General features: G+C 36.2%; 2 protein-coding genes and 1 long non-coding RNA gene across 7 annotated transcripts in view; 2 read left to right on the top strand and 1 right to left on the bottom strand.

Annotated features, from left to right (window-relative positions):
• Positions 1 to 2,346, top strand: part of LOC110448563 (uncharacterized protein C45G9.7-like) — a 16,685-nt gene extending 14,339 nt beyond the window's left edge. Inside the window, exon 4 of the mRNA XM_021494862.1 lies at positions 1,654 to 2,346. Within this exon, the coding sequence (XP_021350537.1) occupies positions 1,654 to 1,839 (186 nt within the window). The 3' untranslated portion in view covers positions 1,840 to 2,346. The remainder of the gene's footprint in view (positions 1 to 1,653) is intronic.
• Positions 2,347 to 4,646: 2,300 nt separating this feature from the next.
• LOC110448940 lies at positions 4,647 to 12,025 on the top strand. The gene is made up of 2 exons (XR_002462800.1): positions 4,647 to 8,257; positions 8,647 to 12,025. It is a non-coding gene; the product is annotated as an uncharacterized LOC110448940 (long non-coding RNA).
• Positions 12,026 to 23,126: 11,101 nt separating this feature from the next.
• Positions 23,127 to 76,538, bottom strand: LOC110448910 (zinc finger protein GLIS3-like). 5 transcript variants are annotated; one of them, XM_021495433.1, is made up of 10 exons: positions 75,783 to 76,538; positions 51,627 to 51,916; positions 42,511 to 44,060; positions 37,999 to 38,160; positions 34,548 to 34,658; positions 30,830 to 30,974; positions 29,298 to 29,385; positions 28,243 to 28,409; positions 27,192 to 27,257; positions 23,127 to 25,798 (listed from the first exon to the last, which is right to left on the bottom strand). In XM_021495433.1, the coding sequence occupies exons 2-10, from the start codon at positions 51,910 to 51,912 to the stop codon at positions 25,659 to 25,661; spliced, it is 2,715 nt and encodes a 904-aa protein (XP_021351108.1). In that variant the 5' UTR covers positions 51,913 to 51,916; positions 75,783 to 76,538; the 3' UTR covers positions 23,127 to 25,658. The 5 variants fall into 5 exon arrangements, with proteins under 5 accessions (XP_021351108.1, XP_021351116.1, XP_021351123.1 ...); XM_021495441.1 differs by having other exon boundaries at positions 76,364 to 76,538; XM_021495448.1 differs by lacking the exon at positions 75,783 to 76,538 and adding an exon at positions 69,755 to 69,788.
• Positions 76,539 to 133,541: the final 57,003 nt, after the last annotated feature.

Below are 133,541 nucleotides of genomic sequence, written 5' to 3'. Positions count from 1 at the left end.
AGGTGACTGAGTTTTGATGGACTGTGTTACAGGTGACTGAGTTTTGATGGACTGTGTTAAAGGTGACTGAGTTTTGATGGACTGTGTTACAGGTGACTGAGTTTTGATGGACTGTGTTACAGGTGACTGGGTTTTGATTGACTGTGTTACAGGTGACTGAATTTTGATGGACTCTATTACAGGTGACTGTGTGAAAATGGACTATTTTACAGGTGACTGAGTTTTGATGGACTGTGTTACAGGTGACTGTGTTTTGATGGACTATTGACTTTGTTACAGGTGACTGAGTTTTGATGGACTATGTTATGGGTGACTAGGTTTTGATTGACTGTGTAACAGGTGACTGAGTTTTGATGGACTGTGTTACAGGTCACTGAGTTTTAATGGACTGTGTTTCAGGTGACTGAGTTTTGATGGACTGTTACAGGTGACTGAGTTTTGATGGACTGTGTTACAGGTGACTGAGTTTTGATGGACTATGTTATGGGTGACTAGGTTTTGATGGACTGTGTTAAAGGTGACTGAGTTTTGATGGACTGTGTTACAGGGGCCTGAGTTTTGATTGACTTTGTTACAGGTGACTGAATTTTGATGGACTGTGTAACAGGTGACTGAGTTTTGATGGACTGTGTTACAGGTGCCTGAGTTTTGATTGACTTTGTTACAGGTGACTGCATTTTGACGGACTGTGTTACAAGTGCCTGGGTATTGATGGACTGTGCAACAGGTGACTGAGTTTTGATGGACTGTGTTACAGGTGACTGAGTTTTGATCGACTGTATTGCAGGTGACTGAGTTTTGATTGACTTTGTCACAGGTGACTGAGTTTAAATGGACTGTGTTACAGGTGACTGAGTTTTGATGGACTTTGTTTCAGGTGACTGAGTCTTAATGGACTGTGTTACAGGTGACTGAGTTTTGATGGACTTTGTTACAGGTGACTGAGTTTTAATGGACTGTGTTACATGTGACTGAGTTTTGATTGACTTCGTACAGGTGACTGAGTTTTGATGGACTTTGTTACAGGTGACTGAGTTTTAATGGACTGTGTTACATGTGACTTGGTTTTGATGGACTTTGTTACATGTGACTGAGTTTTGATTGACTTCGTTACAGGTGACTGAGTTTTGATGGACTGTGTAACAGGTGACTGAGATTTGATCGACTTTGTTACAGGTGACTGAGTTTTGATGGACTGTGTTACAGGTGATTGAGTTTTGATGGACTGTGTTACAGTTGACTGAGTTTTGATGGACTGTAACAGGTGACTCCATTTTGATGGACTGTGTTACATGTGACTTGGTTTTGATGGACTTTGTTACAGGTGATTGAGATTTGATGGACTATGTCATGGGTGACTGGGATTTGATGGACTGTGTTACAGGTGACTGAGTTTTGATGGACTGTGTTACAGGTGACTGAGTTTGATGGACTGTGTTACAGGTGCCTGAGTTTTGATGGACTGTGTTACAGGTGACTGAGTTTTGATGGACTTTGTTACAGGTGCCTGAGTTTTGATGGACTTTGTTACAGGTGACTGGGTTTTGAAAGAGTTTACATTGACTTTGTTACAGGTGACTGGGTTTTGATGGACTTTATTACGGGTGACAGACTGAGTTGCACACAACTGATTTGTAATGGACTGTGTTACAGGTGAATGGCCATGATATGACGGTGGTGACACACAGGAAGGCGGTGGAGTACATACAGAGGAAGCCCCAACTTAACATGCTGGTATATAGGAAGGGTGTGCCTAACCTCGGCCATCAAGAGCAACACCAGCAAACTCAGTTCCAGAGCTTCACCCAGCAACAGGACTATCCCATCGCCTACCAATAACTGACTAACTACGGACACATACCACTAACCAGCTTCACCAACTTATCATTGCTAGCTCTCCAACTTGGATATCAACACATACAACTGACAGGCTTGGTGTCAACACATTAAACCAGTGACGGTCTCAGAATCACCACATCCAACTGACAGGCTTGGTGTCAACACATTAAACCAGTGACGGTCTCAGAATCAACACAAACAACTGACAGGCTTGGTGTCAACACATTAAGCCAGTGACGATCTCAGAATCAACACATACAACGGACAGGCTTGGTGTCAACACATTAAACCAGTGACAATCTCAGAATCAACACATACAACGGACAGGCTTGGTGTCAACACATTAAACCAGTGACGATCTCAGAATCAACACATACAACGGACAGGCTTGGTGTCAACAAATTAAACCAGTGACGGGCTCAGAATCAACACATACAACTGACAGGCTTGGTGTCAAACCATTAAACCAGTGACTGTCTCAGAATCAACAATCAACACATACAACTGACAGGCTTGGTGTCAAACCATTAAACCAGTGACTGTCTCAGAATCAACAATCAACACATACAACTGACAGGCTTGGTGTCAAACCATTAAACCAGTGACTGTCTCAGAATCAACAATCAACACATACAACTGACAGGCTTGGTGTCAAACCATTAAACCAGTGACGGTCTCAGAATCAACACTTACTAGTACCAGGCTGAATATCAACACATTATACCTGTGACGGTCTCAGAATCAACACTTACCAGTACCAGGCTGGATATCAACACATTATACCAGTGATGGTCTCAGAATCAACACTTACTAGTACCAGGCTGGATATCAACCCGTTATACCAGTGACGGTCTCAGTATCAACACTTACTAGTACCAGGCTGGATATCAACACATTATACCAGTGATGGTCTCAGAATCAACACTTACTAGTACCAGGCTGGATATCAACACGTTATACCAGTGACGGTCTCAGTATCAACACTTACTAGTACCAGGCTGGATATCAACACATTATACCAGTGACGGTCTCAGAATCAACACTTACTAGTACCAGGCTGGATATCAACACATTATACCTGTGACGGTCTCAGAATCAACACTTACTAGTTCCAGGCTAGATATCAACACATTATACCTGTGACGGTGTAAGCACCAACACTTACCAGTAACAGGCTCATTATCAACATATACCAGAAATAGACTCAGCATCAACACTAACCATTGACAAGCCGATATCAACATATTCTAGTGACAGGTTCAGTATCTGCACTGACCAAGGTGACCACAAACTAATACATATTGTACAATGCCTAGAGCCAAAGAATTATGAAACACAAGTTACCAAGAGACACCGGCCTCCTCCTGACTTCCCCTGATGACTCCCTACCTCCGCTATCAATCACCAATACTGATGACTGTCATTACACGTATCGCCACTGATACTACCAGTTACAACATTCCAACGATGAACTAAATGTATGATGTATATGAGCTGCCACCCACCGTTAGTCTATATTTTTGTACATCACTTACCTTAGGTATAAAGATCTTCCAGACTGAACTGCCCACTGTCGCCCCATCAGATCTTTACAGGAATACTGTCACCTCACTCCATAAGCTTCTTTTTAAATCGTGATTGCCATCAACTACAATTAATCACATAAAAAGTACAATCATTAACCGCCTCTACACCAAACTTATATAAATATAAATCAATTATGTAAATCTTTTTACACACCAGTAACCACCATCTTACATCTTCCATTTACACTAGCCATTAATTTCTAATCAAACACTTCATACTTGATATGTACCAACTTACAACAGCTGCATAATTATAAATCATATTAACTTCCATACAATAATTATCTACATGCTGCAAAAGTGGATTCTTTTTTTTGCGTTGTGGGAAATGTTCACAGTTTTTCGCATAAAGTAAATTAGCACAAAAATGTTCACGAGCAATTATATATTTTTGGGATGTATAGATCTCTGAACTATTGGCAACACGAAAATGTCCACACTCCGATCCGTACAAAGAAGAGTCACCCAGGAAAATTTCCACTTTTACAGTTCATCGTATTTGAATATGACATTGGCATCCATAAAACCTGTACATACTTAACTATCACATTGATCTCCAAACTACTTAAACATATTTGGTTAGAACCTAGACCTCTAACCAACATTAACCACGAAATTTGTCTTTCATTACTTTGAAAATTTCCTAACAAGGTAACTCAGAATGAGGTTCTTTTTTTTGTGACCGATAAATGTTATATTAACGAATATTTACATAGGAACTGAATATTTATGAATAGCTGCATGTTGTAATTATACTTTTAATCATTGTCAATCAACTACAGATACATTAATTGGAAGTACATGTAATGGAATTTATTGATTTTACACATACTTAGGTAACATTCAGCTAGCAAGATGTATGGAAATATACTCTTCCTTATTGACTGAAATTCAACTCATTAGCTGTATATAATTAATGTTAATAGATTACCTTCACAACAAAGGAAAACCCAGCTTTCATTGCTTAAAACAATATATATATATATGTACATGTATAAATTTGTCGTTAAATTTTTAAAGTTTTACACAACATGTAGTTGACATTGCTATTGAATAGCGGTCTACTTTCCTTTTGAAATTTAACTCCGTACATACTAATAGAATAAGACATTGTATTCTCACTATGTTTCAGTGTAGGATATTTGATTTGTTGTTTATTATAACACATTAGTGTGAATAATTAACCCTTTCACCACTGTAGACCCTGTTGAACTCATCCAGATCAATGCATGGGAGAGTCAACTAAAGTTGCATAGGGGTGAAAGGGTTAGAGAGATATCTATTTTAATACTTTTATCATATGTAAGTTGTTCAATGGTGTTGGTTGAAATGTTTGATGAACAACGAAATTGTACTGTTATGACTGAAACATTGAACACAATCATGATACTCCTAATCGTAATATTTATTTTGAAATAGACGTTTGACAGTAGAATATTTTAGTCGCCAAATTCTGCTCAAAAGGGGGCAAAATGAAAGGGCGATGGAAGTAAAAATGTTCCATAGTTGGGAAGTGTGTTACATCACACTTTGTACTGGTGGATTCCTGTTGTATCTCCCCATTGCTGTAAGGGTACGTAAGGTAGTGGAAATTATTTTCATTATCTGGATTTTAGATCTCCATATTTATGTTTGGTTTCCACCCTCATAAATTATGGTGGTAAAATAAGTGGTGTTGAAATTTAATATGATGACAATTAAAATTTGATATGATGACAAAGAATTTACTAATTTTACTAATGTCATGTGGAGACGAAAGGGTGGTCAGGTACCAGGTACATTTGTATTTCTACCTATTGTTATCGTGAACTGGTTGATTCTATATTTTGTACATTTTAGAAGCGGAGATACAGTATACCGTTTGTAATGTGAATTAGATTTTTACTTATAAAATGAGTCATATGTTATACCTTAATGTGCTTTCTTTCTGAAAGTATTCTCTGACTTTATTCACTAGGCATAATTTACATATATTTTATAGGTTTAGTGAATTCTTTGTATCTCGGCTTGAAAAATACATGAAAGAGAAGTTTGCTTTGTAAGAGCATGATCAAAGATGAACTGAACAATGTTTCATCTAATGAACCAGGTTAGAAAAATTACTAGCAATCAAAATTAATCAGAATGTTTCCAACATAACAAGTTGATTCCATATGATAGCGACAAGGGAAGCTCGAAACATGGAATTGACATATGGTTAATGACATAGAAATGTTTATCATTCTCAAAAGTATAATTTGAAGAGTGAATATAGAATGAAGTGTTAAAAGAAAATTTTGTAGTTTATTTAATTTGAAAAACATTACATTTCCAACTTTGTCATGCATGTTAGTATCATGATACGAAAGTTCTTAACTACCACACACATTTTTACTTTGTATGTCTCCAGTTTTATGGCACTGCATAATGTTATATACTATGACCACCTCATCACACTTATGACACACCTTGTGTTTGTCCTTATGCAAATCATGTGCTACATATCTGTTAAGCTACATACATATCACAGGTATGTTTTTTGCTCACCAAGGCCAGGTAGAGCTTGTGGGATGGCGCAACATTTGTCATCCGTCTGTGTCATCAACTCTCACTTAAAAAGCCTACTTTTCTTAAATTGCTTCACACGTTGTCACCAAATTTGAAAGCGATGATTGGAGCAAGACCATTATTTCCTAAATAAATAAAATTGATGCCACAACTTGGAGCAGACGGGTTGGGCCCAACAGGCGAAATTAGGGGCTTTTGATTAAAAAGTCTATCCCTCCAAAAGATTACATGAATTGTTACAATTTTGGTTTGAGACAACGCTAAGGTTATAATTTCTTAAATAAATTCAAATATTACTATGTGTGCTTGCTAAACATGAAAAGACAAATAACCTCATGCTACCATGATTGCCTCATGGGTCCTACCAGCCCCAGATATTTGACTAACTGTTTGGTCAATAACCTGGAAACAATGGAGATCTCTACCCTATACATGTATTCACAAATATTGGGGTCTTATTCACATTTACTATGAAACATCTTAGGTTTTTTTGACATGGGAATAAATATTCACATATGAAAAGGAAGAGTGTTAGCCCAAAACAGGGTAATTTGCACGTTTAAGTCTTCAATACTTAATTGATCATATTTCAGCCAAACTCATATAAGGCATACTTAGGACCAGGAATTCAAATTTTGTATAAATGAGGGTATGTTAAAATTGTCCACCTTAATGCCGTGAGGCTGAGACAAGATTGGGAAATGTTTGAAATATTATCTCGAATGAGTATATTTTACAGGATCTCTAGGCCTCAAGTTTTTAAAATTCTTATCATGATCTTTAAGTGTTATAGAGTATTGTTGAAATTCAAATTAATGAACATTAATTTGCCTTCACCTCTATCTACAGTGGTCTGGTCCTATCAATGTTGAAAGGCTGGTTATACCATTACTACATCCACAGTTCTCACTTTCTTTCCTGTAACTAATGCCTTGCCTAGCAACCGGTTTTACATCAATTAGTTAACACCTTTCTTTATCAGTTTTAAAGCTTAATAAAGGTTTCGTAACCAATGGGTTAGAGAAAGTTCAGATGCTCTAGAGTCAAAAAAGTATCTCTTATTTTTGTCTTTCATGATAATGGAGTGTGAAACAACATGATATTTTTAGATATTCAATTTGTTGATATCCTTTTTGTGTCACGTTCCCTTTGTGTGCTCCCACTTGATATGTAGACTGTGTGTTCCTCCTGTCAACCTTCACCAGCTGATGAATGCCTTTGATAGCTTGGTTATAACAACTTACTGGGTTAAGGAACGTCGTAATTTAGGATAATATTTACGATAGACCACATCTATTTACGTCCATGTTTGTTTAGTCAACATCAAACGATGTGAGTTGTGACATGATTACAGAGAAGTGCTATAATGACTTGCTACACAAATCTTATTTTTATCGTATACCCGCTAGATTTCATTCTATTCTGTCTATTTTTTGAAAAATATATCAAATATTTAATGTGAACTTTTTGTATGTATTTGTATGCATAGTATGCCGATATTTTGCCTTTTTCACCTTCATTGTTATACTGATGTGTATTGGTGTTTTGCTTTCATGCCTGGTACCAGGTGGGGGTACAAGGACAATTCCAAAAAACTGTTAATTAGGAATAGTATAAAAGTTCCCTCATTTATGAGAAATATTTGAAGCCTTTGGAGGCTAACCTCAAGCTGAGTAGTTTATCTGGTGCAGTAATAGACAAATCATCAAGTGCTGCTGTAAGTTGACAAAATCAAATCAACTCGTTTAATTACCTGTACTTGATACAAGTGACAGAATAAGGAAGCATAATTGTTAACAGATTTTTGAGATATTTTGTAATATATGTAATATTTGTTTAGATTTATCATTGTTATAATTATATAATGTTTTTTCATTTTTCTACTTTTGAGTTAAAATCATAAGAACGTCAAAATGAGATAACATAATATTCTTAGCAAGACAGATAAATTGATGAGCAAGGGGTAAGAAATTAGACTCAAGGTCACAGGTCCCCATTCTTTCTTAACCGATGATATACTTTACTATTTGTTCCAGTGAATCACCATTCCAAACCAGCAGAACCATAAGAAATTTCGTCTGAATATTTACCTCGGTATATGACAGTGTGTCGTCTGAAGGTCGTTTAAGGTAGAAAGATGGTAATAAACACCATGTTGTCCTTTTCCACCCAGGATCTTGGTTCAGACTGAAGATGACAGGTTGTTCCTCCCAGTCTATGGACTGTAGGAGACACTGCTCCGACACTGCTCCTCCCAAAGTCCTTATATAGACTGTAAGAGACATGTTGTTCCTTTAAGGGTTCCAGTCTAGGCTAGGAAACACTGCTCCTTCCAAGGTCCTTATATAGACTGCAAGAGACACGTTGTTCCTTTAAGGGTTCCAGACTAGGCTAGGAAACACTGCTCCTCCCAAGGTCCTTATATAGCCTGTAAGAGGCATGTTGTTCCTTTAAGGGTTCCAGTCTAGGCTAGGAACACTGCTCCTCCCATGGTCCTTATATAGACTGTAAGAGACATGTTGTTCATTTAAGGGTTCCAGTCTAGGCTAGGAAACACTGCTCCTCCCAAGGTCCTTATATAGACTGTAAGAGACATATTGTTCCTTTAAGGGTTCCAATCTAGGCTAGGAAACACTGCTCCTCCCAAGGTCCTTATATAGACTGTAAGAGACAGGTTGTTCCTTTAAGGGTTCCAGTCTAGGCTAGGAAACACTGCTCCTTCCAAGGTCCTTATATAGACTGTAAGAGACATGTTGTTCCTTTAAGGGTTCTACTCAAGACTAGGAGACGATGGTTATTCCAGGGTCCTAGTTTAGTCTTTATAGCACACACACACTGCCCCTTCCGGAATCCTAGTCTATAGATTGTAGAAGATATAAAACAAACATCTTGCAAGGGTAATTTCACCATACATTTTTGGCAATATTTAACAATTTCAAAAAGGTATACAGCATTCTTTCTGTTGATACATGTACTGCCATTGACAAAAGTGCTGAGGATGGTTACTGGAAAAGTTGAAATATCATTTCGCACTAAGTATGGGCCAAGAACTCATGTAACCATTGCTAAAAATACCAAATCTGTGTGAAAACCTCTCGGATGATCATGTTTACACAGAAAGTTGTGTTATTTGCACATAACAATTGTTATGCAAACAGAACGATGTTACGAAAACATTATTATTAAGAAAACAGATTAGTGCTATAAAACCAATGGTGTTATGAAAACTGATTGGTGTTATACACACAAAATCGTGTTATATGCTCAGAAAGATGTAAGCTGTGTTATGCTGTGTTTTATACCCCAATGGTTTAACACAGTAGTGTGTTATTTACACGGAATGGTTGTGCTATGTACGTACCTACAATAAATGATATGTAAACAATACAGGAAGGTGTTATATACCTATGAATACCAGGTTGTGGTATGTATATATAATACTAGTTTTGTATAGCAGAGGGGACTGAGACAACATTTACTGCGATGTATCAGCAGTTTTAATGCAAGGTGAACATATTTTCTGTCCACTAGGTGATCCGTCGCCAGATATAATGGTAGAAGGTACACACAAATATGCTATATGTTACGACTAGAAAGAAAACTGTTATTCACATACAGGATTTTTATATACACAGAAAGAAGCTTTTTTTTTTTGTAACACAGGGTTGTATTATTTCCACATGAGGTTGTGTTATATTCACGCAAAGTTGTGTTATTTTTCACACAAGATTGTGTTATGGACAAATGATAATTGCATTAGTTGGTGTTAGTCATTAAATAAATGTATACCTTGGCTTTTTACGAATCTACTGTGATAGATTATCACAAATCTTAATGTCACCCTGGTAAGATACTAGCCACTTCCTACTTTCCTACTGTCTTGGCTAGGGAGTATTCCTGTTTAGCTCCTATCATGTCTAAATTTTTAGGTGGTTCAGCATAATTTGAAAGAAGACATGCATAACAATTTGCGTATATTTTGTGATGTTTTTTGTTCATTCCTTTGAAAGATATATAGAACAATCTATATTGGTACAGGAAAAAGTGTCGTTGATAAAAGGAAAAACAAAGACATGTTACTCTTGATTAACATGATCAGATATTTTACCAATGTTTGGCATAGAAAAGTAGATTTAGATATTCAGATTTTGTGTAACAAATTTTTACGATAATTTTAGTGCAATATTTTGCTTACTTTGTATATTGCTGTTGCTTTTCTTACGTGTATAATAGGATGTAGCGTTACTGGATCGGAGTAATCCACCTAATAGATACACGAACACTACTCAGTGATTGGACAGATTGGTCTAAACTGTGGATTGGATTGACCCGGAGAATTTCTTCTGTCTTCACTTTTCCTCCTTATTACTACCAATCCAAAATTACCAGGGTTCTGTTGTGTATGTGCATGTGTGTTCGTTATTATGTCTTTGTTTGCAATTGAAATAAATAAATTGTATTGGTACCCACATATCCACCGATTGTACAAAAGGTGAGAGGGAAAAGTATCTTTACCAAGTGTCTAACCTTCAGAAAACTAAGAATACATTATTTTGATTTGTGTCCACGCATTCACTTTAACATTCTAACATTCACCATTCATTTTCGTGCTAAATGAAAGAACTTTACCAAACATGAACATTTTTTGCATCAAAAGTAATACATTTTTGTACCCGCACCAAAAATATTTGTTTGGTGAAAGGGCTATACGATATATCTTTTATTCCCACCTGCTTGTATTAAGATGCAAGATTCCAAGGTTGGTTGTTGGATAAATTCATATACTTCTTATTTCGTGTCCTGTGTAAGTTCACAGTTTTAGATGTCTTTTTGTTCTATTAGTTAATTTTGCCTTGTTAGAGTGACCTGCTTTTTGTAGTTTTTGTTATTTGAAGAAATTAGTTTGACACAAAAGACGAAAAAAATAAAATAATTTACTATACCCCATACTGTGTATGACCTAAATAGTACAGCTTTGGTGTTTCAGTAAAAAAAAAAAGGTATGTTTTGTCATGATGGAAAAGTTTTCTAATCTCCAGTAAAACCCTTCTGCATTAGAACTTTGTGATAGACTCCTGGCTTTCACATTCATTACATCAAATACAAAATCTGTACAACAGGGTTTTTTGGTGTGTTTTTTGCACATCTGATAAAAGAACATATAAATTGACAATTTATTGACACCTTAACATACTTGAAAATATTGTGATTTAATCTGGGTTAAATTATTTCCCATTTGATTTATGAATGTATATTCTTACTGTGAGTACACTACTGTGATTTGGTGCAAATATATTAATGTAAGCAGGCTTCACTGTGATAGCACTCAGTTAAGTTCATATTGGACAGTTAAAGTGCTTAATTCTGGTCATATTACACCTAGCGCTACTATACTCTTACCTACTTATCAGGGTATTTAAACTTCTGGCATCTGATATCAGGAAAAAGTCATTCACAAACTTCGGAATGAGGACTTGAGAATTTCTGCTGGAATCCAAGATGAAGTCATCCGGATACGAAAATCTCACTTTTTACATAAAGGACATTGTGATTGTTTGATACTTGAGGGTTTCATTCACACTATTTTATTGTATTTATTTTTTAAACAAGATGGAATATATGATTACACATGCACTTTTAATGCTGATTTGCACTCTTCTCCGGAAATGCTGAAGTTTTATAATAAAGAGAAGTATGTGGGAAAAAAAATTACTTAAGAATATTGCAGTTGAAGCAGAAATTTCGAAGTACACCTAGTTTACCAGTTTTGTTTGAATGATTTTCGGTAATTTTGGTACCATTCGTGTAATTTTCATGGGCCTTGCCTGCTTATACATATTTATACAAGAGAGAGGAGTGGTACCTGTCCATTACTCTGCCCCATCTCCTCTACACAGAGCTATACACCACATTGTGTTATTGATATTTATGTATTGTGTACTCCGGCCCAGCACGTAATGCATATATGTTAAATGTTAATGTTTCGTCCTTTTTTTGCGGTCAGTCTACTACTTTAAAGTTGTTTTGCTGAATAAATTTAGATTTTATTTGGAGTCACCTTTTATCCTTTATTTTTTATGCATTGATTTTGTTGTTGTATAAAACTCACCTGTGTCAAAGTTCTTGAGCGAGCTGTCAGTATTCCAATCCGTCTGGCCTCCTGTTATCTGTTGAACATAAATATTTCTTAATTATTCTTGATACTTGTCCGGACAAATCACTTAAAAGACAGAATAAAAAACAAATTAAGATATCAACACGCATAGATAAATGATTACTTGAAATGCGAAGCAAGGAGGAAACCTTTTTTCAAAATTAATTTTCTCATTGCAGGAGGCCAAACCAATTTAATATATTACTACACCGTTTGGCCATTTCATCAATTTTGGAATCATCAGTGTACTTAAGGTCAAAATAATGAGAAACAAAGACTAAGGTGTTCCAAAACACGTAAAAATACAGTAAAACGAAAGGGTGTCTACAAAACCGTGGCTACACAAGTTCAGGCTACAGCAGACAAATAGGTATTCAAAAGCCGAGGCCAGGCTTTTAATGGAACAAAAACTCAACAATACTGAGGCGAAGTTATTGCTGCAGAAAGATGGACGTTTTCTGCACTGTATTTGGTACCCGTCAAACACTGGTCACCACAACTATCAAACAGTTAACAAGCATTTATCATGACATTCACTGAAATACCATCTTTGGAAACTATGTCACGTTGACAGCTAGCAGAAAACTGAAGCTTCCATGAACAAGACTCTGAATTAGCTATTCAGCTGTGACAACTCCAGTAGATTATTATTGAAACAAAGTTAACTAAAATGAATTAAAGTTGCCGTAGCTAAAGAGTCTGATTGTTAGATTACTCAGACCTCCGCTCTGTGTGTGATATCAAGATTTGGATGCTAGCGTATTAGATTTCTCCTTTTTTATTATTAGAGATTGTATGAGATGCAAGTATAATTCTAAACAAAACCTGCCAAAACAGTATGTCGGGACCTGAGAGAGCTTATCTTGCCAACGAAAAGCGTAGGACAATTTGACATCTAGCTGAAACATCTGAGTGGCCTCTAAAATGTTGACGAATAGCGTGACATAACTCTACTATCTATCCCGAGGAAAGACTTTTGTCGATTACCTCTGAACAGGATTGAGGAGGACAATATGCTAAGTCAAGAGCCGAACCCCTAATGACGTGCTCCGTGTGCATCTATCGTGGTGAACGGTGAGCCACGCGTGTGTGTAGAACTTTACTTACTAGGAAGTTTGAACAGCCAAGACAACGGAGCACATAATTACATTAAAAGAAAACTTAGTTAAGCCCCTGTTGAATTCCCCCTTATAATCGACCCATCGGGATGTCAAACTAGTACAGTCCGAAGATCAAGATTCGGCTCTTCTACAGTATCGTCAAATCACCTCCGCTTTGTGGTTTAGAATGCTTACACGACAGGTGTCTGTCTCTAGAAGATCTCACATCTTTAGCACAATATCACACCCAACGAAGAACTCTAAAGACCGACTGACATACAGGACAATGTGGTAGAGAAGCTCTGGTGGTTTGGACTTGTATTCAAGATAGATAAGAACTGCATTCCCGAGGTAGATCTCCGATATCAACTTCCTTGGAGACGGGATCCTGGACGGATGAAGACCAACCGATGGAGAACGGTCACTGTCGACCTGAAGAAATTGAACCTCACCTATTGTGAGGCACAGCATATAGTGGAGGGTAAGATGGAGGGAAACTGTAGCGATCCATGCAGCAGGAATAAAATAAGTAAAAAGTTAACGGTAAAGGACTGATATAATCCATGAATGTACGACATTGAGAACAATGGCTGAGGGAAAATACTCGTCTTTTCAAGGAAGCATGCCCACAGCTTATGTACTGTACCTATCGTATTATATGGGAATATTGTAAAACATATTGCATGAACAACCAAGAAAAATACTACAACTGGAAAAGTAACACAAGTACCAGTTATATAATACCCAAATGCCCATCATTGCACTGGAATTGAGCAGGTGACATTAATTAGCTGCACCTGTATATTTTTCTGAAAATTATGACAAAGAGCGGTAAGCTTGGAAAAACGGTGTATACAGGAGGCCCTCGGCCCGTCAGTGTCTGAACATATTGGTGCATGTAGCAGGCCTCTACCGTTCATTTTCTGGACGTAATGCAGAAACCCTCCAGCTTCCGAAAATTTGTGAACCCGCTATTTGAACGTTCGGGAAGACTTGCAGGCAACTGAATTCTATCAGCAAGCAAGAGGGTGTTATGGAGCAGAAATGGTTCACAGAGGAAAATAACTAGAAAATATCTCGGAAGTCTTAACGATTCATATGGTAAAGGCGATCGCAAATATCTGGCGGCGAATATTTGTTCATGCATTCAAAAAAGCTATATTTATTACTAGTTGTTCATATCACGAATTCAAATCATTGCGAATAATTCATTTTATGATCGCGAAAATAAATATTCTAGCACATCTATAGATTTACAGCTTGTGTTCCCAATTTGAATCACGTCTTACTTCTCAAATGGTTTTGACAGAAATACATTCTATTTATACTTTCGCCACTGATTTCATTTACACCGTGATCAGGCGAACGTGCCAGAAAAATCGTTATTAACCTCAAAATAACAGTAGCGCCACCCTGAACCAATACACATTTTTCTTGTAGCATGATAAAAGCAATCACCTCGATCTTATAATTTGACATAACTGTCACCTGTCATTAAACCCACAAACCCCATCAAATGTAATGGAACCTTCTGCCACATTTTACACCAGCTGTACCATATGAAATGTAGGGAGGCATGCGTTGCTCGGGAAAAAAAGGGAGAAAGTTTTCAATAGTTTCGTTCTATTGTGAAACAATGGTTTTAGTGTGAAAAGAAACTATCAGTGTACTTCGGTACAGTTAAACCTGGGACAGAGTCCAAAAACTTGGGACCACGTATCTTTGGCATGTTGATTTAAGTGATTGTCCTGGCTGGACCTGAAATCCAGTCTTGATCCCTACGTACACACGTGTTGGAGACACGACAAATGTCATCGATCCATAAAACCGGATATTGCGTCATAAAACAAAGCCCCCTTTTTAACATCCCCGTGCCAATTATCGGTTTACGTGTTACTCACTTTCAATACAGAACATGCAATTTATCAACAGTGATATTGTTTAACCATAACACTTGTTTTTATGAAATACATATTTTTGAACAGTGTTTTTTTTTTTTTTTTTTTTTTTTAATGTCTGATTAATTAATTACCATAAAGAGAAGAAAAGAAAAAAAAGATACCCTAAAACGTTGTAAAATAAGATATGTTTTTATTTTTATAATTCTTCAAACAATATGCACCCCTAGACAAACAGCTATATATATATATATATATATATATACAACGTTGTGCCATGTTTCGTAGAGATATCACAATGGTTTTCGTGTTTTCATGACAAATAGTGGTTATTTTACTATTACTTTCGATGTGAAAAAAATATTGAAATTAAAAACTTTAGCATGGCAAAACGCACTACTAGAACACTAGTTGTATATGTGAACAACGTTTTGCAGAGAAATTCTGAACATATTTCCTAATGTCATTCAGATACCACAATTTTTTTCATTTTTTTTCCAATTCGTTTCAATGTCTAAAAAGAATGTTAAAAAGTTACAACTATATCAAAGTATAAGACACCTCCAGACCATAAGCTCAATATGTGTATANATCTATTCCGTCTTTGCGTAATGCAGAGTTATCTTCTCTTGAGAACAGGTATTGATTAGAAGTAATTCCAACAGTGTGGACAAGTTTAGGTTGTCAAATTTTCGGAGCGATCCGCTCCTTTTTCAAGACACAGTGAAACAGAACAGTTACATGTACATATACATCATATTTATATATATATACAGTATCTATTCCGTCTTTGCGTAATGCAGAGTTATCTTCTCTTGAGAACAGGTATTGATTGTTACGTCATTAGTTTGTGTGAGAAAATTACGTCATTTTCTCAAAAATTGATGACGTTACTCTCACAAACCAATGACGTAACAATCAATACCTGTTCTCAAGAGAAGATAACTCTGCAATACGCAAAGACGGAATATGTCGCAGCTGATTTGGTATTCACGTGCTTGCCCAGTTTAACATGCTTTCCATGGTATCCATTGTAGATCGTTGTAGAATGTCGACTGCTGACGGACAAACTTGCATCACAAGGTTTCGAAAGCTGCATGTTGACGAAGAATACACTTCTTTGTGTGGTATAAACGTCGATGTTTTTCTTTTCGTTTCGTTTCGTTATCATTACCCCGGTTCTTGCTTTGAGGTCGTAACATTAATGAGATTTGATGTTGATTTACATGGACGATATTGGCGATAAAGCATAATATGCTTATCCTTTTTGAACATCTATTATTATTGATTTCTTTCAAGGTTAACCACGTAAATCTTTCCTTTGTTCATATTTGCCACAGTTTTACAGATTTTATCGATTTTGAGTTCAAGTATTGGTTTGTTGACAGTTTGGTATTTTGTATAGCGGTTTTCTTTAACAGTTTTCAGATCTTCACCTAGCAACGACACATTTTGATATTTCACAAATCGCGTCCATGGTAACATGAATATCATAAAAGTAAACTACAGTATAGCTAAATGCAATACTACACAGCTAGCTTAAAACTAATTTCCTAAAATCCTCTTTGAAAGATTTTCATGTACTACCGATTCAAAACAATAATGTCGAAATGATGCATGTACGGTAGCACTAGAGATTCATTTATTTCAAATATATGAGATACAGCCAACGCTTTTATAATACAAATATCATTTCTGGTGTTGGGTTATAAGCTTCCTTTTGTTTTGATCTTCTGTTGCTGTTGTCTGGTATAAGCTTTGGTTCCTTATGAGTTGACGGTATGGCATACCTAGTTTCTGATTTGCTTACACGGTAATGTTCATAAAATTTGGAAAACACATGTCTGTGTTCAAGAAAAGCAATACTAGATCATCTAAAGGTCGAATACCAATGTTAACATGTCACAAGTCAATGTAAGTTATATTTATAGTAAATAATGCGTACTTCTTAACTGGTTGGTTTGTTTGTGTTTAACGTCCTATTAACAGCTTTGGTCATTTTAGGACGTGTCAGGTTTTGACGGTGGAGGAAAACCGGAGTACCCGGACAAAACCACCGACCTACGGGCACTGGCGACTCGAATTCGCGACCCAATGGTGGCGGGCTAGTGGAAGCAGAATGTCGCTCAAAATTCTGATGTAGAATCAACACACCTAACAGCAGCTAGACAACCCAATAGCTACCCTGTTTACACAACTGACCAGGCCAGCATTCAAGGTCAATATCTCCATATAGTTGTTATTCTTTCTGTTATTTTTCATTTGTCTTTTATGGTCCTTTTAAATACAGAGAATCAATATTTAAACACCAAAAATATTCTCAAATTTTTTTTTTTATGTGTTAATCATGGATTTAATGTCAGTTGTTCGTTTCTTAATTTGCCTTGTGACCAATTAATGTTGAAATTAAATACATAACCTTCCTTTGAAGATTTTTTTCCTGAGCTTTATAGCTAAAATAAAAACTTCAATACATTGCATTCAAATCCTTAGTTATACTGGGCCGACTAAAGGATCAGTGATCCTGAAAATGGCTAATGTATTTACAGTTTTAGACCTGAATAGATATTAATACTGCGCCATTGTTAAGGTGTGGATATGAATTTATAATTAAATGGTTCGGCAGATGCTATCTGCTTTATCAAACGGTACTTAGACAGCTCATCTACCCGTGACCTGCTTCGATCTAATCACACAATATCACAATTCAATATTATATACACTCCCCGATTTAGGTTTACAATACCGCCGTCATAATTGATTCAACCCCCGAAAATGGAATATCACAGCTATCAATCCATGGAATTACTAAGTGAGATTTCTAAAGCACAAGAATTATTTAATTAAAAAATTAATTATCACTCATACACTTGTTCGAAGCAAATCGTCAAATCGGAAAATTTGGACTACATGTTATATGACTGTGCACCGTGTCATAGTGCGACCTTATTATTCTACTAAATGTTTCAAAGTCTGATAATGAATTAGAAGTACATTTTACTATTGATCCTAAAATCCCATAAATAAGGTCAGTCTTGAAGTGTTTATAGAATCTGGTACATGTGATCATTTTGAAGCTTTTTTCTATCAATGAGAAAAACTGTGCGAGTACCATATCAGTCTTTGCGGAGTCGTCGTTGGGCGATCCGTTAGTGTCCCCGACCAAAGAGTAACAACAGTTCACAGCAACATATTTAAATGTACTCGTGCTTTTTAACTTTCCAACAATCTTCATTTATCAATATTTCTCATCATGTGTTGACTCCTAAGTCTGGTGTCTATTTCAAGGCTTCTATTCAAAACCGATGTTGAACGAAACATCAATTTATTTTCACGAAGTTTGTATTTGGTTATTTTCAAGAACATGGTCTTTGGTTATTTTCACAAACTTTATCTTTGGTTATTTTCACGAACCTTATCTTTTGTTATTTTCACTAATATTGTTTTTGGTTATTTTCACGAACATGGTCTTTTGTTATTTTAACGGGATCATCTTTGATGACTGTTTGTAAGTCAATATTTTCCAAGACTGTTCTTTGTAGTAATAAATGCATCATTTGTAATTCATCTGTCTTCAACGCCTACATTTGTATACAATTTTCCATCATTTTTCATTAAATGAACATTTTATTTTGGCCAACATGTTAAAATATAAGTATCAATACATTCTTTCAAAAACGTTAATATACAACCCAATATTGTGTAGATATATATTTAACCTGGTTAACCACGATTATTCTAGTCGAGACTGGCAGATCACATTACATATTTGGCATTAGAGCATATATTTTCCATTATTTCATTTTTGGCATTATATATATATATGTATATATAACATCATAACTCTCCAAACATACATGACCGAAGCAGCACACGTGATTTAATATGGTATACGCACTCTTGCAGTTGAAGGCTGGCTGTATTGTCTGAGAGAGACTCTTGATAAAACTATGGTAAATATAGTTCTGTGGCTTGACCCTTTGGAGGCGAGGGTATAGTGGTGGCGTCAAAATGTAAGCCGGTGGTGCTTTACGTTGAAGATGAACACAAGAGTACAGGGGACGATTATCAAAATCCACTAAACATGGTCTTTGTAAGGTCGCAATGAGCATAGAGCATGAACTAGAAAACAATTAATATTCCACATCTCCAAGTCACAGGCAAAATCTCACAGAAACTGAGCGAGACATCAAACAAAACGGAAGATGCCCACAAAAACGGAGGTGAAACACTTGTTGCATTCCTGTGTTGCTTCCCTGTTTCCCTCCTCAGACATGCTATCCACATAACTGTTGCATCCCTTCTCATACGACACTTATGTTCTGTACAGGGAACGTAAGTGTACAACTGTAGTCCAGTGTATTGGGTAGACAGTACTATTTATACAAACAAAGAGTACATCACAGCTCCCGTTTCCTTTACCTTTACAGTGTATATAACTATGTATCACGTTTCCCGACGCTCAACTGACATGTCTCTTGGTGGAATTGTCTATAATCCACATCCAGGTATACAGTTTTGAAAGTTTTTATGGCGCCGATTTCTCCAATGATCAGAAATTCCAACATTCTCAGTTTTGTACCATTCAAACGACTTGTACTTGGTAAGTACGAATATTTTTTTATGCAATCAAAATATCAATTTTGTCGTAGTTTAAAAAACAGTGTCTCTTTTGGTCCATTTTGATTTATAGCAACCGTTTTATATATAAAAAATAAATATTTTTTCGTTTTATTTTTGATTTTTAAAACCCCAACCAGAGTCCTAACAATCATTGAAAAGAGCTCACAGCTCCCGAGGTACTAGAGAACTAGCTCGATTGTCAGAATACCCGATCCCCAGTAGTGATCAAACGGTAGCCATAGAAAATAACAAAACAACACAATTCATAAAACAATAACAACAAAAAAACTATTGTTCCAAGACCATTTAATGAACAATGATTAACAAAATCATGGTACACAGACTTTGTACATTACAGCTGATAATATTCTGTATCACTAACGATAGGACAGCAACTTTCCATACAAACCCATCAGGTTACGGTAAGGCACTTACAATTACTGTCGCCTGGCAACCGCTATAAATTATAATTGTGCACGGAACATTGTTCCACAAAGTACAACAACAAAAGTTGTCCAAAGACGAACAATTATCTGTAGAAGTTTATCAGTTGCCAGCTGAAAACATCAGCATCACTACAGACAAAAGGCGATAACAAAATTACTTGTACTTAACTTAGAATAACAATATAACTTAACATCAACTTAAAATCCTGTTTCATTGTCCAAAACAAAAAATTTAGAGGTACTTTTTACTTCAACAACATGAATCAAAACAAAACATAAAAGACTTGATATTCAGCATCGCTAGTGCATGAAGAGAACGTTCTTCACTTCCTAACTATCCTCAGATAGTGTTCCCTATAGACGTTACATCTATTGCCTTCAAATGCTATTCAAATTGATACAGGTCACATCAGGAATAATGGTAGTAGTGGGCTATACACAAAGCTGGGACAGAGGGGACATAGAATAAAACTTGTGCAATAATAGTTTTTATTTATAGAAAAAGAAAACAAAAAGACAAAAAAAAATATTTGCCAATCCAGTCAACGTCAATAGCACCACCCACTGCAATGAATGGTGTTATCTACTGCTTATCATCAAACTGGGCTGTAAGGGTTCGATCTTTTCCCCCAAGTTTTAAATTCTATTTAAGAAGAAAAAGAAAGGATGGGGGAGGGTAGGGGGGAATAAGAGATTATTATTAACAAGAAAATACATAAGATTTCCGTTGGACTATGCATTTCAAACATTCTAAAAGCTGGATTAATATAGCTGCGTCCTAAGTCACACTAGACAACCCTACGTGATTGATCAGATGGCTATGTGATGGTGAAATAAATACACAGGTCAATTCTAGGTTTTGATTGTAAAGTGTACCAACCCTTACTCAAAGATGTATTACATTTATAAACTTGTGACAGGAAATAATGATAAGACGAAAAAAACAAGCGTCGGAATATTATCTCTACCTGTACTCAGGGTAGGTGTCGTTAGAAAATGTGATTTCCTTTTTTGATCTAATACAAAAACATTGAATTTTGACATGTACATCCTTACCAATAAAATGAATGATGTTTGGTCTTTAACTTCAAATTAAAGAAAATGTGGACGGATTTCTTTACTTTGCTAAATACATGTTTAAAAAATATCACATCTTGCTGAAATAATACTACAGGTAAATGGGACTGTGTTGTGTAAAAGTAAATAATAACATTAAACTGGGACATTGTATTCCTCAATAGGAAATTCAGACAACTGAAGGACTTCCTTAATTACTATTTATGATTATCAAAGATTTCCTTTTTTTCCCCCTTGTTTGGAAAAAAGGAAAACTCAGCAAATAAACGTATGTCAAACGAAAGATCTTTCCAAAACATGACACTACAATAATTACTGCTGAAATAATTGGGCAGAAGGAAGTCCCTTATGTCTGCATGTAAAATAATTCATCAGAAATTGTGCCCCAAATCAAAGTTTATCACAGACGGAATTATTTATGTCTTTCTTGGAATGTTGGTCATCTTCTGTTAACATACAAATAAAGTGATTTAATTTCAATATTTTTTTACTTTTCACTTATTGAAAATTAATTTTATCTCTATGCATACTTTTTCATGCGACAAAAAAATCAATGTTTCAATTTTAATACCATGCTTTAATGCTTTAAGAAAATCTGTCTCTCTAATTTTTATCTCTTTATACCGGTTTGGTAAACAGGAAAATAACTGCAAAGAGGAGTTTTAAAATATGTCCCTTTACAGAGGTGGTCCTTTAACAAAGGTGGTTCCCTGACCAGGGGTAACTGACATACAGTTATCATTTTCGTCTTTTAGAAATATCGGAAATAATAGTTATAGCAGGTGATGAAGGATACCAAACGTTTGATTTTTTGAAAGTGGATAATTAAATATTCGACAAATATATACATATATACAGACCAACTACTGCTTTGAAAGCAGAGCTGGTGCAAAAGCATAATAATATATAACTACGTTTAGTAAGACTGGACGGATTATAATAACTGATATTTGATTTCTAAAAAAAATCAGGAATCAAAACCTGCAGGATTGGAATTTCATGATCAAGCTAAAAAGATAATTTCAGGAACTAATAAGGAAAATAAATGAAAGAAAGCATTTTAAATACAACCTTAAGTCATTCACCCCTGAAATTGCATTAATGAACTATGCCAACCTTTGAATTAGAAGAGTTCAAATGTGTTTTCAGGGGTTGCTGAGTTAAAATAGTAATACCCTAAAAAGTTGTGCATGATGAAAATGTGACTTAACTCTCTCCATCAAACTAAATCTTCTCCTCGTAACAAAGGATATTATACAGGGGAAACACGTATCTAATGACTATGTAACCCTTTCACCCCCAGGTAACTTTAGTAGACTCTACCATTCATTGATCTGGATTAAGTCCATTATGGTCTACAGTGGTGGAAGGGTTAACACTTAAATCAGGATTTGATATTTTTTCTCTAATTTTCCCATGTTTTTACAAATCGACCAAATTTTGTTTTTATTTCCTAATTTCACCAAAGTTTGTATGTTTTTTTGGACACTTGAATAGGTCTTTTAGAACTTAACTACAAATAGTTTGTTAACATTTGAACCAATAAAATTGGTATGATTTTTATTGTGTTTCCTAGTCCTTCATAACTAAATCCTTCACAAAGCAGTACTTATACAGCTCACAAAGGATCATAATTTACAACAGTGTTAAGGTGACAGACCTATACCATAATAAAACATGATTATCATCACTACCTCTGTTAGTACTGACCAGATATCATCTTCAATATCATTTTTGTCAGCAATAACATTTATTAACTCATTCACCCCTGAAATTTCATAATGAACTATTCCAAACTTTGAATTGGAAGAGACCAAATGTGTCTTCAGGGGTGAATGAGTTAAAAATGAAAAATTCAAAAAAAACATTATCCATTTTTTTTCTTAATAACTGGTACTTCATATTTGCTAATGAGACCCATACAAATTAATATTAATTTATAATAGTTACGATCAACAGAAACGACAATATTATTAATTAACATTATCATTTTATCAATGTTTTGAATATAAGACAACTTATTCTGATTTACGTGAATGGGTCATTCGCCATTAAAAAAACGGTAAGGGGGAAACATCACAGCTCAACAATGTAACAGTGGAAATATATATATATATATATACAAGTGTCGTTTGAAATGTGTGCACCCAAAGTAAACGAAAACAGCAACAGTGATAGAGTGCCATGTTATATACAAAAAACGTGAATAAATATCTCAAAATGCAACATAAAAATAATATGTAATATTATAAAATTTCACTGCACCAATCTGTATAGTTCACCATTTGTTAACCATAGTTTACTTTACTTGCATAAACTATAGCTTACAATTATAAATTGACATCATACTTACACTATACTTCACAAAATGTAAACTATAGCTCACTATAACATGTAAGCAGGTGGGGAATGTGTACAATCACTGCCTTTGTTTCAAAATAATTTCTCTTTAACCACATGTCATCTGACCTTCTTATTCCATGGACAAGCTCCTAGCTGATACGGATTGTAGAGGTCAATGCTATGGTCGGGAATACATTTAAAAGGGTACACAACATAAAGTGGAATGTTTAACACCTAAATAACGATGGACGGATTCACAGGATAGTATTGCAGACAGCCTGATTGTAACGGTAAAACACCTGCTTTTGATTATCTCCGTGTATTATACATCCACAATAAAACACATACCAATTATAATGCTGTAATTTTCTCAATTGCTGAAAAGACCAAACTTGCTAAGGGAGAAAATATTCTTGGCGTATGCTGGAAAAATGCTTAAGTTAAGGAATTTCTCAACTGATTTTGTGTAGTTGCTCAAACACGAAAAAATCCTTTGTCATACAACCGATGATTCTTTTCGTAAAAATCTTATTAAAATTACAAGTTCAAAGAATAAACACATTGCTGTTAAATTGCTAGTTACATGAAGTGGCCCTTACAATCTTCACCCCTGAAATTCCATAATGAACTATTCCAACCTTTGAATTGGAGGAGTTCAAATGTGTCTTCAGGGATGAATGAGTTAACTTGCTGCACACACCTAAGTTGCTAATTAATTCACTAACAGATATATATCTTATGATTTCAGCATTACTCAAAGTGCTTGCTGCATAAAAACATTTGTTTCTAAGATATGCTGATATTCTAAGTGCTATTTATCTGTAAGAATGAATATATATTTTATGCATTTCTTATACAATCATGATTTTGGCTTTGCTACAGACTGTCTACAGAGACAACGCACGGTAAACCGTCTTTCCTCCGAACATCATTGCTGTAACTTAGGATGGGTAGTCGACGTGGGATACTTATTAAGTATCACATGTTCTTATTCACAAATAAATAATAAATATTTTGGCAAAGTTTGAAATGAATACTGTATGAAGAGAATTAAGATGATGAATTTAGATATTGTATCAATCACGTAATTTAAGTTGCAAAGAAAAATTGCGTATACAATTTCTATCAATTTTTAATAATCAAGATTTTTTCTTAATATTTTGAGTAATCGTAATTGCTACAGTGAAGATAAATTTATAATATATATATAACTAATAGGATATTATTTCAATACCAAACTGAAGGAACACAAAATATGTTTTATAGAAACCAGCTGATGACATGATACGAAGTGTCTGTCCTGCGATGACGATTTTAAAGATGATACACCTTATGGCACAATGATTTAACTTATCAGAAAATGAGTGGAATGCATTGTAAAGAGACTGTGACAAAAACCATATACAGATACAGTTCACAAAGTATATATCTCTAACTTGCAAAAATCTTTATACATTTCAACTAAATTTCTTGTTTTATCGATCATATTAACCCCTGCAACTCCAACCAAGATTTTTTTCATACAGTGCTGGAAAAACACGTCACACAATATGAAAATGCACATATCACTTTTCAGGTCCTGTAGTGAGCACTCGCCTTGTGGTTCGTGTCCCCTGTAGAATAAGGATCTGTGATTGGGCAACTCCTCCAGGGCTCCGACCTGCCACATATCGTAGCGTTTTCTCATATCACGTAACTTCACTTGACAACCCCAAGGATTTGTCGAATGTGTTCTGTGTAGTTTAAATGTTTTAGCAAACTGACGAATCCCTTTTCTCCTTGATCGTCCCAATCTTTATTATCAAAGACTTCTTTTATATATTTTATCAATAGTAATCATATCACAGTTCCTTATATTCAATACATAACAATAATCATAATCACTACTTATAAAGTCTGTATCTTTTTAAAAAAAAGTCTGTGCACGTTTTTTGATTGGTGGGTAGGTACTCCACGACCTTCAACTATCGCTGGTGACACAAGGCTACGTATGCACTAGTGTTTTTTGTGGAACTCTTCGCTACAAAGCTAAACACAGTCGATCCTCAATTAGTTCCATCAGCATAGATGGCGCTGAGTCTGCTGTTGCAACGATCGATGGCTCGATGTTGAAGGTACTGCTTGGCCTGGGCATCTTCAGCAGCGCAGGGCATGGCGATATAGTCCTCCGGGAAATCCATGTAGCCTGCACAAAGATACAACAACATCATGTAAAATATAGCATTGTTGTTTTATTGGGTTGACTTTACAATATCAATTTGTAATATGTCTGGCAAATACACATACAATTGTATAACCGGTAAATTTTCAAAATAAATCTGAGGGTTATTTCTGCACTTTGAAAGTTTCGTCGGTATAAATATTGTTTTCTTCACTGGGCACACTCCCAACAGCATTATATTTGACAGATAAATATGCCATCCATTTTAACCCTTTCACCCCTATATAACTTTAGTAGACTCAACCATGTATTGATCTGGATGAGTACATATGGTCTACAGTGGTGAAAGGGTTAATATAAATCAAAAGATGTTGGTACAGGTTTAATGTTTCAGCAGCATATATTTGGAATATTCGTTATGATTTTCTTATCAATATAAACATTATCTCAACTTTAGTATAACCAGACAAAATCAACCCGGATGATAAACAAAATGTCTACACAAACCACAGAACCGTCTGGGAGTGGTAGTGTTTAAAAAAATCAAAAAAAAATTGAACAAACAAAATTTAGTCAGCAGTCAAGTGTTCCTCAGAACAAATTCTATTTCTTAACACTGCCTAATTTGAAAAACAAAGAAATATTTTACTATAAGGAATTTTCTGATGAATAAATACTCAGTTTAAGGTATAAAAAAATCCTCAAACAATTTTGCTGTAAATTGAAGATTAATTTGTATTTGGTTGTGACCAATTTTAATCAAACCTTCTTGTTTCATTGGAGTACAAACCATATACAAGACAAAGCATTGAATTTCCAAATCTATCTATGGGGCCTCATGCTAGATTGTGGCCATTTTTTTTTGCATATTTGCGAAATTACTGTACAACAAGCAACACACACGACAGCCGAGAACAATCAATCTTTTATTACAGTCACACAATATGTTTGATTTCCCTTTGTACTTGATGCGAGAGTCAATATACTTGTGGCTGGGGACTGAGAGGACGAGTCAGTGTTTTAGATAAGAAGTATTTACCTGTCCAAGTGACCAATACACTACCCGCTATACATACAAAACAACACAGGTCTTGTGTATTTAATGACGTGTTTCATACAGTTTTATCGTCCTTAATATCAAATAATACCCAGCTCTTGGTTGTTCCCTGGGCTCTGAAATGCTTCTGAAGGACGTGACTTAGAGGAAGCGTCCAAATCCCTGGCAGGCGACCAGAAATTTGATACCTCCACTAGCAGTTCACGATTCCAAAACCAACGCGGCCCAAGACAATGGCTTGACAAAAGTTTAGCCAAAATCTGGGTGTTATGAGTTTTTGAACAATAGATAAGACAATATTTTACGATGGCTTTTAAGACAGAATTTCAAAGTGTGACAATTTTTCAAATATTAACCTACCCGAATTGGCCCTTTGCATGTCCATCCCACCATTTGGAAACGTATTGAGGTTCCCGTTGTTGTTATCTGGAAAAAAATAGTGTATTTGTTTTTTTAATTATACACTCACAATGAAAATAAAAAAACGAATAAAATCCAAGTTCCAAAAGGACTGCTGTTTACACTATTTTTACATCTTGGGATATTTCAAGGATATATGATTACAATGTTTGCCCTTTGAATTTTGAAAATATTTCTTGCTCAATATTTTTTTGAAATAATTCTTTGAAATGTTGCACTATAGTATTGAATAACATTAACTTCTGTTAAATTCTAAAAATAACATGATACATGTACAATTATAGTAGTTATAAACTTATTTATTCTTGTTGAGAAAAAGCCTGTTCAAAATTATATGAAATTTCATCTGTGTTGTTCAAACTGGAAATCATACTTTTATTTGACTTGTGTCTATAAATAAACTATTAAGCTGTTTGTGTGCGTTTTGTAACCGATCACAGCTATCTTCGAAATCAGATTTTACAGATCAGCTGATACATGATTGCAAATTTCATGGCGGTTGGGTTTCCTGTTCTGTATGTATTATGGTAACAGACCCCAAAAATGTCACCTCAGAGGAGCTGGGATATTAAACTTAGTGGCCTTTTAAACTTAATGACCACTGTTAACCCTGGTTTATAGACCCTCATTAGCTTTTGTGCAATGTTCTACTCTGTATAAAGCCTTGCCCTTTTAAAAAGTAGCCACTCCGTGTAAATGATTCTGCCTTGTCTAGTACGATATTTAAGGCTGAACAAGACCATTTAACTGAAATAATTTATAAGATGACGCGTCCTTACAGTCTATTATACCTAAGTCTTGACTTTTAAGACATTATTTTCCCATAGTATCAATAGTGTAAGTTCGATGTAGTATGTTTTTTTTAAATCACGACCTATCTAAAGAGTCATTAAAAATCTGGCACAAACATGTTTGGATTTTTTTTCCTGATCTTGTCATTCATTTTAACTCTGTAGCGGTTTGGAATTTGAATATTGTGCGGGATAATTACCATAGATGTTACTCATGTGGTCCAAATACTGCTGTTGCATGGGATCATGATAGGGTTGGGCCATATTCTGGCGCATACTAGCAGGCAAGCCAGGAGGACGAATGGACGGGAATGGACGCTTGCTCATAAACTGTGTCGGAGGTGGCGCAGGAGAATACGTTCCAAATCTGTAAAATCGAACAATAAAACATTTTTAAAAAAAAATCTTTTCAAATAAACACGACTTTCATAATCAAATAAATTGGTACAGTACTTTGTTAAGGAAACGATCTTTCTGATAGCTGCAATTTCCAAATGTCCAAATAATACTCACAACTGTAAATTCTTCTTGACAGATATTGTCATTTTGAAAATTAATGGGTTTTTTTTTACTATAGAATTTCTTTATGAAAAAAATACCCTGCTAAGAACAAATTGCAAATTATGACAGCCTTTATTTTTTTCTGTCCTCAATTAATGACAAAGAAACAATGTTAATTATGTGTGGGTATTGAGACACAGAGAACAATGTGGGGGTATATTGGCAACTGATCAGGGAGTGGCTCTGAACAACCATCGGAACACAAACTTGTGTCAAAATTGAAATACTCTATACACAAATAAGAATAGATAATGAGCCATTATTACACGGTACATTCTGCTTGAAGTATTTTCTAGTAAATCTAATTATGACAAATTTTCTTTAAAAGACATTCTTCGTTTGTGAAATGACTTGTGTATTGGCGAGCACAGAAAGTGTGCAGGATTTTCATTTAGATAAAAATAATTACTTTAAAAAGCAAAAGGATCTGAAGTGAACATCGTGAAATGTAAATGAGTCCTTTCCTTTTCATCTGAACAAAGTTTTCTTTGTTCTATTATCACAACAGGGAGTTAAAAAGTGAAAATTAAAATCCTTGTAATATATATACATGTAATAACATTCTCAAATTTTCTTGTTCTGTTTCAAACTTCCTTCTTAAACAATTTTCATGGTTTTATTGCAGATTCCCCGAAGTCTCTTTTACAGTATTTAAAAGGTGAATTATTCTTGCTTGAAGGAGTGCGTGACGTACCCCTGTTCCTCTTCGACTACGCTGAGATTGGAATTGGGCATCGGACTTCCCATAGCAACAGGACCTGGGGAATGGTCCGATAAACCAACTAAAAGGAAAGAATGAGAAAGTATCAGAAACTGCACAAAAATTTCTTTATAAGTATCAGAAAATCTTCTTAGTTAACTGTGGTCTGCATAAAAAAAATCATTTTTCACTTCATGATTGAAATACTATTAAAGTATACATAAAATTGATCATTTGATAGCCTATCTTTATTGACTGTCGGCTGAAAGCACAGAAATGACATTCACAGATACTTTTATTCACTTTAAAGAAATGCATAATCAAGATTTTGCTCAAACTAATTACCTTTCTCTACATTTATTTCCTTATCCAACAAAATAAAACCAAGCAAAATTAGCCTAGGAACATTTCCCAATTTAGATATTTAAGTACATTAAGAAAACTTGCACAACTTAATGAACATTATTTACTTTACAATTTCTGAACAAAAAAACTTAATGCATTTAATTAAATATAGAATACAAAATAAAAACAAACATTTTTTTTATATTGAATAGCTGAATTCTCTGGAACTACTTTAACTAATGCAAAGGGAGTTTATATCTTATTCATGCATGTTTCAAAGAAAATATAGTACAAATACCAATGTTATATGTTCAGAATTGCTAAACACAAGTGTCGATTTCTCTAACTGAATCTTGTTTGGGCTTTAACTTACAAATCAATACAAAAATTTGCTACATTGTGATATGCCTAAAAAGTAAAGTATTTTATTAAAAAAAACCAAAAAAACACGTCTGCAAAGCTTGAGAGGCCTAGAACAAAGTTAGGCCATTGTGTAGCCTTGTATTGACGTCAGAGACAGAAATAAACACCGCCAATAACATAAGCCCTCCGATATGTGCCCTATCACTTATCAGGGTGACTGGCCTAAATACATCTGCCTATCAGATCGGTATCACTTGGGCAGGGGCCCTCTCAGTACAAACTGTTGCCAATGTTGTTCAAACTACTTTAAGAAACCCATTTACATGTTTTTTTCAGAAGGAAAAAGTGAGAATTTTTTCTATGGTTTTGTTGATCATATGACATCAATTACCTTAACAGAAAATTCTGTCACGAAACGCTTAATGAACAACCTTATTATTGCAGTTATATTTCAAACCCTTTTATTCCGTGCCAAATTCTGTCAGACAAATGTATCAGATTTCTGTCTTAACCAAAATATTTATTTCATAAAAAATAATAATAATAAAAAAAAAAAATGCATGTTGTTTCTTAACTAAGAGCTATACTTAGTTGAATGTTTTTAGACATTCCTATGTTTCGTATCATTTCTCTTTGACTTTGGCAGAATTAAAGCATGGTGTGATTAATTATATATAATTAACAGCAGGTAGAGGATGATATGTATTTTTGCCGTCCATTGATAGATGAAACAACAAGGGCAGATAACTGTCTTTTTAGTACACAATTCTGAAGAGTAAAAAAAGACAAGATCACTAAATAAAAGGGAGATAACTCACTAGTGTAGAGGTCGGTGGTTGGCCCGGTAACCCCTATTCTGGTTTCCTGTGTTTCTGTCTGGGTGTTGTCCACATGTAGTTGTTGTACTGTTAAACAGTTGGACAACATGCCATGACCCGCCAATGAATCTCCCTCCTTCTTCATCTGAAACGAGTAAAAAATAAAGCTCATAAACAATGTTCTCTTTTGTCATTTTAGATGTTTAATGTTTTGATTTGTAGGGTATCAATGTTTTTAATGGTTAACATTGCGTTGGCGTCAACATCTCTGAAACCTCCAATTAGGGAGATCTCCCTCATTCCACATTTCCAATGAGGGAGAAAGTGCGTGAAACGTGACTGAAACTGCTTTGCTCAATTTATCATTCCCTTAATTCTTATGTAACAAAATATCCGCAAAAAATGTTTATTTGATTCAGACACACCTGTTATGATCATTACACACATCCTGCAGTAACTATGAGATAATTTGAAAACAGGATGTAGATTTTGAGTTTGTGTGAGTTTGGAGATGAAAGAGGGAGTTTTGAGGGAGATCGGTAAGTTTTGGTAAAAATGAGGGAGGGTCCCTCCAAATGAAGGAGGGTTGACAGCTACGATATTTTAAGACACAAATGTTATCAATGGTATCAATTTATATGAGATACCATTTTTTTTTGATATTTTACATTGTAAACACATCGATAATTTTTGATGTTATAAAATGTAAGACACCAATGTTTTTCATGTTATAAATGTAACATACCAAATTTTTAAATGTATTTATATTGTTAAACACCAATGTTTTTAATTCATGATGAAAGTTCAAGGTTTGCGTATTAAAAGAATCCGGCAGGGACACGCATGTGATCATTGATTTGTGTGTAGGTACAAGGTTATTTATGATGTGACTTGAAAAAGAAATTGCTTTTAAATATTTATTTGTCGGAAGCCTTCAGACAAATGAGAAACGGGTACATATAGGTGAGTAACCTCCATTTAATCACCCATTTCTCAGTCTATTCAAACAGAACACCAACTTTTCTTTGTGAATTTAATTATCTGTTGACATAAAATGGACCAATTTTAACAGCACATTCTCAATATTTACAGTTTCTCTGACAATGCCGTGTACAGCTACGTAGGGAAAAACAAACAGTTTAGGACCAAAACAGTAAACATATCATGTAGCACAAGAATTATAGAAGATAGTGAGTTTTGTACTTGGCAATTTTTTTAATTATTTTTTGTTACTGTAATTGGGTTCACGAATATGCATCATCATGTAAAAAAATATTAGACTTCATCACCAATAAAATGATCATGAATGTTTATTTTTAAATAACAACAAATCTAAACACTGACGAAAAAAAAGTGAATTTAGATAAAAAGGTGGTACAGATGTATTGCCATAAATGTCCTCAGTTAATTTTCTCTACAGTCAGACTACAAAAAATTAAAGCGGGCCATTACTTCTCTTCAGCCTATCACAGTGATTAATCTGCGTTCACTTGTTTTGAATTGTTCAAAGTTTGTTTTCAGCATCATTTTACATTTAAATGCCGGAGGGTTTCTTTAGGAAACCCATAGATTTTGTTTCCAGATGATATTTGCAAATCCTTTAAAAAAATAAAATTTAAAAATTCATCATGGATGGTGTACCAGGAGGAAAACACTAAGTGTTTACTTTCTTCTTAATGGCTTTTTTTAAATATAATCATGTCATTAAAATATTTCCTTTTATTATTTTAGAAATCTGAGATCACCAAAGAATGATAAATGTCCTGGTTTCATTCTGGGGTCACTGACTATTTTCATGTCGCCAAATTTAAAAGGCTCAAATGATATTGTTGCCCTAAATGTTGGCACGGAACAATGTAACGAACGTCTTTCGCAGACTGACTTTTCACATTTATTGTAGATGGTCATGAGAATTCAGTCGATCGTCAGATTAGTATACAAATTCTGCCTCGTCATAGATTTACATTAAGGCTTGTTTGACAGTCAAAGGACATGTGTCAAGTTTATGGCGAAACAACTCCAGTATTATACTAAATTTCCTTGTTGGGAACTAATTTTATGATATTGATATTTCAAACAAACAAAAAAGCTATCCGTCTTGTTTCTTTAAATTACTGATTAAAATCAATTAAATCAAGGTTTCATTTGATTTTTGTTTACGAGATAGATGTAGTATATTCTTTAACAGAGTAATAATGGAGTTCTGTGCTCAAAACAAACCTCTTCAAATTATGATTGAGTTTTTTGACCTGGTAAGGTAACAAAGTCGAAAAAAACAAACATATTTTATACAGTGATTTTTTTTTAAAGACCTGACATTATTTTTGATTTAGAGGTCAAAACTGTTTCTGCATGTAAATATCATGAAAGACAAAAAAAATCACAAGACTTAAGGCATTGACCAAACTATTCTATAAATAAATGGTACCTACACATTAGTCAACAACACCTACCAAACACTGATAATCTCTTTATAGATTTGTTTGGTCCCGTACGAAGTGTTCGTAGATAAGGCTTATTTGTTACCTACAATAAGAAATCTATCTACATCTACCTGAACGTACAGGTAAACATTTAACACACACCTACAGTCCACACCCATATCGTCTTCCTTACAAGCCCATCCCCTATTTACCTCTAACAGTTAAACATGGCTACCTTTCTTGATCACCTACAGATTAACCTGAGTGTTCAATGCCTTAGTCGCATACTGTGATTATTTCAAATTTACTATTTGTAGGTTATTTTTAGTACGTTTGAAGATAGAAATATCAAAATTTTAAATAATTGCTCTGTCATAAATCTTTGTAAATCTTTTACATAATTTATACAAGAAAATGAAAAAAATATGTGCTGATAGGGACATTTTAATTCTAGAGACACAAGCATTCCATGCTGTTTTTGTCATACACAACATCAGATTCAATGCCCTCTTATCACTGGAGATTGGCATTCAAGTGGAGTTTCTAGATTTATATATTGATAAAACACCCAATAAGTCAAAACGAGGTACATTTTGATCGACAGTGTGCAGAAAGTTCATTGAAAACATGACATAGCATATTTCATTAAATTTTGAGTTGCATTTCACGTTAACAGACAATGACACGATTGATATTCATTTGCAGTATTTTGCTATGAAAACCTACTGAACACATATGTATGTTGTTCACTCGTGTTTTCTGAATCAGATTTCCATTTTAATTTTTTAATAAATTGGATTATTTCAATAAGAGCTATATGCAGCAATTTATTTCCACCCCACCCCTCAAAAAAGAAATATTCTAATTTAAATGTTATTTTACGATATCAGGCATATTTTATTTTACGATCAGTAAAATAAATTGATAATGTTCTATAAAATAATTGTTTTTAGGTATTAAAGAAATTAATTAACCCCACTAATCCAAACTAATTTCTTTTAACAAAAAAAATGTTATAATCCTTTTAAATTCCATTCAAAAATGGAAAAAAAATGGATAGTAATGGTACTGATTTACTTGTTAGAATATAGGAGTATTTCTTGTTTAATACATTTAACTCATTTACCCCTGAGGACACATTTAAACTCTTCCAATTCAAAGGTTGGAATAGTTCATGATGATATTTCAGGGGTGAATGAGTTAAAAAAAATATAATCATGGAGCAGTATACATACATACTATTGTCAGTATTACAAACATTTTCTTGGCCCTGAATGAGGAGATAGAAAACTCACCTTCTTTTTTATCTGTGGGTCCTTTTGATTGTGATTCTTGACATGCTTGCGCAGAGAACTCGGATCCGTGTATCGTTTGTTGCAGCCCGCTACCTGGCACGCGTACGGTTTCTGAAATATACAAGTTCCGATACCTTCAATTAATATGTTACTATATGTCACTAGCCTCTTTAAAGCTGCGGTAAAATTACTTTGAAATGGCAACAAACCTCAGCGCAACAAATGACAACTAACTTCAGCAACAAATTTCCATGTTTACTCATCAATTAATTCTTTTGCAACATTACCGATTCTTTTTTTTAATTTTGTGCAAATAAATTCTTTCAATCAAAGGATTAAAACTAATGAAGGCCTACAATAAAACTGATACTATCCGAGACTGATGAAATTGGCTTGCAAAGACCATGTATATATATATATATTTTGTATCTGCAGACTGCCAAACTAATAATACTAGCTAGAAATATATAGTGGAATGCATTTATTGACTGTTTTTCTGTATGTAAGAATGTTTCCTTCTTTCAAATGTGAATTTACACACAGAATAACAATGATTTCACTGAAATAGATTTTTTTTGTGTGCATTTCGTTCTTTTAAAACTTTTGAAATGCACACAGCAGGAGGATGTTGTTATTGAACTTCGTTTTCATTTTACACGTAACATTTTCTTAAATAGACTGTTTAAATAAGTGTTTAGTAAAGTACAGAACCTGATGATGTCAGAGTTTTACAGGTATATACACACCTGTGCACTATTTACCTGGGCAAGGTGTGGCTCTAATTTCCCATTATTGGCTATACAGCCGACAAATGCTTTCCACAGCATTTTATCTATGTATCGAGATAAATGGATTTTATTTAGAAAGTTAAATAAAGCTTTAAAAATCTTTTGTTGAATTAAATAAATTATTTGAAATTGTGCCAGCCCCAGGTGGAAGTATTGTCCTAAGCGAGTACAAGGATCAATGATAAGTCAACATTACCAGCCATCTTATCTGGCTGTACGGAAGCTCAAACACACCACACAGCCAAATACTCCGGACACGTCTCACACAAAAGATTTCCGTACATTTTTGTTTAAATACCAAAACATTTTTCAAACCTTATTGAAAAGTTATAACAAGATAGAAAACTTCATAATATTCTTGTTTACTAAAGGACAGCAAGGATCTTGAATTCATTCTTTTCATTTGCAAATATTTTTGTGACCATACATTTTCATTAATCCTGTTTTTTCTCTGTCCTAGTGTATGCTCTTGAAAAAGATAATTAAGCCAAATATTTTTTTCCTGAGTTTCCCGTTTACAATCCATTACTTTTTTTATTCTATTTTATGATTCCTTTATTAGAGAGCTTCTCCAGTTTCTGATTTTGTAATCTACCAATGCTGTAGGATATTTGTTTGCATGCTACTTAATGCTGGAGATTGATTTTTTGTGCTATCTACACTGTGGTGAAATTTTCTACTCAATATATCCCTTTCAAATAACACCTGAAATGAAGCCATTTACTTTTCTTGCATCTGTCAGAATACAGTATTGAATAAAGACAGCAGTGTACGCCTGTAAGGCTGTTAGTACACACAGCTTGACTTAAATTAATGACAGCATATTGTGAAGCGTATTTCATTTATAATGAAAGTGGTTTACTCAACGCAAACCTAGGCCATGGTCAAGGTTTCCGCACTCATTCCATAATGACAAGCCGATTATGATCTATGCTGAAAATGAGTAATAGAGTCAGATTTGGTTATCCAAATTGAATCAAACATTTCAAACTCATCATCCCATAATATACAGTAAAATTAATTCTACCTGATAACACTATGCAAAACAAACGTGAAAAGATGCATAATTCTTAGCAAAATAGAGTTGATATGAAAAATAAAATGCAGGTGCACAAACTCATTCATCTACAAATGAATGAACAGACACCCTGATTCTAGAATAACAACACCCCTCCCCCCACCCCCTCTCCCCTGCATCTTTTTAGGGGGTATAATAAATGGTTCTAGATTTGTAAGATCTTATATTGCCACACAAAGATTTATTAAACTGTTGGTTGTATAATGCATCACTTTATGATACAATCAGGCCAATTTGTCTGTAAGAAAAGCAAATTTCAAGGCAGATTGTGAAAAAATGTGTTTCTCTTTTTTAATAATTTCATGCTCCGCTGGCTTGAAGTGATAAATGATTTTTATTACTGTATTCAGGACGGTTACTGACAGACACCAATTATACCTATCAAGTCGTTTCAAATTGTACTTCCCGTTACAAAGGGACAGGTGTCTGTTTTCACCTGTAGAATACCTGTGATTTTATAGCATACATTGTGCAACCCTCAATACACATTGTAAGTGCACAATATACTTTAATATAGCCCTACACAATATCTTCATCGACAAACAATACCCCCTCGACAAGAGTAGTCCACTGTTGATCATATCAATCAAACACACTTCTTTGTTTAATTTTCATCAGAAATCTATTATCTTCAGCCGTCATCGTTTTTATTAGCTAGTAAATAATCCATGGGCTCCGATGATTTTTCGGATCATGTTTCAGGCTGCGTAAATTCCACATAATTGTAAACAAATAGGAGATTTTCTAAGGCTCATAATAGCTTTGATTTAAAGAAAACCTACAACTTTATTTACAAATTCCTATTGACAGGATCGGGCCAGGCAGTACCCGTGTGTTTCCAGTTACCGAGGTCAGCGTTATATTTAAATCTTATTTTGGTGATCAATCTCAGCAGATTTTTTTCCCCTATGTGCACCTATTTAACTTTATTTTCTCAGATCAATTTCAGGATTTTAACTTTTTTTTATTCATCTTGACAATGATGTCATTTAAATGACCTTGAATCGAACAGGATATGTTTGACACGGTCTGGCAAACCTAGTGTAGTTTCGACAAGTTAAAACAGTTTGGTTATGGCAATGGATCTGTGATTAAAAACTTGACTCATCTGTCAGACAATTTATACAAGATTTTTATCTTAATTGATTCCAAAATGCAACAAACAACAGGAAAAAAGTTCTTCATTTTTAAATAAAAATCTTCAAAACAAATTAGACATTCAATTTTCCAGGTATGAACGAACGATACAGGATGTTGTCTCCCGGTTACAAGAAACTCTATAAACGAAACCGGACAAAGAAGTTCCTGGTTCGACCAGAAATGTGACTGTCCAATAGTGGTTAGCCCTTTTACCCCTATGTAACTTTAGTAGACTCTACCATGCACTGATATGGATGAGTCCATCAATTTTGGTCTACAGTGGTGAAAGGGTTAATATTCTGGGGTTTGGATGTTATAAATGTGTAAATTCTAAATGAAACCGGACAAAGAAGTTCCTGGTTCGACCAGAAATGTGACTACATGTTCAATAGTGGTTATATTAGTATTCTGGGGTTGGGATATGTTATGACCGTGTAAAACTCACCGTATCCAGATGTGTTCGTTGATGTTTGGCTCTGTCGGAGGAGTTGCTGAAGGCCTTTGTACACCCTATATGAGTACATACGTACGGCCTCTCCCCCGTGTGGGACCTCAAATGAATCTTAAGATTCTCAAGACGTGAAAATGCTTTGTTACATCCCTCAAACTGAAACAAAAGTACACAAGATTTAAGAAAAATGTTTAAAACAAAAAGCCATAGATGAAAATGATTTTCAAAAAGCTTTCATTTAACTCATCCACCCCTACATATTTGACCTGGACTTGCCCATTCTTTGATTTGGTAAGGTAACTCATTCACCCCTACATTTCTAAACTGGACTTGTCCAGACTTTGATTTGGTAAGGTTCAAATGTGACTTTAGGGGTGAATCAGTTAAGACCCTAGATTAATTGGTACAAACTGTGTGTTGATGGGATTCAAACAAGAGTGTGTTTAATAACTGCATTTAATATTTGAGAGTGTCACTTCCAAATCTACGGTAAATCATGGTTCTCCATTTTTAATTCATTAAATTCCTGTTGTAGTTGCTTGTGACTTTACACAAATCTATCTTGAGTAGTTGCCAATAATGTTTTCCCTTAAATCTGATAGTTCCATTGAGTTTTCGACTATAACGCTATCAACCACAGCTTAAAACTGGTACCAATAGAAATCTGACAAATTTCTCCGCTGATTGAATGTTCCGATAAACTGATTTATTTCACGCACACACATAAGTTCCTGTTATGACAGAGGTCTAAAGTTGCAGAAGAAATTCTTAACGTGATATTACTCATGGCGATTTTTGGCACATTGTCGAGAATTTCCACAGAGGACCGTTTGGTGGATATGATACTGCAATGTATACCTGAACCATGGCGTTATTGTGTCGGACGTACGGTCTGGACCTTGGTTTCTGATTAACTACACAAATATTCTTACTTCGTGGATAAATTCTGCGGTTCATTTGTCTTGATATGCATACAATGTAGTATGAACAATTCATAATAGTTTAGAATTATGATAAACTTTTGTTCGTCCAAATAAGGACGTTTGACGATTTGTTTTATCCTTATATGGACTCAAAGGCGATAATTTGGTTTTTGATCTGTTAGACAAAGAAGTACATGTATTACATAGTCCTTAAAAATATATTTTGAACGAGCATTCTATTGCATAATATATTTCACTAAAAAGGAATTTTAGAAGTAAGAGTGTATACTGCATGGTAGTTTCAAATCTAGTATTATAAGCTGGCAGATGTGTTTAAAACTTTTAAGCCTCCATTAAATGTGAGTTTTGTCAGCAGGAATATGAAGATATTTTGTGATTCTTCAATACATGCTGAATCATAGCTACAGCAGAGTAGAGATGACCTGCACAGATCATGTCACACGTTTTTGTAAACAAGAAACAAGGTCATCGCCGATAAAACACAACATCTTGCACGTAGTTTGATTCACTTGAAAAATTCAAATCTTACTCTAGATCTACTTTGCTGTTGTTCATTAAATTGATTTACAAATACCTACAGTGCTAGATTTTTATCACAAAAAGTCTGAAGTCATAAGAAAAATTTTCACTGTTTTTGAAAAAAGCAAATTTTTAAAGTCAAAGTCTGCGGAATGTTATAGTCTATATGACTCTGATGGTGTTAAGTTGATTTTGTTGACTATGCAGAGTTAATCGGACTCTTAACGCCCGCAGTTCACTGATAGCTTCAAGTGTTTACCCCCTGTGTTACTTCCTCTTACAAAATTTAAGACTTCTTGTCACTACAAAATTGCTTATAAGTATATTGTCAAGATTTCAAGTTTACCAGCATGGGATAAAAGTATCTTTATGTTTTCCGAGAAAATACTACCCTGTATTGAAAATATATTTATATTTCGAATGATAATGTGATTGTTTGGTCTGAACTGTCGTGTGAGGTCAGGAAGAGGTCAGAGACTATCTTCGATAATTCTGTCCAATGTTTGTTAACTTATATTAGCTTACCCCAGTCTAGTCTTAATCGACAAGGCCAAGAAATCAAATACGCCGTCAGACAATCATTTCACTGTGCAAGCTAATAGAAATGACTACAGAAAAAATTGCGGTAATTTCTGCAAACTTCTTACATGGAGAGGCCTTTGTGATCAATCGTCATCAATCTTTCAAGACATTTTCAATGCTTAACTAAATATACACCCACAACACTTAAATTTACTCAAACAAATACATCGAAAGTGTACAATGAAATGAATTGGTGGAAAAAACAAACGGCTTAATCACTTGAACCATGATAATGCATTTAATGGTAAATTTACCGATCAATTTTCAAAACAATTGATCTTATTTCTATCTTGATTGATTCACCCCTACATATTTAAAGTGGACTTGCCCAGTCTTTGATTTGGTAAGGTTCAGATGTGACTTTAGGTGTGAAGGGGTTAACTAACTTATCTTCAGATGATATCGCATACAAAATCACAACCAAATCACAACCAAATCATTATTGAAATTGTTAAATATATATATTCAAATGACATACATCTGTTACATAACTGAAAGTGTGAAATGATTGCTTTTTGCTGTATTTTCACCTGTCTACAAACCTACAGTCATCTTGTACATCAGAACTAAACTGCCCTTAATTACAACCAAACAGCATTAAATCACGTCCTTACAAACTTTGTCCCTGTATGAGCTGTCACAAATTTGAAAACGTCACATGACAAAACTGAAACATTACACCCATATATTTAGATGATTTAAAAAAAGACATTTGTTTCAAATGTCCGTCTATAACACTGGATTTGTTAAACAATCATGTAACGTTTTAATGAACATGCTAACCCAGGTACCGCCACCAGGTTGACCTTTTGTCATAGACATTTTTAATGTATTCATTTCACAGCCGTAACTTTTGGAGACATTTCAATGAGTGTAGGGTTACTACACAGGTGAGTGTCCTGCTGATGCATTGTGGGACATCAGTGAGAATCAACCAATGTATGTAACGACTACTTTAAGGTTTTTTTGTCCAGGTTATTTATTTCTAAAAAAGTTATTTTATTGTGGTACTTTATAAGATTTATTATTGTCTATAAATAATTCTTCCTTGCAACACAGGTTGCATTGTAACATCAGAATCAACCAATGTGTGTACATATTACTTAAGGTTTTTTGTCCAGGTTATTTATTTCTTAAAACAGTATTTTTATTTGGTACTAAAAAAAAGATTTTATATTGCCTTTATAAATAATTCGCCCTTGCAACACAGGTGTTATACTACACATGTGAGTGTTTTACTGATGCATTGTGGGACATCAGAATCATTCAATGTGTGTTAAGACAGACTACTTAAGTGGTTTTTTTATCCAGGTTATTTATTTCTTAAAAAGTTATTTTATTGTGGTACTTTATAAGATTTATTATTGTCTATAAATATTTCTTCCTTGCAACACAGGTTGCATTGCAAGACATTATAATCAACCAATGTGCGTATGTACTTCTACAGTTTTTTTTTATACAAGTTATTTATTTCTTAAAAAGGTATTTTATTGTGTTGCTAAATAAGATTCAATATTGTCTTCATGAAAAATTCTTCATTGCACCACAGGTTGTATACTAAACTGGTCAATAGATTTAAGCCAGAAATGGCCATTTAACCCTTTCACCCCTATGTAACTATAGTAGACTCTGCCATGCATTGATCTGGATGAGTCCATTATGGTCTCCAGTGGTGAAAGGGTTAAAAAACATAATTAAATGGTTAATACTCCTAACTTAGTAGTTGAATTTCTCTAAAGTTGCTCTAACAGGACAATAAATAAAGTGATTAGCTATTGTTACATTTAAAACAGAATCTCTTGATTGATGTGTAGAGAAGCTTTGGAGCGGAAGTGCAATGCATGTGTCTGCCATGAATTACAGATCGTTAGCAGTCTGGTCATGGCAGTTTAATCAACAAACGTCTTCTACAATTAGTCCAGCTCGGGGCAAACTTATCAATTATTAAATCTACTCGACTGTCCTACATGATACCCGGAAATACAAACCTACTTTCTATAATATTGTAACGTAAAACTTGTATCGATGTCAGGCCGAACTTCCTCTGATCTAACGGCAGTGCACTGGTCAAGGACATACGTATCAAAATAAAGGTTAACACGACAATCCATGTGTAGGACCGGCATGATTTTGACCTTTTGGAACTTGTTTTGCTTAAAAATACATGTGTGAGTTGGAAACAGATTAGCTGTGTATTGATAAATGTGTTATTGTTGTATGATCATTTAATTATACATACTGGTGTAATACATGTCTGACGCAGTGCAGAGCCCAAACATTCAAACATTTTTTCTTGAATTTTCATCAAATATTTAGTCCTGAAACTAAAACTGCATTCATTTTGAAACCATAGAACATTGCTGACTACAAGTCACTGTTACAGGTCGGACTTTACACAGACAGTATCTGGGATGATGTACAATGCAAGGTTAACTGTGGATATAGGTAGAATTTTACTTACTGTACATTTGTTTGGCTTCTCCCCAGAATGTACCCTCATGTGAATAAGTAACTTGTATCTGGCATTGAAGGGCTTATATCGGCGCTGGCACCCTGACCAGAAGCACGTAAAGTCCTCACCCTTTCTCTGGTCAATGTGGGCCTTTTCTATATGACGGACAAGTTCGTCTTGTTCCTTAAACATAAGATTACAGTCAATCCACCGGCACATGTTTTGTTTCTCACCGTTCTCGTCTAGTTCTCCGTCGTCACACATGTCACCGTTCATGTAGTTATTTTCATTGATAATGTTATTGGTGTTCACCAAGTTGTTACTGTTGTTGCTCAGCTGGGAGAGCGGTTGTAGAGCGGGCGCCACCTGGGGTGCCATGTTGTTGTGCTGGAAGTTGTGTTGTTGGAGGGGCTGTGTTACGTGCTGTTGTTGCTGAGGTGCTGATGTGTGGATGTGGTGGTGGTGCTGTGTCGTTGGCATGTGTGGCATCTGTTGTTGTTGGGAGGTCGGAGTTGGCCCAGCAGGGTTCTGAACCACGGCCTGTTCGTAGGGCGGGGGTGGGCGCCCGACCACTGCCAGGTTACTGCTGATGTTGGTGCCAGATGAGGCGCTGTTGTGCTGGTGGTTATGTTGGTGACCAAAATTATTCATTTGAGAATAACGCATGTCCTCCATTGCACGCTGCTCGAAGGAGGGGACATCACTCTGTTGTACCACAACCTGGTTACTGACGATGTCGGGAAATATGTCCGACAGGTTCTCATTGATACCAAACTCTGGCTCACGTTTAAAACCACTATGTGGAGTATAGTGGGTTCTAGGCCTGGATAGGCCAGATCCCGAGTAGGGACTACCAGTGCTACCTCCCCTGTTACTCCTGTGTGCAATCAAGTGACCAAAGTGGCCTGGCTGGACCCCGGGCTGTGGTGACACGCTTGTGGAGGAGCTGCGTGACCCGTTGATATATGCCACCAGCGAAGTGGGCGACGTCCGTATAAGGGAATAAAGGTCCACTCCATCTGAGCCGATTGGGGAGATTGACAGAGCACGTTTCGTTCCATGCATCCGTACATGTGCTGAGTTGCGTGGACTTGACGTGAAGTTGGAACCTGATGGCGATGTCTCCATGTGTTGGTAGGGCGATAAAGAGCAGGTGGCACTTGGGATCATACCATTGGAGCAGTTGGATTGGCGGTCCATTTCACTTGCTGTAGTAACAGAGGTGCCGTTGCTGCCATGGTGGACTTGTGGCAAAGGCTTGTACGGGTTCCATTCACTCTTGGTGACTGGGAACGGCTCTAAGAAAACATGTTTGTCATTCCCATTAAAAGATGGCGTTGTCACACGGTCCTGCATAGTTGGGGTCTGTGCAGAGGGTCGTGGAGTTGACCGGATGCTGGACACTTCACTGGGCGTAGGGGTGGACGTCTCCAGACGGTTGGGAATGTGTAGGTTCTGCTGCTGTATTGTCTGGTTGCTGGGTTGCTGGACCTGGTGCCCCATGGAGCGGTTGCGTGGATTGATCCCCATACACATCGGTCCCATCATTCCATTCATATCTGTAATGACAACAAACAGGATCTTCATAAACAAACAAAAATAGATATAGATCTATGCTTTTGTAGATGAAATTTGAATGAAAAGTTAGCAAAAGTGAACCAAGAGACACCGAAACAAAAGGAGAGACAACAAGAGGTGTATCGTGAACTCTGATCAAGCAGACAATCCGCAACCCTGCACAAACAACAACATGTGTGGTCCTATTGGGCTCCAATTAAGATAGAGCACTGCCAACCCTCACATTAGTATAAGGTACCAGTTTCAATGTATCTTGCTGTGTCTTCCATAAAAATAACCTAATTCAATGCCAAGAAAATTTATATAAGTCACTGTATGATCATATCCATGGGACGAAGAAAACCTAGAAAAGCAGTAACATGTTAAGGGCATTTATGGTAATTGGATCATGGCTTCGGCGGCTTGTTGTGTAAGAAATCTTGAATATTTTCTGGTACAAACCTCAGCTGCATATTAATATGTTTTAGGCAGGATATGGGAGTTGGACTGAATATGGCTACCCGTAAGATAAAATTGAAACGTATTATTACGATTTTATTGATAATTTTATCATTAAACATTTAATTACGGTGATTCAATGTCTTTATTTGTTTGTATTTTTTTAATATAAAGCAAATAAACTATGTTCATGTATCAAGTTTGATATTGATTTAACATTTCAATCTATTATACAATGTCGTTACCTAAAGTAGCTGATCTACTGGCAATATTAAGAAATGTCGCGTCTGATTGCAAAAGTCTGTTAAACGTTTACATTGAGTTAATCATCAATAGTTATACACAGAATCAATACAGGCATCTAATAGTTATTTCTCTCCGTCCTTTGTACGAAGACCATTGCCTCTGCTATAATTTGTTTTCAGACTCCTCAGCCTCCCGTTATTAAAATCTGATTGTGCTATCGATTTGTGCCCCATTGATCAAGCGGGGCCACTGACCCATGAAGCATTTACTCGTGTGATCTCAAAAGGTTCAATTTGATTAAATATCCCTAATTATAAGCTCAACCCAACAGGTAGTCAGTCTGTCAGAATCGGGCAGACATTGCAGACATGGGTGAAATGTCGTTGAGTTGTTTGCCTGTAGCGTATTTAGAATTGTTCTGTTACAGAGATAGCTATGAAGTGCATGATATGTTTACCTACACATCCTTATAAAGAACAACAAACGGCCTAATAAACGGACTACAATAACAATAAATAGATATTTAATTTATATTATTCATTTCGTTTTTATTGTGTTGATTTTATCAAAGAGTTCAAAATCTCACTCCAGAAATTTGCTAGAATCCCCTCCTCCTATGTCAAGTGTATATATAGTGTGTGACACTGTACCTATATCTATAGGCAGATAGTCACAGATACGGGAAAGGCAGGCCTAGACACGACATAAACACCTCGCAGAAATAAATTACATTTAAATAACATCAGCTGTTTACCACATGAAATTTAAACATTACACAATGTATAAACTTATCACCAAACAATAGATAAGTTTGAAGTTTATCGATTTTAAAGCTAAAAATATCGCCAATACCTGACTTGTATAAGGGGTAGAATGGTTGCCCCACTCTAGAAAACATTTCTGAAAAGCTTAAAATCCGCTTCATCTTGCTATGGGCAATAAGACTCTAAAATGGCTTAAATAAGTATGCTGTGTTGATTAGGCGACATCAGGGGCCTTTTCAATATTTGTCAGGATTCGTAACGTCCCACTATAAACCTGTCACACATATCTAGGATCTTGAACCCTTGCTTTTAATTCAAGATTTATGATGATCATGATTTTATTGTTGTTCCAGAAAGTGGTACAAGTTGTTCTAAATACAGGACTTGATGTCATACAAGATGTCAAAGACACATTTTTTTACTTATGTGTGTGTTGAAGTGAAAGCTAATATTTATCATTGAGAACAGAGTTTGAAAATTAACACATAGGTCAGAATCAAGGCATAAAAACAAATCTTTGGCCAAGGTAAGAAAAGAAACAGAGAAAAAGTCCATTGTGTTCCGATGCCTTTCACAGCTAGGCTTTAATGAAAGTAGAATGTACATTATATTTGAAAAGTATATAAAGCCAGACAAATCGTGCTATTCACGGCACGTATCGGCTAGTTAGCTTAACTTGTGCTTGTCCAAATTACATAAAAACATGATACCATTCGAAACAATACAAGTTTATACCCATTTCAATTTTGATTACAAAGATTCAGAAAAAATTCTCTGCCTTACTACAAAGTTGAGTCACAACTGTCTTTATAGCTAAAAATTTTCTGTCAAAAAGCAGAAAAGTTGACTTTTTCTATAAATGGTTTTTGAACATTTGCCAAACCATGTCAGGGAAAGTTGTTTCAATTTCAGTTCAGCTCTGCCTGTTCATTGTTCTCTGTCATTTTGATGAAAAGTCGAAACCATACCAGAACTATTTGATTCCTTTGAAACTTGAAGTTGTTCAAGTAATAATGTAAGTCTTATTTAAACAAATATTTTTCAGAGCGGGTCGGTTTTGTTTTGACAGCAACCTTTAACAGACCAAAAACAATACTGTTGACCTATTTTGCGGTGTCTTCAAGAAAAGTTCAGCAATTGAAATTTCGGAAAAGAATCCCAAGCACGTTTATTATTCCTTGTTAAGCATTTGAAGATTATTTCTGATTTTCTGTCACCCACACATCCAGCACAAACACATTCCTTAAGGCTACTGAAATGCGCCTGAGCCGTAAATCTTTGATAATACCAAGACTATCTAAGAAGAACCATTTTTTCTTGAAACAACAGTTTTCAAGAATTCCATTTCATAATTTTTTGTGGAGAATGTGGAAGATTAAGCAAATCAAAAGTTTCAATTTTAAATACCCCTAATCCCTATGGTGTCATTATTTTTTTCTTTAAATAGCAAAATTAAAGTCTCTTGGGGATATGTAGAACCAATACACAAACAGATCAAAAGTGGGGTGGCAAAAAACCTGTTACATGTACAGTTTGATCACCAAATGGGTACGTTTTTTCTGCGAGAGATTGGACAATGATAACAGGCTATGTTGACTGTTAATTCAGTAATACCACTGCTGGATCAATTGTATCCATTCTATTATTCTGTTTTATTGTCCAATCTGCATTTAAATCATTGTTTATATGCTTTATCTGGAGCACCGGCCCGTAAATAAAACATCAACTCTAGCTGTGCCGCGGTAACGAGGCCGCGATCAGGACTGCTTCCGATTGGAGCCCTGCTTTGCATGAACCAGTACACAGGGGGCATCTATTGGTCAAATATTTGAGCCATCCTTTTGATTACGTTTAAGTTTTTCTCTGACCTCCTTATTTCCTTTGTCATCCCTGATCATTATGATTACAGTTAGATTTTTCATATAAATCAGTATTTTCAGTCACGACATTTAAATCTGAGTCAGTTCAGAAAGCTTTGATCATGATCACATGCCTTTCATTAAGAGATAATAAAAGCTTTCTCGGAAGCAATTTTATTTATCATGATTTTATCCTTTTGTAGATAATCGGTATGACTAGGTTACTAGATAGATAAATTACAGGATGGTAACGTTAAATGAGATATCGCATGAAAACACGAAAACTTTCATGATCGTCCTACCTAGGAATATTTATTTCATTAAATTTTTATTGTTATTTTCTTAATCTGTATTTGTGATAATGAAATATCATCTATGATGTTACAGTATTACTTTAAACACATTTCTATAGATTCTTATCTTTCAAAGATGGTTTTAGGTCTTGCAGAAGAAAAATCAACTCATGATCAACTGTCACTTAAAAAATAATTCACTTCCTGAACCGATTATCAGAAAACAGCTGTCCAGTGAAATATTGCCCTTCTCAAGTAAAATCAATGATTGTTCCGCGACATACTTTCCCTTAAATTTTAACTGCCCGTTAAAATATTTGCGCTTCAATGATGAAATGTACAATCACACAGTGAAATATCCGTCCTTCAATGATGAAATTCACAATTTCACAGTGAAATATTTGCTCGATTACTGGTGAAATTTATAATCGTGTGGTGAAATATTCGCCCTTTGCCAGTAAAATCTATAAAAGCTCAATGTAAATGTTATCCTTCACAGCAGAAATGTTATATATTAAATTGTAGGTTGTGTATTAATCTTTGTTCTCGTAATGCAGTAAATGTGTGGCAGGCATTCTTTTATTGACGATTACTATAGGGCCTGAATTTGATTTACAATGTCAACCGATCCGATTTAACGGTGTCGGTAATCTGGACCAGTAAAACGGACATTTCATCGATATCCCACATCAAATTTCTAAATTTAATGCAACAAAATAATTTTCAATGACACAGTTACTGTGATATTGTCTGAATGGTATTGAAAATCCTTCACCTCTTATAAATATTCTCCATTACATTGAAAGACCGGTATTTAAAAACTAAGCTCTGTATAGGTCATGGCCAGATTTTTTTTTAAACCCCGATAAAAGTGTTGTATTTTATCAATTTAAGTGTTCATAATGTCCCTAAAATGTTTTAAAGAATTAATGTTCACCGAATGTACAGAACACAGTGCCTTTAAATATTGAATATGTTTCTAGTGTGACAATACGACGGATACATAAGTAATCTTCCTGAAGGCACCTATTGTGACATCATGACTCACAGAAAAATACAGTGATTCATCCTCGTGGTGTAGATCATCGAGGATCTCTGCAATAAATTTGAAGTCCGCAGACAATATTTACGACAGCGTACTGACATCAGAGAGAACTTGTCCCTTAAGAAACACTAATATTTAAAACAATCGTCTTTATTCCTATATAACAATGCCCTTTTTTCTAAACTGTTTTTGTTATTTTTTCTTTCCCAACTATTAAAATGGTACAAAATTTCAAGCAAAAAAAATAATTAAAAAAATTGTTGTCACTTAAGATTTATTCCAACAGAATTATTTAACAAGCTTTGAATACTTTTAAATCTATTGAAACGAATCTTATACATCGTTAATTTTTTCATGTATTTTTAAATTATCCAAATTGTTGGTTTTTATTCCGATTACATTTTCGACATGCTTGTTCTTTCATACAAATGTGACTCTTTACAAAATCTGATAAAAGTATTATGGCTATTTCATGTCTAACATTGGTCTTTCGTGAAAAAAATGTAAACTTTTTTAACATTTTATTATTTGAATAAGCATGGAATTGAAATACACATAACATTTTTATTTTATTTTGACAAGATTATCAAGTAGGAAAAGTTTGCGATGAAAAATCTTATTTGTGGCTTAATATGGCTTAAAGATGCATAAATTCAACATTCTGTTCGGAATCTGTTCAGGAGAAATACCTTCATACACCAATTATATCTCAAATGGAAGATTTTGTTTCAGTTAAGATTTACTTAATGTCTCATTAAACTTTTAAATGATCAGGAATGTTTCCGTTGACATATCTAAAATTTGATTAGTTTGACAAAAACAACGCAAGTGAAAATAATAAAATTAATAATGTTTGAGTAAAATGATTGGCATTGTACCCAGTTTCAAGCTACGGTATATATACCTGCCTTAAGAAAATGTTTCGAAATATCAGATTTGTCATGCTTTACAAATCCACGCAATAACTTCAGAAGAAATAGGTAGGAGTTCAATTTCAAAAGAAACACATTTTTTTTCTGTAAAAATGTACTTTAAATCTCATTTAACTTACAAATGATCGTGGTTGTTGCCCAAGTGCTAATGTATTTGATGGCTTTAAGTTACAGTCTGGCGTCAGACAGCATCGAACTATCTACCTGATTCGATGAACTGAAGGTTTTTAAAATATTATTTTTTACTTAGCATAATATTTTCTACAAAATGTTTTCCATTTAGAGTACCGTAGTCGTGTGCGTTTCTTTGTTGGCGAGGGAGTGATACGCTATAAGCAGAGATACACACGCCTACAAACGTATATACTCTACAACGAACCACTTCCCATATTGACATCCCTGACACATAATCAATATACTAATTAGCGGGCTACTTTTTTCTTTCACACCTTCACATCGAGGGACCGGCGAAAGCTCCTTCGAAGCGGCGAAATCGCTTTCCATCTTCACACTTTTTTCTATCGACTTTGCCTGTACCTCAATGTGTCAAATCGTACCATCTACATCTAAGGGTAAAACGAGGCCCAGACCAAAAAAATGGGTCTTCTACAGAGCGTAGGTGGAGAACATGTCGATAAAAAAATCTTTTATCAATAAAATCAAAAAGTTTCTTTCTTCTCAGACAATTAAATCTGCTGATAGTGCACTATCTCAGGAAAGAACAAATCCATTAGGTTTGCTTTGAGTTTCTCCGTAGAGATCAAAGAAAGTGATCTAACATCTGTCAGTCATTGGTAGCTATTATAGATTACAAACTGATCTTTGACCTTTATTGTAACCTTTGACCTGAACTGAAGCAACAATTGATTATTTCCTATTACGCATGAACAAGGACATTTCAATAGTTTGGCAAAAAGGAGCCAAAAGGATGTGATGAACCACAGTTTTAGAAGATGACTCTAGCTTTAGGTGTTGAAGAGGATAAGGTTTTCACTTTAATCCGCATACATACACTGCCAGAGTAAGGGAACCAGACGGACAATCCGAATGACCTTTGACACAAGCAGAAGCCGTAAGAAGATGAAGGGACATCATCTTATTTCACCTTGTTTTGTGTTTTTCTGATCAGCATTATCCCTTCTTATCAAACGATCAATTATTTATCCGGACATGTCTGATAAATCAGCGACATCTTTACGAAGTATCTGTGGAACAGCGGCAGCGACTGGGCACCGGCCGGCTATGTTAAATATTTCATCCTCGCCCCATTGATTAATCGTTGTACCAGGCTCCTCATTCTCATGCATTTGTATTTTGTATCGTATTTCATTAAGTCATCAAAGTTTAGCCAGAACCTCGGAGTGTGTCTGCAGTTCAATTGTCCAAGTCAACCGTTTTACATTAAATTCCAATGAAATTTTTACGTTCTCCTTTTCACAATGAGACTTGTCTCCGCTAATTGGGTTATTGATTTCCACTTGAATTATGGAGAGGAGAAAACTCAAACAAATGAAAGCGAATGTCGTACTCTGACCAAGTCCTTATCATACACTCCTAACAGCACTGCCATAATCAATGACAGTGCAACCAGGTCAAGATTTACACAAAATTAATGTCTATTACTAACAAATATTTAGACTTTATGAATATGAGGGCTTTTTTGTTAAATTATCAATATAATAAATCAAATACATAATTTTTTATGTAATTTGTTTTTCTTTTATCACATAGAAAAAAGTTGTTTAAACCGATTCAATAAGATTCATCAGTTTGGAAATATGTATTATCAAAGTTTTACTTTCTACACAAACAATGTACGTATCATTAAAAGTGTTGCAACGATTCAAGACCTTGTTTTTCATCATCTAGACCTTACTAAGCATCTAATTTTAAACATATCTTAAGTATATTTTGATGAGAAGCTTTACCATTATTGACAAGAGCTACTACAAGCAGTGACTGAGACGTACCAGATTTGATATGGCGGGTTTGGAAGAAGCTGTTGGCTTGGTGATGTCCCATGCCCCGGGGCGTAGTTCCATTCTGTGAGGGTTTGCCTTGATTTACCACACTACGGGTCGTGGACAGGGCTGGTAACTGAATGTTCGTCTTGTCCTGCCCAAGGGGAGGAATGGGTGTAGTGCCACATGATGGTGGCACGGGGGTGTCGGGCTGTATTCGTAATGCGGGTATACTATTTCCACTTCCCTTCATTGTACCACCATTCTGACTACAACTAGAGTTGAGCCCATTCATTTTTCTGAAAAATAGAAACAATAACAGCATATAATAAAATCTAAAAAAAATAAAAAAATGAATAATAATATTCATCTTAAAATCAGTGGTAACATATGAAGCTACAAGGAATTGTAAAAGTCACCAAGTTCATGTTAAGACAAAATTAAATATGAAATTATCTGGAATTATTGAAGTGCATCAATTTGTGCTTGATTTGATAAGTCAACAGACCGGAGAAAATTTTGGAAACAAACAGACAAGGGCAGGGGGTAATATATATTAGCCTAAATACCAGTGTCTATTTTTTTTTCTAACCCATTTCGATGAGCAAAACATCAGAGCTTCTGCTGGTTAATAAGACATTAGAATGGTCCACGGTCAGGTCTCCGATCAAATTACCCAGGAAGGACTTCGTGTCTACCCCAAACAATTAAGTTATGTATTTTTTTATTTTGTACCAGACAAGGACTTTGCCAGAGCTGGCAGAGTCCGAAATAACAAAACTTGAATAGCCCTATGTCATCTTCTACTGTCAGGTACTTGTGTAGTATTTGCACGGTTTGTGTACAGGATTGCTACGGTTGTTTAACTCCCCCGACTAACATATTTCAAATTTTCCTATATGTGAATGGCTTTACTAAAGCCGTTTAACCTCCCCACCTTCATTTTTTAATCCAGTTTGACCTTAAAGATTTCTTCAGTGGTTTTTTATTATTATTATTATTTTAATTCTTCAATTCTTCCAGAGGAGAGGGCTGTTTTAGGCTTTGATTGTTGTCCAATTCCTTTTGTATGTAAGACCTATACAATAAAATATTCTAAAACGAAAAATTCTTGCAGAAAAACTTATCTCAAAATACTTGGGACTTTAAATTGTCAATTAGCCCGTTTTTTTCCTTAAATATTTTTTATTCATTTCTTTTATATATTTTCAATTGACATTTCAAGTAGATTTATATTTTTCTTTATGTAGCATTTCTCAATGGCTTTTCTTTATCCAAGTAAATGTTTTGAAATAAACATGAAAAAACATTTGAAGAAAAAAAAGAAGAAAAATGTCTACCAATGAAAATACTGAATATAAAGGAGGAACACATCCTATCACTAAATGACGACAATTTCTGCATTAATGAAACTTTTAAATGCAAGAAAATGGTTATTTGGTTGTGCGATATTAATCAAATCAATGTAATCTGATTACGTATAATCCACAGCTTTTCAGGACTAGAATTCATAGTCAATTTTGGACAGTCACATTGAAATCGCGCTCTGACATATTGCAGTGTTCAAAAGAAGTGGTGCCGAAGCATTGACGTCATACATACGAACGCTGTGTAAGGTGTGTCTTTGTAAAAATGTAGACCTAGGTGAAAACCGATTTTTTATTTTAGATTTAATGTATGTAACTCGTCGTAAAAACTCAACCATGTGTGAAGATAGGTAAGATCAACAAGCCGAGTAAACAACACACCCCTGTACATGTCCAATAAACGGGGGTTGTAATCCGATAGAAAGATCCAACATCGAACCGAAAGAGTTCGTCTGATCCATGATCACGATCATGATTAAAACAGGGTAGCCAAACTGGTCTTTATCTACCATTTTAAAATCATTTCTGAATTATTGAACTCCAAATTATTGAGTGCCACAATATCAAGTGATTTTTTCTTAGTTAACACTTATTTACAGATTGATTTAAGAGAAAACGATTTCTTTTTGTACATTAAGTTTGAATGAAATGTTGTGTATGTGATGAAGTGGAATGTAACTAAGGTGAGTCATTACCACAGGTGTAAAAGATGTAAAACAGGTGTCACACACACAGATGTTGATTGTATCTTTGTGTCACAAACAAATGTGTATACATCATAAACACCAATGTACCACAAACACAGGTGTAACACACACACCACAGTGAATATACACGGGGGTAACACACACACCAAAGTGAATATACACAGGTGTATCACACACACCAGAGTATATATACACGGGTGTAACCCACACACCAGAGTGAATATACACAGGTGTAACACAAACACCAGAGTAAATATACACGGGTGTAACACACACACCAGAGTAAATATACACGGGTGTAACACACACACCAGAGTGAATATACACAGGTGTAACACACACACCAGAGTGAATACAAACGACTGTAACATAAACACCAGAGTGAATACACACGGGTGAAACACAAACACCAGAGTGAATATACATGGGTGTAACACAAACACAGGAGTAAATATACACAGGTGTAACACAAACACCAGAGTAAATATACACGGGTGTAAAACAAACACCAGAGTGAATACACACCGGTATAACACAAACACCAGAGTGAATATACACAGGTGTAACACACACACCAGAGTGAATATACATGACTGTAACACACACACCAGAGTGAATATACACAACTGTAACACAAACACCAGAGTGAATATACACGGGTGTAACAAAAACACAGGTGTGAATATACACAAGCGTAACACAAACACCAGAGTGAATATACACAGGTGTAACACACACACCAGAATGAATATACACAAGCGTAACACAAACACCAGAGTGAATACTCACAAGTGTTACACAAACACAGGTGTAACACACACACCAGAGTGAATACACATGGGTGTAACACACATACCAGAATGAATACACATGGGTGTAACGGAACACACACATCAGAGTTAATACACACGGGTGTAACACACACATCAGAGTTAATACACACGGGTGTAACAAAAACACAGGAGTGAATATACACAAGCGTAACACAAACACCAGAGTGAATACTCACGAGTGTTACACAAACACAGGTGTAACACACACATCAGAGTTAATACACACGGGTGTAACAAAAACACAGGAGTGAATATACACAAGTGTAACACAAACACCAGAGTGAATACACACGGGTGTAACACACACATCAGAGTTAATACACACGGGTGTAACAAAAACACAGGAGTGAATATACTCAAGCGTAACACAAACACCAGAGTGAATACTCACAAGTGTTACACAAACACAGGTGTAACACACACACCAGAGTGAATACACACGGGTGTAACACACACATCAGAGTTAATACACAGGGGTGTAACACAAACACAGAAGTGAATACACACAGGTGTAACACACACACCAGAGTGAATATACACAGGTGTAACACAAACACAGGTGTAACACTAACACAGGTGTAACACAAAGAGTGAATACACACTGGTATAACACACACACCAGAGTGAATATACACAGGTGTAACACACACACAGGTGTAACACACACCAGAGTGAATACACATGGGTGTAACACACACATCAGAGTTAATACACAGGGGTGTAACACAAACACAGGAGTGAATATAAACAGGTGTAACACACACACCATAGTGAATACACACGGGGGTAACACACACATCAGAGTTAATAAACAGGGGTGTAACACAAACACAGAAGGGAATACACACAGGGGTAACACACACACCAGAATGAATATACACAAGCGTAACACAAACATCAGAGTGAATACTCACAAGTGTTACAGAAACACAGGTGTAACACACACACCAGAGTGAATATACACAGGTGTAACATACACACCAGAGTGAATATACACGAGTGTAACACAAACACAACAGTGAATATACATAGGTGTAATAACAAACACAGGTGTAGCACACACACAGGTGTAACACAAAGAGTGAATACACACGGGTGCTACACACACACCAGAGTGAATACACATGGGTGTAACACACACACCAGAGTGAATATACACAGGTGTAACATAAACACCAGAGTGAATACACACGGGTGTAACACAAACACAGGTGTAACACACACACCAGAGTGAATACACACGGGTGCAACACAAACACCAGAGTGAATACACATGGGTGTAACACAAACACAGGTGTAACACACACACCAGAGTGAATACACACAGGTGTAACACACACACCAGAGTGAATATACAACGGTGTAACACACACCAGAATGAATATACACGAGTGTAACACAAACACTAGAGTGAATATACACGAGTGTAACACAAACACAGGAGTGAATACACACGGGTATAACACACACACCAGAGTGAATACACACAGGTGTAATACACAAACACAGGAGTGAATATACACGGGTGTAAAACACACACCAGAGTGAATACACACGAGTGTAACACAAACACTAGATTGAGGAAACACATGTGTTGCACACACTTGTTGTGGTTTCATGACCACAGCACACTAGGTTCAATTGGTAGAGCGTCTGTCTAGAGTACAGAGGTCCTTGGTTCAAATTGCAGTCTGGCAGTGCAGTTTTTCTATCCTAACACAGTGGTGCCTGTGACCAACCCTTGTTTCAAGCACTGGGTGTATGCATGCATGGCACGGGGGATAACTGAATATTGGTTGTTAATGGTGTTGTAATCGGGGGTCACAGAAGACCTAACAGATATGTGCAGCATTATATTGCAGCAATATTTCAGCAGTGAATTTGGTACGTACAACATCTGGTAGCTAAAAATGGTAGAGCTTCTCTCTAGAGATTGGAAGTCTGGGTTCAAATTCCGGTCCGGTCATGCCTTTTTTCCTCTCCTGATACACACACAATACTTAATTATATAACCTCAACCTAAACCAAAACATTCACACACACATGTAAATGAATCACAGCTCAATCATCACGGCATACCATACACTTACACACCGTTAGTATATAACCTCCACCTAAACTGTTACATTTTGACGGGGTGTTGAAAAGTGTAATATTCAAGTTTGAATTGAAGCCGAGTATAAATAACTGGTAAAAAAAACATTCATTTCATACATTTTTGTCAACAAGGAAAATAAATTATTACAATTAACATTTAAACCATTGTCCAGATTTCAAACTATAAATTCACTGCAGTCAAAAGCTAAAAGAAGAATCTAACATGCCATGAAAATTAATCCTTAAAAAAATATGCCTTCACTTATTAACTGATTTAGATAATATACACAACTGTATAATATCAAATAACATTGAAAAGAAAATAGGAAATTCCCAACTTGAAATGAAAGAAGATACCGTTTACGAAATAAAAATAACAATTAATAAAATCTCCTTGAGCGGCCGCCGTTAGATCCGCACAATAAATGTCCTGTAGCCTGAGTATTGTTGCTGTATTGGGTGAGTAAATCCGGGGAACGGGGATAGCTACTTACACCACAGAAGTAGAGGGCCGATCATCCATTTTAATCCAATAAACACATTTAAATCAGGAATTCCAACACTCTTGTATTTCATACTCTTGCGAAATTAATACTCCGGTTGTACTACACTGTCACACCACCTGTTAACAGGCATTGGGTTATCTAAGGAAACTTTCCCTTTATCCAGAATAACCATATTTGTCACAGCCAAACTGTGGACCTGCACACCTTCTCGATCACGACATAGAACTACCGATACATGTAAACGTGAACAAACCCTCGCAATCCCGATCGAGCCCACTCGAGAGCACACAATCGCTTTGTTTTTTAATCAACCCGACAAAGGACTTCTCACAACACAAACACCTAAATCTTGGCAATAATATCAAGATAAGAATGGTCATGTGACCCATCAATATGAAAATGATTTTGGCCAATTTGACCCATATAAATCATGTGTCTCGCTGGCTTTATACCTACTGACATAAACAGGGCTGATAAGGCAATTGTCATATAGCTGTTTCGGTTGGACGCCCCTATCTCGACTACAAATATCAAACTTAAGACTAGATCTGACCCAAAACCGATATGTCACCGTTACAAGAGATTCTCATCGCAATATTAGATTGTAATATAATTTTATTCCAGTCAAAAGCCCTGGCATGCCGTTGGCATAAGTTCCTCGTATAGGGCAGCACAATAATTGTCTGTACTTTTCATAAGAGTGGCACACTTCATCTTGTGATATTAAGATATTATAATGATGTTCACGACCCAATGAACCACCCAAACAACCAGAAAAACAGGGACGTGTAATCATTTATGATCTCATCGATAAGTCCACGTCCGTGAAATTTGTTGATCCGTTGATAATTGTTGTGTTCTTTTTGATATATGAATATATGGAATTGTTAAATATTAATTAATTCATATTGAATATGTCTGACTCATCGCAGTGAGTGCCTTTAGTGAACAACATTGACACTCACCCACACTTAATGTGCTCACCATTGACACTCACCCACACTTGATGTGCTTGCTCACCATTGACACTCATCCACCCTTAATGTGCTCACCATTGACACTCACCCACCCTTAATGTGCTCACCATTGACACTTGATCGCCCATGGCTGTTTGTGTTTAGTGTGCACCATTGCGTCATGCCCATATTCAGTGAAAACCAATGACACTTTTGCCCACACTCAGTGTGTTCAGTGTAGACAACTGACACTTTTGCCCACACTCAGTGTGTTCAGTGTAGACCATTGACACTTTCACCCACACTCAGTGTGTTCAGTGTAGACCATTGACACTTTTGCCCACACTCAGTGTGTTCAGTGTAGACAACTGACACTTTTGCCCACGCTCAGTGTTCAGTGTAAACCACTGACACTTTTGCCCAAACTCAGTGTGTTCAATGTAAACCATTGACACTTTCACCCACACTCACTGTGTTCAGTGTAAACCAGTGACACTTTTGCCCACACTCGGTGTGTTCAGTGTAAACCATTGACACTTTCACCCACACTCAGTGTGTTCAGTANGCTCACCATTGACACTTGATCGCCCATGGCTGTTTGTGTTTAGTGTACACCATTGCGTCTTGCCCATATTTAGTGTAAACCAATGACACTTTTGCCCACACTCAGTGTTCAGTGTAAACCATTGACACTTTCACCCACACTAAGTGTGTTCAGTGTAGACCAGTGACACTTTTGCCCACACTCAGTGTGTCCAGGGTAGACCAGTGACACCACTTATCCACTGTTGTATGTTGGTTTAAATATTCCATTCTTAACACATTTCAAAAAGCATCTTTCTAGAAAGTGATATATTGCTTGTGTCAATAAATTTCTGCATCAATCCATACAATTTAATTTAAAATTATGGTTTTCCTTAATTTAAGTAAAAACTGCTCAATTTCCAAGTTATCTGCACAGGGAAGAAAAGTACTGCCTACTTTAAGTCATACATTATATTTTTAATTCTGCTTCATCATATCGATAAAAAGACTATTGGGTTACCTATGTGTCCTTGGTGCTCACGTCTCCCAGATATCTAAAATAGTGTGTCCACTAGGTATCGGTGCAATGATTTCTGTACACATCCATAAAAAAAATTGATAAACTGAATGAAATTAAGATTTCTGGACATTTTACGAAGTCTTAAAGAGTTTTGCATGACATGTCTAAAACACATAAAATCTGACACAAGCTATCACCTGTTTGTATTAGTGTAGATGTACAGCCGAAGCAAACATTCGAATGATGCAGAGTAGTTACAGCGTAAGTAACGAAATTGAGTCCATAAACAAAAAAATAATTAATGAGAAGTTTCATAATTGTATACGCAGAAATAACTACTTCGTGCATGCAATATTGTATTGATATCGGTATAGATACAAAAAACTTTCAATTACTTTTACAAAATCAGAAATTGTGACAATAATTTATCGCAACAAATAGTCGATCACCAGTTCCTATAACTGTAAGTTGCATGCAAAATGGCCGTCACACGCGGCACTATTCAGCATGCACCCAAACCTACCAATCCAACACTGAGTACATCATCACCTTAAGCCTGATTCATTCACCATCTAATAAAGAAGAAACTTGTTTGTTGGTCATTATAGGTTAATTATCACACCCAATTTCCCCAAATGGGCTGCATCTTTCATTGATACGGACCGTTCCATGATGAGCGGGAGGGGTCAGGTACGGAGGACCATCCTTTGTATGATTCCCACTCATTAATTAGAGAAGGTCTACTAATTGACTGACCACATGCAGGGACAAAGTGAACCCATCAGGTACAAACTGGTTAGTATCGTACGGTACTGTTTGAAGGTCAATAGCGTACGTGTTCCACTGTATATAACGCTATGTACACAGAACCTGTCTAATCTGGAGACCTATAAATTACAGACTGTGAAATGTTGTATTTATGTTGTTTCACTTATGTCCAGCACAGGTTTAATCTTCAGTCCCTATTTCTATAAATCCAGGATAAATCTAAAATAACGTTTAATTAGAAATTACATTTTTTTTTGAAAACTGAAAATTTAACCTTCTTCAACAATATACATGACAACAAAACAATCTCACATTGGTAAACAGCTAGGTGTGGAATCGAAACAAAAAAAATACCGTAATTAATCTCCGTAATTCTTTAGGGATTAGCTATGCTGCTGATAAAAGTTAGTGCCGTAGGATGACGTCAGTATCTGCGATGTTTACGTGGGACAAATATTTAAATCTCTACCACCATTATGTACATTCGTCCAAGTATAATTATATTACAATTTTCCCTTTAATATTACACTATATCTCCGTCGACAATCCGTGTTTAAATTACCTTATATCTGAGTCAACAAATCGTGTTTATATTACACTATCTTGGCCAACAAATCAAGTTTATAACAAGGGCCAAAAGTGACGTGAGTTTTGTCACGAGTATGATTGGCCACAAATATGTTGCACTCATTCAACTTAAAAGATTTCCATTTGGAAAGATAAATCTTTTAAACTGTCAAATCATTGAATAATTACGGTATCTGTTTATTGTTAAGCAATCTTTATCCTTGGCCTCCTGAGCTTAACACAAATTTAGAAAAAGGCCATACCAAATTGAAAAAGGTTCTCATTTAACGCATTCAGCCCTGAAGACACATTTGAACTCTTCCAAATCAATGGTTGGAATGGTTCATTATGAAATATCAGGGGTGGATGAGTTAAATCAACATGGTACATAAAACATGTTTCCTACAAATTCTTTTCATGTATCAGTTTTAAACCAATGTCTGACAAAAAAATATTATTTTCTTTTACCGTAAATATAAACGTCTGTCTACCCTAGCTTTAAGCAAGCAATATTTAGAAACACCAGCCAGTACAATAGCCCCTTCTCTTCCCTGGAACTCGAACTATGCCAACTAATCTCTCTTACAGACCTGTGGATCGATAAATCGCCAACTTCCAACAAGTTGCGTTGAAATAGCTCTGATCTCTCGATGATCATATTGGATATATAAGTAAATGTGTTTTGAGGGTCATCTAACTTGAAGTAGCTGTTAATTTTCGATACCCAGTCAATATTGTTCAAATTTATATACCCTGTAGCAGAGGTGTTACGTGTGGGGTGAGGATAGGGGAAATCTAGTCTCGGAACACAACAGCTCTCGGGGCGACGTTTTTGGATTGAAGCCATGTGTATTGGCTTCAGAAAATAACAAAACTTTTATAAAAAAAAATCCAGACCCTTTTTTTTTCTTTTTTTCTCTCTGATATATAATATTGCAAGCAAATATTACAGAATTTTTCTTCTCCAAATATTTGTGCCGTATAGAAGGGAAATGAAGNTCTGTCTACCCTGACTTTAAGCGAGCAATATTTAGAAACACCAGCCAGTACAATAGTCCCTTCTCTTCCCTGGAACTCGAACTATGCCAACTAATCTCTCTTACAGACCCGTGGATCGATAAATTGCCAACTTCCAACAAGTTGCGTTGAAATAGCTCTGATCTCTCGATGATCATATTGGATATATAAGTAAATGTGTTTTGAGGGTCATCTAACTTGAAGTAGCTGTTAATTTTCGATACCCAGTCAATATTGTTCAAATTTATATACCCTGTAGCAGAGGTGTTGCGTGTGGGGTGAGGATAGGGGAAATCTAGTCTCGGAACACAACAGCTCTCGGGACAACGTTTTTGGATTGACGCCATGTGTATTGGCTTCAGAAAATAACAAAACTTTTATAAAAAAAATCCAGACCCTTTTTTTTTCTTTTTTTTCTCTCTGATATATAATATTGCAAGACAAATATTACAGAATTTTTCTTCTCCAAATATTTGTGCCGGTATAGAAGGGAAATGAAGGTCTATTCATCATGCTATGAAGCCCATTGTATATTGGTCCTTACCAATACTTCAATTTTAAATGAAGAAACAAATCCTGACTTTTAAACCTGAATATCAAAATTCGCTCTGAACATTAGTTAAGCTTACTGAAATTGATTTTTATCAAAACATAGACATTTTTGAAAGCAAAAAACTATATTTGAAAAAAAATAAAAGTTTTATCAAGGCATGTAATGTTGATGCATATTATAACTTATTTGTTAATGTGTATGGAGGAAAAAATGGCCCACGGGTACCAATCACAGGTGATCGTAGTCACAGGTAATTGACATCCCATCAAACAACCGTCAGGTATCCGGTGGCCTTGACATTACATCAAAACCCATTTAAACGCCCCTTTTAAATCTTAATATTCTTCCTCTTCAAATGTTTGGTGAAAAGTCTGTACTCTGTATAACATTCAAGGTATTGAGGTACATTTCCAATTTCTTTTTAATGTTGTCCTGTAATTCGTAATCATACTTCGTTCATAACTACATTCATTTTTATCGTTCAATGACGCCATTCACACGAGTTTATTCAACGTACGCCTTTGAGGACGTAGACTACAGGTGTCAGCGAGTCTTTCATGAATTGATTTTAATGGTGAAGATCTTAATGTATATATCTTTAGTAATTGTAAACTTAAGTTTGATTTTTTTTTTCTTCAAAAACCCTTTCAGATATATTTAAATGTGTACAGTAAGTGCGTTTAGTTAGGAAAACTGTCGTGTCATGTTCCAAGAATATCAGGAAAACAAACAGCTGGTACCTCAAGTCCCAAGTACCACTGCTGTATACTGTATACTTTCACAAGTAGATAATTCTCATAGTGTTAGAATACGTTGTCAGAAGACAACAATATGTTTCTATAATTTTCAGAGAAATAATTGATTTATCATCAGATTTCATAGTACATTTGTAGCCTTAATTTCAGAGAATTTCTGCAATGATCGATTCATATTATTTGTTGTGACTGACACACTCAAGTTCAACCGATTTCGATTTATAGCATTCAAGATCAACTAACAATTTTATTTTGACTGGCATTCATGATCAAGTTAATTATTATGAAATTCTTCATTGTAATAATTAGTTGGTTTTCATAAAAAAAAACATAAGCTTGGATGAATGTAAAAAGCAATCAAGCTAAAAGTTTCTTGAAAATGGTTTTGTTTTCAAAGAGGAAATTCCAGAAATGATCTTGTTTTCGAAGTGTTCTCGTTTTCAAAGAGGAAACTCCAGAAATGTTCCTGCTTTCAAAATGTTCTTCTATTCAAAGAAGAAACTCCAGAAATGTCACTCGTGAATACTACTGTCTTTGCTAATTTCAATAAAAAAACTTATAAAATCAAAAAAAGTGTTTAAGGATTTAAAGGCATATGGAAATATGAGAGAAATATACTTTAAAATATCACTGCCTTACTTCATTCAGTACAGGGTTCTAATGACATTAGAACCCTGTACTGAAGTAAGGCAGTGATATTTTAAAGTATATTTCTGTAGAGAATTCCTATGTAAAATTCAAATTCTCTGTGCACAAAGGTAGCTGACACAATTGTCCATGTTGGCAAACTACACATTAAACCACGTGAAAACTCCCACTGAAATCCTCCCTGGTCCCACCAGAGAATGACGTCACGCAGTGTTACCGTTGACCCGGACAATTGTTTCCACGATCTAAGTCACCTGAACTCTTAAAAACAATACATTTCTATCGTGCACTTTGTGCTATCAAATTAATTAATCTTTAATACTTGTTGATAATTTTGTATTCGTGATCCAATAGCCATTTTTGTAACTTCAAAAATGTAATAATTCTAACGTGTCCCGATGTCCTGTATGTGTATGTAGTAGTTGTCTGGACTGAAGTGTGCTGTACGGCTATCGGCTTTATTTTTAGACACACATGTTTTGTACCTGGTAAAGGACACAGACTCTTGACATAAACAAATTAAACCAGGCATTGATTGAAACATTTCAGAAAAAATATTTTTTAACAGAAACTTAATTTAAGCGTTATCTGAGATTTATAGACAAGTCATTATGCAATAAATTGATAATTAGGACCTTAGTCAGGCCCATTGCCATATAAATATAAGTCATTAGATTTTCATCAATAAAGCATATGTTAGTCATTTTCCATGTGATATTTTAGGCAGCTCAGGTGTTAAAATCTGATATTAAAAGGAGTTCCCGGAGTCAAACCACATGATATAAAACAAACTAAATCACATATAATATATAATGAGAAAAATAGGATTTAAAGGAAAATTGATTATAACCAAAATATATATAGATTATGTGATATATTAAACATTTCATAATGTGACATTAAGAGGAATTAACTTCATCAGTACGTAATAGCTTTCCATTATGAAGGAATTTTACAACCCAAATTAACACTGGGATTTATGACAAAAATTACATGGATTTCCACGAAAGCCATTTGTTGAGGAATACATTCCGTAAGGTTGTTATAATCTAATTCTAAAAGTGTCCCGTTCCTAACACCTTGTACTGGTACCTGCACCCCATTAAAATTCTTCCATACAAATTTGTTTGCGACAAAATAAACATTCTATCAACTTCCCTCCTATATTAACATCATGACTGGCAACTTCTTCAGTTACATAAAGCTCCCATCATCAAAGGCTCTACATAATTAAAACAGCATTCCCGGGTCAGGAGTAGCCTTTTAAAAACGTGTAACATTATAGTGAATCGGTTAAAAAACATGAAAGAGTGAAAACAAATTTTGAAAATTTAGACTATTAAAAGCAAATGTGTGTTGTCAGGTTTTGTACAGGGTTCACATAAACTCAGTACAATGCATTCAGGTGTCGTGACGACAAGGTGCTATCTAAAACATCAAATATATATAGAAGAATAGGGACATTTGGCCAAGATCAATATTGACTCTATATCTGCAATCACCTCTCCTGTGCAAATATCGGGGTCTCCGGTTTAGCTTGCTTTAATATATCTGCGCATGTACCCCAAGTGTGATCACTCTGGCAACCAATCCGTGGCCACCGTGTGCAAGGATCTAGACAAGATATGATGATGGTCAAGCAATAATAAGCATGTACTATGTGTCGGGGGTTTTACGCCTTCTTTACACCCCATCAAACTGCCGCATGAAAGGCGTTGATGGCTGACCTCTATACTTCCTGAAGGTTACATTGTGTAGACCCCGAGACAGGGTAAACAAACTTAATCTCTGAACGGAGTTTATTACAGGGTTCTAAATAAACTACAGTTCTGGTAGTTCATGTCTATGACTAATAGACATTAAAACTGTTTTAAAGCGAGATGATCGTACCAACTTTACAGCAGGATTCTGACATACTCTCACTATACCTGTATGGGGCTACACTCGTGGTCAAACAGAAACGACCTTGACCCCTTTGTTGTGGCTAGGCATATATAATCTCATTGTTTCAGCATTAGTCAGACTACCTGAGCTCCTGAATCATAAACATTTGTATTCTATACAGGTACACGTACAGTTTAAATGTGATACTTTTAAATGTATTTACATGGCAATTTTTTGTGCGTTTTCTTTAAATGAAATTCAAAGGACGGATTAAAAATTTACCTGTGAACACATTGGCAGTGAAAGATATAGATGCCAACATAAAACAAGAGGCCCATGGGCCTTAACGGTCACCTGAGTCTATAGTATTTATTTTTGTTGTTGAAATATGTACCAATTTGAGTAAAAAATAGTATAATGTTAACTTAACTTTGTCAGGACCATGAGCTGATCATTCCTAGACCAATTTTAAGTGAGATCGGCCTATTAGAACTTAGTAGCAAAATAGCGGCCATGGCAGCCAAATTGTATTTCTGATTGACCCGAAAAATAACAACACTTTGTCAGGACCATGAGGCGATCATTCCTACCAACTTTCAGTTCAATCGGTCCAGCAGAACTTGACTTTAAGTTTGAAATAGGTTTTCAAAATGGCGGCCGTGGCGGCCATATTGGATTTCTGATCGACCCGAAAAATAACAACACTTTGTCAGGACCATGAGGCGATCATTCCTACCAACTTTCAGTTCAATCGGTCCAGCAGAACTTGACTTTAAGTTTGAAATAGGTTTTCAAAATGGCGGCCGTGGCGGCCATATTGGATTTCTGATCGACCCGAAAAATAACAACACTTTGTCAGGACCATGAGGCGATCATTCCTATCAACTTTCAGTTCAATCGGCCCAGCAGAACTTGACTTTAAGTTTGAAATGTAAAATGTTAACGGACGACGGACGACGGACGACGGACGACGGACGACGACGGACGAAAACGGATAGCAATAGGTCACTTGAGCTAAAGCTCAGGTGACCTAAAAATGACTTTGTATATTAAACATAAGATGTACATTTTATATCTGGTCAGGACATGTACACAGTACACAGACCAGACCAGGTTTCAAAACCCTGTACCTCCAGATACTGAACTACCTGATCGCCTCCGTCCGGTTCCACTATATTCCTCCCTCCTTCAATAAAGTTGTTGACCCCCAATACCATACAAGACCCTGTGCCACCTTTGGTTGGTATACTTATTCAGGCGCCACATGTAACAGAAAAAGAAAGCTGTATGGCTTGACTGGGAATTGAACCTGTGACCTCAAAACTGTAGACAGTTTCGCGAATCCAGCAAATAGCACATATGCAGCACCCAGGCAACGGAAGATCAAGAACCGAGCTACCTGATCACCATTAACAGTGTAACAGGAGACAGAAAAATTCACGGCCAGAGTGGGGTTCAAACCCAGGACCCTCCGAAATCTAGACGGACACTCTACCAGTTGAGCTACTGGTCTCCAGCAATGATCGACCTAGTCCAGTTCCGCTACATTAGAACCAGTACACTCTGTTCCGCTATACAGTCTATCATAAATTTAGTACAACGTAGCGGCAAATTTATATATAATATAAAATTTTAACCTTGTAAGAATTGTGTAATTAACTGTTATATGAAGTATTTAATTTACTCTTGAAAGTTTCAGGACCAAATCTGAAAGCTATCAGACTATAGAGTTACTGATGCTTCACTTGAGTTCTATATACACAAGAGAATTATACAGACAGCCATTTTAAGTATTTCTCCACTGTTCAACAAAGAGTACTGACCAGGACATGATTGGGTCCTTTATGGTTTAAGGACATGCCAAGGTCAAACGGTATTTAAATGTCCAGCTTTCTCTGTGATAAAACATTGTTTAATATACAGGGTAGGACAAGATTTATCTCGAGTCTAAATCCACACCCCAACATATACCTATATATACAGTGTAATCCACGCCCTTACATAAACCTATACACTATACAACGTTAAAACCTCACCTGGCCTACCTGTCCACTTTACCAGAAGGACACGCACCCAGGTAAGAAAGGTCACAGGTATGACAGCTCATTGTCCTCAAAGGTTGATAGGAAATATCTTGTCTAAACAATACTGACCATAACCCAAAAGGCCAATACACAAATATACACAATACCTCGCCAGGAAGATTTCACACACCGAATGTCATGCCATTTTACATAAATCTCGGGCAATATATCCATCTCGGGAAGCAGCAAACATTTCAAAACCAATGATACATTTTCTTTTATCAAGTAAATCAACCCCATTGAAGGAACTTGAAAATATTAAATTTTCTCTCTTAAAACAATTCCTGGATCTTCCATATTTTCCCTTCCTCTCCACTTACACCGCCTGTGAAAAAACGGCGAAAAACCCTACAGCGCACCGAAGTTCCTTACTGACAGCCAATGAAACAAGTGTTGACTTAAGTAAAAGAACATTTTGTAGGCCAGACTCAAAGTAAGAGTTCTTATTTCAATCAATTTCTTGGCGTTTGGTGATAATATAATTGTATGCACTGTACAAGACACTGCTGTAGATTATTGTCGGCAAAATAAGATGTTAGACATTCATAGTGGTATGTAAGGTGACTAGAACCATCGAAGACAGAAAAATAAGTTTCCAAAGAAAAAGGTTGAGAAGACTTTTATATGGAGGAGGGCAAAGATGGGTTTCCATTGAGGAGGGAAAACTGACCTTCCATAGCGGATCCTTAAGATAACATTTCAAGAACAAAGGCTGGTTTTTCATTAAGCACACTGTTCACCTGCTGTATCAAAGAATTAAAGAGAAACAAAAATTATGAAAATGATTGAATAGCTTATCTCTTTGATAAACAGTGTAACGTCTCCAAATCGGATATATAATATTGCGTCATCGAAACTTCAAAGGGACCAGCAACAGGCTAACAGGCAATCATACGAACAACCAAGCACAGACAATCATACAGGAATCCCGGTCGAGTCCCATATAACACAGTGAAAAACGTGGATACAGTCAGGTATGCAGAGCAGGGTTAGCCATAAAACATGTCGTTAGTTATTCAAAAATGTTCAAACTGCCTATCTTATTCCATTTTTTCTTAAATGGGATCTCAAAATTAATTATTATGATTAATATTTTATTTTGAATACAAGTTCTGGGTAAGAATGGGAATATCCAGATTTTTCAGACTATATAAAGCTAGCTACAAGAGGTTTAAGTGAACCAGGCTAGTGGTACCATGCAGACTTTGCCAGACCAGTTTACCCGAGACTCATTCTGGCTAAATGTTTCCCAGCAGCCCTAAATCAATAACTGCTTATGAAGGATATGTAAATAAGGAAATTATTTAATTGATTTTTCTTTCAAACAAACCTTTTCATTTCAATGTGATATTAATCTATGTGATGTGTGTCCGACAATGCACCCTTGTCGGGGTGAGGATTAGCCCGTGATATTTGCTGATGACTATTTTTTATTTTTTATGTAATGTTGTAATCATAACCCAGTGCACCAATTTAGGGACAAAACCGCATAACCAACACGATAATCAGTATCAGAATCGTTACGGTCAAAACATGGTAAATAGACAATGTTGAAGAACTGTATCTTTTCAAACCCCTACCCTTCAAGATAGCAATCACTAAAAAACAAAATATTACACTTCAAATCTTTTTAAACATTTTTCCCCATATCGTATGTAAAATTCTTGCAAAAATCTCACTTTATTATTTCTGTTAGGCCACTTTTTAATGAAATGTTCTTTATCTTGAGAACACAAGGAAGGAACTTGATCGAGACATCAAAAAAATGAAGAAACCTGATAATCTGAAATTATCTTTATCCGGAGAAGAGAGATTTCACGAGATGTCAAAAATAAAAAAAAAATAAAAAAAATAAAGGTTCAAACAAGGTGATGACTGGTTTAAATGACTTCCTCTATAGAAAACAACCTACATATATATTATTGAGGAATGTGAAGAGAATTGTAAACCGGGGTAAAACCATGTCAAACCATGCAGTGTTACGAGTGCACATGTACAATTAACACACTCGCACTTGTGTGCACTGTTACACCAACAACACATACCTAGGTGATTTTACAACTTGATGGATGGGAGCGAGACCTTTTGGAATTTGACAAAAGCTTTTGGGAGACAATTTTAATTATTCATATTAAACGCTTACAAACAAGCACAGTCTGAATTCTGTTGTAACACACAATAACTCGGTAATGGAAAACCCTGTTTTTGAAATATAGCCATGTCATATATATATAGCCCAGTGCCATTTAGATATAGTACAGCACTGAGCTCAATTAGTAAAAGCAGTGATGTAGTAAATTGGAGGAGAAATAACTTTGAAAGTGATACAAATGTGTTTAAATCTCCCTACCTTGATAGCCGGCCTTTTATAAAACAGGTGTCTCCATTTTAAAAAGCCTTAATGGTATAAAGATACTAAAAGAAATGTATGTTGTTTCCAATACACAACCTTTAAAACCAAGAGCAGTGAATATTCATTTTCCCTTGAAATATTGTTTAAGAAAAATTCATGTTGAAACTTACTGCAAAATATGTTAATCTTTATTTATAATGTATGCACTTTCTTTGTTTTTTTAAAGTAGTTTCTGTAGATTGTATCTCAACTTTCCAAGATAACCGCATAAAATTACCTAAAGCTTCGAGCATGATTAAATTCCGAGATAATTTTGGTAAAAAAGTAACTAATTTAGTGTATTTTAATACAAATAACCACCAGCCATCTGCTATAATATATATCTGAATGTCCTCTTTAATGTACTTTGATTACATATTTTTACATTTCATATAAAAAATTATTCAATAGCATTTGTTTTTTTCATTCTAACAGCCCTTTAAAGTGTACTTTAACTGAATCTGTCAGCCATCCTATCTATATTCATAATAAATCTGGAATTTATAATTTCTCAAATGCACATCCTGGTTAGCCATGACGTCAGGCTAGGGTTATAATTATACATAAACAGTCCGACATATTATATTTTGTATCCTGTTCCCCTGACACCTTGCACCATTCCAACAACATACAATATATCTCACTTTGTACTTTTAGGAAGTTCAGGAAAACCAAATAAAACAGAAACAGAAAGGTCATATGATATTGTCGGAGACATAAAGGTCATGATATTGTCGGAAACATAACGTTCTAATTTTGTTGGACCCAGCAGAGTATTGTTGTGTAAGTATTTGGTTTGCCCTAATTTAATGTCCATGCAATTATATAAATTTTGAATTGGAAGGTAGTTTTTTTTATAAAGATACTTAATAAAATCAAACAAAAGAGAAAATGTTTTTAACTTCCTTATACAATTTGTATTGAAATGAAAATCAAGTGATACTATGTCATTATATGTCAGCCAATGTCACTTATAAAGCGTACTCAGGGATACTTTTGACGGGTATAGGTCGGCGCCTATTTATAACTTTTTTTTAGGGCCAGTGCAATAATTTTGAACGGTTTTCATTTGAAAGAACAGGATTATTAATAATGTATATGTGTTACCTGTCATGTGCAAATCATTGAAAACAGCGGGATATAAATGTGACACAAGTGTCTGGGACGGGCCAGGGACAGTAGGCTATCGCCCTGACCAAGACGTATTTGGAGAATTTAGATCCCTTCTCAAACACGCGAGGAGCCTAGCATGATAAGGCCCGACATCTACAATGTATTGATTCTCACCATATAATAACAAAATGCTTGGCTATTGAGCGATCATAGGCCAGATTAAGTGTCTGCCATATATTATGATGTATTTGGTTTTTTTCTGTGTACTACTTATTGTATCTACTGTACATACTCCTCACCCTATAAAACACAGCCATATAGATTTGTTCCCAAATATCAGAAACCTTCACAGCCGTCTTTGTTTCAAACGTTCTCCGATTTCAAACATGGAGTGCAGTTTTGTGATTCAGTCTTTCTAGATAGCTCACTTCATGGTTCGCTCGCATGCACATTTCCGATCACATCAGTACGAGGGCACAATGGTCATATTAACCGACTGTCAATCAATCTCTTGCGAAGACAATGAAAGTTTTGTTTGGGGTTTAATCAGCGGTAACAACTAACTGCCTTCTTTATATTCAAATTACTTATTACATGGAATCGACTTTAAGAAAGGAAAACAAAACACAAGCAATGTCATGTTACCAGTTTAAAGGGAATTCTGTTTGACAAAACTAGTGAAATTTATTTACCATGTTATATAATTACTACATAAATGACACTCTGTTTTTATGCTTTGAAAATTTGCACGACACCCTGACAGTGTCGGGACATTCCGGGGTTAATTCCCAGTGCAACCATTGTTTAAATAATCTCATTAACACAGAATCATGTTTTTCCCCATTGTTAAACTTGTGCAATTTTACATGCATGTATTTATAACAAGAATACACAACAATGTATTGGGCAGTGTCCATTACATATACACACAACCTAAACGTATCTTGTTACACATTTCTACCGATAAGCAGAACGAAATGACAGTTGATCTTAAGAAAAATGTTGTGAATAATTATAAAGTATTTTTTTTCTCTGCTGTAATTTGTTATTCGGACTAAGCAGGAACCTTATATGGTTGTCTGAACTTTGTTATTCAAAGCACCCTATTATATTTAGAAATATATGGATTTCCTTGCTTTTTTGTTTCTGGCATAATTAAACACAGGGGCCTGACACCTAATACATGTATTAGATCAAAACTTTGCACCTGACCCTGTGATATTTATAGTAAGGTTTGTATATATGCATTTGCAAGGCCAGTTGCAAATTAAAATATCTCGTGAAAACAGACAAGACATGAAAATCCCTTTACTTATCCATTTACAATTTCTTTAATTGTATATATATTTAATCTCTTTACCTATTGTATAAAACCTCCTTTCTTACACATATATCAACCCTTTATTGGACATTTAAAGGCCCTTTACTTAAACAAGAACAATCCCTTTACCTAAATGCATACATACTTGTAGTACACAATCCATTTTAATTATTAATTACAAACTTGTTCCTTCTTGTTTGACCCTAATTAATACAGAACAACTAATTACATTAATGATTGTGTTTGATCTACTGATAACACTGGTATCTGATGCTGGGAAACAGATCTATCCTGAAGCGAGAGTTCACCATTGTACAGAACAGCGTATCAAGATGTATTAAGATAACACTTTTGTTGTATGGTATCAAAGTTAAGTATCTGATGGAAATAAACTTCATCTTATTTTTCATATATTAATTGTTTTATAGCTGTGTGTACCTGGTGTATGAGTTAAGTGTATAAAACTTTAAGTTGTTTGTCAGTAGTGTATACTTGTATGTGCGTAGTGGATACCTGTATATATACAGCATATACCTGTATGTATGTAAGGTATACCTGTATGTATACATGTAAGGTATACCTGTATGTATACATGTAAGGTATACCCGTATGTGTGTAGTGTATACCTAATATGTGTGGTGTATACCTGTAAGTGTTTGGTGTATACCTGTATGTGTTTGGTGTATACCTGTATGTGTTTGGTGTATACCTGTTTGTGTTTGATGTATGACTGTACGTGTTTGATGTATACCTGTAAGTGTTTGGTGTATACCTGTATGTGTTTGATGTCTACCTGTATGTGTTTGGTGTAGACCTGTTTGTGTTTGATGTATACCTGTAAGTGTTTGGTGTATACCTGTATGTGTTTGGTGTATACCTGTTTGTGTTTGGTGTATACCTGTATGTGTTTGGTGTATACCTGTATGTGTTTGGTGTATACCTAACATTTGTGGTGTATACCTGTCGGACTACCTATTTGTGACACACAGTGTGCAATATCCGAGCATACCTTTCTTGCATTGGTAAAGGTAAGGTAAGTATTGTACCAAATAAATAACTTATGCAGCCTTGCACACAGGGTGTGTGTGCTCGCATACGCCCGACATTCATTAACTACCTAGTACAGATATCCTGTATACAACTTGTTTCAAGGTCTGCCAAATTTTTCCAAACCTTAAAATCTTATGTAAAAATGAGCTAAGCCTGTTCATGCCGCTAGAATGTGATTTTCTAAGTTTGACCTTTTCACCTCCTATCATATTCCGCATGGCCATATATGGATGACAAGCCACCGGTTCTTTTTATGGATATCACAATCCACATGATCCCTAAATGGATTACAATCCACATGATCCCTATACTGATTACAATCCACATGATCCAGTGATAAATCTAAATGCGAGTCCTGAGGCTGAGTCCTATATTTGTATAATTTGATGGGACTCATAGAATTTCTGGAAATACTTAAATTTTATTATGGTGGGACTCATTGTTTTTAGCAATACAGTTGAAAAGGATCCATGAAAATAAATTGCAGATTGATCACTGAATTGACAAATATACGGATTACAATCCACATGATCCTTATACGGATTACAATCCACATGATCCTTATACGGATTACAATCCTCTGGTTCCCTATATGGATAACTAAACATATTTCCAGAAAAAAAATCACAACCCTATATACCTTAATTTTCAATTATCCTTTACACAAGCAAATACAAGGGGCCATAACTCCACCAAATGGGGTCCGCTGAAGTTTGCACGGCTATATATAATATCCATCAAGCTAGAAACAATCCACATATCACAATATCCACCTTGTTTCTATGATCACATGACCTTAAACGTATGATAATCCATACATTATTTTGTATGATCATCAATATACCATCATGATTATGATGATAATCTATTTCAATAATTATAATCTCCACCTGTCATATTCAGGCAGATGTCCAGTTTAATTGGCCCTTAAATAACAAAAAGTAATGAATTTAAAGCTTGTTTGACATTCCAAAAGACTAGGTACAACTTGACTGTGGGTCAATTTACTGAAACAGTTTCCAGTATACACTGATCTTTCATGTTTGTTTGTATATTTTCCAGAATTTATTTTCTATCAATTCATGAAAAAAATATGAATTAGCATACAGGAATTGATATTTTAAGCTCTTTATAACACACAAGATTTAGTCAATAATGTAACCCTGAAATTCTGTATGAATGATTATAATTTCACACGGGTTCTTTGATAACCCAGGGACTCCTGAAGTAGCCCTTACTTCTCATTGATTTCTTTCATACAAATTCCATGATACAGGTATGTTATAATGCAGCATATTTACTCTAACTGCACCGGCACAGAGATCAATGGCACAAGGACGCCAGACTGAAGCTCAGGAAATTATAAGAGATCACCATCTCTAGGCTGAAGACAAATGGAGGTCCAGTAAACGGGTGTGTTTATAGCTCTGCACAGGGTGAACTGGTGTACTTCCTCTCGCAGGCAAATCAAATCCAGGCAAATCAAATCCTCATAAAAACACATTCATGTGTAACCATTTCACAAGTAAAATCGCAATTTATATACAAACACTTATTCAATGTGTAATCTGTTCAAAAGTAACCTGTTCACACGTGAAATCATAATTTTGGTAAATTTCAAATCATTTTAATACCAGATTTCCAAAAAAAATGTGTTTAAATAAAATTTCACATTTAAATATAGACTGGAATACTCTAGACTAAAACTGTTTACTTTTGTGTTTAATGTTTAAACATATTTTAATTGATTGATTATGAATTACCAATAAACTTAATTAATCAAATCACATTTGTAGCATGCATATGATGGGACTGGAAAACTTTGGGTCGACCAGATTGTTAACTAGATTACACGAAATATATTCCTGTATGTTTCAACATGTACATAATTTAAGTACATGTAGTTTTTTTAAATTACTTTAAATGAATATTTCAATCAATTTACGNGGGGGAGGAGGGGGGAGGGGGGAGGAGGAGGAAGTATAATAATCCAAGAGTTAGTCAAGAGATAAATAATAACACAATGTTTATAAATAAAACTGTAAAAGATAAAAGTATATCAATGACTTAAACTAAAATCATAATGTAAAATAATATTTATTGTTTTGTTATGTCTGACCATCACCTCTACTGTATTGTTTCGATTTTCATAAATTTAAATATATATTTAAACAGAAATCTAGAAATTTAAAAATGATTTAATCTAAACTGTTTGACAAAAATAAAAAAATATTTGAAAACATAATTAGAAAAATAAAAAAGTGATAAAAATATGTAAAAATAATAATACAGATATGTCATATCAATATTAAATTAAAAATGCCTAATATAAATAATTATCAAAACTGCATGATTTAATTATTTTCAAATGTATTTTAAAATAATGAAAATATAGGATAAACAATATTAAATTTATTTTTAATACAAATATAAATATATATATATATATAATGTTAGTAAACAGTGAATCAGTATAAACTGCACAGTAAGGAAAATACAAACCTTGCTTATTCTCAATATCCTCTCGGGAATAGTAGAATACACAAATTGTCACACACTGGAAATCACGATTAAACTAAAAATTTAAATAAGAAAATCCCAGCAAAAATATTGTTAATCCATGTTGACACAGTTGTTTGTGTATAAAACACAAATCACTTTTTTCCTCTAAACCATTTTGATATTTTACAAATCCTCCTGTCGTCACACACAGGTAAAACTACCGTTATGGTTTAGGATAACGGCACTTCCCAGTGGGCGCTTTAAGCCCCGCCCCCTTTTGATTACGTCGACATGAAATCGTCACATTGGAATGTCAAACTTATACCAGCACACTCGGTCCTCTCGAAAATGTCATCTCTATCAAAACAGATGACCCAATATACGTCAATAACATTAAACTAATACCTATTGTATAAAAAAGCTACTTAAAGATGAACGAGGAGAGGACGACTGGAATCCGTTCTACCTGTCGCTGCTCCACGCTTTCTGTGTTGACATCGTTACCTTACACACTACTGGACAACTCGTCCCGGCTATACCTGTCCGCTCTACAGACACTTTATAATCAAAAGTAACCTTACCAGGCTAAGGTTTTTCCCTTCCCATGGCGTCTCGTGTATGAATTTGTTCTCGTCAGGGCCATGCAATATGTTAAAATCTTGTCTGAAGTTTGGACGGAAGTTGTTCTTGCGACGTAAAGTTAGAACATGGCGCATGACAAAAAACGCAACGATTGATCCGCTTCGAGATCACCCAACACAGGTAACTTACCCGAGGTAGTCTCCCTTCTACGACAATCTATGTCTGGACCTCAGCAGAAACACGTAACATTTTAAGTGTAACAGGTAGATCTATCACTGCCGGGTGTGTAAGAATACAGAGTATTCCGTATGCATGTAAGTTTACCGTAAACAGATAATTATTTGCGACGTGTTAGGGGTACATGTCACCTTACTGTGACGTGAATCTTCTTTCTGAAGAGTTCCACAACATTCAAATTAGGACATTCACGTCAAATTTTGAAGGCAGCACCAATATATGAGTTTATGATTACAATTATCTTATTTTGATTTTCAATATTTATAGATAGACTCAGAGATGTATATTACAGAGTGTTATATACGTCTCTGGATAGACTATAAACATTAATCCGAAATAATTGACTATCTCCTTAAAAAGGATGACAGTTATTTCCTCCCCATCAGTTTTAAAAAGGAAATAGTTAGTTTTTTTCGGAGTAGCATAACTTAAGTTAAAATCCCATTCAACAAACACACACCATCGTTTCTTCTTTCTACTTATTTCCTCCATATTTCTTTATTTCTAAGATAGCAAGCCCTCATAGCTTTCCAATCAGGTAATGTTATTTCATCCACTAAACAAGCATTTACCTTACATTGAAGACACTGGAAACATTGCGTTAAGGAAGAGATACTAGTTCTACAGAATTAGTAATAAAAATATTACAAATGTAATTTTAAGGTTTAAAATGTTATAGATGTGTTCCTGGACACCTCCCCCTACACCTTCCCGTCCAAAAAATAGCGGAATTTTAATTTCGCACAACACATTAGAAACAATTGTTCAAAACACGGAATTAGATTAGAGGGGTGTCAAAATGGACAAGCTACCAAACAATTTATTCGCCGGGGTTATATTTCGCAGATTTTACGATTATACCGAAAATTTTATTGAAACTTCCACGAAGTACACAAGCTTTTTATTTAAGAAACAAGGGCGACAACCGGAGAGTTGTTAAGTATAAAAGATGTACAGTATAGAAACGAGGGCGACAACCGAAGAGTTGTAACGTATAATAGCTGTACAGTATAGAAACAAGGGCGACAACCGAAGAGTTGTAACGTATACTAGCTATACAGTTTAGAAACAAGGGCGACAACCGGGGAATTGAAAAGTATCACAGCTGTACAGTAAAGAAACAAGGGCGACAACCGAAGAGTTGTAACATATAATAGCTATACAGTATAGAAACAAGGGCGACAACCGAAGAGTTGTAACGTATACTAGCTGTACAGTATAGAAACAAGGGCGATAACCGGAGAGTTGTAAAGTGTAATAGCTGTACAGTAAAGAAACAAATGCGACAACTGCAGAATTGTAAAGTATAATAGCTGAAGAGTATACCAAAAAGGGCAACAACCAGAGAGTTGTAAAATAGTATAACAAAAGGGGCAACAACCAGAGTTGTTAAGTATAATTGCTGTACAGTATGCAAACAGGGGCGATAACCGGAGAGTTGTAAAGTATAATAGCTGTATAGTATAGAAACAAGGGCGACAACTGGTAAGTTGTAAAGTATAATTGCTGTTCAGTATAACAAAAAGGGCAACAATCGGAGAGTTGTACAGTATAATAGCTGTTCAGAAGAGTTACAACGGCGTCAACCAGGCAGACGTATTGACATTTACTCCTTCACGCATAATCTGTTCTCTGAGTACGAACGATTTGATTTAGATAAGGAATGCGGATCTTCCAAAAGACTATGGGCCAGAGGAAAACCGATCTCTGTATGGAACTGATAAAGTCTGAGCCCTTTCAGACCTTGTTTGTTTACTTGTGCCGTATTGAATTCCTAATAAGTTAATCGACGTCATCAAAGGCGTGTCGTTAAATTAGCTGTATGTGTTGAAACTAGCAGGAATAATTGTATATCCCATTGGTTTACTGGTACCCAGGAACAGGTGAGAACGGCGTAAGAAAACAATACACCTGTCACTGACTTTAAATACCCAATACCTTAGTTCTACTTACGTAAACACACAATAAAAATTGCAGTCTTATGAATACTCTATTCACGACAGAAATTTAATGGTTATCTGTTTATAATGTTTTTATAAAATATGCAAGATACTGAGCACTTGAAGGACTGTATCAAGTATGGTAATTATAACTACAAAGAGACAAAGCGTTTGCTTGCGTCAACATTTAGAATTTTTTAATTGTAAATTTTTATAAAAGGACAAACACTTGTATGATGTTTAAAATGAATCATCATATGCTATTATATTTTGTTTTGTTTCTTTTTTCAGTTGAAGTGATAGCTGTATAATGCACTAGCTACATCTCAACAACTCAACCACATGTATCTATGGCGGACATACAGCGACGCGCATACACTCACTCAAGGTGAACTATCTTTTACAATCGATAATAAAGTGGCATTTCAGAAGAAAAAAAACCCCATCAATATCGCGTTTATAAAGCATAAAATCAAAACGTGTGCCCCAGGTCATCTGTTTATCATAATGATTTCACATGATATATTTTATTGATTATATCAGTTATTCCCCAAAATGACGTTAATAATTCGTTATAGTGATATCACATGATGGCTTGTATTGGTGATATCAGTAATTCCCTATGATGACGTCATCGATTGGTTATTCCGTCTTTGCGTATTGCAGAATTATCTTCTCTTGGGATCAGGTATTGATTGTAACGTCACTTGTTTGTGAGAGTAACGTCATCAATTTTTTTAGAAAACGACGTAATTTTCTCGCACAAACCAATGACGTAACAATCAATACCTGCTCCCATGAGAAGATTACTCTGCAATACGCAAATACGGAATAGCGATATAACAAGTTATTTTGTATTGATGATATCACTAATTCCCTAACATGACGTCATAATTCATTTTTGTAATATCCCATGATTGTTTTGATTGGTGATATCACTAATTCCCTAAAATGACATCATGCACCAATTCGTTAGTGTGATATCACCAATATCCTATAGTGACGTCACTAATTTTTATAGTGATATCACCAAATGATTTAGCGATATTATATGATCAGTATATAGATAGTATTAATTCATATTGGTTATGTCACTGCTATGTATTTATACAAAATAAATTGAAATTTTTGCTTTGTTCTAGTGATATCAATAATTCAGTTGATGTTAAATCTATTGTTTGTCAAATACCAATCCATCATATTAAATGATAAATGTAAAACGGTGCCTTATACCATACATATTTAGGGGCTTTATCTGTTTTAGTAAAACCCAAATTATTGACTAATTTAAAACCAGAATGTCGGTTCCACGTTTCTTTCTTAAAACGCGTTATATTCAACGTATCTACACTTTGAATTATGAAAAAAAAATAGTTGATGGCAGAATACGTGAATATTTCAGACGTCAGGAGACCACGGACAATAGGAATGTGTGATCTTACGTAAGGATGAAACATGCATGCGCGTGACCTGTGTGGCTATATGTAGATCGGTAAAGTACCCCAAGGAATAAGGCAGCTTCGTGCTTTAAAGTTTACTGTTTGTGTTGTTTTAATTTACTGATTTTAATTCAAGTTCAATACACGAGAGATACATATGATGCAGGTATCTCATACACAAAGGTAATATAGTTCACATTGGAACCAGGCTATTCCCTGAGGGTCGAGATAGACATGTACCAGTACAGTCAGCGCCAGATTACAGGTATACTGGATATACTGGCATCATCAGTTTTTTTTAGAAAGTTTCTCTGAAAAACACAAAGGCTGCGCAAGAATGAAGTATGAAGAGGGTTTTCCTTGTTATAAGAACTATGCGAAACAGTTTTCCGTACTCAAACGAACAAGACACTGACCAGCTTGGTGATTTTTTTAACACAGTCATGGATTTTGAAGCTTTCCCCAAAATCGAAAAGCCATCAGTATTGCTTGTAGTGCAACAGCTAAGGCATTTGAGGGGGAAATTCTGCCGATGCAGTATAACCTGGGGATCCGCTCACTAGCACAGTAGCAGTTTCGTTGAATTATGTACATATAATCTTACTGCTACTAGCACTAACACGTACTTATGTGATCACAGAAGTTGTTAAATACACAATGTATTGAATTATTTGAATCATTCAGCTAAACGTCTCCTCTGGTTTCTATTCATAATTGATGTTTCAGAATACACTTATACTTAATATCTGTATATAGAATACGCTTAATGCTTGTGTATATTTAGAAACAGTTGTGATTTTTTTAGAGATATTTGGGAATTAACAAAGAACAAATAAAAACACTTCGAGATTTAAAAACTGTACGAATGACGTAGGTTTGGGTAAGATCCGGATTGAGACCTGACCCCATATCACATTCCGGCCCGGTGTTTAATTACACCCAGACTGTATACAAGGTTATGTAGATACACGGTCTACAATCCATTCCAATCTATGGACAGACAAAATCAGTCGTACCATCGATCTATAAACAATGTCCTCGTGCCATTTATCAGTCACTTGTGACGTCTCCAGATTTATCGCTCCTTAATTTACATCCGAAAATTACACGGATATTTAGATTCGTGCAAATACACAATCCGAATAAAATAATTTAAATAAGGAACGGGAATTCAGGTATTTTCCTCTTGTAGAGGTATATAACAAGGGTAGGTCACCGGATACCTATGTCGTAAAATTACATTATTTGTGACTAATAATAATTAAGGTGTCCTAAATTCAGACCATCCGAAAATTGATTAGTATTTTATACTTTAAACATCCCTCATTTTTGGAGGCTATATATATTAATCTGTACGATCAAGTATTGGTTTTTCACCTGTATACCGTAATATGTCGAAAACTCACAAAATCAGGATATGCGTATATGGTCACAGGGGACTGTACCATTCTCCTACACTTTATCAGTATCAACGTTACATGTCCCTGTGTATGTTGCTATGCTGTGTGTGGCTATGACGTTCATGTACGAATGAAATCCTTTGTACTTCCTTTCCCTTTTGTATTGAAATTGAATGATCTCCATTTCTTTCCATCGCGTTCCTGTAATGGTTGAATGCATAACATTTGCCTATCAAGACGTCCTCAAGTATTCTTTAGTCCAGTGGTCTGTGACCTCTTTGTTCGACTCTATTCTAGAATGGTATATTGACAATATAGTGGTTGAAGTTTTTGGCTCCCTTTTGCTCGATTACTGCCCAATATCCAGTATCATAATTGTTAGCGTGATACTTTGTACTAAAACATATGTACCATGGTTCGAACCTTGAATTTGTCCGACATTAGTCCGACATGTTTTTAGAGATTTACCGAACTATTTTAAAACAAGTGTCCAATATAATGTGTTGGTTTCGTTGTTTCCTTGTGCCAGATTTCTACCCAATATTTAGTGATCTTGGTCGATTTCGTTATTTCTTTGTGCCAAATTTCTACCCAATATTTAGTGTTCTTGGTTGATTCCGTTGTTCCACTGTGCCAAATTTCTCCCAAATATTAAGTGTTCTTGGCTAGTTCCGTTGTTCCAAAGTGTCAGATTTCTACCCAATGTTTAGTGATCTTGGTTGATTCCGTTGTTCGATTGTGCCAAATTTCTTCCCAATATTGAGTGTTCTTGGCTCGTTCCGTTGTTCCATTGTGCCAGATTTCTACCCAATATTTAGTGTTCTTGGCTAGTTTCGTTGTTTCCTTGTGCCAGATTTCTACCCAATATTAAGTGTTCTTGGCTAGTTTCGTTGTTCCAAAGTGCCAAATTTCTTCCCAATATTTAATGTTCTTAGCTAGTTTCGTTGTTCCATTACACCAAATTTCTTCCCAATATTTAGTGTTCATGGCTAGTTTCGTTGTTCCATTGTGCCAAATTTCTTCCCAATATTTAGTGTTCTTGGCAAGTTTCGTTGTTCCATTGCGCCAAATTTCTTTCCAATATTTAGTGTTCTTGGCTAGTTTCGTTGTTCCATTACACCAAATTTCTTCCCAATATTTAATGTTCTTGGCTAGTTTCGTTGTTCCATTGTGCCAAATTTCTTCCCAGTATTTAGTGTTCTTGGCTAGTTTCGTTGTTCCATTGTGCCATATTTCTTCCCAATATTTAGTTTTCTTGGCTAGTTTCGTTGTTCCAAAGTGCCAAATTTCTTCCCAATATTTAATGTTCTTGGCTAGTTTCGTTGTTCCATTGCGCCAAATTTCTTCCCAATATTTAGTGTTCATGGCTAGTTTTGTTGTTCCATTGCGCCAAATTTCTTCCCAATATTTAGTGTTCTTGGCTAGTTCCGTTGTTCCTTTGTGCCAGATTTCTACCCAATATTAAGTGTTCTTGTCTAGTTCCGTTGTACCATTGTGCCATATTTCTACCCAATATTAAGCGTTCTTGGCTAGTTCCGTTGTACCATTGTGCCATATTTCTACCCAATATTAAGTGTTCTTGGCTAGTTCCACTGTACCACTGTACCATATTTCTACCAATATTAAGCGTTCTTGGCTAGTTCCGTTGTTCCATTGTGCCATATTTCTACCCAATATTTAGTTTTCATGGCTAGTTTCGTTGTTCCATTGCGCCAAATTTCTTCCCAATATTTAGTGTTCTTGGCTAGTTCCGTTGTACCTTTGTGCCAGATTTCTACCCAATATTTAGTGTTCTTGGCTAGTTCCGTTGTTCCATTTTGCCAGATTTCTACCCAATATTTAGTGTTATTGGCTAGTTCCGTTGTTCCATTGTGCCAGATTTCCACCCAATATTTACTCTTATTGGCTAGTTCCGTTGTTCCATTGTGCCAGATTTCTACCCAATATTTAGTGTTATTGGCTAGTTCCGTTGTAACATTGTGCCAGATTTCTACCCAATATTTAGGGTTCTTGGCTAGTTCCGTTGTTCCATTGTGCCAGATTTCTACCCAATATTAAGTGTTCTTGGCTAGTTCCGTTGTACCATTGTGTCATATTTCTACCGAATATTAAGTGTTCTTGGCTAGTTCCGTTGTACCATTGTGCCAGATTTCTACCCAATATTAAGTGTTATTGGATAAATCCGTTGTACCATTGTGCCAGATTTCTACCTAATATTAAGTGCTGTTGGCTAGTTCCGTTGTACCATTGTGCCAGATTTCTACCCAATTTTAAGTGTTCTTGGCTAGTTCCGTTGTTCCATTGTGCCAGATTTCTACCCAATATTTAGGGTTCTTGGCTAGTTCCGTTGTTCCATTGTGGCAGATATCAACCCAATATTTAGGGTTCTTGGCTTGTTCCGTTGTTCCATTGTGCCAGATTTCTACCCAATATTTAGTGTTCTAGGCTAGTTCCGTTGTTCCATTGTGCCAGATTTCTACCCAATATTAAGTGTTATTGGCTAGTTCCGTTGTACCATTGTGCCAGATTTTTACCCATCATTAAGTGTTCTTGGGTAGTTCTGTTGTTCCATTGTGCCAGATTTCTACCCAATATTTAGTGTTCTAGGCTAGTTCCGTTGTTCCATTGTGCCAGATTTCTACCCAATATTAAGTGTTCTTGGCTAGTTCCGTTGTACCATTGTGCCAGATTTCTACCCAATATTAAGTGTTCTTGGCTAGTTCCGTTGTTCCATTGTGCCATATTTCTACCCAATATTAAGCGTTCTTGGCTAGTTCCGTTGTACCATTGTGCCATATTTCTACCCAATATTAAGCGTTCTTGGCTAGTTCCGTTGTACCATTGTGCCATATTTCTACCCAATATTAAGTGTTCTTGGCTAGTTCCACTGTACCACTGTACCATATTTCTACCAATATTAAGCGTTCTTGGCTAGTTCCGTTGTTCCATTGTGCCATATTTCTACCCAATATTTAGTTTTCATGGCTAGTTTCGTTGTTCCATTGCGCCAAATTTCTTCCCAATATTTAGTGTTCTTGGCTAGTTCCGTTGTACCTTTGTGCCAGATTTCTACCCAATATTTAGTGTTCTTGGCTAGTTCCGTTGTTCCATTTTGCCAGATTTCTACCCAATATTTAGTGTTATTGGCTAGTTCCGTTGTTCCATTGTGCCAGATTTCCACCCAATATTTACTCTTATTGGCTAGTTCCGTTGTTCCATTGTGCCAGATTTCTACCCAATATTTAGTGTTATTGGCTAGTTCCGTTGTAACATTGTGCCAGATTTCTACCCAATATTTAGGGTTCTTGGCTAGTTCCGTTGTTCCATTGTGCCAGATTTCTACCCAATATTAAGTGTAATTGGCTAGTTCCGTTGTACCATTGTGTCATATTTCTAGCGAATATTAAGTGTTCTTGGCTAGTTCCGTTGTACCATTGTGCCAGATTTCTACCCAATATTAAGTGTTATTGGATAAATCCGTTGTACCATTGTGCCATATTTCTACCAATATTAAGTGCTGTTGGCTAGTTCCGTTGTACCATTGTGCCAGAGTTCTACCCATCATTAAGTGTTCTTGGGTAGTTCTGTTGTTCCATTGTGCCAGATTTCTACCCAATATTAAGTGTTATTGGATAAATCCGTTGTACCATTGTGCCATATTTCTACCCAATATTAAGTCTAGTTCCGTTGTTCCATTTTGCCATATTTCTACCCAATATTTAGTGTTCATGGCTAGTTTCGTTGTTCCATTGCGCCAAATTTCTTCCCAATATTTAGTGTTCTTGGCTAGTTCCGTTGTTCAATTGTGCCAGATTTCTACCCAATATTAAGCATTCTTGGCTAGTTCCGTTGATCCATTGTGCCAGATTTCTACCCAATATTAAGCATTCTTGGCTAGTTCCGTTGATCCATTGTGCCAGATTTCTACCCAATATTAAGCGTTCTTGGCTAGTTCCGTTGTTCCATTGGGCCATATTTCTACCCAATATTAAGCGACCTGGCTAGTTCCGTTGTTCCATTGTGCCATATTTCTCCCCAATATTAAGTGTTCTTGGCTAGTTCCACTGTACCACTGTACCATATTTCTACCAATATTAAGCGTTCTTGGCTAGTTCCGTTGTACCATTGTGTCATATTTCTACCGAATATTAAGTGTTCTTGGCTAGTTCCGTTGTTCCATTGGGCCATATTTCTACCCAATATTAAGCGACCTGGCTAGTTCCGTTGTTCCCTTGTGCCATATTTCTACCCAATATTAAGTGTTCTTGTCTAGTTCCGTTGTTCCATTGTGCCATATTTCTCCCCAATATTAAGTGTTCTTGGCTAGTTCCGTTGTTCCATAGTGCCATATTTCTACCCAATATTTAGTGTTATTGGCTAGTTCGGTTGTTCCATTGTGCCCGATTTCTATCCAATATTAAGCGTTCTTGGCTAGTTCCGTTGTTCCATTGGGCCATATTTCTACCCAATATTAAGCGACCTGGCTAGTTCCGTTGTTCCCTTGTGCCATATTTCTACCCAATATTAAGCGACCTGGCTAGTTCCGTTGTTCCCTTGTGCCATATTTCTACCCAATATATAGGGTTATTGGATTGTGCCAGATTTCTACCCAATATTAAGCGTTCTTGGCTAGTTCCGTTGTTCCATCCATATTTCTACCCAATATTAAGTGTTCTTGTCTAGTTCCGTTGTTCCATTGTGCCATATTTCTACCCAATATTAAGCGACCTGGCTAGTTCCGTTGTTCCATTGTGCCATATTTCTACCCAATATTAAGTGTTCTTGGCTAGTTCCGTTTTTCCATTGTGCCATATTTCTACCCAATATTTAGTGTTATTGGCTAGTTCCGTTGTTCCATTGTGCCAGATTTCTATCCAATATTAAGTGTTCTTGGCTAGTTCCGTTGTTCCATTGTGCCTGATTTCTACCCAATATTTAGTGTTCTTGGCTAATTCCGTTGTTCCATTGTGCCAGATTTCTACCCAATATTAAGTGTTATTGGCTAGTTCCATTGTACCATTGAGCCAGATTTTTACCCATTATTACGTGTTCTTGGGTAGTTTTGTTGTTCCATTGTGCCAGATTTCTACCCAATATTTAGTGTTCTAGGCTAGTTCCGTTGTTCCATTGTGCCATATTTCTACCCAATATTAAGTGTTCTTGGCTAGTTCCGTTGTACCATTGTGCCAGATTTCTACCCAATATTAAGTGTTCTTGGTAGTTCCGTTGTTCCATTGTGCCAGATTTCTACCCAATATTAAGCGTTCTTGGCTAGTTCCGTGGTACCATTGTGCCATATTTCTACCAATATTAAGTGTTTTTGGCTAGTTCCGTAGTACCACTGTGCCATATTTCTACCAACATTAAGCGTTCTTGGCTAGTTCCGTGGTACCATTGGGCCATATTTCTACCCAATATTAAGCGTTCTTTGCTAGTTCCATGGTACCATTGTGCCATATTTCTACCAATATTAAGTGTTTTTGGCTAGTTCCGTAGTACCACTGTGCCATATTTCTACCAATCTTAAGCGTTCTTGGCTAGTTCCGTGGTACCATTGTGCCATATTTCTACCAATATTAAGTGTTCTTGGCTAGTTCCGTGGTACCATTGTGCCATATTTCTTCCCAATATTAAGTGTTCTTGGCTAGTTCCGTTGTTCCATTGTGTCAGATTTCTACCAATATGTAGGGTTCTTGGCTAGTTCCGTTGTACCATTGTGCCATTTTTCTACCAAATATTAAGTGTTCTTGGCTAGTTCCTTTGTTCCATTGTGCCATATTTCTACCCAATATTAAGCGTTCTTTGCTAGTTCCATGGTACCATTGTGCCATATTTCTACCAATATTAAGTGTTTTTGGCTAGTTCCGTAGTACCACTGTGCCATATTTCTACCAATCTTAAGCGTTCTTGGCTAGTTCCGTGGTACCATTGTGCCATATTTCTTCCCAATATTAAGTGTTCTTGGCTAGTTCCGTTGTACCATTGTGCCATTTTTCTACCAAATATTAAGTGTTCTTGGCTAGTTCCGTTGTTCCATTGTGTCAGATTTCTACTAATATGTAGGGTTCTTGGCTAGTTCCGTTGTACCATTGTGCCAGATTTCTACCCAATATTTAGTGTTCTAGGCTAGTTCCGTTGTTCCATTGTGCCAGATGTCTACCCAATATTAAGTGTTCTTGGCTAGTTCCACTTTACCACTGTGCCATATTTCTACCAATATTAAGTGTTCTTGCCTAGTTCCGTGGTACCATTGGGCCATATTTCTACCCAATATTAAGCGTTCTTGGCTAGTTCCGTGGTACCATTGTGTTAGATTTCTACCCAATATTAAGTGTTCTTGATTGCCTTTGTTCTCATGTGCTGTATTGTTTTGTTTTGTTAGATTGTTACTCAACATTTAATGTTTTTGAGTCTGGTATGCGTTCTTTGTGTAAGATTGTTACCAAAATCAGTAATATTTTGAATAAGGTTATTTTCCCTTCTGCTAGGTTGCTCCCCAATATGAAGTCACCTAATGCTACATTGATATCAGTATTTTGCTGTTCTGGTTTGACTTCTATGTCCCAGTGTGCCAGAATAATATCAAGTGTTCCTGAAAGGGATTTTACTTTTTCAATATATCCACCCAATATTACTTGTTCAATATAGCCACCCAATATTTAGTTTGGTTTTTCAGAATTAAAAAAAATCGGTTCAACCGTATTAAATTAATACCTCACATTTTACGTTTCGTAATGAAATTGTTGTAATTTCTGCACCACAGTTCTACCAAATATTTAGTGTTCTTTATTAGGTTTTTCCTTGTGCTAGGACCCTCTCCACTATTAAGNGCTGTATTGTTTTGTTTTGTTAGATTGTTACTCAACATTTAATGTTCTTGAGTCAGGTGTGCGTTCTTTGTGTAAGATTGATACTAAAATCAGTAATATTTTGAATAAGGTTATTTTCCCTTCTGCTAGGTTGCTTCCCAATATGAAGTGTTCTGGTTTGTCTCTGCGTCACCTATCGCTTCATTGCTATCAGTATTTTGCTGTTCTGGTTTGACTTCTATGTCCCAGTGTGCTAGAATAATGTCAAGTGTTCCATAATATCAAGTGTTCCTGAAATTGATTTTACTTGTTCAATATAGCCATCCAATATTTAGTTTGGTTTTCAGAACTATAAAAAAAACCCGGTTCTACCGTATTAAATTAATACCTCACATGTATCGTAATGAAATTGTTGTACTTCTGCACCACAGTTCTACCCAATACTTAGTGTTCTTTATTAAGTTTTTCCTTGTGCTAGGATGCTCTCCACTATTTAGTGTTCTTCAACAAACATTTTGTACTTTTTGTTTACAGAATTTTATGTTTTGTAATGAGTCCTATATTTTCCCGTGCCTGATCACTACCGTATATATGTATAGTATTTAAAGTGGTTTTGAATGAAGTCTTTATACTTATGTACTAGATTGCTACCCAGAATTTTGATGTTCTTAACAGACGATACTGTTCCCTTGTGCTAGATTGAAATAGCTGTCTATTTGGTGTTTTTGAGCTTTGGTGTTTCTGGTCCTAGACTGATATGAGCTGTTGTGATTTGATCGCTTTAATGAATTCGTTCCCGTATGTAATATTGCTCCTTAAAGTCACGGATACCTGAACCGATCGCTCCTTCTAATAATGAAATAAGGATTGACATTTGACCCATTCAGGTAATATTTATTGTTCTTAAATCAATTTACTCCATGTTCTAGATTGCAACCCGAAATTAGGTGTTGTGCGCGAAGTTGTTCCGTTATGTTACAAAGAAATACAAATATATGTTTGTGTTGACCGCTATGTTTAATATATGTTGTTTGGCCTGTGTGTTAAATATTTGGTGTTTGACCTGTGTGTTAAATATTGTTGTTTGACATGTGTGTTAAATATTGTTGTTTGGCTTGTGTGTTAAGTTTTGTTGATTGACATGTGTGTTAAATATTTGGTGTTTAACCTGTGTGTTAGATATTGTTGTATAACCTGTGTGTTAAATATTGTTGTTTGACCTATGTGATAAGTATTTGTTGTTTGGCCTGTGTGTTAAATATTTGGTGTTTGACCTATGTGATAAGTATTTGTTGTTTGGCCTGTGTGTTAAATATTTGGTGTTTGACCTGTGTGTTTAATATTTGGTGTTTGACCTGTGTGTTAAATATTTGGTGTTTGACCTGTTTGTTAAATATTTGTCGTTTGACATGTATGTTTAATACGTATGTTTGGCCTGTGTGTTAAATATTGTCGTTTGATCTGTGCGTTTAATACGTATGTTTGGCCTTGGTGTTTAATATTTGTCGTTTGGCTTTTGTCTTAAATATTTGTCGTATGACATGTATGTTTAATACGTATGTTTGGCCTGGGTGTTAAATATTTATCGTTTGACCTGTGTGTTTAATACGTTTGTTTGGCCTGGGTGTTTAATATTTTTTGTTTGACATGTGTGTTTAATATGTGCTTAACATTAGTTTAATGACTCTTTTGTTAAATATTTGTTATTTGACCTCAATATTACATAAATTGATATTTGACATGTGCTTTTAATATTTATTTTTTTGACCTTTGGGTTGATTTTTTTATTGGCTTGTTCGTAGCTTGGCTAGTTGACTTGTATGTATAAGATTTATTGACTGTTTTGTTGAGTATTAATGCAGATAAACTTTAAAACTTAGATGAAAACATAATCATTGCCACTATGTAGTAACAGATTGATCTCGGTCTACCCCACGTCTGAAGTGTCCCCCATAGAGATGGTAACAAAAGAGAAGTCTCCATATATAATGGATTGTGACTTTACAGTTAAATAAGCAAAAGATCTTGGAAAAATAGTAAATGCTGACAATTAGATAGACATTTGATATGACGTGAACGATAATGCAGTTTAAAAAAAAAGGTTGCAAATTGAAAATATGACCCTCTAGTTAGTGATGCACATGGTATATCACAGGAGGAGAGAAATGTTTGAGAGGTGAAAAGGTACAATGATAGGTCGGGGTGAGGCAATATGCTATCGCACCAGTCATCGGTGAGACAAAGTTGAAATAAAACATCAAAAACGCCGAATTGCATTTCCTTTGCTCTATTCAGGTAAAAATGTCTGAAACTTTGATCTGAAATTGACTTGTATTTGATCTGATTTACATAAAGAAAGGTTCTTTGCATCCAAGCAGAAACAAAGCAAAGGGTTGCAAGTAATCTATTGTCATTAACCTCTGGGATAATTTCTTAACCGCAATGGAAAGGGCCTATAACTCTGAATTATAGTTGGGTAAAAGTCCCGATTTCATTGCTTGACACTCCGCCTTCCAAAGACGTATTCGTATACAAAATTTGATAATGGCAAGTTAGTTTACGATTCGGAATCAGCTACCAACGGTGAACATAGGGTTGTATCTCTATTTATAAAATGTAGAAAATGGCGCACAAGGCCCGAATTCGGTATGTCACATTCCCACAATTTGGCACTTGTATTTGACAGAGTATATTTGGGATACATCCCCACAAACCCACCCCGTTTCCCGACCAAAGTAACGCAAAGTTTAACGGACAGACGGAGGGCACACATTTAATACCCTCCTGCAGTGCTGATGGAGGACTCGTAAACTTCTCAACAAGGCATAATTCGGCTTCATAAATAGCAGATTGGCGGTTATACATAGCTTTCTAGTGTCGCCAAGACGTTGTTGTGTATTTGGTATAAAAATGAATGCGTAGATACTTTCCATGATTTTATGAAAGCATTTCGTAACGTAACATATCAACGATTGGCCAACAAACTCGCGATTTTGGCATCTCTGGACGCGTTTCCGCATGGCGCTTTTTTGCTTGATAGGAACGAGGACGAATCAAAATAAGAAAAAAACTATAATTAGGAATCGGTTATAAGCGGTAAACCACAAGGATCCGTGTTAGTACCACTTCTTTTTTTGCTGAATGATATGTCTTAAGTAAGAAGCCAACTGCAATGCGCACTGACGTTTTCGCGGATGTCAACAAACCTATGAGCACTTAATGATGGACAGAATTTATTGTTGTGCTGCAGAATATACTTTCATCACAAAAATGAAATCATTAAGCGAAGGAAAAAAAATATATTTTGTGAAATTGTGCTTCTCTCTGAAGGAAAAACACACAACCATAAAAAATTACGGACTGGAAAAAGACATTGGTGTCATCATAAATAAATTAACATTCGATTAACTTATTTGCATATTTTGCATTAAGAAATGATCTTTGGGGTACAACAGAGAACAGTGAAATACCTATTTTTATATAGCACTGAACGTTTTGAAGCAAAGTAATAAAACCATTAACCTTAGTAATTAGAAAATGATGATGACGTGATAGCGATTTTGGAAAATAATTTAGGTAAATAGTAAAGAAAGTGGTAGACTTGTTTTCGATCCTAAAAGGATCATACACTCGTCAAACAAATATAAGCTCTCTATGTGAGAAGTTATGTGTTTACGCAGACAACTGTTCATATAAGAAACAAACCCCCATCGATGCATTACATTTGTTTTCGGTCAAATTACGTAAGTAACAAATGGATAAGCATTAGAAACACCAACCACAAACATAATGTTTAAAATTCATCGTGAAGTGTACAATTATAAATATGTTTGTTTCAATTGCAGACCTGACAATCAAAGACACGTATTGTCAGGATAAACCGGTGTATCTGTGTATGAAGGAGTTTTTGACTAGAATTTCAATAAAAAGAGTGTTCTATGTGAGTTTATACAAAAAATCGGGCGGATGAGGAAAAGTATTAATAGTAAAAGCACGGCAGGCTCCCATAAACAATGACATACATTACTGCAAAACTGTCGGCAGGTATGGCCCAATTAGCGGGTGAAGAAAGGTTATCTCCCTGTTACATCGGAAGCCCATTGATGTCGGGTTTTAGTGCAACATCAATCGTCGATCAACCTGCGATTGGTCAAAGAAAGAGCAGGCCACATCACGAGAACAAACACGCCATTGGACAGGCTTTATGCTCTGTAGCAACAAGTCCAGCGTTAAAGAAACATAAAACTGCGAGAGTTGGTATATCGGCTTGTTCCTGTGTCTAATCAACGTCATAAACTGATGACGTGAATGTTCGTATTCAACCATTACTTACCGCTACAGTCATACTATGTGTTTAATAATTAATTACCTAATGCTTCTCTATCGGATATTTACATTCCAAAGTGTTTCATTTTTTTTTATTACCAGAATCAAGACCTATTTATGTATTAAAAAAAGGAAACGTACATGTAACTAAATCGTAAAACAAAATCACAGAAGCGTTTGGAATGGTGTTTTTGCGGTTTAATGATATCAGAGGTCTAGCTCGTAATGAGAAGGGGAACATGGCGCGGACACGCACGGTTAGATAATAAACTGCGACATAGCCCCGGGACAATCGGATACTGCTTTGTTGGCGTGGCCGGAGACAATGGTATACTGATTCAAAGATTTACAAGTTATTAGCAGTGTTTGCACTCTTGGAAGGAGATACTCATGGATGTAAATAATAGATCAAGTGATCTTGTTAACGCTGTACCGAATGTTTCCAAAATGTCCAAAGTAACACTAGACCATTCTAGGTCAAAGTGGTTAAACACCCTTAGCATACGTCCAATTTATCAAAATGCCAAATTTTTCTGAAAATATTTCTTATGTGTTATACTTATGTTATACCGAAACCCGAAACCATACTAGTTCATAAATAAATGTTCCAACAAGCTAAGCATACCTTAATTTTATCAAAAACACCTAACTCTTACTGAATTCAAGAATTGCATGCAGATTGCCCACACTAATAAGGAGGAGTATTCCAAGCATGCTTTGGATATTGTTTACGTCGGTAAAATGGAAAGTGAGCTTGAGATAAGCGAAGACTTTAAACCTTAACTTTACTTGGGCATAGCAAGAAATGTTGAATTTACACACTCCGAGGAAAGTAAAGCTGATACAATTGGAAATAAGAGAAAAGGCAATCTTCAAAAAGTATCATACCCTTTGCCATCACAAGCAACATCCATTGGCCGAAGACAAAGAGATACATTGCACTTGGGATGACCTCATCGTCACAATATATCTGATTATCATTGAATAATTCGAACTACAGACCACTGCAATTTAAGATGGGTGGCATCACACAGAAGTGTTTGAACGGTCAGGAAGTTTTTGGACACACCAATGAACGGCACACATCCAAACCGGTATGTAAAAAATAAAAGTTGTATGACTGAAAGAAACGTTGTAAGTGATTTGTGACATCATAATTTAATTTGGTTGAAATATGTATTATCTCATTGTAAGACTTAACCGATTGAAGGACAGTTTTCATAAAAAAATATGGAAGAAAACATTGAACTTCATTCACATCATTAAGATTATTGAATAAAAACAAAAAGTATTTGTTTGCATTGCTGTAAATGTATAGGGGAAACTTTTTGTTCAATAATTTAAACTTCAGAATTATTCCAACAACTAGGAAGCAATAATTATTTAAAACATGGCTAGTTCCAGCAGATATACTAAATGTCCAGAACATACAAAGAGTATTGCAGTAGGAGACAAGAGATTCAATTTCATTTTGACAATTGCTTTTCAATCTAATATCTCCTCAGAGGAAAATCAATCATTACTTTAGCTATAAGACGGTTAACGCTTTTCGAGGGAAAATGTAACAAATTCTAATTTATGAATTATTGAATTAGCATTTCAAACATGGAAAGGGAAAATTGGGCGGCTATAGACAGTTGTTTTGAGATATTCGTGTTTTAAGCTAACCACTTTTCTAAAACAATCCTCCTTTAAAGAAGTAATGTCGTTAATTGTTTTTAAATTCACTTGAGTATTTTTCTGTGGAAAACAACTCTATATTGAGCTTAAATGTGCTATATAGATGTTGTTGATGATAAGATGATGACAATAAAACGCTCTAGATTTCTAACAATTCATTAACAGCTTGAAGTATTACTCCACGCTAAACATGTTTTTGTTAATATTTGACAGGCATTAGCTGTACGCTGTTACCTGCCTTAGATGACGCAGCATGTTATTAGATATTATTTGATAAGTGAAGAGCTATATAAAGATATACAAGTGACTGGCTTGCTAAAAACAAATGATCTAGCAAAGCAACGTAAATCCTGTTTTTTTCCGTTTCCACTTGCTTTTGAATAGATTAAAGTGTCTTGATGTGTATAATATGTATGGTTTAAGACATCAGACATCAACAGAAGATTTTTTTTTCAGGAAACAAAAGGAGGAATAAAAGCTCATATCATAATGTTACTTTAAAAGAAATTGTCAGCTGGTGGTTTCTGTTTCTAATTTTTCTTCACATAAAATTTCCCGAAAGGGATATTGTTATTTTTGAAAGGGGGAGTCTATACTTGTTTATATTTGTGACTTTGTCATGGCTTACAGTATTGTTCGGTGATTTTAACCACGTCATTATGATGGGTTGTTGTCTTTAACTCTGTGAACATCAGTGTGTAATATGTTGATCTCGTTTTGCCGCTAATTAAATGTTCACTGCTCGTTATATATATAGGTTTTTTTAACGTTCCGTTGGGTCCAATAGAGTTCCTTTCGTGACCTTAATAAACAGTTATATGTTGAATAAAATTAGTTTCGTAATCAATCCTGATACTGGGTGAATGACCTAAAACCATGTGAAACGCTCACAGCGTCTTGTACGCATTACACAGGTTTTTTTGTGAGTGGGTCGATTCGAACAGTTAAGGGTGATTGATATTGTCTGTTCCCAACCTTTTGAAACACTGTCACCATGTTGAGTACATAGGATCTAACAGGACTAGAAGTTGGTATCGGTGTAAGACAGCTAAGATGTGTTACACTTTCATAACTTTAATATGAAAACAAATATGCATTTATAGAAATAACTATGTACAGGGAAAAACTAACGAAACGTAATCATCAACATTACTGAATTAAGCAATTCGTCAACTTTTCCTTTATTTGACCATTTTAATAAACATGTGATTTGATTAAACGTTTGTAATTACAACATTGTTAATTACAAATATTCATACAGTTTCCAAGGCATTTTCAATGCAAATTTGAAATATGGAAAAAGAAAATTAGGTTATTGCCATTTCTTTTGCTTGAGTAGGACCTATATGTTTATTAAAAAGCATAAAACACTATATTTTTTTTTATAAAGGCTAAGTTTGTTTTGAACACAAGCAGGAATTTGAAACTTTTTTGCAAACTTTCGAAAACGTCTGTTTCCTTTGTCAAGCAAAGAGTTTAAATGACCGGTGCCTCGACTCTAAACCGCTGAAAGCAACTCACTAGGCCACAATGAGCCGAATCAAGTAAAGTCAGCTGTCAAAAATCCTAGAGGCATCGCTCCTCTGCACTCAAAAATTCCGAATTCCGAGTATTACTGGAGCCTGTCACTCGGAACTTCTCAGCCGATTCGGTCATCTAACGTTGGAAGGAACTGTAATTGGGGCGAGGTGTTCCGAATGTGGAGCCTGTATTAAGCAAAATTCCGATTTCACACCCCGATATTTCTTTGATATTGGAGGAGGTTACCTTGACACAGTGACCATGAGGTCCCCGTGTACTGCAGGGCCGTGTAGGAAAGATGACGTGCGATGTTCGCATGGTGGCGAGTATATGATGTATTGGGACTATTAATGGCCTTTAGTAAAGCACAGATGTACTATCACATCGTGGTCAAGCGTGCGATGACCCATCGCAACAGTAAACATGAACTTATCGTAATGTATCAATAATTGACGCGGCCATAAATTGTCTGCTAATAGGCACTAGAGAGACAGGAGTACACCAGAAATATGGCTATGGTATGAGTACGGGACATTAAATGGGGATGTACCGAGGTAAAAAGCACCCTAAGAATCTCCAGCACGTGCTCGGCTATTATTCTTATGTCAGATATCACCCATTCTGAACAGATATTTGTTCTCAAAAACTCATTTATCAAGGATTTCGATCAGCACAATCTAGTTTTATTGACTTCTGACAAGTAATGCATAAGATTTGGTATCCACGAATAGATATCGTTTCAGCAGAGTACTGTAGGTATGACCCGGTCCCTATGTTACACTGCAGATATTCTACTGGTTCATTAAGATTTAAATAAATCTTGTTTTCGAAAAGCAATATAATTAAGCACAAGCTGTACTTAAAAAGATGCATCATTTGAATACACATTTCAAATATATCTACACACATTAGACCTGGTGGCAGGAAGAATAAAATACATGGGTTGTCGGGTTGGATGGGTAACCTAGATTTAGAACCTATGAGCGCTTGATATGAAGTGCCGGACACATGTAAATAATTTTACTTACCATGCTTGTTATCCGTTGCTGGATGTAATAGACTCTATATTTAGTGTCAATAATTGAAGATATTTCTAATTATACGTAAGCACTGTTATGCAAATCTGTTCCATACGACGAACAATTTATGAACGTCTTCATTGGCGAGTCCACAGGCAAAGACGACTGAATTTATTAGGTCAAGTTTAAAACAATCTAATTTCAAACAGCTACATCGGTGTCGAAGTCTAGTTAATTAATATTTTGCATCAGAAACAGGTGCTTCCAGATATACACAGTAGCTGACCTACCACTCTTGTTATTTACATCTCAAATATGGTGCTGAAACAATTTGAAAGGGACAGTTTTAGCAACATATTATTGAAACATTCTCAAAGGAAAACTTGCTATATAAATATTGTATAAGATGGATCTTGCTCGTTCACATTTCGTATACAGCTGTTTATAAGTTAACGTAACATATGGCCATATCGTGCCACTTTGATTTGGGGCACAACGTATAAAATCTAGTTTTACTTACGTTTAATTTACGTGGAAGTAACTGTTTCTAATGGTCTGTTTACCCTGTATGTTTTTAGCTTGCTTTGTAACAGGTTGCTTCTTATAAACCTGTTGCATTTCTTTATTGATAGGAAAAGCACGTGCATGTCGTTCGCGGGCCTGCCAGCCCACGGAATCAGGTCCACTAACACGCTGATTAAATATACATCGTGAAGGGGCGGGCGAGCAGGTACCGATCGCGAGAGCAACTACTGCAGGACAGAAAGCGCGCGCAATCACGTAACCAACAGAGTGTGTTGGGACTTTCATATTTATGACGTCATTATCAGTCGGAATCTGATGGCTTTAATTGGGTAGTTAAGGTAAAGAAGATCAAGCAATAATTCTACTTAACACGAGAAGGTCATAGCAAGATACTGAACGTGATATCATCGTGCACGAATGGACCTCCATCACGTGAACTAATCGTGCAAATTGACTGGTTTGTGTGCGTTGGATAATTTAGTACATATCTGCCTTCTCTAACACGAACACCGTCTGAATTCTGGACGAATGAAAGTGAAAACAGATTTATTCATTACAAGTAGATATTGATCTTGTGAAAGATTATTTTACAGCTCATCCAGTAATATGTCGAATGTGTTATCAGCATCTCGATTGAAATTCTGATAAGTAATTAAGTAATAATGACCAATCCAAACCAATTTAATTTAATTTTGGTACAAATATGTTCATCACTTAACGATTTTGTTCTAAGCATGAACATGTCACTTTCCCAAAGAGTACTTCTTGCTAATGTCAGGTCACCTCTGTATCGGCTCACGCAGTATATCAGTGGCCCTCGTGAAACAGCTTGATGTAAACATACGATTGGTCAACATCTCTAGCAGGAAATACTAACATGGAGAGCCAAACCCTAGACGCTACACACGCAGATGTTAGAAACGTGGTGAAGAAACAGAATTCAAACAGAGTCTCTGACGCACTCGGACTAACAGCAGCACACCTTACAACGCTGACATTCTTATGAAGGAAAGGATGAAACACATTCACACACATATTAGGTCATATTTATTATCTTCTATGACGTCGGCAAGGTAACGACACTTTGCCATTGTTTATAACCCTGTGCTTTTGTATTCTATTTTTCAATGTGTATATCTTATTGTTTTCACAAACATTTACGTTAAACGAACAAAATAGGACGATTTGTAACAGCTTCTAAACAATCTAGCATCAGATGAACACGGTTTTTTTGTGAAATAAAAAAGAGACATAACGTGACAAATGATTGCATGAGCAAAAAGAAATCCTTATTTAAATAATTGGATAATCTAGAACGCCTTGCGTTGAAGGCACTGAGTATGGCACGATTGCACATTCCATTTTATTTTGACGTGGTAAAATAGATTTAATCAGCATATGTATGTATATGTGACAAGTATGTGAAGTTGATAATAGGGGGTATAATTTACCTATTACAAATGCTATGTCTGCCACTTTAACTGCCCGGATGTCGTACGTCGTATCGAATAAACGAATTGTAACAGAAGTCTGCCTCGGTGTGATACAGTTGCCCTGGGTGTACCGTTACTGTGCTCATTCACTGAATGGGAAGTAACACTTGTCCACCTCTGTGTTTTACAGTTGCCCAGGGTAAACCCAACCGTACAGATTCAATAAATGGGGAAAAACACTTGTCCAAGGCATTATATTAATGTCCTGTCTGGAAAGGTCGGCCAGTGAGGTCAGTGGTCAAGGTATCCGAGAAGTTGGATCGAGCAAGGAGAAAAACACGTTCACCATTTTCAGTTGTCGGTTGCATCGATTAAACTGGGCTGATTTGGAAGGTATATAGACCCAAGTGATGCTGAAAGTAAGGGGCATTCCAGAGATAACATTCTTCTGAAATTGGAAGAAAAGACAATGGGGTTTCGTTCTTTTCAAAAGTGTATGGTAAACTTCCGGAAATACGACCAGATAAGTAGAGTACTCTTACAGCAATAAGGCGAAAGCAAAAAGAAGCAGAAACTGTAAAAAAAGATGTAAACGTTTGGTTTGTTTGTGTTTTATGTCCTATTAACAGCTATGGTCATTTAAGGACCTGCCAGGTTTTGGTGGTGGAGGAAAGCCGGAGTTCCCGGAGAAAAACCACCGACCTACGGCCATTTCCTGTCGTTTGCCCCACGTAGGCATCTAACCCGCGACCAAGTGTTGGAGGGCTAGTGGTAGCAGAATGTCAGACGCCTTAACCACTTGGCCACCGCTGTCCCTAGATGTAAACGACGCAAATAGGTAAGTTGGAGGAAAGCCGGGGATGAAGAGAACGACTCTCTCAGTTTAAATAGTATAAACTTTATGAACTGGCACGACAGATAGAACAGGCTCAGAGCAAAGGTTTTACGGAAACACAGAGTATAAGGCGGCGTAGTTAGAGCTGTGCACCATGAGTGTACGCTTTGAGGACACTAAGAGGGTCGGAGGACTTGACGATGGCCAACTTGAAACGGGTCGTTAGATCCTTTTCTACCAGAAAATATTTCACTTGACTCAATGGTCCAAGGAAATTGATAACAAATATCTTGTACAGAAGTTATTCGAAGACAGATTAACTTGTATTATGATCATCTACTCGTAAAGACACAGTTTACGCATTCATTTACCACAGGATTACAATAACATTTCTTGAAACCAGAGATACAGCCATTAAACGCCAGATACAAGGATGTCGAAGAACTGATCCAAGGTGTAAATACCATTGCTAAGCAACAAAAGGAACGTAAATTGAAGTTGAGCTTATTCGGTCGAGCAAAAGTGAACATGGTGAATATTGATAATGATATGAAAAAAAAAGGAAAAAAGTATTATGCGAAAAGAGATCAATGAACTACTTGTTAGTGACGGTACACGCTTAAGTAATCGTTCGGATGACCACGCACGCTCAAGAAAACGACAACGAAGTAAAACTTGTACATAACAGAAGATATGTACTTGTTAGCATGGTAACAAATGCGGAAGTGAAGAACTCGTTCCAAGGAACTATAAGCAGTGTAAGCAAGGAAAGGTGCCAGTGTCACACGTTAGAGAGGGATGTCGACTCCTGATATTAATAAAACCCCTTATACTAACAATGTTTGTGTGAAAAGTGAGAGACAGGATGTTGGTAATTTGAAGACTGGAGACTGTAGGAGGCTGCTACAGTACAAAGTTCAGTAAAATGTCAGCGTGAAAACAAGGAAAATCTATGGTAACTGATGTAAATAGAAACACAAGAAAACAATAGCTGTCGACATGAAGAGAGTGTGGAGGGTATAAACCGAGTATAGATCAGCGTGAGTTAGCTTGTAGGCGAGATATGTATTGTTTATGTACAATATGGTGGTAATCTTTGTGATACATTACGGGACACTGGGGTTAAAGGGAGTACCGAAGGAGTTGACTGACTGAGAGATACTTGCCTGAGAGACGAGTGAGAGATGGTATTGTTGAGTATTGTTTACCATAAGTTGATGATAAAGGGTGTGAAGCCATACCGAAAGCAACTACAAAAGGTAAGCCGCAAGTAAAAGTTATAGGTTCGGGATCGGAGTACTGAAAACGTACTATAACATCCCTCTTGTAAACTGGCATATGATCAACAACGGGCAAATGTGTGTCTTCCCGAGATACTTCGTCCAGTGGTATACCATAAGTTGCATGATAACATGGGACATGTGGGGACAGATCGTGTGGTTGCTGAATCGGTAAAGATTTCATTTGCATGGAATGGACCGCAATATCTGAAGGAAAACAAACCAAATAAGCAGAGGGCCAAAATGAAACCCATTCCTATCAGTTGTCCGTTAGAACGGATTTGTATGGACTTCATTAATCTTGAACGTTCAAAAGGAAGTACATGTGCATTCGCGTTTTCGTTTCCCACTATACCTGCTTTACCGAGGCTTATGCCGCAAGGGATGAATCTGCAAAGGCAATATCTTTAAAAATTGTATTCCCACGTTTGAATTTCAAGCTAGTAGTTATCATGAATGAATATGGTTCAAAAATGACCTTTTCTATCATCTCCAGAATTCCATTCCATGACCACTTTGTACCACCAATCTGCAAATGGGCAGTGTAAGCGTTTGAATCTTACGATCTCGGAAATATTGATGGCCCTGTTGCATGATCAGAAGTGTGACTGGAAAACATTTCTTAATCGGATTGTGAAAGCAAACAATTCCACGGGACACAAGACAACTGGCCATGCTTCATTTTATATGATCTATGTACGCTAATCATAATCAAGGTTAACGGCTGATGTAGTGTTTGTATCGAAGCATGCATGCACTCATAAGACAGTGCAGAAAAGGGAAGAATGCCTTTAAGATACAGATGGGTACAGGAGAAGATCAGCATAGCATAAGAGATATTCGAAGAGTATTGTGACCGAGGACTGTAAAGCACAGTACTTAAGCCAGGAGATAAACGTTTGATGAGGAATATGTGAGAGAAAAGAGGACCGGGAAAATGGAGGGCCCTTTTTGGACAGAAAAGATATATGTCGTGCAGCGCCGATTCTCTAATGGTTCCTCAGTATGAGATGGCGTCAGAACAAGAATCTGGAAGGATAGGAGTGTTTCATCTCAACCTGCTTCTGCAGAGCAATTTCGAACCTTTTGAAAAAAATAATTGTATCTGTGAAGAAATCGAAGTCAAGAAAGGAAAGACAAGTCAAAATAATAGGCCTTCTGGTAGAAGCGGTGAAATGGATTTGGTGTCAATTTGTATCGAGGAAAAAGGATATGTTGTATCTAACACAAGTACCCAGAATGACGGTGTACTAACTCCCTCGGCTCCAGGGTTTGTGACCGATAGTCACTCGTCAGGCTATCAAAGTGTGCAGGATGATCGAGTCCCTTGAGAAATGGAGAATCAGCAAGTTGTCTATTTACTGGAGGAACTAGAGTGAAAATTCTGATGCAGCCGTGGAAGGGCCAGGGAACAAGACACGTCTTTGTAGTCTGCAAAGGAGTCGTCGAACAACATGGATGAGCCTTGCCACCAAGATATTGCCACCTATAACCTAACCCAGAGATTGACAAACGATAAACAGGGAAATCTATCATATTGTTGTTCTTGAAAGCTGCTTATTGTGTCATTTACTATTTCAATATAAGTTGATTGAAATGTATTCTAAATATGCTAAGTACCTTATATGACTGTTAAAACTGTATGGAATGATAATATAATAGCCAAGTATCGATAAAACGTTTATCTTTTATCAACGGACATTGAGACGCTTTACAAATTGCCGAAAGCCTTTTGTCATAGTACGATTAACAAGTGAGATCCTTCTAATGCCAGAGAGAAATAGGTATCCAGTATTTATTTGAGTGTGGTGACAACAGAAAGTATTTCGAGAGATAGAGTAAATACGCTTGATCCAGAAGTTTTTATATCTTGAGATTTCGTATTAGTTACCATTTAAATGACGTAATCCCACCACGGTTTTGTTCGGTGTTACAAATCACTCTATATTAAACTAATCCTATCAATGATGGTCTTTAACACTGCTTCGTTTCAGGTGTAAAGCGGTGAGTAGTGCGGTTTAAATTCTAGCCTGCACTATATATACTGACGGGTAAGTCAGGTGTATTTACCTACTATTTATATACACACTAATGGCTAATTCGTGATCTTCAGATATGGGTTATTAACCGGGACAGTTTTTGCGGTAAACAGACAAAAAGTCTGCCCTCACATCGGACAAGTCGGCACTAATTAGAAAAAGTCAGCGATCAGAAAAAGTATATATACACAATCGAACGCACCCTCAAACGCCTCCATTGATAAACTACAACATGCGTATATAAAGCGTAACATTTATACTTTCGTTTCGAAAGAGAAACAATTTAAGTGGATTGGGTCACGCGATCCTCACGTGCAATATGATATAGTTGATATGACAAATGTAAATTGACGAATACAATTTGTTCACCTGGAAGTCATTGCGGTTAACAAGCCCGAGCACCAAATTGACATACAAAGCCAACCTTTTGAAAAGTAAAGGTAAACATACAATGTTCTATCATTAGAACTTATAATGAAACATTTCAAATGTCACACGACGAATACATAAGAGAAAGAATGAAACAGAGTGAATCATAACGGAAAACTATTATCTACATTGATTGCTGCTTTATATATACCAGTTTTCAACGATGCATTCTTGTAAATATGCACGTGATTGGATAAGCCGCCGTTGTCAAACATCCTTTATTATCATCCAATTTATCAAAATAATTAAACCCCAATAATTATCAGAATAAGTCTACCATTTGGCATCCTCGATATCCAGGGGTTATGCTTACTTTCACTGTAGAGAGCGAAAGTGAGCGTAACCCCTGGATATCGAGGATGACTATTTGGAAACCAAAAGGCACTCAGTTTGTAATATACATCAGAGTATGGGCATATCCGGTATCCTAGTATAAACTTGGTCTAAACCCATGAATATTTAATAGATTGTCATTAAAAGATAGAAATCACTGAAGATGATTTTTTTTTTCTCAATATGATAATAAGTTTCCAAAATAATTCCATTGCATAAAGCTTGCCTTCAACAGTGGGATGTTTACAACAGTTTAATTCATTGTCTAGATTCTAAATTAACCCAATTACTCAAAAGGTTATCAAAGCAGAATACTATTACGTGTGAATGTTTTCGATTCGGAAACTGTTCGGATATTCCCGTACTATAAGAGTAATCGGGGATCAATCATAACGTGACGCCAAAATTAAAACTTCGACGGAAATTCCCGAAAGTATCCGTAGGCCGCCTGGTGGATATGGTAGCCATGGAAACACGATATTGTTTCCGCGAAAAGGATGTTTAATCATTTGGTAAAGCAATTTGTTTAAAATAATCATGAATCAAAGAAACCACACGGAATAGCAAAGGCGATTTCATTTTCCATTGCAAATATAAGGTTTAAAATACAATTGTACATAATTAAGGCTTTTTGGATGGGATAATGCCTAATCGCTAAATATGTTCGTAAACAGTTGGGTTTTATACCATCCTAAATTTACAGAATATGCACTTTAAGTCTGAAACGATAGAAAATACACAGTAAGTTCTCTACCGAATGCAGAAACGAAATTTTGTGTTTTTATCGTACAGTATTTGATTTCGTTTGTGTAGTAGCATGAACACTGCTTTGAAAGATTAATATAAAATTGTTAAAATTCCTTATGGCGTTACAGAAGGAAAATATTAACGTTTGAAACGAAAACAACCCTATTCCCAAACATTACGACACTGTATTCAATACACTGTCCCAGTGGCACAGATAGGTTCTCTGCCCAATCACATGGACAGCTTGAAATGGGGGTGCTAACAGAATTCCCGACTTATAACTGACACCTTTGCCGCACTTACTGTCGTTGTGTATGTAAACATTTAGAATGAAAGCAAAAACAAAACGATTTTGAACTGCGCATTTAAAGTTGTAAGGAAGAGCGAAAACGTCTATTTATGAAATATTCAGGCTTCTAATTGATCGCACGCTGACAAAGCTTTGGGTAATCTTGGTCTGTTATATTAACGCGGGGTGAAGGAGTTCGTCGTGTACAGAGAATACAAACAACCTTCCCTTACCATACAAATAACAAATTTGGCCATAACTCACTCGTGTAAATATCACAGTCACCATATACATGTGTATTTTCCCCGCTCGGCTGATTTACAATGCAGCTTTTAAAATCTTCTACAGCTTTACAAGAATAGTCTGGGACAATAACAACGAAACGCCGTATTGGGATATATATGTATAATTTGGAAATGACGTAAACACTCTTTATAAAATAAAGTTTATTTAGACAGGAGTTTTTCTAAAGTTTACTTATCTATATAGCTATACATATATTTGTATACACCGAGTGAACGAACCTCACTATTTTGTATGATACTATTGTTAATTGCATAAAAAATCAATATTTGATCTATACCTATTTGTCCTTGTGTATTTGTGTTTTCGGCACCACCTTGCAAGGAAGCGCCGTGTATTGATTATAACTCCTTTGTCGATGATCGCTTCAAGTTTATCTTTACATTTGTATTTACATTTAGGGCCTTCTCTGTAAACAACCCCTTTTCTGTAATAAGGTGACTAGGAACTTTATCGCTATCAAACATACTTTTCTTTCGAATCATCAAAAGCAATAGTTTTGATCAAGTATTGGGGATTTCATACTTCGTTTGTGTAACGTGACTTCGCCATTGCATTTATACTTCAACACAACATGCGCGGTCAGGGTCGCTTTTCAAGATTTCTCAAGTAAACTTTGCGACCGAAAGTTCTACACGGACAAGATTAACTCGGGTTAATGTTCTCGATAGAACAAAGGGAACACGACTTGGAATCCGAGAAAGAACAAACGGGACACGACATTTTGTTTCAGATACTGGATTTTGGGACATTTATAAATATATGCATACGGCAAATAATAGCTGAAACCCTTGGGAAGAATACTATGTAAATATCAGAATACAGGAAAGCTGAGTGAGATAGAGTTTAGTCTGATATACTGTAAGCGATCGTGCTTTCATATTTGTTTTTGTTTCACACGCCTATAACTATACCTCTCTTAACCCGTACTTATACCTCCTTATACAGTTTAATTTGAAGGTTGGAAGTATTTCGAAATTGCAGAGAATTAATCAGAAAAACAAATAACACAGATACTCATTGTTTATATGCCAATAAATATATATTTATGCCAAACTCGTGCGTAAGTTTCATCTAAATTTCGATTTTTTTTGGCACCAATGCAAGATTGAGAGTGCTAACGTGTTACAAGAACAATGGGGTAGTGTAAGCGCCAGTGAGATAAAGATCATATCAAGTCAGAAATGGGTCCAAGACAAACGCTTTTCTGTTCCTCATATATCGAAATATGTACCGCGGTCACCGTGACCCGGAAGAAAAGGACGGCTGGAGGTCACAGTGGCCTAAAGGTACTCTATGAAACGAAAGTATTACTGAGTTTTTTTATGAGTATAATTGAGGTTAATGTTTTGTTATATTTATCATTTGGAAAGCCAGCTAGTTCCTCCAGAAAGTCAATCCTCGATCCCGTTCTCTATTACGGTGATTCATGCCTTAGTTATGTGAAACGGACAATTCACTTTATTGTGTGCGTCATTTCACACTCAATAATAAAAAAAAAATGTGTTTTATAATACAGTTACGTTATACTGCAGTGTGCACAACCAAGGGACATCCATGAGCCAGATAACGTTTTATGTCACGTGGTCCTGTATGGATGCAAGACTTTTCGATAGTACTTCCGGTTTCATTTACTAAAACCCACTAAATTATTATTTGAACGTTTTACTGACCGTTGGATCTGCAATAAATTCCATTTGACTTTTGATCCAGTTTCTATATACTTTGTTTTATGGTATCCTTTATCAATCGCCTGGGTTTCCCATAGATTTATGATGTAGGGCAAGGGTACTGGGGTAAGTACATGTATATATTTGTACTCTTCAAATCATGACGTCATCTACGGCTTTTAGTTGATAGTTGATAGGATTTGTTTGTTTATTTGACAAAGCCTGATGTCCCAGCAATGAGGTCATTTGGAGCGGCTGAGTAAAAAATAGATAAATTTTGCTGAGAGATTGAAATAGATTAACGTTACAAGGATAGAAGAGACAAAGATTAAAGTATTTCTACAATCTGTGCAGAATTGCTTTTATGATAAGAGCGCTCATGACAAGAAGGCGAAATGAGACCTGTTGGTGTATTTTCGGAAGAAATGTTGCTGCTATTATGGATGTGTTTGAGAAACGTTGCTTTGAAAGATGCTGTGTGTTCTAAAAAAGGCTTGTCACTAAAATTGCTTCGGAACAAAGACATAGGAAACATAATTTTTTGTAAAAGATATTATTAGACATAAACCAATTTGGGAACACAAATAAGACAGACCACAACTTGAAAACAAAGCAAACAACTTGGGAACATACACAAGACAAACAAGAGCAACAGGGGATCACACACAAGACAAGAGCAACAAGAGATCACACACAAGACAAGAGCAACAGGGGATCACAAACAAGACAACAACAACAATAGATCACACACCATACAAGAACAACAAGAGATCACACACAAGACAAGAACAACAAGAGATCTCACACAAGACAAGAACAACAAGAGATCTCACACAAGACAATAACAACAAGAGATCTCACACAAGACAATAACAACAAGAGATCTCACACAAGACAATAACAGCAAGAGATCACACACAAGACAAGAACAACAAGAGATCAAACACAAGACAAAAACAACAAGAAATCACACACAAGACAAGAGCAACAAGAGACCACACACAATACAAGAACAACAGGGGATCTCACACAAGACAAGAACAACAAGAGATCACATACAAGACAAGAGCAACAAGAGATCACACACAACACAAGAACAACAAGAGATCTCACACAAGACAATAACAGCAAGAGATCACACACAAGACAAGAACAACAAGAGATCACCCACAAGACAAGAGCAACAAGAGATCACACACAAGACAAGAGCAACAGGGGATCACACACAAGACAAGAGCAACAGGGGATCACACACAAGACAAGAGCAACAGGGGATCACAAACAAGACAAGAACAACAAGAGATCACAAACAAGACAAGAGCAACAAGAGATCACACACAAGACAAGAGCAACAGGGGATCACACACAAGACAAGAGCAACAAGAGATCACACACAACACAAGAACAACAAGAGATCTCACACAAGACAAGAGCAACAAGAGATCACACACCATACAAGAACAACAAGAGATAACACACAAGACAAGAGCAACAAGAGATCACACACAACACAAGAACAACAAGAGATCTCACACAAGACAATAACAACAAGAGATCTCACACAAGACAATAACAGCAAGAGATCACACACAAGACAAGAACAACAAGAGATCAAACACAAGACAAAAACAACAAGAATTCACACACAAGACAAGAGCAACAAGAGACCACACACAATACAAGAACTACAGGGGATCTCACACAAGACAAGAACAACAAGAGATCACATACAAGACAAGAGCAACAAGAGATCACACACAAGACAAGAACAACAAGAGATCACAAACAAGACAAGAGCAACAAGAGATCACACACAAGACAAGAGCAACAGGGGATCATAAACAAGACAACAACAACAATAGATCACACACAATACAAGAACAACAAGAGATCTCGCACAAGACAATAACAACAAGAGATCACACACAAGACAAGAACAACAAGAGATCAAACACAAGACAAAAACAACAAGAAATCACACACAAGACAAGAGCAACAAGAGACCACACACAATACAAGAACAACAGGGGATCTCACACAAGACAAGAACAACAAGAGATCTCACACAAGACAAGAGCAACAAGAGATCACACACAATACAAGAACAACAAGAGATCTCACACAAGACAATAACAACAAGAGATCACACACAAGACAAGAACAACAAGAGATCACACACAAGACAAGAACAACAAGAGATCACACACAAGACAAGAGCAACAAGAGATCACACACAATACAAGAACAACAAGAGATCTCACACAAGACAATAACAACAAGAGATCACACACAAGACAAGAACAACAAGAGATCACACACAAGACAAGAACAACAAGAGATCACACACAAGACAAGAACAACAAGAGATCACACACAAGACAAGAACAACAAGAGATCACACACAAGACAAGAACAACAAGAGATCACACACAAGACAAGAACAACAAGAGATCACACACAAGACAAGAACAACAAGAGATCACACACAAGACAAGAACAACAAGAGATCACACACAAGACAAGAACAACAAGAGATCACACACAAGACAAGAACAACAAGAGATCACACACAAGACAAGAACAACAAGAGATCACACACAAGACAAGAACAACAAGAGATCACACACAAGACAAGAACAACAAGAGATCACACACAAGACAAGAACAACAAGAGATCACACACAAGACAAGAACAACAAGAGATCACACACAAGACAAGAACAACAAGATATCACACACAAGACAGGAACAACAAGAGATCACACACAAGACAAGAACAACAAGAGACCACACACAAGACAAAAACAACAAGAGATCACACACAAGACAATAACAACAAGAGATCACACACAAGACAAGAACAACAAGATATCACACACAAGACAAGAACAACAAGAGATCACACAAAAGACAAGAACAACAAGAGATCACACACAAGAATAGAACAACAAGAGATCACACACAAGACAAGAGCAACAAGAGATCACACACAAGACAAGAGCAACAAGAGACCACACACAAGACAAGAACAACAAGAGATCACACAAAAGACAAGAACAACAAGAGATCACACACAAGACAAAAACAACAAGAGATCACACACAAGACAAGAGCAACAGGGGATCACACACAAGACAAGAGCAACAGGGGATCACAAACAAGACAAGAGCAACAGGGGATCACAAACAAGACAAGAACAACAAGAGATCACAAACAAGACAAGAACAACAAGAGATCACAAACAAGACAAGAACAACAAGAGATCACAAACAAGACAAGAACAACAAGAGATCACAAACAAGACAAGAACAACAAGAGATCACAAACATGACAAGAACAACGAGAGATAACAAACAAGACAAGAACAACAAGAGATCACACACATGACAGACAACAACTTGAAGACAATGCAAACACTTTGGAAAAATGTTCATAGGACAAAAAACAACTGGAGAACAGAGACAGGCAAGAGCAAGAAAGGATCACAAACAAGTCAAGAACAACAAGATATCACAAACATGACAGACAACAATTGGGGAACACGGACAAGACAGACAACATGGAATCACAGACAAGACAGGCAACATGGGAATATTAATAACACTGACAACAACTACGGAACATAGACAAGGCAGGCAACAACTTTGGAATATATAAACGAGACAAGTAACTTGGTGTCAAATTAAATTAAAATATCATATATATGACGATTTCGGGGACATGGATACGACTAACGTCGTTGTACATATACGAATGAACTATGCCTTTTGCGCAGTAATAACGACGGTATTGTTTATAAATAAAATCATTAGATGTCGCCGGTGTTCGTTGAAGCTAGTGTTGTTCTGTTAAAATTTAACATTTAAAGCATTCCGTGCCTATTCCTCTTACATTAATAACGGTTTAAAAATTTAGCTGAGTAACGGTTAACTGGATTAAGTGGGCGTAAACCAGATATTGATCATCAGCCACGCCCATAGATGTGTTCAGGTACACACTACTTCCGAACATCACAAAGAAACACCTTGACATACTTTAACTAAAATAAAATTAAATAAAATCAATTAAATAGGTGTCATGTTGCTTTTGGTTAGTTAAAGAGAGTCGGGTATCCTTAGATTGGCTATCTAATGCGTATGATTTGGCCACCTGTCTATGTGGTACGACGCCAGAGCAGGTATACACAGGGCACTTACAGCTCTTACGGCCTGTAATAGACAGGGTGTTTTAATATACAACTCATATCTACAATATTCTGGGCTTTCTTAACGATTTGTTTTACTTTGATACAAGATATACCAGGAAAACAAGCGTTTCAACAAAATAAATATACACAGTATTACGTAGAAATTATATCGATCTAAATTTTGCGGAACGAAAACTAGGTCCACATACGCGGGAGGGATGTCGTACAAAAGCTGTAAGAGGATGGGGTATTATGTAACAATTACGGATGGGTGGGGGCGGTGGGGGAACCTGCATGTCGCGGTACGTTATGATCTCTTACGACATAGTGCATTGGGACACAGCAGAGTTAGGATTAGGGTATTCCGGAAAAAAAGGATGATGCTGATAGACAACATAGATTAGAATGACATTGGGAAAAATACATAGAATGTAACTGATCAGTTTAAAGATGTTGAGAATGTAACTTCATCTGTCTTTTAAAACTTGTAATACAATATGTGGCTTCTCTCCATTAGCCTGGAATAAGCCTTACTGAGTGTTTTTAGTACAAAGTTATATTTTTTGTATTTAACTAATACGTGTCTATCAAGTCGTAATTGGCTGGACAAATGTGACGTTTAATGGATGCTGTTTGAGACTTTGATTTAAATAACTTCAACTGTATTTTAGTTTGTAGTCCAAGCCCGTGGGAAACCCTATTATATCAGGCGAGAAGACGCTAACTAGACATTAATGTAAATTAGACGTCACAATGTAACGTTAATGGGAGGAATTGTCATCAGAGAAAATCTAATCGATTTGTTAAAACGAGCGGTATTAATTTTATAACGCCAAGGACGATAACTCCCATAGAATATATGGTCTCGTTTCAAATAAAACATTCCGAACAATAATTATTATATTTTTCATATGTAAATGTGTTTACTTTATTCCAGATTTTTATTTTTACATTTCGACAAAGTTAGGTTCTAACAAGATGTTCAAATAAAAACAACGTGTTTTTTTTGTTTTTTTTTTACTAAGGAAGATGATACATGCTACTTTGATTAAAAAAACAACAACATTTTTATTATTTAGGGACCATTGCAATACATCACAATACATTGTGTTCATAGAAATTAATTTGACTCATAATGATTGTATACAGACAATTTGACAAGTGCGTACCAGTTCAGCAAGAATGTCAAATTGAAAATTATTATTTTATATGGCTTTTTAAGTTATCTCGCCAAGCACACTTTATTTCGAAAACTCCGACTATCACATTCATTTTTCTGTCAAATTATTTCCAAACTATGCTTTAAGTCTAAAACTATTAGCTGAAAATTATTGCTATATTGTGTCATTTCAATGTCATATATTCTACATATATATATTACAATAGATTGGCATTGCAATGTAAGTAAGATACCATGATTTTAACTGTTTGATACAATTCTATATATATAAACATTTCCACTGCAAGTTCTTCTATAACAATTATAGGGCTATGAACACAATTCGATCGGCGTCATGTTGAAGTGACCCCTCCCGGAATCCCATTTTGCACTGACGACAAAGACGCTTCAATATCGAAAATAAAAGGGGATTATATGTGTAAAGGTTTATAACTACTAAAAAATATTATGTAAATATAAGGATTGAACGGCATTTTTTCAATGTTCATGCCGGTATGAACGCAAATCGATTACATAATATTCCATGAAGCCCACTAATGACATTAAAAAAACATCGTTTAATCCTTATCCAATTGTAAACTGCCCTCACATACTGGATGTAAGTGATACCGGCACATACCGGATATAATTGGGATACTGTCACATACCGGATGTAAGTGGGATACTGTCACATACCGGATGTAAGTGGGATACTGTCACATACCGGATGTAAGTGGGATACTGTCACATACCGGATGTAAGTGGGATACTGTCACATACCGGATGTAAGTGGGATACTGTCACATACCGGATGTAAGTGGGATACTGTCACATACCGGATGTAAGTGGGATACTGTCACATACCGGATGTAAGTGGGATACTGTCACATACCGGATGTAAGTGGGATACTGTCACATACCGGATGTAAGTGGGATACTGTCACATACCGGATGTAAGTGGGATACTGTCACATACCGGATGTAAGTGGGATACTGTCACATACCGGATGTAAGTGGGATACTGTCACATACCGGATGTAAGTGGGATACTGTCACATACCGGATGTAAGTGGGATACTGTCACATACCGGATGTAAGTGGGATACTGTCACATACCGGATGTAAGTGGGATACTGTCACATACCGGATGTAAGTGGGATACTGTCACATACCGGATGTAAGTGGGATACTGTCACATACCGGATGTAAGTGGGATACTGTCACATACCGGATGTAAGTGGGATACTGTCACATACCGGATGTAAGTGGGATACTGTCACATACCGGATGTAAGTGGGATACTGTCACATACCGGATGTAAGTGGGATACTGTCACATACCGGATGTAAGTGGGATACTGTCACATACCGGATGTAAGTGGGATACTGTCACATACCGGATGTAAGTGGGATACTGTCACATACCGGATGTAAGTGGGATACTGTCACATACCGGATGTAAGTGGGATACTGTCACATACCGGATGTAAGTGGGATACTGTCACATACCGGATGTAAGTGGGATACTGTCACATACCGGATGTAAGTGGGATACTGTCACATACCGGATGTAAGTGGGATACTGTCACATACCGGATGTAAGTGGGATACTGTAACATACCGGATATAATTGGGATACTATCACATACCGGATGTAAGTGGGATACTGTAACATACCGGATGTGAGTGGGATACTGTCACATACCGGATGTAAGTGGGATACTGTCACATACCGGATGTAAGTGGGATACTGTCACATACCGGATGTAATTGGGATACTGTCACATACCGGATGTAAGTGGGATACCGTCAAACAACGGATGGGAGTAAGACAACTGTCACATACAGGATGTAAGTGGGATACTATCACATAACCGGATGTAAGTGGGATACCGTCAAACAGCGGATGGGAGTAAGACAACTGTCACATACCGGATGTAAGTGGGATACTGTCACATACCGGATGTAATTGGGATACTATCACATACCGGATGTAAGTGGGATACTGTCACATACCGGATGTAAGTGGGATACTGTCACATAACGGATGTAAGTGGGACACTGTCACATACTGGATGCAATTGGGATACTGTCACATACTGAATGCAATTGGGATACTGGCACATACCGGATGTAAGAGGGATACTGTCACATATCAGATGTAAGTGGGATACTATCACATACCAGATGTAAGTGGGATACTATCACATACCGGATGTAAGTGAGATACTGTCACATACTGGATGCAATTGGGATACTGGCACACACCGGATGTAAGAGGGATACTGTCACATACCGGATGTAATTGGGATACTGTCACATACCGGATGTAAGTGGGATACTGTCACATACCGGATGTAAGTGGGATACCGTCAAACAGCGGATGGGAGTCAGACAACTGTCACATGCCGCACATAAGTGGGATACTATCACATACCAGATGTAAGTGGGATACTATCACATACCGGATGTGTGTGGGATACTGTCACATACCGGATGTAAGTGGGATACTGTCACATAACGGATGTAAGTGGGACACTGTCACATACTGGATGCAATTGGGATACTGTCACATACTGAATGCAATTGGGATACTGGCACATACCGGATGTAAGAGGGATACTGTCACATATCAGATGTAAGTGGGATACTATCACATACCAGATGTAAGTGGGATACTATCACATACCGGATGTAAGTGAGATACTGTCACATACTGGATGCAATTGGGATACTGGCACACACCGGATGTAAGAGGGATACTGTCACATACCGGATGTAATTGGGATACTGTCACATACCGGATGTAAGTGGGATACTGTCACATACCGGATGTAAGTGGGATACCGTCAAACAGCGGATGGGAGTCAGACAACTGTCACATGCCGCACATAAGTGGGATACTATCACATACCAGATGTAAGTGGGATACTATCACATACCGGATGTGAGTGGGATACTGTCACATACCGGATGTAAGTGGGATACTGTCACATAACGGATGTAAGTGGGACACTGTCACATACTGGATGCAATTGGGATACTGTCACATACTGAATGCAATTGGGATACTGGCACATACCGGATGTAAGAGGGATACTGTCACATATCAGATGTAAGTGGGATACTATCACATACCAGATGTAAGTGGGATACTATCACATACCGGATGTAAGTGAGATACTGTCACATACTGGATGCAATTGGGATACTGGCACACACCGGATGTAAGAGGGATACTGTCACATACCGGATGTAATTGGGATACTGTCACATACCGGATGTAAGTGGGATACTGTCACATACCGGATGTAAGTGGGATACCGTCAAACAGCGGATGGGAGTCAGACAACTGTCACATGCCGCACATAAGTGGGATACTATCACATACCAGATGTAAGTGGGATACTATCACATACCGGATGTGAGTGGGATACTGTCACATACCGGATGTAAGTGGGATACTGTCACATAACGGATGTAAGTGGGACACTGTCACATACTGGATGCAATTGGGATACTGTCACATACTGAATGCAATTGGGATACTGGCACATACCGGATGTAAGAGGGATACTGTCACATATCAGATGTAAGTGGGATACTATCACATACCAGATGTAAGTGGGATACTATCACATACCGGATGTAAGTGAGATACTGTCACATACTGGATGCAATTGGGATACTGGCACACACCGGATGTAAGAGGGATACTGTCACATACCGGATGTAATTGGGATACTGTCACATACCGGATGTAAGTGGGATACTGTCACATACCGGATGTAAGTGGGATACCGTCAAACAGCGGATGGGAGTCAGACAACTGTCACATGCCGCACATAAGTGGGATACTATCACATACCAGATGTAAGTGGGATACTATCACATACCGGATGTGAGTGGGATACTGTCACATACCGGATGTAAGTGGGATACTGTCACATAACGGATGTAAGTGGGACACTGTCACATACTGGATGCAATTGGGATACTGTCACATACTGAATGCAATTGGGATACTGGCACATACCGGATGTAAGAGGGATACTGTCACATATCAGATGTAAGTGGGATACTATCACATACCAGATGTAAGTGGGATACTATCACATACCGGATGTAAGTGAGATACTGTCACATACTGGATGCAATTGGGATACTGGCACACACCGGATGTAAGAGGGATACTGTCACATACCGGATGTAATTGGGATACTGTCACATACCGGATGTAAGTGGGATACTGTCACATACCGGATGTAAGTGGGATACCGTCAAACAGCGGATGGGAGTCAGACAACTGTCACATGCCGCACATAAGTGGGATACTATCACATACCAGATGTAAGTGGGATACTATCACATACCGGATGTGAGTGGGATACTGTCACATACCGGATGTAAGTGGGATACTGTCACATAACGGATGTAAGTGGGACACTGTCACATACTGGATGCAATTGGGATACTGTCACATACTGAATGCAATTGGGATACTGGCACATACCGGATGTAAGAGGGATACTGTCACATATCAGATGTAAGTGGGATACTATCACATACCAGATGTAAGTGGGATACTATCACATACCGGATGTAAGTGAGATACTGTCACATACTGGATGCAATTGGGATACTGGCACACACCGGATGTAAGAGGGATACTGTCACATACCGGATGTAATTGGGATACTGTCACATACCGGATGTAAGTGGGATACTGTCACATACCGGATGTAAGTGGGATACCGTCAAACAGCGGATGGGAGTCAGACAACTGTCACATGCCGCACATAAGTGGGATACTATCACATACCAGATGTAAGTGGGATACTATCACATACCGGATGTGAGTGGGATACTGTCACATACCGGATGTAAGTGGGATACTGTCACATAACGGATGTAAGTGGGACACTGTCACATACTGGATGCAATTGGGATACTGTCACATAATGAATGCAATTGGGATACTGGCACATACCGGATGTAAGAGGGATACTGTCACATATCAGATGTAAGTGGGATACTATCACATACCAGATGTAAGTGGGATACTATCACATACCGGATGTAAGTGAGATACTGTCACATACTGGATGCAATTGGGATACTGGCACACACCGGATGTAAGAGGGATACTGTCACATACCGGATGTAATTGGGATACTGTCACATACCGGATGTAAGCGGGATACTGTCACATACCGGATGTAAGTGGGATACCGTCAAACAGCGGATGGGAGTCAGACAACTGTCACATGCCGCATGTAAGTGGGATACTATCACATACCAGATGTAAGTGGGATACTATCACATACCGGATGTGAGTGGGATACTGTCACATACCGGATGTAAGTGGGACACTGTCACATACTGGATGTAAGAGGGATACTGTCACATACCGGATGAAAGTGGGATACTATCACATACCGGATGTAAGTGGGATACTGTCACATACCGGATGTAATTGGGATACTACCACATACCGGATGTAAGTGGGATACTGTCACATACCGGATGTAAGTTGGATACTGTCACATACCGGATGAAAGTGGGATACTGTCACATACTGGATGTAATTGGGATACTGTCACATATCGGATGTAAGTGGGATACTGTCACATACCAGATGTGAGTGGGATACCGTCATACAGCGGATGGGAGTCAGACAACTGTCACATACCGGATGTAAGTGGGATACTGTCACATACCAGATGTAAGTGGGATACCGTCAAACAGCGGATGGGAGTCAGACAACTGTCACATACCGTATGTAAGTGGGATACTATCACATACCGGATGTAGGTGGGATACTATCACATATCAGATGTAAGTGGGATACCGTCAAACAGCGGATGGGAGTCAGACAACTGTCACATACCGGATGTAAGTGGGATAATGTCACATGCCGGATGTAAGTGGGATACTATCACATACCGGATGTAAGTGGGATACAGTCACATAACGGATGTAAGTGGGACACTATCACATACTGGATGCAATTGGGATACTGGCACATACCGGATGTAAGAGGGATACTGGCACATACCGGATGTAAGTGGGATACCGTCACATACCGGATGTGAGTTTGATATTATCACATCCTGGATGTGAACGGGATACCGTCACATACCGGATGTGAGTGGGATACTGTCACATACCGGATATAAGTGGGATACTGTCACATACCGGATGTGAGTGGGATACTGTCACATACCGGATGTAAGTTGGATACCGTCACATACCGGATGTGAGTTTGATATTATCACATCCTGGATGTGAACGGGATACTATCACATACCGGATGTGAGTGGGATACTGTCACATACCGTAAGGGAGTTAGACAACTGTCATATAGCAGATGTTAGAACATATGTAACGGCTTATTATCAAATGTGTTCTGGAGCAAATAGTATAATAAGATGATCAATTCCATACAGATTTAATCAATCAATTGACGTTGAACTTTTCAGGGGCTCATCACATAGCTCCAGGGGAAAATGTTCAGCTTACGTGTTAAGAACATTTTTGATCATTGGCACTTTACATAAGCATGTAAGATATGAACAAAGAGAGCAGGAGATTCATCGACGATAAGACAATATCATGCATAACTTATTGAACTACTTACCGTTTCTCCTCCAAACGTGTTTCAAACGAGCCGAGTATCCTTCCCAGACGATCCTCCTTAGTAGGGACAACCCAAAAGTCCATCTTAATTTCTTAGTAGGTCATCACAAATGAGCAGATCGTCACAGAGAGCAATGGTTGATGATGAATCTAACAATTTGACAATGAGGTATATCACGATGACACAGAGATAAATGAGTAACGAGTCAAACAGATTGACCATGAGTTGTAGCAAGTAGTGACAAAGGGAGATAACTTTTGGGTCGCACAGATTGACAATGGAAACTGATTAGAACATACAGAGTGTAATGGGTCTTCAATCAAACGGATTGAAAATGACATATTCCGTCTTTGCGTATTGCAGAGTTATCTTCTCTTGGAGCAGGTATTGATTATTACGTCATTGGTTTGTGCGAGAAAATTACGTCGTTTTCTCAAAAATTGATGACGTTACTCACACAAACAAATGACGTTACAATCAATACCTGCTCACAAGAGCAGATAACTCTGAGATACGCAAAGACGGAATAGCAAAACGACACAGCGGGTTGTGAGTTGTTTGTAGGATTGACAACGATATTAAATAAGATATCAGAGGGCAATGAGTTATGATTTAAACAGATTGATAATGAGTTATGGCAGGAAGACTCAGTTTAGGGTATAACACGACAACGCTGAGTCACGAGCACAACATATGACAATGAGAGTTTTATAAGAACGTAACACAAATAGTTAAGTGGGTAGAAATCATGATTGTAACACTTTAACACAGGGAACTAGGTTGTTACACACTCTGACACAATGCATTATGGGTATAGCAAGTTGACGAAGTGAGTCATGGATATACAAATGTGGACAAAGTGAGTCATGTATATACAAATGTGGACAAAATGAGATACGGGTATAAGCAACTAACACAACGAGTTATTGGAATGAAAATATAATAAAGTGATATAATGATTTATATTTACAACAATTTGACACAATTAGTTATGTGTATACAAAAGTTGACACAATGAGATACGGATATAACAAGTTGACAGACGAGTTAAATGAACAAGAAATTACCACAATGAGTTATATGTAAAAGAAGTTACCACAATGAGTTAAATGTACAAGAATTAAAAACAATGAGTTATATCTACAAGAAGTTACCACAATAAGTTCCATGTACAAGAAGTTACCAGAATGAGTTATATGTACAAGACGTAAACACAATGAGTTAAATGTACAAGAGGTTACCACAATGAGTTATATGTAAAAATTACTAAAATGAGAGATATGTACAAGAAGTTTCCACAATGAGTTAAATGCACAAGAATTAAAAACAATGAGTTATATGTGCAAGAAGTTACCACAATAAGTTCTATATACAAGAAGTTACCACAATAAGTTATATGTACAAGAAGTAACCGCAAAGGGTTTATGTAAAAGAAGTTACCACACTGAGTTATATGTACAAGAAGTGAAAACAATGAGTTAAATGTACAAGAAGTTAAATCAATGAGTTATATGTACACGAAGTAAAAACAATGAGATAAATGTACAAGAAGTTAAATCAATGAGTTATATGTACCAGAAGTATAAACAATGAGTTAAATGTACAAGAGGTTAACACAATGAGTTATATGTAAAAATTACTAAAATGAGAGATATGTACAAGAAGTTTCCACAATGAGTTAAATGCACAAGAATTAAAAACAATGAGTTATATGTACCAGAAGTATAAACAATGAGTTAAATGTGCAAGAAGTTACCACAATAAGTTATATGTACAAGAAGTAACCGCAAAGGGTTTATGTAAAAGAAGTTACCACACTGAGTTATATGTACAAGAAGTGAAAACAATGAGTTAAATGTACAAGAGGTTAACACAATGAGTTATATGTAAAAGTTACTAAAATGAGAGATATGTACAAGAAGTTACCACAATGAGTTAAATGTACAAGAAGTAAAAACAATGAGTTATATGTACAAGAAGTTACCACAATGAGTTATATGTACAAGAAGTTACCACAATGAGTTAAATGTAGAAGTTACTAAAATGAGAGATATGTACAAGAAGTTACTACAATGAGTTATATGTACAAGAAGTAAAAACAATGAGTTAAATGTACAAGAAGTTACCACAATGAGTTATATGTACAAGAAGTAAAAGCAATGAGTTAAATGTACAAGAAATTACAACAATGAGTTATATGTACCAGAAGTATAAACAATGAGTTAAATGTACAAGAAGTTACCACAATGAGTTATATGTACAAGAAGTTACCGCAAGGAGTTACATGTACAAGAAGTTACCACAATAAGTTCTATGTACAAGAAGTTACCACAATGAGTTATATGTACAAAATCTACCACAATGAGTTAAATGTACAAGAGGTTACCACAACAAGTTATATGAACAAGAAGTTACCACAATGGGTTTATGTACAAGAAGTTACCACAATGGGTTTATGTACAAGAAGTTACCACAATGGGTTTATGTACAAGAAGTAACCACAATGAGTTATATGTACAAGAAGTAACCGCAAAGGGTTTATGTACAGGAAGTTACCACACTGAGTTATATGTACAAGAAGTTACCACAATGAGTTTTATGTACAAGAAGTTACCACAATGAGTTATATGTACCAGAAGTTACCACACTGAGTTATCTGTACAAGAAGTTACCACAATGGGGTTATGTACAAGAGGTTACCACAATGGGTTTATGTACAAGACGTTACCACAATGGGTTTATGAACAAGAAGTTACCACAATGGGGTTATGTACAAGAGGTTACCACAATGGGTTTATGTACAAGAAGTTACCACAATGGGGTTATGTACAAGAGGTTACCACAATGGGTTTATGTAAAAGAAGTTACCACAATGGGGTTATGTACAAGAGGTTACCACAATGGGTTTATGTACAAGAAGTTACCACAATGGGTTTATGTACAATAAGTAACCACAATGAGTTATATGTACAAGAAGTAACCGCAAAGGGTTTATGTACAAGAAGTTACCACACTGAGTTATATGTACAAGAAGTTACCACAATGAGTTCTATGTACAAGAAGTTACCACAATGATTTCTATGTACAAGAAGTTACCACAAGGAGTTATATGTACCAGAAGTTACCACAATGAGTTATATGTACAAGACGTAACCGCAATGAGTTGTATGTACAAGAAGTTACCACAATGAGTTAAATGTACAAGAAGTAAACACAATGAGTTAAATGTACAAGAAGTAACCACAATGAGTTGACACAATAAGTAACCACAATGAGTTGACACAATAATTAATGAGTATAACAAGTTAACACCAAGAGGTATGCTTACCAGAAGTTGACACAAGAGGTTATGTGATGTTCATGTTGACTGTGAGTTATGGGTAGACTACCGAACATGGCGTGCTATCTAGGCTAGCTATCAAGCATGTCAGAAGCTAAAAAAAAACCAAAAAAACGTAATGAGTAGTTATTGATCACCTGCCATATTTCACTGACAGACGATAATTGATGTGAATATACTAATCAGTTGTCACGGTAACCACGCTTTACATCAAAACCACACGCAAGTTGACATTAAAAAACCCAACCAGGAACACTTCACGCAAAAAATATTAAAAACAGTTGGACCACTTCGGTGTACAAATCACAATAATAGCTCCACTGTAGGGTAAACAAACACTAAACAAGAGTACTTTTGGTTTGGTTTGGTTTGGTTTAGTATTGTTTAACGTCCTATCAACAGCTATGGTTATTTTTAAGGACGGCCTCCCCTGTGTACAAGATGCATGCGTGTAGTGTGTGCGTGTGTGTTTTGGGAGGCTGCGATATGTTCGTGTTTGTCTCCTTGTGATAGCACGGAACTGATGCCGACTTTATAGTGCTACCTCGCTGAAACATCCAACCGGGTTACATTATACTGACAACGGGCGAACCAGTCGTCCCACTCCTAGATTGAAGAGCGTTTAGCAGGAGTAGAAACTGTCTCGGCCAGGGGACGTTAGAACCCAAAGCCTTCCTCAAAGGGGCGAATGCTCAACTAAAGGCCAAGAGTGAGGCATTGTCAAGGGAGACATAAGGAAGAAGAAAGTTGTTTAGAAAGAAGAGAAAAGATAAGAGCCCAAGTTAGTCACCTCTTAAGATCATGCAATGGGGGCAGCAGGTACAATTCTTACGCCCTACCTGCAGGGACCAACAACAGTATAATTCCAGGGTAAGGGTCAGCAAGGAGCCGAATCAGGGACGATACACCAGTTCACACACTAACGACTCATGGTTTGTAACGTCAAGGTAATCCTTACCCGTGATGGAACATTCACTCACGAGGTCTACTTTGGAGTTGCTCATGATGATACATATATAAGGGTCTACATCGTTGGTCTTGATATCCAGGGATACGCGAGCGGACATTGGAATCCTCTTCGACAATTACTGACATGACAAATGTCGCGCACTGCCTGTACAACTTTTCGATAAATTCATTAAATATATGCATGTCATATCTTGTTGTAGGAAAACAAACTTAATTAATACAGAATGTGTCTTTACAAGGAAAACAACAAAAAACTACAGGGAAGACATCAAGTGAGAAGAAAATGAAAAAAATCAACAAATAAATATTAAAATTAACTGCAGGAAAAAGAACACATTATCTTTATAATTATGTTCGATTGACGTATTTGTTGAAGTAATATCATTATTAAGTATACAACGCGTCAATGAAGTAAACAAGAAAGAACGTTTTCCTATGTTAACAGATAGAATTAAATATCAATATTTGAATCATTGTTTTATACGAAAAACGTGGCAATCTTGATTGGAACTCTGAAATAGACATGTGTTTAATAGAAAGAATAAATGAATTCAATAAAATAAATACCTCTAACCCGCGGACAAACCTTAGCAGCTGTTCCTCATTAATGTAGGTCATAATAGCATACGTAAGGCATTCGTGAATCTCCATGGAAACCTGGTACACAGATCAACAGTTTGGCGTCAGATCCTGACAAACTGAAAACGTATTCAAAGACCATTAGCGATCCTGTTTTTCTTTAAACTGTAAGAAATATCTTGTATAATATATAACTTAAATGCGTTTGCACTACTACATGGTTATGGGCTAAGGACCTTATATAAGAAACAAAACTAACCTTAAATGTAAGAAAGTGCTCACTGACCTTTTGTAGAATCAACTCAAGGGTTGGCAACAGAACTGGTACTGACTTGCGCTGTGGATTTACTGATGTGATATCGATAGAAAGCTATGTATTTATAAGAAGTTAATTCGTTTTTGGAAGGTTTAGATAAAATACCCTATTGCCATGCATATTTAAAGAAAATAATACCCATCAATATTGAACCGATTGGAAATTTTAAGAATTATTTAAATTTTCAATTTGAAAGAGATGTTACGAACTATTTATTGCTGAAAGAGGATCAAAAGTGGGAAAAGTACCTTATGTATCAAGTGATACCGATGTTATTAAGGTTAACGTATATAATTATTCATACCATGTAACAGGCTTGTGCCGCATATACCATTAAGCTTGCAATGGAATTCTTAGATTTTAAAGAACCTATTTGAATGTACATTTATATGTCCCTCAGCGTGGTTAGGTATATTAAATGAAAAATACCCTGGTGAGGTGTTGGGAAACTACACGAATACAACATGATAGGGGAAGAGTTGGTAACGTTTTAACTAATACAATTCTGCTTTAACAAATAAAATATTTTGTTGAAGAGTGAACCACATGTTGATCTGATCATGTACAAAAAAATCGCAATACTTACACGTGAAATTAATAAGAATAAGAAGAAAAATAGTTTAAAATGTAAAAAATACAAAGCGCTACTTCACTCAGGAAAAATTAATTCAGTCTAGCTATTAACTAGTGACAAGACAATATCGCAGGATGTAGCCAACCAAAGGGAATCGCCTACATTGAAGATTCCATTACGTCGATAGGACACTTACGACTACAGCAGATGCAAAAAAGCAAAGCAAATCATGTTTCTTAAAGAGGAAACAATAGAAAATCAAAACGTAAACAATCACCTTAGACTAATAAACAATTCTTTGGTCTTGGAGCAAAGCTGAATGAATAAAAAAAAACCAGATGTACGATTCTCAGCAACCTCGACCCCATGTGATAAATACAGTAAGTGAGATTTTCACCGGGGATCGAGGATGGATTCTCTCAGTAGAGGGATTAAAAGAGTAAAAATAAAGAAAACATATACATATATATAGATTACTAAAATAACGTAACATTTCTGTAATGCAAGTATGCAAAATATCTATTGGAGTTTGTTTGACTCACTTGAGTCAATAAATAAAGCCAATCATAGTTTTCACAAATCCGCAATGAACTTAAGTAACCCGAACAATAGTAGCACTTGCAATTGAGATCAAATGTAATCCCGAAGATCGGAAACAAAGGGAGGATGAAAGATCCAGTATCACTGACCATTCCAGGGGCTACTCCGTTCTCACCTCATAGATTTTTAGTTCCATGAACACATTCTGCTACCACTAGCCCTCTACCATTGGGTCGCGGGTTCGAGGCCTACGTGGGACAGTCGCAATTACGCACCAAGGTTTCGTTTCCAATTGGTTAAAAGTTAACCAAGGTACGCGTCAAGGTAACATTATGTCTCTTGGTGTATGTGTTAACAGTTTTCACGAATGGTCCGATGAACGATTTGTTTGCATCAAGGTTTTAATTTGTTATTCAATGTGTAAATGTAACGTGTCCACCTCAAGCTGACGATATTACGTGTGTATCTCTCAGTAAACATGGTCTGGACAATCCCATTGACATTTGCCACACTTACAGCTGTAAGAGAAGACCGTTGAAGAAAGAAAACAGGTTTTCTGCAAGCAGACTCGGAGCTAGTATCTTGACCACCTTTCTCGGTACTGGAATAGATCCAATGATTGATGCGAGTTAATATAAATCTATTGTTTTGCCTTGAAGCTTTTTAGTTGTTGTTTTTTTAACAGAAACTGAGTAGAATCGTATTGAAACTGTACATTGAACTTATGCGCAAACTCATTCAAAGCTTTCCTCGTCTTACATAAAGCTTACCTTTATATTTGAAATAGCCAGATCCGCTGCTTTATTTGGACTAGATACACGATTTATTGTGCTCAATGAAGTACTTCTGATCATTGTCGATGCAGTTTTACATAGAATTTAATTATGACTGCTCCGGTTCAGTAGTTTTATCTTAACGCAACTTCGTCTTCCAAAAAAAACCTATCAACACATATATCCCATCATGTCTACGTTTACGTTGCGTTAATATTGACCAGGATTATTGGAACATTCAAATGGCTGCATTCTCCGGCTGTTTCCCTGATTTTATTCCAGATATTCTTGGAGAAGACGGCGTACAATTCTTGTATTTGGTACGAGACTGTTGCATTCTTCCGGAGTAAGCCTTCTCTGTTATTTCCAAGAAAAGATTTTAATAAAATTACCAGTTACGATAAATAAATGTTTGTTTGGCAATGCATTTGTTCAGTGTATAAGAATGCATTATTGTATTATATTTCTTGTTATTGTATAATATTTCTTATATCTAAAATATTTATTCGACATAAACAAAATATCTCATATGGTTATTTTGTACATGTTATCATTGTGAGAATGACATTTGTGCTACATCCTCAAAGGAGCAACGATCGATTAACGTTACAGTGTTTGTAACACCACGTGAGTGTCCACTATACTGTAATCGTTAAAAACTTCCAGATCGAAGGGCTTTTACACTCCTTTAGAAAGGTGAACACGTAACATACACAAAGGTCATTACTCATTTTAAATTTGCTAATAGACACAGCTTGCCAAAAACTAATTAAACTGTATCATACCACAGGGAACTGAGAATTTGCAACAGCTATATTTGGACCTAAACCAAGGTGTTCAGAGTAATTTTACATGTTTTAGGGGTTTAAATCGACTTTCGGTAAAAATGACATCCCCAATGATCATATATACGTACGAGTATACTAATTTGAGGTGGTTCTTTTTACCGAAAGTCTATCTAAACCCCTAAAACATGTAAACTTACTCTGAACACCTTAGTTTAGGTCCAAATATAGGTGTAACAGATTCTTATAGGTCCCTGTGCATCATACCACTTATTCGTCTTCCAAGGTTTCATCGGTGATGCTAGTGGCAAAAAGATGGAAATTCAAATTGGTTTAAACCACTGTTGAAATAGAAGAGAAACTGATTAAAATCCCCCGGTTTGTGAATTAAAAAAACCCCAGAATTACCGGTTATTTTCAAGTGAAATTAATAGTAAAGAATGGATATTATGAAAAGTGCCATTATTCAAAATAGATAACCGTGAAGATCAAGGTTGTGGCAAACCTCGGATAAATAGGGACCACGTAAAGGGGGAAAGCTGCTAGATTGAAGTCGTTCATTATATCTGATTTTTTTTTATTTCCTTATCTACTTCACAAAGATGTCTTTCATTTTTTTTTTATCATATATAAGTAGAAAAGCACAAGAGATTCTTAGCAGCTCCCTAGGGTTTTGTTTTTGTTTGTTTTTCATTTCTATGTATTTACTATCACAAGGATTTTTTAATGTTTTTTAAAAATTAAAATAGATGTATTAAATTGTGTCTATTGCTTACTTGAAGTATCTGTGGTGAAACGGAAACCTGTCGTTTAAAAACACGTAGGTAAAGTACAGAATTCCAACAGTTAACACAGCAGTATCGGGTAGTATCACGCCATATTCTCACACTGCTCAAACGCCGGTTGACGTCTCCTCATCTCTCGTGATAAACTACCATTAGTCGACCGTTTAGCAGTTCGTCCGAACGATGGCTTTTAAGATATCTTGTACTTCACACCATATCCGTGTGAAATCTAAGTTTACCTGGCTTCTTTATCTTTAAATCTCACAAATCTTATTACGAAAGTGAAATAAATGTAACTCAAGTGTTCAATTTATCACAGCCTTCTTAAACCTACTTTATTTTCATTGACCTACATGCGTCGATGTTTCAATAATTTAACAGTATTAACAGAATTGAATTAAAAGGGATTTTAGCATCAGTTAAATCCAGTGACCAAATGCATGCAAAAAATATTTTACATGGACTTTGAGTCTTGAAAGGCAAAGAGGATTACGTACGTTATAGCAAATCATAAACGTTTGTAGTCGATTTTGATATTTAAAGCATGCATTACCTGTAAGATATGGAATATCCATATGTACTTTCGATCAAGCTTGGTATATACGGTAGTGGTACCGTTACTTGGTATTTACGGTAGTGGTACCGTAACTTGGCATAAACGCTTGTGGTACCGTAACTTGGTACATACGATAGCGGTATCGTAACTTGGTATATACGGTAGTGGTACCGTAACTTGGTATATACGGTAGTGGTACCGTAACTTGGTATATACGGCAGTGGTACCGTTACGTGGTATATACGGTACGTAGTGGTACCGTTACTTGGTATTTACGGTAGTGGTACCGTAACTTGGTATATACGGTAGTGGTACCGTAACTTGGCATATACGGTAGTGGTATCGTACCTTGGTATATCGGTAGCGGTATCGTAACTTGGTATATACGGTAGTGGTACCGTAACTGAGAGATTCTTTGTAAATCTTTGATTGGTTCTGTTTCAGTTTGTTTTGGCTACACTTTTGGAAAGGGGGAAACAGGNGGTAGTGATATCGTAACTTGCTATATACGGTAGTGGTACCGTAACTGAGAGGTTCTTTGTAAATCTTTGATTGGTTCTGTTTCAGTTTGGTTTGGCTACACTTTTGGACAGTGGGCAAAAGACGATAGAAAATAAAGATATACGGTCACAAGAGAATTATCTTTACTTTCGGCGAATGGCACTTGCAATGCTCCGAATATCAAGATTTCTGCCAGAGATGTCATCATCATCATCATCACCACCACCACCACCACCACCATCATCATCATCATCATCATCATCATCATCTTCACCGCCAAATTATTATTTTTTCTTTTTCTTTTGCCTTTTTTTGTACAATAAAATACGCAAGAATGATATGTTTTAACTTTACTTGGTTAGGTATATTTTTGGGTGTATTAATTTAGATCAAATAACTATAACTTGTTTGGTTTGTTTGTGTTTTTGTGTTTTACGTCCTATAAACAGCTATGGTTATTGAAGGACATGACAGGTTTCCAAGACCAAAGATATAAGGATTGAACGTCTTTTTTTCAATTTCATGCTGAAGAGTCTGTGTCGTCAGTGCAAACGAGATTCCTGGAACAGCCTTACGTCACCAAAGTGAATGCTTCTTACGGTTGTCTCATGTTATTCGAGGCGGAGAGAGAAGCTTCAAAATGACGCAGATCCAATTGCGTTCATAGCTCCATGAACGCAATTTCTTATTGAAATGCTTATAGCGTAACTGACAATTGACATGGCATGATCGCAACGTACGTCGGCTACTATAACAGTGGACTTGGACAGATATCAATGTTAGGTATTCAATAAATTCTATGTATTTGTCATACTTTTAACGTCATGATAATTAAGTTTTGAACGTAAAGATAAGGACTGAAATCATCGGCATCTTTTTTCCATTCATGTTTGCAATTCCGTTCAAACATATTCTCCGAAGATGTATTACCGCAACTGAAAACTTAACTTAATAAAATACATCACGATATGGTACATTATTTGTATGTTAGAAACAGTTCCTATGTGAACGTAATTTTCCCTAGTGTTACACTCGTGAAAAAGATATGATATTCAAGGGAAACCATTAAATATCCTTTATATATCTCACATGGGATATCACGTGCACTCATATTTGAGGAATGAGCAGCGCGCCGGTGATAATTAATGTTCCTGCAAGACTACCGATATTCATGTATCTATTGGTTATGCGCTGCTTTTGGAAAATCTTGGCTTGGGAATTTAGCCACTCCTACCAACTGAACTGGAAGCATAAACATTCCCCTTTATGTACACATACATTCTGGATGAAGTTCGATAAAACCTCACGCGGCATATCATTTACATACGTAGAGGAACCATGGCAACACTCATAATTAGTAACTGCATCATCGTCGACATTACCAAACACAGTAAATTAACACGCCAACTAAGAAGCATTTTTTAAAAACATTTAGTTCATTTGTTGAATAATATTGTTCCAGAAAAGCATGAATCTACTCTGAAATAAGGAGGCGCCTAAGTGACATAGCAAAATTAATACTCGCGTTGTAATCACCACCGTCACTCTTCACTGTCTGCACGTGTATAGCTCGTCTTATTGCCACAACCGCACAGTAGTACGAGAGACGTTAATATTACTATTTATGGTCCGTACCAACGATTGTGTTATTAATAAAATCTTCGTGAAAACAAGGGTCAGATCGGTGTGCCCATCATTAAAAGTACACAAACTATTATATAGCAACATAAAATGAATATAAAATAACCTGACCAATCGCTAGGCTGATATCTGTTCTTGTAAGATCACAGATGAGTGTCACCCGACTTCAAAACTATTCGAGTTAACCATTACGCGTCCGAGAGACTCTTTTGATATACACCAAAGGATCAAACTAGTCTTCTTGTCTCATTGAGCACTCAATTTTACAATGACATATCCCAGGGGTACAGAGAGCGTATCTTCATGTGCTAGTCGAGAAGAAACCGCCACTGTATACGAGTTTCCTTTGTTCAACATATATTGCAAATGAGAAAATTCGAGATAATCAGCAGTATCATTTTATGCAACAACCGGGGCTCTTGATTTCGAAGACGGTTGGTGTTACTTGTTATTGCCCACTTTACGGACCAACATTAAGACCTTCTACAAAGATGAAACCTCCATCGAGTTATACTAGGGGGTTTGTACGTTCGTGGGGAGAGGACGATGGAAGCAAATATGATACGAACATTGTCAAAAATAATTTCTCAACAGACAGTTTTCATTGAGGTCTGAGAAGAGTTTATCAGTTTGCAGGTAAACCATACAGTTTCTTTATATCAGCCAATGATGCGTTCATATAAAGGGCTATCAATGATATTTCTAAACAAAGTCGGATCTGGGCTGTCACGGTTACAGTTTTCAAATGTCTGTAAACAGACAACGTAATGAAAGATCCGCATGCAATGCAGCGGGCAATCGGGAACCGTTGGCACTTTCCGTAAACGAGAAAATATACGATTCCAAACAAAAGTTTAACCACGGCTAAACGTATACAGCAGAGATCCTTATCAGAGATATTGTTACCGTCTTTCGGAAAATTAAGATAATTCAGATAACCCGCAAAAAACCCCACACAACTCCTACGAAATATATTACGTCTCTGATCAGCCTGAATGCCTTAATTATAACTGACGACGTTAACACCGCTATTGAACATTTTAATAGTAGCTATACCGTACATTGTCAATATATTCAAATTACATATATAAGCTACAATCTTTAATTGGAGTCTTTGAATATGACTTATCACGGGGTCGGAATTAAATATTAGGTGACTATAGCCTCATAGAAGTCATAGAAAGTTGAAGTCACCGACATACATAAATTAGAATGACCAAAGAGAGATAACTCCTGCATCAATTCCCAACAACCGTAAAAATGAACTTGAAGCTTTCAAAGATGGAAACCAGCTCTGATTTGTGTATCCTGAAGAAATTTAGATAGGTGTATTCGACATCTAAGGTTCAAAAAAAGCCCCTCATGATGCAGTAGAACCCAAAATTCCAACCCCTTTGATAAATCATATCTAAATAATCCAATAAAACATCGGAATTCAGATATATGCAATTTCATATAAATTGAACTTGTAATTCAACCATTTCCATGGTACAATTTTCAAGTGACGTTTACTTAGTCTGTTATATGGTATAAATGTCAATGTTAAGAAGAAATGCTCTCATCTATATCATGCCTACTACAAGTACTATGTTGATCATACTTGCATCAATTGTGTATCAAGGGTTGTTCTACTGAATGCATATTACGGATGCTGATTTTGACCTTTATTTTAGGCTCCTATTTTTAATGAATTTTGCACTGCACACAAGGGGGAACAATGACAGCGTCTTCTTGTTTATATAACATTGAATCCCTTTATTACAGGGATGTAGTACTAATTAAATCAGATTCAAATTCCTTTACCTGAACTTGAAGGTGACGTACCACCGCATCAGGACTCCCTACTTTTCTAAATTATACACATCAGTAGAAATTTTCCGTCACCATATATCTAATGTACTTGATATGGGATTCAGAATCTGCTACACATTGATATATATGCTACTGTACAGTACAATGGCATTATTTTGTTTTGAGTTATCTCCCTTTAAAGGTAATTTCCCTTAAAAGGTAACAATGTTCAAATTGAGAAATATAACTGCATGAATTCTCCTTTTTTACTTATATAAGGTAGATTAATACGTTTCTCATTGTCAAACTCTTTTGGAAAAACCATGTTAAGTAACATGCATCCTTAATTATAATTCATTTTCATGTCGTCCCTGTGTGAAAATACATAGGTACTCATTTTTGAGCACTCAATTTTTTTAGCATGCATATTGTCAAATTTTAACACAGATTAGTGTATTTTGAATTTACACACCCACAGTTAATACATGCAATAGGAAAGTCAAACATATATACCTTTCAATTTGTGCAACTATAATTTAGCACAGTAGTCAGTGACTACTGTACTAAATTATAGTTGCCCCCCGTCAGTACTTGAAGGGCTAAATGCAATAAAATAAGATAACTGCAGAAATATCATACATGCCACATTTAACGATTTCGGCGTGAGACTCACGAAAACTGCTTCAGAAAAAATCCTCACTGTGTGAGACACATTTCTCACGAATTTCAATCGGTCTCACGAAAAGAAACGAAATTTGGTCAATCTTCGTGAATAAACAATAGCTACATGGATTCTGTAAACATACATATTTAAAATATGTATGTTTACAGTTTATAGTTGGAACAGAAGAATGATTCACACACACTCTTGTCCAGCAAAGGAACTTCTTCACAAAAGGTATTAATCCATGGATTTTTAAAAAGATATTTTAATATTATATTGTTGTGGCAGGGTTAAAATCTTAAAGAGTGTATATAGTAAGTTTTAATCCTAAGTGTTGTATTATTTTATTAGCATCAATTAGCATCATCATCAGCACATCATTTTACCTTTCACCAAGCACGATGTGTTATCCAAGTATTGTCCATGTATATGTCATTGTGTGTGTATTTACCTGTAGCTAGAGTGATCTGAAAGGTGAGCGTGTGTGAGTGGTGGTGAGCCCACTTTACCTGTATAGGTATATTACAGGTAAGCATATACTTCTATAAGTGGAACCTTCTAATTGATCACCTGACATAAGATGATGATACCATCGGTTGAGATATTGAACTAAACATGTTTTTATTGGTCCTCATTTTCCCTCCACTTTTTGTCTGTAAGAAAGATATTTCTTTGTGTGATTTACTATTCTACTACTTTTTGCTGAAGCTGGACATGGCTTCATACTCCTGTAAGTTTCTATTTGTTCTTCTCTATTAACATGTAGTTTGTATAATGTTGTAAAATATGTAATTGCTACCTTTTGAATGTACTTGAGTCTGACAAAATGTTGGAAGAATAAAAGTCGAATTTAAAGTAATGCAAATCTGTTGTAAAATTCATAGGGGCCTGAACATAAAACCATTTTCATGCATTTATTGTATTCCTGCAGTAACTGAGATTGATAAGATATCTTGGTACATATATTGGTTTTATTTTGGTGAAGATGCTTTAAGAGTAATTAGAACCATTGTAACATGTAGTATTTTATTTATGCATAGGACCCTGGGTCGACTGAATATTGATTACAATTGGAAGAGTCGAGGAATTCGGCCCATAGCCAGGTACACATATATCTATATATTA

Source organism: Mizuhopecten yessoensis, unplaced genomic scaffold (assembly GCF_002113885.1).
Source record: "Mizuhopecten yessoensis strain PY_sf001 unplaced genomic scaffold, ASM211388v2 scaffold431, whole genome shotgun sequence".
Lineage (NCBI taxonomy): Eukaryota > Metazoa > Mollusca > Bivalvia > Pectinida > Pectinidae > Mizuhopecten > Mizuhopecten yessoensis.
The sequence above is the reverse complement of the archived record's forward strand: the minus strand, read 5'-3'. Positions and strand labels throughout refer to the sequence as shown.

Bases quoted from the DNA above. Each gene is read 5' to 3' on its own strand.
- LOC110448910 (XM_021495418.1), bottom strand. From the start codon at position 57,144: ATGGATGATCGGCCCTCTACTTCTGTGGT. The intron at 34,659-37,998 runs GTGAGTTTTACA...TGTATATTTCAG, and splicing joins AACGAACACATCTGGATACG to AAACCGTACGCGTGCCAGGT. The intron at 30,975-34,547 runs GTGAGTTTTCTA...TACTCGTTTCAG, and splicing joins ACCCACAGATAAAAAAGAAG to ATGAAGAAGGAGGGAGATTC.